The following is a 105,417-nucleotide window of genomic DNA, read 5'->3' as shown; positions in this document are numbered from 1 at the left end:
CAGAGCATATTTTCAGATTCATATGTGCATTGGTGCAATAGACCCCCAGCGACCCTGAATTTGCTAAGTGGAAGAAAATAGACACACACAGCATGCAGTATGCTTTTGATTCTGTAGCAGGTATAGTGGATGTTTAGTACAGACACTATGCAAGTGATCTAAGTGATCATCAGTGTGATGGCCTGTGGAAGGAAAAATTGCACAGATGTCTGGTTGTTTTGGCATACATGGCTTTGTAGTGCCTACCAGAGGGGAGGAGTTGGAAGAGGCTGTGTCTCTGGCAGTGTTTCTCAAACTGTGGGGCGCAGGGTCATGACAGGAACGACCTCGGAGAAAAGTTAATGCGGAACAAACGTTGAACATTCTCGCGGGGGAACAAGGAAATTACATTAGCAGAAGTTAGCAGGTATGTTAGCACAGCGACTCAGTTGCATAGAGCTGCCCCCCTGGGGGTGTGAAAAGATCCGGCAAAGAGGGGGTATCATAGGAAAGGTTTGAGAACTACTGGTCCAGGGTGTGAGGGGTCTGCAGTGATGTTGCCTACTCGTTTCCTGATTCTGGATTTGTATAAGTCCTGAATGGAGGGTCAGTCGACATTGGTGGGGAGTTTATGGATCTTGTTTTTTTTTTGTTTGCATGGTGTAGTTTTATCTTAAATTGGTGTATGCAGTGTCATGAACTGTGTTCCTGAGCTCATACAGTGCCTTTCACTACAGAATTATGTGCTTTCAAGCACCCGAAGATGCATTTACTATTTTTCAGCCTCGTCCTGTGTGAAGAATATTTAAAAACTGCAAGTCCTTTGCAATTTAACATTAAGTAACATATAACTATTTGCACATACAGTCATTATCTTTTCTGTTGATAGGCCTTTTGGGGATTCTCTTTTTATACCCAATTACTTCACTGACTGGTTGCCAATTAATATAATCATCTTCAATATGAATTTTTTTTCAATTAAATATAGGGTTTAAAGTATTTGGATTTACACAACATTCTGAAATTCTATATTTCATATGTGACTTTTACTATATACTGTACTAATACCTAAACCATTAGCTCATAAATCATCTTAAAAATATGATTTTATTCTAACTATAAAATACCAAAACAGAAAATATTTCCCCAGTTTATTTAAAAAAACAAGAATTAAAAAACAGAACGTACCACAAATTTCCTTAGGTATACATCATTAAAGATCTTCTCACACAATAAAAATCAAACCCAAATACACAGTATAGTTCTTGCATATACATTGTTTATAGATAAGATGGCAAATGCCAGTATGGCAAGGAGCAGTGTCTTTATTTATATATACTGGGCACTGGTTGGCTGAGTTGGTAGAGGGCACAAATGTTCACTGTGTGATGGAGATGGACACAAAATGGTGCATTGCAGCCAAAGTTAAATCTACATACAGAAACAGCCCTCAAACCTTAAACCACCAAATCAGAATGCTGGCATGATTTTTCTCTGCTTATCTGTCATGTCTCTCATTGTGTGAGGACTCAGCTCAAGAAAACAGCAATGATTGTGTTTAACCAAAGAGCCCTTTATGAAGCAAACAACTTGATCGTTGGAACAAGGCACCACTCTATAAATACATTTTCTATACATTTTGTATATAGACTACATGAGGAAAAACATTTGAAGAGAGAGCAAGAAATGCCTGTAGTAGCCGTTGAGCCAGTAAAGAGTGAAGGAATCAGTCGATGCTGGTGGTATGTGGACTCCAACTGTTGACCACTAATATTTAAAAAAAAAAAAAAATGTTTAAACGCTCTGGTTGAGATGATCTCTTTGAATCCTTCCCCCAGTTAAGCTTAGTAGCCGCAGTACAGAACTTGCTGGCACTAAAATATTTCATCATTCACAGACATTAAACTGTAAAGACAAGTTACAGGCAAGTCCCGTCTCTCTCAGCACTGTGGAAAATGCATAGTACATAATTACAAAAGCCTCTTTGGAAAAGACTCCCTCCACAACTTAAGTGACTCAAATGAAATACAAAACAAAACAAAAAAACTTAGGATAAAACTGTGCAGTAGGAACAAGTGATTATGTAATTACAAGGTGTGAGCATGTTATCAAGAAGCGTGTGCAGCTAAAAAGCTAAACACACAGGGGAGCTAATTTATTCTTTGTCTACATCTTTTTTTGCCTTCAAACTACATTTATGTACAATTCCAAAGAGGAAGACATGGAGAGAGAGAGAGAGAGAGAGAGAGAGAGAGACTGCATTATTCTTCAAACACATGTTAGGATCATATAGTTTTTGAAAACGATGAAGACTTAAGCAAGTAAAAATAAGCAAAACCTAGTGAGGTTCAGTAGGTTTTAAAGGTAGCATTTGTTGTTGTGGCAACAACAATGAGAATGCATATTAGGAAGTGATCATGATTACAGTGCTGGTAAGAGTGATGTTGGAATGAGACTACAGTTTTCCTTCCTCCAGACAAGACATTAAGGGAGACTGAGCAACTCATGTTTCGACGTGGCCCCGGAAAATCATGCGACTTCCGAGGCCGCCATTTGTATTTGTCTGTTGTGTGGGTTAGGCTCAGTGTGTTTTACATTGTGTCTGAAAGTTTCCTGAATGTCTGCAAGAATGACCACCACAGGTGCTCGATTTTTGCTACACCATCAACTGCAGCAATAACAGCAAGACTTCCGCTGATCCCAGGATGGGTCAGAAGTACAGATTTAATTGATTTTCTACCAACAAAGAGGTGAGCATCAATGCTGTGAGTAACTGAGTCATGTAACTGAGTCATGTTGAACAGTGACAGATTTGAGTCCTTTCATAAAGTTTTACAGCCTCCTTCATATTAAATAGTTATTGATACTCCACACCCGGCACTATGAGGTAAACCGTGATCATCGCCTGCACATTACGCCAGCCAGAGCGTTTGAGGGGACTCCAGGGTAAAAACGTAAAATACTGCAAAATATTTATTTTTCAACACATTCCTTTTTTATTTTTAACTCATGATTTATTTAAGTGTTGATATGATTAAAATGTTAAAATAAAGTGTGTACAGAAACGTTTTTATACATAACAGCAGTAGAAACACACCGGCTGCCATGTATGCTATGGGGTACAGGGGGTTATAATTATATCATTGTACAAGTATAATACTGATCCTCATAATTCACTTCTGCTTTCTGTTGTAAATATATACAGTTTGTTATAAATATATATGCATTTTTAGTACAAGTGTCAATGGACGTCTTCAGCTTTCAGATCATTTTTAAAACCATTTTTTCTTTTTTAATTTTCCCCGACGCTTCTCTTCATTCTTTTTAATTCTTTATATCTGATAAAAGGAAAAAATATGACCCGAACGGATCGTTTACGTTGAGAGTGGGAGCTCTGGTGTGTGTAGATGTGCGCTAAATATAAACACTGGCGTTTGACAGCGCTGAACAGACAAACAAATATGGCGGACACTAGTTTCGGGGCGCTTTTGGTCCAGTCTCCCTTAATCTCTTGTCCCTGCTCCAGACCTTCAACATTTCTTTTGTGTCCTGTCTGGCTACAGTCTTGCTGCTGTGTCAGGATCAGTCCCATGTCCTCAGCTTAGCACCAGTGGCGTGTGTGGTTGGCCTCCAATTCTCTACAGTACAACTTTTTCCTTTAACTGTTAAACTTCCAGGTCCTACAGATTCAGTTTGGGATTGGTCATAAGACTTGAACAGTCTATCATTCTTCATCTTGGTATTTACTTTTATATTCACTTAAAAACAATGGAGAGAAAACATTTGCTTTTAATAGCCCTTCGTTTTTGGGGAGAGGAAAACCAGCTGCTGATTGCAGGCTGCATTACTGAGCCACCATTCCTGCATCAGCATTTTGTGTCACGCTACTACACAGATGATGCACATCACTAATAAAACTACATTACAAATGAGGATCTAGCGGTGTGTCGTTATGCCTTTGGTCCTGTTGCACAGCCACAGTTACGCCACAGATCGGAAATCATTACAATAATCAACTGCTCAATAAAATATGAAGGCAGCTCAAATTTTCAATCTACCAGAGATGAATCGATTTTTTTTTTTTTTTTTTTTTAAAACCAGTGACCTGAATCCAACCTCATAATACAACTCAAGTGTATAACTCCAACTCAAGTGTTCTGGATGAGGAGTTGGGAACCCTCTCTGGGAGGGATGCTGACACTGCAGAAATAATGAGCATGTCTGTAGTAGTACTGAGCTCTTTGTGTTTGAAATGTGTGTGCGCGCATGCTTTTTTTTTTTTTTTTTTTTTTTTTTTTTAATACAGCGGGTGCAAATCCTCATCTCCTCATGACCATCAAATTAAAGCCACCTAAAAATAACAACAACCTTGAAACCAATTTCCACTTCCTTCACCTTAACTCCACTCTGATCTGCATTACACATCCCAGTTTCACTTTTGTCTGTCTTGTCCAACAGTCGCACGTCACTCTTTGTTTTGGAGCCGGGATTGTATCAGCTTCACTCAGATGAAGAAACCAGGACTCAAAGGAATAAATAAAGGCAGTACATATAAACAAATCTCCATTATTAACAGCACGATTACCTACACTGCCACTATTTATGTTTTTATGTGACCTAATTACAGTAAGAATACTCCAAAATAATGCATCCTTAATTAAAAACTTTGTAACACACATACATAAACTTTCTTGCATGCATTGTTTCAGTGAGGGCTGCCAACATAACCATACAGAATATGAAGTTAAAGTAGCAAATTTAGTAAAAACAGTGTGTGTTTAACTTGTTTTGATCAGAAAAAAGTGCATCTCTGTTTTACTTTGGCATAGACTAGAAATAACACTATATATCAGCAGTACTATTTCAATACACCTTCTAATGCTACATTGGCCATTTAAGGCTTTCTCCTTTACTGTACATCAGAATTTGGCATTACTGTAAATTAATTTCCATCATGCATGCTTCTGGTTTGTGTGTGTGTTACAGCAGATTCAAATCACTACATTTTGTTAGCCAGCATCTCGCCAACAGCAAAATACTGCTTCATTTCTTTTGGCATTTCTCAGCAATAGCATTCTCCCACTCAAAAGTAGGATTTTTTTTTTTTTTTTTTGTATAGCCCTCTGTCCAGCATACACACAAAATGACACACATACACATGCACACCTCCCATGTTCCATCACTGAACCACTGCACTGTGCACAAAGCCCTCCTCTATTGTGCCAATTGGTTAAAAAAAAAAAAAAAGCTGCGCGGCTGCAAACAGCTGTGACACACACACACACACACACACACACACACACACACACACACACACACACACACACACACACACACACACACACGCGCGCGAGGGGGGGGAAAAAAAAAAAGAAATGCAGCAATGGTCCGGTTGTAGACGTATGAGGGCACAGGAATTTCCAGGAAAGCCTTTGAAAACTCACTCAGTCCAAACCAGCACCAGTCAAAACCTGCACAGGAGAAAAGATAAATAAAAAAATAAATATGCAAAAACACATAAACTTAATAATTAGCTGGGGAAGCACAGTCTCCTTTGCCTTTTTTTTGTGGGGGGGGAAATCCTCTTTTTGTTCCTCATACTTTTGTAGTTTCCATTTGATTTTGGTAAAATCTCTCCAGGCACCTTCTATGTCAGACTTTACAGTCACAAAAATGAAAACGCAGTTCAGGAGGAGCTGATGAAGATGCCGCTGCTGTCATTAGTCACCTTCAACTGCTGCCATTAGCCCACATGTTACTTGAGACTGTTTAACAGTAACACAGCACGTATTTGTCAGGGTTTAAAAAAAGCTATCCATTTCCTGTTTGTGTGTGTGGGGGATTTTTTTTTTTTTTTTTTTAGCATTTACTTTTGAAGTATTGTTTTATATTACATGAATTTACACAGAATCTTATGTTACTTTTTATTTTATTTCACTATGTACCTCTTCCCCAAGCGGGTCTTGTGTTCTACACCATGCATTCTGTACATGAAGCACTTTTGCCTGCATAAAACATCTACAGTGAATTTAAGCGATTTTCTGTTGTGAGCTATATGTGAGAAGTACTTAGGACACTATCCAGATCTGATTCTTTCAACACTGTTCATACAAGATTGGAAATGGCGCTGTGCCCTTGATCATGATAACAATTAACCATCTAGTTTAGTGTTTCTCACCTAACAGCCAGCAGGTGGCATGATGGTGTCTCACTGGAAGTTGCCCCCTTCCAGTGAGAACTTGGAAAGGACCTCCTGCAGCTTGTGGTGCTCCTCTTCTACAGTCTGCAACACACAAAATCAATATCACCTTAGGAACTGAGAACACACAAACACACACACACACACACACACACACACACACACAATTCAACCTTCTCCTCTTCACATCCTCTCTTCGTCTCCCTCACTGCTTCTCTGACACATCCCATTGCAAGCGCTGGACATAATAGCCATTTTTAGAGAAGCCCAATTTCACAAGGCAATTTTCAGCAAAGCAATAACAGCAGCAGTTAAATGGTTTTCTATTCTCTGGTTTCTCTTTTGTGCCATTTGGCCCCATTTGTCCACAGCTCACTCCTTACCCCACTGAAATCTTGATGCCCGACTCAGAGTCTCTTTCTAGTCAGTTCCAATCTTTTGTTATAGCTGACATTTCTATCTGCACCTGTCATACATCCTGCTCCCTGCTTACAGTTTTCTCTCAGTATTCCCTTCCATCTCCCCTTCTGCTCACCTGTAGTCTCTTTAGTTGTTCCTCCAGGCTGTGCAGCCTTCTGCGCACTTCCTCCATCCTCTCCTGGGACAACACCAGGGGTGCACTGAGGCTCTTCTCATGGTCTCCTTTCAGGTTTGGACCTTCTTTGTCCTTGCTGGTGCTGTTCGTCTCCTCAGCTACTTCATCTGTGGTCTCATTTTCATCTGCAGACGGACAGTCTTAATTTAGAAGTGTCAACAGCCAATTGTATTTAAGTTATAATAAATTCTGGTCATTAACAATTACCACTAGAAAATTGGTTGAAATACAATTTCATTGTAACTGTGCTTCAAATAGAGTAACACACACATAAAAAAAAAAAACCCTACTATATGTGAAAGGGGAACAGGAAATTCTCCCCGGTACATGAGTCGCTTTCCTGCTTTCAGAATGGACATGACATTTAACACTCTTGATTAAAGTGTACAATATTTCCTATTTAAAAACAATTTGAAGGGAATTAAATCAAAAATGGATAATTAAAAAAGTATGGGGAAAACAGACTGTGTTTTTTGTGGGTGAACAACAAGCACAAGAACGCTACAAAAAAATTTTAAAATTAAGTGTTAACTATGAATTCATTACAAGGAGATGGCTAATTTCACTTAGCATTACGGCTGGAAACAGCTAGCCTTACTGCATCTGGTAATAGGAATATGGCTCAGGAAAGTCACTACTCAAGTATAAGAAATATTCTGGCTTTTTCTCATTTCGAGCTTACAGATAAACCCAACAAGACTTTATTAACTTGCTTCGAGTTGTCATGCCAAGCTAAACTGGCTCAACATTCATATTGGGGTTACAGATATGAGAGTGCCATTGAGCTTCTCATCTATGCATCCCTATTAAATGAACCCTTTAAATAAAACAGACAGGCCAACCTGTTGACTGACAGTGTTCCGCATCTTGCCCAGGTCTGTCTGATTGCCCTTCTTCATTTACTTCATCAGGTTGTGAGTCCTCTGATAGACTGATGCTGCCGATCAGCAGCCTTTTCAGTGACTTGACTGACAGAGGAGACAGATTAATTGTTTTTATTAGGACAGGCCAAGTTACTTTGAAATAGAGTAAAGCCAAAAAAAAAAAAAAAAAAAGTTATTTAAAGTTTATTAATACAAGTGCAAGAAGACCCCTATTCACCTTCATCCAATGCGTTGTTGGCCACCTTCTCCTGATCGCTGTTGGTGTGGCCTATCAAATCAAAGCCTTTGTCAGACAGGAAATCAATCAGCCTGTGCCTGGGATCTGTAGACTTTTCATGTGTCAAGTGCTCCTTATCTATAGACAGAGACAAGGCTTAACTTTTGCTTGTGCCTTCATGATTGTGTAACAATGGTAAATTTTTAAGCTTTATTAGGTGTTCTGCTGATAAAACACTACAGTCTCACCACTGGTGCTTTTCAAAGCTCCATTCTCAATAGGGCTCATAGGGGCACTCAGACTATGAGAGAAAAATGAAATATTTTGTAATAAATCACCTTTGGCAGGGAATGACTATCTCTCACTTTTTAAACAGATAACACACAGACTAACACCTACGTGACGGGACTAAAGGGTGGTCCACCAGCTCCAGGAGGCAGCGTCAACTTCATGGGTGCACCAGCCTTCTTCAGGTCATCCACTGCTTTCTTTATCACTTCAGTCCAACTAAAAATACAGAAATACAGATACAATTGATCCTTTGGTTTAAATTCAGAAGGAAACATGATTAATCTGTACAATTCTCCTTGACACTCACGTTTTCATTTCTCCAAAAGACTGAGCCACTAGTTCATAAATCTGCGCGCCACTCTCCCAGGTAAATATAACATAGAACGCCTTTCGATCTGCCACAACAGGTAAAAAAAAAAAAAAATAGCAATTAGAAAGCTGAGTAATATTGATCTCACAATTAAAGGGACTTGTAAACTACTGTACTGCAGTGTCTAGCCAACCTGTTGCCACATCACGGAGGAAGACTGAGTCCAGCTTAATGATAGGGCTCAGCATCTGCTTGCCCTCTTGTACGGCGATGTTACTCTTGCTCTGGCATTTCAGGACCATCTTGTCATCCTGCTTCTGCAGGAGCACCAGCAAGTCCGCAAGCAGCACACACTGCACCTCTGAGGAACAGGGAGCAGAAGGAGTGGGATGGGGCAAAAGGATATACAATGTGTAATTTACTCAGTGTTTGTTTGTTTTTTGATATTCCTCAGTGCATCTAACAGTTCCAAAAATAGCTTTTAAACCGCATATCTTTGTTTTAGCTTCGTAATTAGTGTTTTTGCTTATTCTTGTTTATCGTTGTCCATTCATCATCATTTTTTTTTTTTTTTTTTTTATCCAATTCCTGGACAAGTTGCCATTCTGTCGCAGGGCTAACAGAGAGGGACAACCCTTCATCCTCACATTCTCACCTATGGCCAATTTAGAATCACCAATTAACCTAACGCCGTTCATGTCTTTGGACTGTGGGAGGAAGCCGGACAACCTGGAAAGAACCCATGCAGATGCAGGGAGAACATGCAAACTCCAAACAGAAATACCCCAGACTGGATTCAAACCAAGGGCCTTTTTGCCTTGAAGCAATAGTACTAACCACCGCATGCTGCCAATTTGTTCATCATTAAGGCTGCTTATTCAGTAACTGAAGTAAAATATGATTTTATATTTTTATTTAAAAAATGAGATTCACATGAACAGATAATGGCGGATATCGTCTGGAGCTTGTTGAAAATAAGAATGTTCAAAAATGACTTAGCAAAACTGAAATGTGTGATCTTGTTGCTGTGAAAGAAAAGCCTGTAATACAGCACATATTTACCAACAGCCTTTTCTTTGGTGACTTTCCAAATCAGCGGGCCTACATAATGCATCTTCTTCTGAGTCAAGTCAATGTTCTAGTAAAGACAGAAGGAGAATAATGAGAATATCGTGCAACAAAATCTTAGAAAAAAAAATATTGCAATAGTGTCTGCAAAACACAAACTTAGTTGAAAGAAACTTACCTTATATTCACTATAAAGGTCATTACTGGGTTTTAGTCCTGATGTATCCAATTTACGCTGGTATTCCTTCAGAGTCTGAGAGAGGCAGAAAGATTAGGGGGTCAGACTGCGGTCTGTCTGATAACACAGCACAGAGGTCTCAAAATTAATTTACAAGACTCCAATTGGTGTTGAATTGAGTGTTTCTTACCAACATGTTTTCCATTGCTTTGACCTCCTCATTGACATGGTTGAGGATCTTTCTGCAGCACTCTGCACTCTTCTCAATATCTGCCTTCTCTACTGGGTCCTCTGTGGTGAGAGCAAGATGAGGAAAATACATTTTAACAGCAGAGCCCACACAAAAGCCATAAATCAGAAGTGTACACAAAACACTAAGAATCTTCTACTGGCCCACTTGATGGTAACAACTTTCTCAGTGAGTTGCACAAGTACAAGACCTGTACTGCAAGTACTCAGGAGGGGCTCAGTGTTATGGGTCATGCATCAGTCCCCGCAGAGGTATACTAACTGTACTAATGGCTATTAGCAGCTTTCTCCCTTGTCTTCTGACCTGTGGCATCAAGAGTGCATTTTTGCCCAGAGAACTCCAGCTCACTTTTTTTGGACCATTCTCTGTAAACCCCAGAGACGGTTGCGCAGGAAAATCCCAGTAGATCAGCAGCTTCTGAAATGCTCAGACCAGCCGATCTGGCAACAACTACGCCACATTCAAAGCCACTTAAACCACCTTTCTTCCCCATTCTGATGCCTGGTTTGTTATGCATTAACAAACGGAGCATCACATAGCGGGTGAGAGAGAGATCCTTAGCATCATCATGCTTTTGGATGATGCTTTTGCATGTTCACGTATCACCCCCAAACATCTAACATAATCATTGGTGATGGCGTTACTTCCCTCTACATTTTCAAACATAGATACAGCAAACAGGAGATATTTTTGTATTGCTGAGTAATATGATGATATAGAGTGCTGTGAACAAGTATTTGGCTCAAAAAAACTGCATTTTGTATTTACTTGGGTTTATCTTTGTCTAATAAAAAAGAAATCGAGAAGGGGTAAATACAGCACTATATATCATGAAACAATAGAAATGGGTGTGCTGTCAGGGTCAGGAATAATTACACACCGGTCATCAGTAAAATGTTTTACAATACGGATGTATACTGACACATGAAAGTGGGCAACAAACAGGCCTGGGACATATACAGACACACACCTGTACTCTTTGCAATATTCTCCAGCAGTAGTGGATACTTGGTCAGTCTCTGCATCTCTATAGGAATGATGTCCTTAAGCTGCAGCCTGCGGCACTGGGGCTTACTCTCTGCCTCCTGGGATAAAGACACACATACAGAGTCAAAAATGAGAACACCTCTGTGACTGCAGAGGTACTGCACTGCAGTGGTTTGAGTCATATTTATCTCATAGACTCCAATTTGTTCATGTAAATGGGGAGTCTTCTTCACACACTAAGGTTAATTATGGAGTTCTGCAGGGTTCTGTGCTAGGACCAATTTTATTTACATTATACATGCTTCCCTTAGGCAGTATTATTAGAAAGCACTGCATCAATTTTCATTGTTATGCAGATGATACTCAGCTTTACCTATCAATGAAGCCAGATGACACACATCAATTAGTTAAACTGCAGGAATGTCTTAAAGATATTAAGGCCTGGATGACCTCTAATTTCCTGTGTCTAAATTCAGATAAAACTGAAATTCTTGTTCTCGGCCCCACAAATCTTAGAAACATGGTGTCTAACCAGATACTTACTCTGGATGGCATTACTTTGGCCTCCAGTAACACTGTGAGAAATCTTGGAGTCATTTTTGACCAGGATATGTCCTTCAATGCACATATTAAACAAATATGTAGGACCGCTTTTTTGTATTTGCGCAATATTTCTAAAATTAGAAACATCCTTTCTCAGAGTGATGCTGAAAAGCTAATTCATGCATTTATTACTTCTAGGGTGGACTATTGTAATTCATTATTATCAGGCTGTCCTAAAAGCTCCATGAAAAGCCTTCAGCTGATCCAAAATGCTGCAGCTACAGTACTGACAGGGACTAGAAAGAGAGAGCATATTTCTCCCATATTGGCTTCTCTTCATTGGCTCCCTGTTAAATCTAGAATAGAATTTAAAATTCTTCTCCTCACATACAAGGTCTTGAATAATCAGGCACCATCTTATCTCAAAGACCTCATAGTACCATATCACCCCAATAGAGCACTTCACTCTCAGACTGCTGGCTTACTTGTGGTTCCTAGGATACTTAAGAGTAGAATGGGAGGCAGAGCCTTCAGCTTTCAGGCCCCTCTTCTGTGGAACCAGCTTCCAGCTTGGATTAGGGAGACAGACACCCTCTCTATTTTTAAGATTAGGCTTAAAACTTTCCTTTATGATCAAGCTTATAGTTAGGGCTGGATCAGGTGACCCTGAACCATCCCTTAGTTATGCTGCTATAGGCCTAGTCTGCTGGGGGGTTCACATAATGCACTGTTTCTTCTCATTCACCTTATTTACTTTGTTTATACTCCACTCTGCATTTAATCTTTAATTGATATTAATCTCTGGCTCTCTTCCACAGCATGTCTTTCTCTCCCCTCAGCCCAACCGGTCGCGGCAGATGACTGCCCCTCCCTGAGCCTGGTTCTGCTGGAGGTTTCTTCCTGTTAAAAGGGAGTTTTTCCTTTCCACTGTCGCCAAGTGCTTGCTCATAGGGGGTCGTTTTGACTGTTGGGCTTTGTCTGTATTATTGTAGGGTCTTTACCCACAATACAAAGCGCCTTGAGGCGACAGTTTGTTGTGATTTGGTGCTATATAAATAAAATTGAATTGAATTGAATTTTTACATGACCTTGCATCTGCATGTGTGTTCGATCCTGGGGGGGGGCGGGGGGGGTGTGTGTTTCTATGACAGTTTGTGTGTGTGTGTGTGGTACCTGTATGAAAGCGTTGAAGCGTGGCTCTTTCTTCTGCTTGGTCTTGATCTGGTCCAGTGCATATGACTGGCGACTACAGAACCGTGCTGTCAGTTTCTGGAACCACTCCCCCTCTGTACCACCAAACTAAAACACACACACACACACACACACACACACACACACACACAACAACATTACAGTCAAAGATTGTGTTGTGGTAGCTAGAAGTAAACAAGAAGAACTTGTTGGCACATATTGGCTTTGGTGCTTCTGAGAGTAACACATGCATTGAGAGAAAAGAGAAATGTTCTATGATGAAATGAATTGAAAGACTATGATGACTCACTCTGTTGAGCACTGTGGTGCTGATTGATTTAACTATGAAGTTGTCATCCAAACGCAGTTTCTTAAGGTTCTCATAGAAGTTACCTGAAATTGAGAGTCAGAGACAGGCAATTGATTTTCAGCGCATGCTGAGCAGCTTCTCTTTCGCCAACACTGTCCGAGCAATTGAAGCAGCACTAGAGATTCATCCTGTATCCACACTATTGGCCAGAATAACAAATTTAACATCATGGTTTTTAACAACAGTGCACTCAGTTACGGGCTGTACATGCAGTTAGTGATTGCACTAATGCGTAAGGAAGGATGTTATTTGCATAATGGTGTGCTTACTATTTGAAGTGACTGTGCTATATTCAACTGTCTGGCTCTGGTTACAAATACTTCTTTGCAGGAGCACTTACTGTGCAGTTCAATGATCTCGTCGAGGCTGGGGAAGATGGTGGCCAGCTCAGGGGCGGTCAGGAGCTCCTCTCTCTCCAATGGTTTGGCAAAGATCACCTGAAGGACACTTAGCATTCGCACATGTGCATGCTCGGTTGTAAACAACTCTGAGGGGGGAAGGCAGTAGGAAAAGTATGAGTGATGTTGAAAAGAAATTTAAAAATAGTCTACACTACAAACTCATCTAGCTTCTCATCAAGTGTTTGTCTCCCTCTCTTTCTTACCATTGATGACTTCCTGCCTCTTGGTCTCCTTCTTCTTCAGGCTGGCGAGAGCCTCGGGAGAGGCCAGGTCCTTCCAGTTGGGTGGATCAGACTCCAACTCCTGGAGCCGTGGATCTAACTCCTCCACCTGCGGGCTAAGGGTGGTGGGGGAGTGGCCAGGCTCAGGAACTGAAACGGGCCCCTCTGGGCTAAGGAATGATTGGAGGGAAGTATGATTAGTTTAAAACTAGAACTACAGCTTATATTAAATGCGACCAGTCAGTTATCAAGTTATGTGACACTCTTTCTGGCAGCACAAGTGGGGGTTGTTGCCTGTGGAACAACAGCAGCTGTGAACAGCTGGTCTTTCTAAATGTACATCAGGGACATCTTAACTCTAGATAATGTAAGCATACTACAAAGGTGTGTAGAACATCTGACAGACAAGTTATCTATCAAGTCATGTTATTCTTGTAATTTTACCATATAGCTAACAGAACCTGACATTAATAGCATGTAGTAAATGTTTACTGAGAATAGTATTTTTTTAATAGCTCGTGATAATTCACCAATACAAACAGGTAATGGCTCAAGTAAAACCAGAGTGATTTTTTGGCTTAGACTTTAAGTGATTCAAGAATAGCGAATATTAAAATCTGAATTTACAAAAATCATAATTTCTTACCACTGTATAAAAAGATAATCAGAGAAATATATTTTTGAATGAAGCGGACCTGTGTCAGGTTACCAACAATTCTGCAATGTTTTTGTAAGAAGCTCCCATCTGAGTTATGACAGTACAACTGATTAAAGATTTACATTTGGAAAACAGCAAATAAGCTAAGCTTTAATAAAGGGCACTTAATGTTTAGCAAACGGTCAATATTGACTGACCTCATTCCCCTAAAGAGCCAAGTATTTGATGAGAGTGCTGTTTAAATGCTACTCACTCCCCGATACTCACAGCATAGGTCAGCTGTTAGAAACAAACCCGTCTGACAGGCAACTGAGAGTCGTGACCGATCCAAGTTTACAGGAGAAAACAGAAGACAGATTTTTAATAAATATGCCTCCTTGGTAATCTTAGGATTCTGAATCCTACAGTGATTCTGAATGAGCCGGGCGCATTTAAGCCTTCAAAGTGATTTATTATTTTTAAAGTGCTTCCTGATTATTTCAGGACTGCTGCACCGATCCTGCTTTAACTGTCAGTATTTGACATCCTGTCTGTCCCTGCTGTGCACCTCGCCAGGAAGAGAGGCATTAAGAGAGGGTTTGTCCATCTTACGGATGGAGGTGCTGGGGGGTGAGCGGGGAAGGTGGTGTTGTCATGGTAGAGGGTGGCTGGAGGTCCACATCGCTACGGGAACGAGACTGTTTGGCCCGAGAAGAGCCACGACGTCGAGACGGGTGCCGGTCCACGCGGGCACTTTCACTGCGTGCCACTTTCCTACTGAAGGGGGTGAAGTTGGGAGAGGATGGGGGCAGTTAAGAGACAGAAGAAAAGGAAATGGCAGGTGGAAATGAAAGAAAGCAGTATGAAGGGGGGGGGGGAAAGAAAATGTGTGGATTTAAGAGGAAAAGGGAAGCCGGAGAATAAAATAAAAAAAATAGAGATCCCAAAGACAAAAACAGAAAACAGTGTAGAAGGAAAAAAAACAGCAGATGTACCAGTCATATGCAGGTAGGTAATTATGAAGATAAAGAAAATTAGTTCATTCAATAGAGAATTTACATAAAAAAGAAAAATCACATCCACAGAATATAGAGAAAAAGAAAATGGGTGACAAGTAAATATGCATGATATAACATGCACATGTTTAGACAAAGTTTGTTTCATACACTGTATGAAACTGCCAATCCACAGAGATATGTTAAAGTAGCCAGGCATTGCTTCTACTTAGTGTACTATTTCAGTTAAGCAACTTTAAACTGTCAGCAGTTCTCCAGTTTCACACAATGTGGATACACAACTAAAAATAATCCAGCTGATCTCAACTATCAAGCCAATTTCTTCACAAGCAGGTTAAAAATATTTCACCACATTTGTGTTACATGCTTACAGAGCAGTGTAACGCTCAGCATGAGTGCGTTTTTGTGAATGGTTTGTTCTGTGTTTGTGTGATATGTGATCAACATAAGGCCTGAAGCATGTCCATGACTCTGTCAAGGCGCTGACACCCACCTTGTCTTCCGTCTGTAAAAACACGGGACACCACATCGTTACACACTCGCCTTTTACACAACTATTGTAAGCCACAGTAACAACCATAACATACAAAATGTACACCCCACCATAATATCCTAAACAAATCTTTAAACCGCTGTCAGAGAAGCATGCCAAAAAACAACGCTAAAGCCCCTGGCACAACATGTAACCCCACGTACTGTGGAGACAAGCAGGACAAAGGACGGGCTCTGACCACGGCAACAGACGTAGACACCTTGGAAAGCACACAGAATGAAAAGCCATAATGAACTAAAAATACAAAACTAGATGTACTGTTTACTTTTGACCATTAATATAACAGTGTAAACATTTGCTATTTTGTCTAAAACCTGGCAGTAGAACAAACTGATAATACTCAAATTTGTTTTTTATAACTTTAGAAAAAAGTGTTTTGACTTAACCAAACCTGTTTACTCTTAGACGCTTATGACTTAGAAAGGGTCACAACTGATGTCATGGCACTATTATGATTACATATGTGTAAGTATGGATGAAGACACCTTTTTATTGCCAAAATGTACCTCAATCCAATTAAAAAAGAAAAAGAAAACAAAAAAGAATTGCACATATGATTGCTATACGCAACAAAAAAACTGCAATGAAGCCTTGTTGTAAACATCAAGAGATGCAAAGGACAAGGACACACAAACAAAACAAAAACAGAAGATACTTGAAGGAAGAGCACATGTGCCATTGAGGAAAAGAAAAAGGAGAAAGGGAATGAGGGACGGGAAGGCAGCGGGCTGGAAGTAAAAGGCTGGATTTGGGTTCACCTGATGAGGGTCCATCTCAAGATTGAAGACTCTGTTAACTAGCGAGCAATGGGCAGCATGACAAAAGCTAGCACACAGCAGGGACAGACTTGCTGGGGGAGTTTTACCACGCTCCCTCAGCTGCAGCAATTCAGACACTTTGTTCCCCACGTTATCCTGTTTGTTTGTCTCCCATAGAGCCTAATTATAATCTGATTACCATCTCTAAGCCTGTATAACGCTTATACTCTCTTAGTGAGTCATTACACTGCAGTTATACCCTCACTCCCTAGATGATACTCTTTATTACTATCTCTGTCCTTCTCACCTTTCTTTCTCCACAGGATCCTCTACGGGAAAGTCATTGGGTGAGATGGGCTCAATGACCAGCCCACTTCCCATCCCACTAGGGGACACATCACCCCCATCTGGCACAGTTGGAGGCTCTAAGCGATTGCTTGAGACACCTAGAAGATTTGAAAATTACATTTAGCATTTATTCTGTTAACTTATAGTACATCAAATCACTCTGAAGCCTGATATAATAGCAATACAATTTTTATGCGTCCATATATCTATATATTTATCTTGTCTTGTGTCACATTTGTATTTTTTGAAAATATTACACTAACAAGTTAAACATGGTAAACAGTACATTAGTATTTAGCTCAAAGCACATGTTTTTATTTTAGAACATATTTTTAAACTGAAAACAATCTCTGTCCAGATAAATGTTTCAGTGCCATTTCAAATAATCTCCTGGAAAAGCATGTCATGACATGACTGGGCATATCTCAGGCATATAGGTAGTAGCAGTGCACAATAGCTGCTATCTTAGACAACGAGGTCAGCAATGAAAAACAAAATTCTGCCTGTCCAGTCTAAAATGTAGTCCTGGAGTTTTATCCAGACCTAACACGTCTTCGTGTTATGGGTCTTAAATTCTGGAGTAGTGTGGATGCCAAGTGTAAAGTTCCACAAAAGTTATAGTTAAAAAAGTCAAACTCTATTAGTGTGGGCATTAATTAGCACAGCCTCCCAGTAGCTTGTCTTGTTCATCAATATCAATACGTTTACCGTCACTGTGTGAGTCGGGGGTGTTGGTGATGGTGGGGTTGAGGTCAGCGGGCTCTACCACAGGTGGCACGGAAGGGGTACCACTGGGCTTTCTGATGGCAGGGTTAGGAACGCCACCGTCATTCAAGTTGGGTTTAGTGCCTGTGCCTCTACGCTCCAGAGGTCCTTTATCCTTTTCTATTAAAGAGGAAGAAGATTATGACAACAAAGTTGAACTATAAATATTACAAATACAGACAAAACATGACCAAAAAGCACCTCAGTCAGTTTAAAAAAGGTTTTGTAAGTTAGACAGACAAGATGAGTATGGCGTGATCAGGGCTTCTGCAGTTAATTAAAGGGTTAGTTTGGCACAAAGGAACATCAACACTGTTTTAATTCAGATGAATGCAAGTCTCTGCAAGACACAAGTGGGCAATCCTCAACTACTAGATTTGGCTGGGTATGGGTTAGGGGCAACACAAGTGATTTCAGCCAATCAGGGCCCTATACGACGAAGCAAGTTCAGCATACCCAGGATATCCCTCTGTTATCTGGATTCATTTACCCTAACATTGACGATCAGGATAAACATACACATGAAGATAATTATCAACTCAGTAAGTTAACCCAGGGTTTCCCCTACGTGTTCGCATGAAAGAGGCGGTGTTGGCAGAATCTAACCAATCCAAAAGGGGATATTCACAGGCCATGTGACTTTTCTTTCCCAGAAAATGATCCCTATGCCACCTACACAAGAGACACTATCAAATGGTGATGAAAATCTACAAAGAACATTAAAATATAACAGTAAAATGCAAGTACAACAGATGAATGCTGCAGAAAAATCATTAATCTGGTGATTTAGCGCACAAGGCGGTAAAAATATAAACATTTTAATTCCAGTTAATAATGTTTTTGCTGGGTGCGCTCTCAGTGCTGCTACTCATTTCTAAGGTGACAGCTGCACATTAGAGCTTTGATACTTTAAACTGGATACGTTTAAACATTTACTGTTCCCCAGCCTAATAAAGGAGACGTGGGAATCAGAGATCAAAATGAAATTAATGTGACAGGTTGAACAGGTATTCTTGGTGTGTGACTCAGCAGCAGATTAGAATCAAGTATAACAACATTTTAGAGTTTTTTTTATTTTTTAAATCACCAAATTAATACACATATTTTCAATGCAACACAGTTTGTCCTTATTCAGTCATTTTAGTAAGGTACGGCTTAACAATTAAATGCAAATTTAAAATGTATTCTCCCAGCAGAGAATCTACAGTGTGCTTAAAACATGCTGTAAATAAAAGACTCAATAAATGTAAATAAACTGACTCTGAACATGACCTGCTCCTGACAGTTTTACTTTTTATTCTCTTAGCTGCAGATCTGATGCTGTTTAAGGGTTTCAGGGAAAATATTAAATATAAAAACTTAATTCAAACACAGTCTTAGTCTACGAACAAATTTGATATGAGCTCTGCAAGTACAGTGTAGGTGTCCTGTTTTAGGATCATATATGCAAAACTGTTTGCTGCCAACAGGAGAAATAAATAAAATCACGGAATAAAGTTGCTTCTAAGACTCTATGATTCTTACTGAATCATAGAGTCAGGAAAACAAAGACTTTAGGTGCTACTGATTTCATACCTGTTGATATCTAATCTGGAACCTAACCCGCTCCTGAGCAGGTTAGGTTCCAATAGAGATTTACCCCGGTAAAAAGTAAGCCACCTTTGTATTACAGAAAACCCAGGGTTAACCCCGAAGTTACCCGCATAAGCCAAAATCCTGCTTCGTAGTATAGGCCCCAGGTCTAACAGTTGAGGAACCTCCATTTAGAATAGGAATACGCACACTTTGTTCATCAAAGACTCCTTACTTGACAAATGGGCAACTTGTGAAGTTTTTGGTGTTTGAAGAATTAGTTCTAGTGTACAGTTTGCAAAACAACCACCCCAAAACACAAAATAAATTAAACAATGCTCCACCCACATCCTCTCCTGGCTTGATTCAGGACATGCAGACATGCTTGTGGATTAATTAGTACCATTCTCATTCTACAAGTTAAAAAGGAGAGGGGGAGGACTCTGAACAGTGAGTACCTTCAACCTCCACTTTAGGTTTGCCTTCAGCTGTAACTGGAAAGAAGGGCAGGATGAAATATTTTCACATCCACAATATTCATCAACTAAGTAAATCTGAAAAGTCAATGTAATACATATTCTAACATAAAAAATTATGACACAGGAAAAAAAAAAAAATAAAAAAAAAACCTGGTACATACCAGCTCCAATCCAGTTTGGGAAAACCGTAAAGCCTTTTGGGGCTTTGGACTGCAGCATTAGCAGAGCAAAGAAGAAATAAGGTGAAATTAAAGTCAGATCAAAGGCTGCAAAAATACAAATCCTACAACACAAATGTTTAAAGAAGGACAGTGCAGGGTAATTAGTGACATGTCTGATTGTCCATCCATCCATTCGCTTCCGCTTATCCTGTTCAGGGTCGCTGTCATAGGGCAAGAGGCAGGGTACACCTTGAACAGGTCGCCAGGCTGTCACAGGACTAACACAGAGAGACAAGACAAACAACCCTTCACACTCACATTCACGCTCTCATTCACACCTATGGGCAATTTAGAGTAGCCACTTAACCTAACCCCAGTAAGTGCATGTCTTTGGAATGTGGGAAGAAACCGGAGTACCCGGAGGAAACCCACGCAAGCACGGGGAGAACATGCAAACTCCACACAGAGAGAGGGAGAAGCCTGGGCCAAGGTGGAATCGAACCCAGGCCTTCCAGATGATTCTAACTGTGAGGCAGCAGTGCTAACCACTGCGCCACCGTGCTGCCCATATCTGATTGTGGATATATTTATTTGGGTTCTACACAATCCTTGGTAGTTTACCTTTGCCAGCTGTCTTCTGAAGAAACCTCCTTTGGACTTCTTACTGTCAGCGGCCCTGTTTTTAACCCCAAGCTGTTTCATGTACAAGGCCACTGCATTAAAGATGGATTGGCTAGTGGAAAAATAGGAGACTTGTGTTAATAATATATAATACTGACTTTGGTAATTATTTGTTAATACTCTTTGTTTTGCAAGAGCCCCCGCTCCTTTAAAATAAATGAACTTGCTTAAATGCTGGGCGAAAACCTTTTTGGTCCCTATAGATGCATACGTCCTCACATTAAAGGCTGCAAAAGGTATTTAAAAATGCTACACCGGTGTGTTTGCACCACCTACAAGCAGTAATGTTGAGAGACTTGCAAAAATTTGATAAACTGCATAAAAGATTAGAAGGGAAGAGGGAGTAGGAGAGCTGCAGATGTCCAGAGGAGGCGCACAAGCGGAGGAGCTCAAAAGACTGGGTAGAAGAAAAAAATATCACACATGAAGACTGAGTTAAGGAGAAATGAGAAGAGTTGAGAAAGGGAGGAGACTCTGGGGATGCGCATAGAACAAAAGTGGACAGCATTACAAGACACTGCACAGTTTCTCAGAGCATGCTGCTTGAATACAAGAAGTACAAGAAAGAATTTCAACTGAAGAGGACTAGGAGTTATAGGAGAATAGCCTACAGACACTAAGACAAGCACGACAGGCTCATTTTTGTCAAATACGAGAATATAGGCACTGTAAGCACTAATATATGCATTATGAGAAAATATGAACATTTAGAAATAGAATTTGCAAGTAAAACAAAAGGTTACATTTCCAAATCAGGACACTTTCTCTAAAGCAAATCTACTGCAAAACACATTTTCGTGCATTTTGGCACACTGAAGCAGTATGCAAAAATCTTTCGGCTTGACCACACCCAGGCTTGCAGAGGTCAAACATGCTTCCTGTGCACAAGCACTCAAACTGAAGGAAAAAAAACAAAACAAAAAAACAAATAAAACATTACAACTACATTAATATGATGGTAACTCACCATTTTTCATCGTCTGAGACAACTGTTGATCTGAAAGAAAAGGAGCAAGTGTCAGTGATGTCACTATTGTGGAGAAAGACAAAGAGGAAAAAAAAAACAGTGTTACTCCTGATGCAGCATCCAACTCACCTCTTCCTTTTAAGTAACATTTTTTCTCTCTCTTGCTCGACTAATTATGAACTCTGTTTTGGGCCTGTGGAACCTGAAGTGACTAAGCTTTTCTGGATCCAACTCAAAGGTAATTATTGTGCTGTTGTGCTCAGGCCTGAAGCTATTGATCATATTCTAAAATTCTCCCAAAAAAAAAAAAGAAAGGAAAAAACAACAAAAAAAAAAAGCTCAAAAGAACAAAAGATGCATCAAAAGCTGCTCTTCTGCTTGCTCTAAAATTTTAAAACTCAACCTGCACACTTGGTGATCTGCGAAAAAAACAACAACCCAAAAACAAACTGTTGTCAGTGCTGAAAACTCTCTGCCCTGGTTTGTCTCTTCAGTTAGCCGTCTGCAAAGCAAAGTCAGAAGTGATCCAGCGCAGCGGAAATGTCTATTTAACCATGTTTTTGTCTGATGCAACATGCAGGCAAGACTGTGGAAATTGGATACTCATGTTTTGAAATGAACATAAAGGATGGGAGGGGTTTCCCTGGGATTTCCTTGCATAATCCAATCAAATCGACTGGTTGGCTTGTTCACTTCGCAGGAGAGACCAATAAGAAACAGATGGGGGGAGGTCACTGTGTTGTGGTCAAGAATGGAGGGAGGTATGTGCACGAGCGTGTGTGTGTGTGTGTGTGGGGGGGGGGGGGGGGGGGGGGGGGGGGGGTTGACTGGGTGCAGGAGTGTTGGAGAGGAACAGAGAGATGATTGTGAGGAGGACTGAATGGAGTGAGGCTGAATGAATCGTTTGTGCACTGGAGATAGACATCCAACTATGTGATAGTAATTGAGTGAGTCAAAACTGAATTATCATGTCTTTGATACAGACTCCTTTGCAGGCTTTACATGTCTTCTCCACTCACGTTGTGGTTATATTCACAGGGTGAGTGCTGCTTGTGCACAGTGCACCTCTTTTCATTTCTGCCGTTCTTTTTTTCTCTCTTTGACATGATGAAGTTAGACAGTCCTCTGCCCCTTTCCCTGGCCTCCTCTCCCTCTCTGTCTGACTCATTTCTTGTAGAGGATAACACATTGTAGTTTGCCATGGGGTCAAGGATAGATTAACTTTCCCCTAGATCTCTTACTTTCTTTCTTTAACCGTGTTCAGGGCATGAGCTATCCAGCATCGATAACCCTCTGGCCCTTTCTTTCCCTTCGTCTCTTCTGCTGTCTTACCCCTCCACCACCCACTACCACCACTAGCCCTCCTTCAGCTGGCAAAATGCCAGTGGGTAGCCTTCCTGCCAGCGTGGCACTACTGACTCCATTTTTCTTCTCTGCTTCCTCATTTCCTTCTTCCTCTGTTTTGTTCCATTTCATTCACAGGTTTCGTCAGTTTGATTTTGCTCATTTCCTGCTGTATATGCTGTGTTTTGAAATGGATTTGTGCATAGCTAATGCTGACGCTTTCCTTTACAGTTTTAAAAAAGTTTAGAAGTAGGATAAGAGAAGACGAATCCAAAAACATCTGCATAATCCAACAGGTCAGTCATTTTCAAGTGCACAGCAGCAAGTAACAGAGGGGAAATAGCTTCCAAGAATTATTGTAATATGTAAATCAGTTATCCATTCTTAGTGCTCATTAGCATTCTAATCATATACGACTGCATGTCTATGGAGAAAATGACTGTTAACTGTTGACAAGTGGAGAGTAAAACTCACTGTGTCTCAGACATCTTCTCTAGCAGGTTCTCAGCTACAGACTTCTCCTTCATATCCAGTGGAACACGGTCGGTGGGATAGTGGTTCTCCACGTCAAGCAGCTCAGACTCATTGGGAGTCATACCCATCATCCTCTTTCGCCTAGGCAAGACAAAGTAAGAGAGGGGAGTCGAGCTTAGCAAAACACACTTTTAACACTAAATGTATATGAATATGAAGATAGAAGAGCATCGTGCAAAAGTCTCAATCCACCCCTCATTGCTTGAAAATTTACACCCAAGGACCCAGACTTTCTTGTAATTTTAAAGTGTTCTAGAACAACAATTCTCCAGGCTTTATGGAGGGCTTTCATAGTTTGTTCACTGACGCCTCATTCGACATTTGACTGACAGGCTGTCAAGAAGCCATTCATAAGGCTGAGGTGTGCCAAATTACACAAAAACTGGATTGAAAATCAGTGGCAACAGGTCTTAACAGGGAGTAATGAATCAGAATTTAAAACTTCTGCTTCAAAGTTAGGAGAGAGGTACAACCGTGAGTGTCTACAGCCATCTGTAAAACACGGTGGAGGCTCTGTCATAGTTTGGTGCTGCATTTCAGCCAGTGGTGTTGGAGATCTTGTCAAAATTGATGACATTATGAATGCAGAAAAGTACCGACAGATAGATTCACCATGTAACACCATCTGGGAAGTGTTTGATTGGCAACAACTTCATTTTTCAGCATGACACTGATCTCAAACATACTGCTAATGCAGTGAAATCATATCTGGATAGAAAAACATACAATGGTGCAGTATCAATCATGGACTGGTCTCCCCAGAGCCTGGACCTCAACATTACTGAAGCAGTATGGGATCATCTTGACAGAGAACAGAACAAGAGGCAGCCAGCATCCAAAGAAGAGCTTTGAATGTCCTTCAAGAAGCCTGGAGAACTATTCTGAAGACTATTTAAAGAAATTACAAGAAAGCTGCCTAAAAGAGACCAGGCTATGTTGAAGAATAAAAGGTGGCCGCACCAAATATTGACTTTCATCCCAAATGTTGTCCAAACTGTGTTTTTACCTGATATACTGTATTTACATTTATGTTTGCACACTTTTCACTAAAATCACAGCACGTTTTCCCTATCAAAATACACAGACATGACAGGTGGCTCAAGACTTTTGCACAGCACAGCATGTAGCTATATTTTTTCCCAGTTATGTAAAAGGGGCACTTAAATCTAGTACTGAGAAATGTATTCTTACAATTTGGGCACTATCAGCTACAGCTGAATATCAACCTTTTAAATTATAGAAACACTGGAATAGTCATGATATTCTCCATGATCTCCAATTTTGATTATCCTTTGACATCTTACTCTCAAATGTCAGAGCAAGTGTTAAAGTGCTATTAATAAAGAATGTGGAGACATCAAGATTATCTTTTGTTGTTTTTACAGATACAGATTTTATATCAAAGTCTTTTCACACAAATGTATGTAGCTTTAATAGCGAGAAAGCCACACAGCTCTTGAGTATTAGTTCCAATTTTGAACGCAGGGTGGCTAGACTTTATAAATTACATACCTACAATCAAGATACATAATGTTAAGTTCACAGAAAATAATGGCATAATGTCAAATATTGACATTCATAAAAAGCCTCCTCTCAGAAAACTTACTAACTGAATAGATGTTTCAGATCTAAAGGCGAAACCTAATGAATTCCTTTGCAAAACTGTTTGAAGTTATTCAAGTAATGCCAAGTTATAGTTAATGCGTTAACCCATGCGAAAGAACTGAGTTGATCATTTAAAGTGCTAAGTGTTCAGATAGGTGTTATTACACCTTTTTTTTTTTTTACCCTGATTTCCTTTGAGTGACATCAAAAAAGAATAGTGATTTTGGCACACTACCAAAATTCAAACAAACTCCTTCAGCATGCTTGTGAAGACACTGATTGTAGACTTATAAACTATGTGCCATTCAGTAAAGTAAAGTAGAGCCCTAACCTGAAATCCTCCAACTGTTTGGCCACTTCAGAAATCTGCAGGTTCTGAACGTCCTGAGCATAACGCTTTTGGATGTCATCTGGGAGCAGATCTGGACGGGTCCGGTCTTGTGGAGAAGAAAGAAAAGCAAAAGAAAAGAGTGAGATGTCCAAAACTAGAGGGCAATGATAATGACTTTCTATATAAACACCACTGGAAAATAACTTACCCAACTCATAGGTTACATGAGATGGTACTAACACTCTCAGAATCTGCAATGTAAAGCAAATGATTAAAAAAAAAACAGAGAGAAATGGAAACATTAGATTATACAGACCAGATTCAGAACTAAAATCTGGTAACAGTATGGATTGTCAGTTTGTGTTGTTGAGTCAACCCAAGTAAAACTGTGTGGTGCAGTGGCTATATATCACCACAGGGTGGCATTTTAACATAGGAAATACAAAAGTAAGAGAAAAAACAGATACTCCAAAGGGGGATGCACAGCTCTGTCATTGACACGAATATAACCACATGGGCCAACTATACGTCAATAGGTTAACAGAGATGGGGGTGAAAAAAGGAGGGACTGAGAGAAGATGATTCCTTTTAAAAGGCTTTCCCACGATCCTGACAGGAAGCTGTGGGACTGTACAGACTGACAGGGAGATTGGATCAGCTGACAGACATGAACAGTGCATGAATGCTGAGGAGCAAACAGAACAGAAAAGTAATGCGGGCCAGGTGTGCAGGACAGATACTGCACAGACAGAGCAAACAGTGCTGAAAGACAGCAAACAAACAGTGCACACACAGGGTAGTACTCCTCTCTCAAGTCCATCTTATAGATTACAGCTGAAAAGTCCAATAAATTCCTATTTAGAGAAAACTAGCATAATATGACATTGATATTACAAAGGCTGCTTTGTCTTTGTTTTTAAAGTTCAAATCTAAGAATCATGGAAATATCAATGATGTAAAATACAAAGAAAAAGAGGCAACCCTAAAGTGTGTTATTATGGGGATATTTCAAATCATGCCAAAAACAAGTTTGCAACTTTGATCCTCCGAGACATTTAGCAACTGGATCATCTGCTTAAGGATCACAATGAGATAATGACTCTAAATGGTACTGTGCAGCTCATCACAACTCTACCAAAAAACAAAACAAAACAAAAACAAACAAACAAAAAAACAACAAAAAAAAAGACAGCCATGTGTGGTTAAGTGGTTACCACATAAAAGTACAATTATAATACCGAATACAGTATATAAGAACAAGCTTAAAGAGAATAAAATATTATGCATCATATCATCAGTGTGACTTCATTCTGGGTCAGTTTGTGACAATCAGGTGGCTTTTTTTTTTTTGCATTTTTTGGCCACAGTGGTTTTTTTGAGCAGTGGAGGGAGACAGGAAATGGGGGAAAGATACAGGGGAAGACACGCGGGCAAATTGGCGACAGGCTGGGACTCGAACCCACGCTGACCGCACCGCAGCGCAGCATATGTATGTGGTTGCCAGCTTCACCACTAAGCCACCCGGGCACCCCGGGTGGCTTAGTGGTTTGTTTGTTTTTTTTTTTTAAATTTACTTAAAAACTGTTGTGTAGTATGCTACTTACTGCACCCTTGTCCAAAAAGGTGTTGTAGAACTCCACAAACTGCTTTTTGGTCTCTTTGGCATTGAGGTTTTTGAAGAGTTCAGCATGGAGGTAACAGAGCTGACGGAGCAGAGAAAGATGATATCATTTAGTGCTGATGAGTTCCAAAAGCTTTTAAAATAACTGCTTGACCACAACTGACTATTTATTTGATATCGCCACTGAAGATCACAAAACACCTTATATGACATGAAGACATGCCAGATGTAAAAACCTAATTTCACTTTCACCAAGTGCACTCAAATGTCAAGCATAAAATAACTGAAATCAATTTAATACTTGACTCCTAATGACACTATCACATAATGTAGTCACTGTCCCTCCAGAGATAATCATGCACATACCCCAACCTAAATATTTTATAAAAATATTATAATATTTATCTAATGGACACACTCCAACCCCCCCCCCCCCCCCCCCCCCCCCCCCCAAAAAAAGATTGATCAAGCAACCACTGATGCAACTAAAAAAAAAAACAAACCAGAACAAAAAAACCTGCAGAATTAACAAATGTTTTGTAAACACGCTGCATGACTCATGTGACATATATGAGGGTAAAGTGGGAGGTTATGGAGAGAGGACATCATGGCGGTGAAAGGTTAAACAGTACCTGGGTGGGTCACGTTCTGTGCATGCTGAATAAAGGGAAAAGGACAGGCATGCTTTTTATCAGCACTGACACACACACTCAAACACACCTTTATCAGTATGCCCGTGGGAGGGGGGGGGGGGGGGGGGGGGGGGTTACTCATTGGCATTATGCATTCCTTCGCCCCCAATCTTATCCATTACAACTGAATGCCTAACCTTAACCCCAACCTGCACCTAATTCTAACCTTTACCCTAAAACCAAGTCTTAACTCTGAAAAATCAGACTGTCAGTGGACATTAAAGAATCCTTTTCATGTGTTTCACACAAGCCAGACAGCAAATGATAATTATCACAATTTGGATTTTCTGATTAGATCATATCTTACAGGTGATATACCAACTACATTTAGAGTGACTCATCATTTCCTTTTACCATCACTTATTTAACTTTGTAAAATGTGTGTTAACAGACCGTTGTTTTGAGGAAACTGGGGTTATTTCCATGTCCTACAGCTTTGATGGCTGTAGTGCAGCCTGCATAATGTGAGTTGTAGTTCTCACCAGGGGAGCAGGGTCAAACTGCAGGATGACATGTTGCATGAAAACCAGCAGGTGGGTCGGCCGATCCTTCAATTGCTCTACGCTGTTGAAGATTGTGCACTGGTCATCCAGCACCTGTGATGGACAAAAAAAACCAAATAAGTGTAAAAGAGTAACTTAATTGAGAGATGTTGATCAAGTTAGATTCAGCTATCATGCGCCACTGTTTTCTCCACTCACGTCATTCAGATCGTTTTCAAAATCCTCATCCTCAGCCCCGATGATGCTCATGGCTGGGTTAGAGCACTGAGGTCCAGACAAACCCTGCTATGGAGACAGAGGCGGCGAGGGGAAGAAAACAAGACAATTAGCAAATGTTATGTGCTATACTTTGAAGTGGTAGGCTATCTCTTTGACGTCCTGGGCCCCCACTGAGCAGAGCCAGACATAAAGGCAGATCACAGTTTACACACACTGAACTTTCCCAGTGTACTACAGCTTCAAGCAGAAAGAAGGGGAAATGTCCCAGCTTCCAAACCAGCCTTCTGGAGGGACAGCGAGACAATCCTGACGTGCCACAATGGTTGTGGACCTTGAACTAGAAACAGTGACCTGCTTTAAGTAGAATCCCATTCATACAAACCAAACAACAGAAATGGGACTCCCCTAATAAAATGCTTTTCAAATTTTATGCCTTAAAAATTCTTAAGGTTGGAATCAAGAATGAAAATGAACAAATTGTTTTTATCAGAACCGTGTTTCCAAAAAAGTTGCAATGCTTTGTAAAATTCAGATTAAAGGACAAGAAAAGCAGCGTTTTCAAAGTCAAAACAATTTTAATAACAATAAGAGAGATCACTTTTATTAATATCTGCTCATTTTATATTTGATGCCATAAAAGCCGGTATGAGGATATGCCAACCGCTGTGCTGAATTACTGCTTCTTTTAGAATAACAATTTGTAATCAGTTTGCTGAATTCAATTTAAAATTTCACCACTAGATGACTCATAAACTGTCAGTGTAGCTGCCCCTGCAGTACAAATCAAGCAAACGCCATATTTGGGATGAGATCGGGGTAGTGTAGTGGTTAGCACTGTTGCTTTGCAAGAAGTTCTGGGTTTAAACTTCCTGTCAGCTGGAGCCTTTCTGTGGAGTTTGTGTTTTTTTTGTTTTTTTTTTAAAGTGCACGTTACACTAACTGGTGATTCCCAGAAAGTTGATTCTGTTTATCTGAAGGCACCGTGGGAGAATGTTTCATGACTGACTTCTTCAGTCTCAGCTCACTGCAGGTTTCCCCAACCTTATACACAGTACAGTTGCATAACAATCAAAACAGAATGATGAACAGAATCAACTTTCTGTTTTTTTTCTCACCTGGATTACTGAGCATGCATCAAGATGTTAACTGGTGATTCTAAACTGAGGTAGGTATGAACATGAGAGCAAGAAGTTCTCTTTAGGGTCCAGCAGAAAGCAGTCAAGAAAAATCAATTTAGCCTGAGATCCTAGAGGTAAAAGTTTGATAGATGGCTATGAAGTGCTGATCACGTACGGTCGCATGATTATTTTAAGCTGACTCTTATAATCAGTGTTTGCTTCGATGTGAAGTGCAGCAACCTCCACCTAGCTCCATCCATCCTGTGTCACACACCTAGCTCATAATGAGTGGATGGTGCAATGTTTATGTAGAAAACTTTGCACTGACATTAATGTCAGCACATGGAAAACATTAACTTTTTCTTTCTTTCCAGTCTAGAAAAGACATTGCCAGTTCATCATCATCATCATCAGTTATTCCTTCACTTTAAAAGCTGTCTCCAGTAATGAAAACTATTCTGGTGTTTACTTATTTGCTGCTGTCTTTATTGTTTCCAAGCGTGGGTTCTAGCTGGGAGTTTCTGCTCATGTTGATGAGAATCACCTTCCAGTGGCTTCCACTGTTAGCTGTCTGCTTCATTCAAATATCTGTCATTCCACAACTGCTTTTCAATCAGCATTTCATCATCATCTTCTTCTTCTGTTGGGCTCGGGGCAGACTTGACTCTCTTCCATCTTGCAGCACAAATTTTACACACAAGTCCATCCCATACTCTGAAAATTCATCAATTCTGGGCCAGTTTCAAAAACTGAATGCAGAGGTGTTTTGGATATAACATCACAGCTGTTGCTTCTTCACATTCTGTTCTGATGATAGGTTTAGGAAGTATTCCTGAGTCCAGGCAGCAATTTAAACTGCTGTCTGTAATGCAGTGCTGGCTGACAAACTGAAGATCACAGCCATTAAATGTTGGTTTTCAACCTTGATTTTTGTTAAAGATATTCCTCAAGGAGAATCAAAGGACATAAGATGCATTGAAAAATATCGCTTTCAATACGAGTTTTCTCTGAAGTGTGTCCAGATTTTGTTCCTGGGATTATTTTTCAAACTTTGTTGGGTTCAGTAAAAATACTCAGCAGAAAGTTCTCTCTAGATGTAATGACATAAGCTCTTCAGGTCTAAAAACGCAACTAAACTTATTTCAAATTAAAGGTTTATTCCAATCCTTGCCTTTGAAAACGATGACAGGGGGAAAAAAAAAATACATCAGAACAAGTGACCAATTTACCCCCCCACCCCACCCACCCCTTTGCAGCCAAAACCATTTCCTCTTCTCCAAAAACACACAAACAACACATAGCCCTTGTATTCAATCCTCTGAAGGTTGCAGACCCAGAGCCGCCACCAGTGAACACCCAAAGACACACACACAAAAACCCCCACACCCATTCACACATGCACACACAGGGTCACACAAACATATATCAAAAATCTGCAGTGTGTACACTGTTAGGTGAGAACACAAGACAGAGACAAAAAGGTTAGAAACTGAGTCATCTTAAGGGGGGGGGGGGGGGGGGGGGGGGGGGGGGGGGGGCATCTTTGAACATTTTAGACACCACTTTAATTCAATTCAATTTTATTTATATAGTGCCAAATCATAACAAACAGTCATCTCAATGTGCTTTATATTGTAAGGTAAAGACCCTGCAGTTATTACAGAGAAAACCCAACAGTCCAAACGACCCCTATGAGCAAGCATTTGCCGACAGCGGGGAGGAAAAACTCCCTTTAACAGGAAGAAACCTCCAGCCGTGACTGGCTGGGGCTGAGGGGAGAGAGACAGGACAAAAGACATGAACGTAAGAACTCATTCAGATTAACTGTATTCTCTTACTATGAAATGCTAGGTTTCATTGCGTTTAAATAGCATAGTGCCTGGAGGTCATGATTGAGTGTGGGGTGGGTAAATGCTGACAGTACTTCATATTCTATAATTCTACTGACCAGCAGTGATAAAGTCAAATTTTGATTAGCATAGTGCTCTTTACAGCAAGTTTCTTATTATAATCTATATAAAATGGAACTATAAAAACAGGTGTCAGCTGTTCCGTTGTGCATTGCCATTTATACTGTGGTAATTGTAGCTTTATTATTATTTTTGATCGTATGAGGCCAGTGTGGACAACAGGACAGTGTTATAGCAATATTAAATTTACAGGATTATTGCATCAATGTAGTTACACAACTTGTTATTCGTAAGATATTTGATAAACTTGTTATGTTTGTTTCTTCTAAAAAATAAAACCAAAGAAGTTCATAGTTTTTCTCAGTTTCTTTTCATACTTTAAACACACCTTTGTACTGTTTTAAACTTACTCACATGCCTAATTATATAAGACAATATGTGCATGATGTCTGTTAAGCAGGAACAGATAACTCACTTAGTGGTTAAAGTTAATACAGAAATGTGACTGTGTAGACGACCATTATTTGATTTATGGCCTGATTTCATTGTGTGTGTCCAGTGGCAGTTTGGGGGGGGTGGGGGGGGACAAATCCTTTAAGGTCAAGGTGAGCTCTAGTAAAGGGACAGAGTGAAACAGTGGGTAGGATTGCAGACAGGCACAGTGAAACTGGGAGACAGGCAGAAAGCAAGAGAATGTGTTCATTCATGGGCTGTGGGTTGAGAAAGGCCAGTGCTGGAGCAACATGTGTAGGAGGGGTTAGCTAAACAGAGAGGCGCAGGCCTTTCAGGGCCATGAACGCACATCTGCATGGACATACACAAACATAACAGGGAAACAACAGCTCTTTTTCACACCCAAAGATCAAACAACAAGCACCTTACCAAAGTCAGACCACCAAAGACACCTTATCAAACCAAAGTTATGGAAACATGATGATAAAAACTGACTAATACTGCAAAACCAGATCCATCCATTTCCTGGTGGAACAATAAAATACTGTGAACACTTCTTGCACACCCTCAAGTTTTAGCGATGGGGAGCAAAAATGTAACAGTGGTGTGTTCAGATAGGAAGAGGGTCTAAAGTTTTTTAAAATTGTTAATATAGTAGCTTTTTTCTATATTTTTAGGCTGGAAGTGCACAAACATTCACACAGTGCTTTTAATAGTATACTAGTCTATAGCACATTCACAATGCTACTTTGTCTGCAGCTGCTGTGTTACTTTCAGCCTGTATTGTATATTTAATGTATGAGTTTTCTGACATCATAGTTTTAGCTTCCTTTGTAAATCAATCTGCTGCCTGTCCATGTTTATGACATATGCTGCCAACACCATTTTCATCTAAACACCCTCATAGCTAGACTGCGAAACCCTGAACTACTTTACCGACTTGGTGACCACGTTCAAGTGAATGCTTAGCCTGGCTCTCGATGTTGGGCTAAGTGAAGCCAGATCACTAAAAGAAATCCTGGATATGTTGATCTTGCTTCACAGTAGAGAACCCCGGATCCACTTCTCTCATGTTTTTGCACCTCAGCAAAAACAAATCAAGATGGTGACAACCACAGTGTCAAACTTCAGGTATCAAAAAGCAAGAGCCCACAAACAAGCAAGACTTATTTTACACTGACAGTTTTCTTCACAGGCAAGATGCAAAAGTTGATCAGACTTTTAAAACCTTGAGGTAAAAGCTGACAAAAGTGACAGTTCTCAACATTTCAAATGCCGAATCTGATCCTTTGTTATTGTTTTGTCTTGGCTGATTTCAGAAGAGCTGCAATACGTGTTCAGATTTGGGAAGATATATTGGAGTAGGCAGGGGGAAGCTAATTGCTTTAACTCAGAGGGAAGTAGGCAAGGTCAGGACTACAGAGGGGCTATGGAGCCTCCTCTGACCAGAAGGAGCCAAGTGGTGCATTCCAGCATATGGCACAATTCAGGCAACAGATGGATATAGTCTGAGTTTTCAGGAGTAACCAGACACTCTTCCTCTCACATCCATTACATGATAGCTGGCATAAGCTCTGCGCTGCAAGCGTCTTTCCTATCTGATACAGGCATGGCTGAGAGGGGAAGATGGAAAAAGAGAGAAAGAAAAAAAAAAAAAAAAGGCTATGAGTGTATGAACAGAGCGTCCTAGAAGCACAGAGATCAGGTCTGGTGCTCCTGAGCTGGCCGCTGCCCCCACCCCTCCCTTCTATCACATTCCAGTACTAACTAAGTGTCAGGTGGCATCAATCTAATGATAGCCATCAAGCGTACATGCCTGTGTGCGTGTGTGTGTTGAGACCTAGCACGTATATGGGAGGGAAGGCCATTCCTATGTTATTGTAGGAAGCTGTCGGTATACTTGTGTCCATGTGTGTTCTCCGACAGCTGGTCTTTACAAAACATTCCTCTTCATCTCAGACTATGCAGAAGTCTACCACTTTAAATTAAGGAAAAAGGGGGGAAAAAAGCAGCACCACCTTGCACAGTTCAGCATTTCATATTTCCACCAGGTCACCAAGGTTACGGTGCAGCCTGATAACACTTGCTTCAGCTCTTATGCAAACCCCACATCCATTGTGAAACCGCTAAAACAAGTAGCTTTGTAGTGCAATCCCTCTGACTAAGAAACGAGGAGGAGTCAAACTGTGACCTCACACCAAAATTAGCATCTTGGGCAGCCAGAGGGGCCTGCACCTGTCAATCATCTGACTATCAGAGCAATGTGTTAAAAGATGCAGTGCAATACCACAGCCAGCACTGTGTGGAAAGGAGAAATGAGACAGAAAGATTTTTAAAACCAAGAACTCAAAGTTCATTATGAACAGGGGAAAAAAATATTCAGCTTATCACTGCACAGAAACAATCTCCACCACATTATCAGCATATGAATATAACATTTTATAGGCATTTATGCACAAAGTTGAAGATGACACCAGTGTGGGAAAAAAAAGTGTCAGCAACAAGGCATGTGCTATAAACCAGTGAAAGTGCACTTTCAGCAACACGTCTGCACACAGATCGGAAGTGCAACCCCAGATGATTGGACAAACTTTATTTTGATCTTGACACATTATAAAACAATTTAATGAATAGTGTAGAGAAAATAAACATGTTTTAAATCCATGCTCTGAATAATAATCTGTGTCTGATATGCATTTATTTTTTGCACACATACAAAAATCAATTACTTAAATTCCAAAAATTCCAAACTATCTCCATTTCTTCTTGCTCCCTGGAAAATCCTGAATCTCTGAATATGCTTTTTGTCTACTTTCAGTAATTGTGCACTGACCGTGTTGAAGTTCAGACTGCGCACTAAACCACGAAGGGTGATAGTTAGGATATTACAGTTGTGTAGTTACACCTACATCTTAAGGTCAGCTTTGATGTGAACACAGTACTTTTCTCTCTCCTCAGCATGTGAAAACAGAAACAGCTTACTGGAGTCAAACTTTAGCCAAGCTTCCTCTAATACAATGAAGATCAATCTTAATGCAACAATAAACAAGCATACTTCTGTGATGAGGGTAACTTTGAGACCCAATTTTTTTTTTCTGTTGAATTATTGCAGTTAAAATTTTCATATATGCAACAAAGCATGGTGCTAGCTAGTGCCATCAATGATACCAAAGAGGAGAAACAAATTTTAAGCTTTCAACCACATAGGCAGTAATACAAATTTTAACCTATGTCAGACAGGCTGTGATAATAAAATTAAAAAAAAAAAAAAAAGATTTCATCTACAGTTTACTGAGGGATATTTCATTATGCTAACTTGCCCTTTCTTGTGTCCTCTCTCGTCACCCGACACAAAAATCCTTCCCTTTTTCAATAATGGAGGATCTTCTAATCCCTTAAAGGGACCTCAAGGACAGAGAAGACTTCTGCAGATCAGAGTGAGGAAACAAAACTGTGGAAGTCTTTTATCAAGTAGCATAACCCATAAATGCTGATGTAGGTGACACAAGACACTGCTTAAAGCTGATATGATGGAACCAAAGATTTCTCTGTTGGTAGCAGAGTTACCCATATACATCTCTCACATCTTTACAGGGAGGAGCTAAAAAGGGAGGAAGAGATGCAAGTGAGGAAAGTAAGGAAAGAATAATAAGTATAATAAAAAGAAATAAATGCAGGGTTCTAGCCAGCAGTTAATCACTTCATCAGCAAGGGAACTTGTTGATGGAGGAACAGAAATCCTGTACTGAAAACACTAAAATTAGATATTTACTTATTTACAATTACTAGGTGCACCTGGCCACAGAATCCATTGTATAAGCATAGGTCACTGCTCCCTTCTTATACTTGGTCACAATAGGCTTTGTCCTCTATATGCTATGAGGGCAGCATCCAAAAATACCCCAGCAGCTAATAGCTACTGCCTGATGTGTTTGTACGATGGTTTATCTGACTCACTTATCAGGCCACAACCTCATTAGCAGTGAGTGGGGGATTCCTAGCAGTCCTACAGCTCCTCCACTCTTCCAGCAGCTGCTCCCTGAGGTGCCTGAGAAAAGACTAGGAAAAAAGAACTGGGTAAGGTGGCAAATGGAGGGGGGGGGAGATACAGACAGGAAGTGGGTGTAATTTCCTCAGGAAGCTATCAGAACCATTTCCCGTATGACCTATCAGATGAGACGAAAAGAGAGAGAGAGAGAGAGAGAGAGAGAGAGAGAGAGAAAGGGAGTCTGAAAGAAGGAGATGAGAAAATGAGTGAGACATTTTGAGGGAAAATAAAGTTGGTGCCCACAAGTGTTTCCGCAAGAAACGTGATAGACAAAACTGAATCAAACAAACCTCCTGTGCCACTCGTCTCTAAGTTCACGTGGGAACCAGAAAAGGAAGTTAACGCAGAGCATAAACGAAACCCTGTGACAAACAAACGAGGAACAGAGCTCAAACGATGCCTGTCTGAACAGTGCCGAATGGCCTAAAACTACAGGGTGTTGTTCTTTAGTTGATTGCTTTTTAGATGATGTCAATAAGTTTGATCACAAAATAATCTTTTGCAATATTATATATTTTTAAAATAAAAGCTAAACGAGCTAAATGAAATGCATAGACATAAATACGGCCTGTAGCCTCAGATTCAACTGGTCGATTGTTTGGTCGATATGCTCTCATCCAAACAAACTCCCACTGCTCAGACAATCGCAGTCGCTACTTCAATAGCTTTTCATGACTGATTCATTGAGCACCAGCGGAAACACACTGCTAAAGGACACTCCCTCATTTTCACAACTGTGCACTCACCCAAACCTTATTAAGAACACTGGCTTGGTTCCATTTTCTGAAAATCTGCTTCAAGTTGGCTCCAAACTAACTGATGCCTCGACAAAGAAGTCACCACTGAGCCTGCATTTTGTTAAATCTGCTGAGCAAAAAGTTTGCACTTTTTTTTTTTTTGCAGTTTATATGTCATATGTTTATATGTTTATATAAGTGTATTTTTATATGTCATAGCGTTGCTACCAACAAAGGCCTGTCTTTCCTATTATTAGGCGCTTCAGGTCTTGTAGTTGACACTTAAGCCTAAACGTGACTGCAGTACAAACGCAGCTGCTCGCTTATCAAAATCAAAAATTGGCTCAGTATGTAAAAAAATCTAAAGAAAATAAGTTGCAAGTTATAACTTTGTTATGCATATTTATTTAGGCCAAAATGTATTTGTTCATTTAGTAAAAAAGAAAGCAGGTGAAAGTGAATGATATGTAAAATTGTATTTATAAATACACCCCCCCCAGCGAAACCGATCAGCTGGTTGAAGAGCAGGTATGACTTCAGTGAACCAGGACTAAACACACACACACACACACACACACACACAAAAAAAAGGCTATGCTGTGCATTACATGCATGCTGTTTTTTTGTAATCATCCACTGAAGTCTGAAACTTCTTGAATAACTAAAAAATAAATAAATAAATAATAATAATAAATAATACTGTGGCAACAAGCACCAGCTTATAATGACCTTACAGAAGCAAGAAAAAAATAAAAATTAAAGCCGCAAGCGGCGATGAGCGGGCCCTCGCACCCGGCGCGCGTCGACCCCTGGCGCGCTCCAGCCAAGCCGCGCGTCGACCCGTGGCACGCTCCAGCCGAACCGCGCTCGGAGGTTCTCGCAGACGAGAGAGTAGCTGGCTCACCCGGCTGCTGACGGCTCAGCAGGCTAGCCGTACTTCGCGTCGATCGTCTCCCGCTCCCACTAGGTGGCGTCGGTGAGTGCCCACTAATTAATATGTCACAATGCTCTATGTAATGCCTGCAGCCATCAATGAAACTGTAATGACCATAGGATGATGAGTATCAGTGTCCTACTGATTTCCTGTTGCCACTAGGTGGCGTTTTGAGTGTGAAACAAAGCTGATAGAGGGGTGTGTCCAGTCTCCCTTACCCTCCCATTAAGCCTGTGAAGTTTGAGGCAGATCGGACAATGTGTGTCAGAGATGTAACAATTTGGTGCACTGTGGTATATGAGTAAAATCCCACATTTAGAGGGTTGCTACGGCAACAGCGTTCAATATTCTACAAAACCATGAATATCTTTTGATGGGCTACTTGTGTAGATGATCTGGAGCCATTTTGGTGTGACTGGATGAAAAGCTGTAGTAGAAGATGATTCAAATAGCAGGCCTGAAAAATGTGAGAAATGCTGCAAAAATGACACCTTAATTAGAACATGTCAGGCTTCCTGTTGGATTTCGGCTATCGGTCCAAGAGACTTTTTTGTACGTCTTAGGATGTTACTTCAGCATGCACGATTTCAGGTACACAGACCAAGCACTGCCCTGGGGCTGATGTTTAGAACCTATCTGGGCCTGAAATGGAAAAAAAGTCCAAATTCAGAGGGTTGCTACGGCAACACCGTTCAATATTCTACAAAACCATGAATATCTTTTGATGGGCTACTTGTGTGGATGATCTGGAGCCATTTTGGTCTCACTGGGTCAAATGCCCTAGGAGGAGTTGAGGCAAAAAGGCCTGGAAAAGGCGAAAAATGCTGCAAAAATGACACTTTAAAGTGAACGTGGCTGACTTCCTGTTGTGTTTCGGCTATCGGTCCAAGAGACTTTTTTGTAGATGTTAGCATTTTACATCAGCAGGCACATTTTCAGGTACATAGAGAAAGCACAGCCCAGGGGCTGATGTTTAGAATCTCTGTGAATTTGAAATTGAAAAAAGTCCAAATTCAGAGGGTTGCCATGGCAACACCGTTCAATATTCTACAAAACCCTGAATAACTTTTGATGGGCTACTTGTGTAGATGATCTGGAGCCAATTTGGTGTCACTGGGTGAAATGCCCTAGGACAAGTTCGTTCAAATAGCAGGCGTGGAAATCGCAAAAATTGACACCTTCAATTGAAGAAGGCCGACTTCCTGTAGGGTTTGGGGTATGGGTCCAAGAGACTTTTTTGTACGTCTTAGTATGTTACATGAGCATGTACATTTTCATACATGTAGATAAAACGTAGCTCCGGGGCTACTCAAAAAACTTGCTATTTTAAGATATTCCGAGCTGCCACTAGGCGGCGCTCTAACGTTTATGGACTTTATGCATATGAGTGTGTTCAGGGCAGCATGCTTATCACACCACTGAAGTTTGAGCCAGATTGGGCAAGTTGGCTTTGAGTTACAGCCATTTTTGTGTTCATGGCGAATCATCGAACTTTGCCGTCCCATAAGGGTCACGCCCTTTTGCCAAAAACTCACAGTTTTGAAAACACAGTAAGTCCAACTTCTTAAGGCTTTCCAGGTGAAATTTGAGATGGTTCTGCTAAACCACCTTGGAGCTGGACCTCCAAGTGTAAAATATGACATTTCCTGTTCCCACTAGGTGGCGCTGCGACTGATATTAAATATTGTCATATGTATGTGTTCAGGGGGGCACCCTCATCCTACTGGAGAAGTTTGATGCACATTGGATCATGTAGGTATGAATGAGAGGCAATCAAAATTTCATGGCGAATGATCAAAGTTCAAAGGGGCATAAGGACCCCTCCCCCTTGGCAAAAACTCACCATTTTCGAGATTTAGATTCCCCTGGGGGTGTAGGTTAGACAAACCAAATATGAAGATGATAACGTCTAAAACCTCTGAGTTATTAGAAAAAGTGTGAGGGCTGCAAATCGCCAAATTTGCATAATTAATTCAAAATGGCGGACTTCCTGTTGGGTTTAGGGCATGGCTCCAAGAGGATTTTTTGTGCGCCTGGACATGATATACATGTGTATGAAGTTTCATTCATGTACGTGAAACACAGCGGTGGGGCTCCAGTTTAGGGGGCGCTAGCGAGCCATTTGGGCGCGCCCTTGCCCGAGCCCATTAAAATACTTAAATTTTCACCAGATGTGACGCATGTGCAAAGTTTCATGAGTTTTTGAATATGATAAAGCCCCCAAAAAGCCAATTCATTTGCCTGAATAATAATAAAAAAAATAATAATAATAATAAACGAAGCAATTACAATAGGGCCTTCGCACAGTTCGTGCTCGGGCCCTAACAAGGGTCTGCTGAGGAAGGACATGAAGGAGGAAGATGAGGAGAGGGAGTGTGGAGAAGAAATTAAAAAAGAAGGGAAACGCTTCAACAGGAAATGAAGAACAAGGTGGCAACGATGGAAAAACAGACCCAGACCCACACACACAAAGACATATACCCCTCCAAAAAAAACAAAAAAAAACAGGTAATGGAAACATAAATGTGAAACACTCTAGAAAGTGTAGCAAGCACATAAATATTGAGAAACACTTTTAAGAACATGGCCCTGCACCTGAAGACGTGCACAGCAGACATCTGCTCTTTAACAGCCATAAACAAGCACACACTAAAATTCTTCCAACCTTGACCAAATGGTTTAAGCTGCAGCTGACAGAGCTGACCTCAGCATAAACAAACCCAAAGGCAATACGACGTCCAAAGAGATATTGACACAAGTGAGGGAGAACATCATTAGGCTAAAAAACCACAATAAACCTATCAGAGAGATGGCAAAAAAACTAGGGAGTGGCCAAAGGCACAATCTGGTACAGTCTTAAACAGAAGGAATGCACCGGCCAGCTCAGCAACACCAGAAGGCCTGAAAAACCACAGAAGACTACTGAAGTGGAGGACCACTACTTTTTCAACATGTAGCCAACTCAAGCCTTGAGTTGAACCTGAAAGTCTGCACTTCAATTACATCAGGTCCGAACTTATGGACCTTATGGTACATAAGTTTGGACAGCCTAAATGCACACGCACAGAATGAATGAGGCAGCAGGGCTTGAGCAGGACACACGTGAGGTGTAAAATAACAGTTTTCTCAGCACGGTAAAAAGAGAAAGCTATTTGAATTCATATTACTCATAGGTATTACTCCTTAACCGATCAGGCTACAGACAATGTAAATTATTCCGCAAACACATTTTTGATAAAGGTGATATCTTCAGTGATAAGAAATTTCAAGATAAGAAGGCCTAATGTGACTGAATGTCTTCGTGTTTGTTGAGTGAGATAAGAGGGCAACAGAACAGCAGTCTGAGCATTACATGAGGGCAAAGTTATCCTTGAAATCTTGTCACTCTACTAACAATGCAGAAAAAAAAAAAACAACACAGGGAAGGGTTCACTGACATACTGAAGATAGTGTTGCACAGCAGAGTGCATGTACAGGGGAAGTCAGTGCATCAGTGCATGTGCAAAGAGGGAGTGGCTCATCACTGCTGAAGACGTAAAAATATGCCTTTTCTCCTCTTTGTCATTACCACAGCCTTTGTCCTCTACCATTCATTTTTCCTCTGTGACTTTCATCTCTCTAAGTATATATTACTTTCTTCTCCTTCTCCTCTACCGCTGGCATTAAATAAAGTGGCCCCTTTTACACTTGCTTCTAAAACAGCCGGTGCATTCATAGCCGGTAGACAAGGGTCAATTATGTAATTCAACAACCATTACGTAGTGGCTAAAATAAGATTATGGCCAACAGAGCGGGTGAAACACAGGCAAATGTTTTTTTTCTTTGCCTCACAGGATCCTACCTTAGTGTTGAACAGGGCTTGTTGCAACATAGCTGTTTTACTGCAATTTTATTGTATCTGGACAAAACCTGTGTAAAGAATCAATGACCTCCTTTTCATATGATTCTAGCTGAGCAGATTCAGAGGTTTTTAATGAAGCTGGAGAGCCCCCCCCCCCCCCCCCACCTCCCAAACAAACTCTCAGTGCAATACTCCCCTGTGTTTGTTATTTTAAAGAAGTTAACAAGGTATCCCATATAATGAGAGCTACAACCTCCCCCCATCTTTATGCACACATATTCATGAAGGCTTAACAGACATTCGATTCATTTTCTTGTTCCTCCTCAGAGCTAAAGCATACTTCACTTTCCTACTCTAACAAGCCTCCACCCCAAACCAAAAACACCCCCATCCTCTCTCTCTCTCTCTCTCTCTCTCTTTCCTTATCCCCATATAGAGGTCACTGGCTTCATGGAAACAGTTGATAGGCTGGGGAAAATCGACTGGCATGGATTGGCAGCTCACAGTGAACCTCCAGCTTGTCCTAACTGCTTCCATGTGTATGTGTGTGTGTGTGTGTCTGTCTGTGGAGCAGTAATTGCTAAAACCAAACACAGACATCTCTGATTAGCATTTTCGGACCAAAACAGCTCCCGACTAATTCACGAGTGTGTTATGTGTATTCGCATGTCCACTGTGGGTTCCTTTGCTGCTGATTTTAAGACAATACCAAACAAAGCTGAAATGCCAGGGAACAGGATGAATATTTCTGGAAGGAATTTAGCCTGCCCAGAATCAAAGCTGCTGAGGCTAACATTGCCAAAAATGCCTGTGTACTTGAACAAAGGCAAAGGCACACCTTGGTTCAGGATGCTGTAGCCCTCATGCCCATGGCTGGCAATGGAACATTCTTCCTCTAAGAACAGAGATATTAAAGTGTGAATTGATATGTCAGTATTATTGACAGTTATAATGGACTATTATCAATGTTTTATCTCAAATTTTAACTCTAATGTGAAACAACACCTTAAATGCTTGAAGCAAACACTGACTAGCAATACATTTGGGAGGTTTATAGCCAGTAGCATTCAAAGTAAAAGAATACAAATTGTAAACATTTCTTAAACTGTGATGCACATTTTGAAAAGGGTTCAAAAGCAGTGCAGCAGGACTACATATATCCACAGACTCTTCTTTCTAGATAAAATCTGGTGTCTACATTAGTCACAAGGCATTCAGTGTCAGATTTTGGTACTCATGCTGGGTTTTTTTTTTTTTTTTTTTCCTTTTTTTTTTTTTTTTTTTTTTTTTTTTGCCACAGATGCCAAAAATTCACTGGCTCTAGTTTCGCCAATATAAATATTTCCCCTTCTTTCACGTATGCACTGCAGCCCTGAACTTTTCTAAACATTACAGACCAGCCAGCTGTGAGAATGCAAATGTCCAATGCAGTCTGATCGGACATTAGATGGTCTTGACTCTCCTAGGTGCCTGGTATCAAGTGTGCGTTATGTCCAACTGTGCCCATGCAAAACTAGTGTTGCTAATTTTCTGGTGAATTCGCAGTGAGAAAGTGGCAGTGATGTGTGCCATCACCTGCATGCTCCATCCAGGCAGCGCCCTTGTTGAAACCAAATGGAGTATTTGCAGAACTGAGAACGCATACTGAAGCACACTATCTCATGTTATGCGCGTTATTAACTAGAGGCCGACTGATTTAGCAGCAGGCCGATATTACTGGGTGATATTAGATATTTGCCGATCTATTGGTATCGGGATTTATAAGGGCCTGTGAATGAAAAATTAAAAAGTAAAGAAGAGGCAGGAGAAACATCTTTCAACCATGTTATGAATGTTGATGTTGCATAGTTAGTCCACCAGTGGGCATGTTGCAACTTCCCTGTTGGCAACGCATATGTTTGGAATGCCACAACCAGCTGATCTCAGCAGAGAGAGGCACCGTATAAAAGAATAAATAAATAAATAGACATGACAAATGTGAAGGAAATCTGTTTATGTTTTGTGTGCATGAAAGAAAACACTGTCAGCTGCCATATCGGATTTTTAAAATCACCAAATATCGGTATCCTGTATCAATCTGGCTTGATTATTAGCATGCCATCAATATTTCATTTTTAAAATACTCCCAGTTATCATCAATAACAATATTTTACAACAGTCCTAATAATAGGAACAGTTAGTTGCAATGCTACTACTTTTATCAGTACCTATTTTTAAGGCTGATAGATAAAGCTCTAAAAATAGGCTCCATGTATTAGGGGAGATATCTGAATTATTTTTGGTATGTTACAGCAATTATGTTTCAGTGCACTTCACAAGGAATGCTTCAAGATCAGAGCTACATTTCTATGTATGACAACTATCCATCTATCCAACCTGAAAGAGGAATCCCTCTCTTCTTGTTTTTCCTGAAGTTTCTTATTTTTTTCCAGTTTCATTTTTTTTTTTTGTACACGTATAAAAGTGTAAGGCTAAATATGCACCAAACATCACCATTACAGTAAACTAACTGACAAATTAGACAAGCAGTGGTACGGCTTAACCAATACAGAAAGACAAATGTTGCTGTTATTCAAAATGACAATGGAAATGATGACTTATTGTGTATCACAGGATAAGCAACTGTTTGTAAAGCCCTGTATACTAACATACAGTCAACACACTGTCTCCACACACTTGACTGGGGGACCTTTCACCCCACCAAACCCCCACCATCTTTCACTCCTTGAGAGTAAACATGGAGTGGAGTCTGTTCTCGCTTTTTCCACCCTGACCCTCAAATGAAAGAGCTCATTCTCTGTTTCCTCACTCCCTCACTCGCACACTCTCTGTCACATCAGCCTTCCAGCCAGCCCGTCTGACTCACATTCAGGCCGAGAGATGTAACTTTCCATTTTCTACCTTTTTCGTGTGAGAGACACAGGCTCCTGGATGCCAGGCTGGATTTGTATAAGACCCTCCTACAATCAGTCGGAAAGCTCAAAGATTCACGCAGACTGCCTGCATTCATTTTGAAACCTGAAGGGGTCTTTCTGTTTTGGAAGGATGCCACTGCAACACACATACATATGTCGTACATACACTTTGAGTATATGTAAGGTGAGCAGAATATGACTGACAGCAGAGAAGACAGAAGTCAGCAGGTGAATGCAGAGAGACAAGACGCACAAGACGCACAGTACAGGGAAGCTGGGAAGGCATAATGACCCCTTATTAATGTATTACTCCATCCATGTATTACTCAATTAAAGGAGAACTCCAAGATGTAGGTGACATAGATGCCATAAATGCTCATAGAGATGCACTGCTCAGTCTCTATTACATTGTTTCTTATTTCCTGTCACATATACGCTATTACAAAGACGGATGCTCATATTAAACTGAGTGTAGATGCAAATAATTCAACACAGCCAAAAACTCAGGCTTCAGACTGCTCTGAACGTTTCCTTTCAATGACAGCGGATATCATGAATACAGTCAGACTGTAAGCACTGCAGCCCCACCCACCTACTGTTCAAATCATTTGTTTGCAAGGGACAGCCAATCAGAAGAGAGCTGGCTTTAGTGGATGTATTTAGAGGCTGCACCATGGCCCAATACAAGAAAAAATGAATTTATTCTGAACTGTGAATGATGCAAACCTACACTAGTAGAGTCCTGGAATAGAATGTGAAGCTGTAAAGGACCATGAAACACCTCTTTTTTTCCCTCTTCAATGAATACAACAAATCAGGTACATCACTACAGCCATGCAAAACACTATGCAAATAAGCTACAATATTATTTCTAAAAGCAAATCGCGCGCGTGCTCTTATTGCTGGATATAAGAGTGTGTGAGAGATCCATAAAAACAACTACAGAAGCTGTCACAGTGACACTTTATAGTGCTACGCCTCGATCAGAGGTGAGATAAGCTGTGGTTTTACGACAACGCATGTCACAGGCACGGAAGAGCATAAGCACTTTCCTGTGCACTACTTCACACACTGTACCCCACCTTACCTAATGAGCTCATTCAGGAGGAATCAGTAGATTTCACTCCTGACTTGCAAAGAGAAGAGCAGTGAGTCCACTCTGTCTCTCATTATCTGCTGCCTGTTCGTCAGCCTAACCGCAGCCAGAGAAGAATACCTGTGCTCTCTTTGAAGTCCGAGCCCGACTACAGTAAATTATCATCTTGCTAGCAATACAGCACCATGCCCTTAGGACAGCTGCTGGCTGTTCCACTGAGAGTACCATTACCTGTCATTCCAGTTGTTGGGTATCGTTCACATAGGCTAAACAACAATTGTAACAGCTCACTGTAGCAATGTCCCGAGTTTATCTTCCTACCCACTAAGAAAAAGGGGATGCGGCTGGGTTTATATAGGTCTAAAACAATAGAGAAGAGAGAGAGAGAGAGAGAGAGAGAGAGAGAGAGAGAGAGAGAGAGAGAGAGAGAGAGAGAGAGAGAGAGAGAGAGAGAGCGGGCAGTGCAGCAACTCAGATTAAATAGCCAACATTCCTTTAAAAGGAAGAGAAGGTAGCCTTTGGGCTCCAGACAAGCCTGCACTTGTAAAAAAGGGAGAGAAAGAGATGACAAGTGCAGTGCTCCTCTAGTCTAACAGAGCGTAACAGGAAGTGGCAGGGCCTGCTTCACATGGGGCCTCTGGGGTGCAGCGGCTGACTGGGAGCATGTCACAGTCTCTAAAACCGCTAGCTTCAACGCCCTTACGGCACAGACAGTAAAAAATAATGAGCAATAACTATAATCAAAATTCAGAGTAATTCTAAGCCCACTTTGACAGAGCTCATGATTCCTGACTAAAGAAAAGCCTGGAGGAGTCAAAGTCAGAAATGAGACAAACTGGCCTGATAACCTGTTAAAAAGCAACCGTTGTTCTTTGAGGACTAATTAATTAATAACAAAAAAAACCAAAAACTTGACAGCATACTGTAATGCACAGCCCACGCTGCCTGAGCATCCTGTCTTTACTGAGATAATGAAGCCGCACTAGATGTAAGTAATTCCAATTTCCTGTGAGCACAGGAAACTCTTGTCTGTTTTTGCACAGGCAATGTGCTCTGCTTCGCGAAGTAAAAATCCCCATCACTGGCAATCAATTATATGCAGACACTAATTATTGAACCCTGTCTGCACTGAGGCCCCCAGTCTATAGGTTGATCTGACCAGCAGTGGTATAGAAAAGGGAGGGAGAGAGAGAGAAAAAGAGAGAAAACTGGGAGGGACACGACAGAGGCCACCTTTCATGTTGTGGGGGGAAAAAAAAAATTGTTGGCAAATAAATGAGAGGAAAACAGAGGGATTGATCTGGCAGCGGTTTCCTAAGCCTCTGTAATGAGTCCTGAGAGCCTTTGTGATTGTGTGTTTCCTTACATCACAGGCTGAAAATAATAAAACCACTTATGAGGTAAAATACAAGCAGGCCCACACTGTATGGTTGTAACAACCAGACTACTCATATGAAACATGTCAGAAAGATGATCTTTCAAGGAAGATTAAAAAAAAAAACATAAAAATCCTCAAGGTCACCAGTTATAAACTTCCCAGTGACTACTGTCATAACATAACTCCCTTTGAAAATATTAAAGTGATTTGTAGTTTGAGCTAAACCCAAAGCGAGGAGAGTCCTATAAATTCTCGATGCTTTGCCAGAAAATACACACGGCCAAGTTTGCTACCTGAAGTTTTTTTTTTTGTCTCGCTCTCTTACTTACATGCCTTTGATACAAAACACAAGTTTACAAAATGAACCTGACTCTGTCCCAGTGTTACTGAAAATGGCCAAAACGCTCAACAAAATCGTCAGCAGCCGGACTTTAACCGCAAAGGACGAGATGCCGTGCAGCCAGCCGAGTACTGCATTCCTGTATGCGGACGCTACCGTCTGCTGCTCGGGCTTGTAGGGGGGATAAGCCGATACTGTCGGTAAAACAAATCTCCAAAACCACCCTGTGTAGCAGACAAAGTCGTAAAAGTCCAAAAGCTTTATAATGTTGGCCAGCATGTTGTCTAAATGATGTACTCACCCGTAAATACAGAGAAAACGACAGGCGAATCGTCTATTAGGTTTCCTGTTCGAAGTTGCCGTGTGTCAGTGGGTAGAAAAAAAAAACACTGTACACGGAAGTACACATTAAAAAAAAAGCACAGGGTGAATAGCCACGAGAAAAAAAAGTTACAATGGATTGCTTCAAAATGATCGAATACTCAGTAAACAAACGTGGCAACAATGTAACTTTTCTTATTTGTATTTTTTGCTTATGTGTGTTTTACGGCTTGAGTGTTATATAAAAATGTAACACTATCTCATCTAAACGAGTTGTTTCCGCACTGTGTTACACAGTAACCCGTCCCCATCGAGAGCCTACCCAGCGCAACACAAGTGTTTAACAGCACAAGATTTTTGTAGGAACACAGTTCATATTTCGTAAAAAAAAAAAAAAAAAAAAAAAAAAAAGAAATGGACGAATGGACTTATTGCCACTTAGGACTATCCGGGACGGGATACTTTGAAGTGTTATTTGCACTTTACAAAATGAAACCTCCTCTCAATGTCTACTGTTTTTATATTGTCTTGATGTTTCTCTTACGGATACTGTTGCAGCAAACACAAAACTGTTTTTCTTTCTAAAAGTTAAAACAAAACAAACAAAACAAAACAAGGGTGTCTCCGGAACGCCCAGCATCGTCCGTGTAAAGCATAAATTATTGATGATGGGATGGTGCCAATCCCGTATCTGCATATTAAAAATTACATTCACTACTGCGAGATCAAGAGATCACAGATGTCTGAGGAAATTATGTCTGTGAGAGTTTAAGGCAACCGATTTAACTGTTTTTACAGACTCGATCTCTCAACTCAAACTTTCTTCCCGGTTTTATCGCCGCTTCACTTCTTTTCCAGGCTTCTGGCGCCACACTGTGGACAAATATGGTAACGACCTGGACTAAGCCAATCAGCATTCAATGGCACTATGCTGAACGCTGTGATAGTGTATATATAGTAGACCCTTCAGCTTTCTATGGCTGTTGGCTTTTCTAAAGCAGAATATATTTTAAAGTGTAAAATTTACTGTGGAAAATAGTTTGTTGATATCTACCAGTCATATTATACTCCCCTTGTTATATTATACTCCCCCAGCAACTTGTACTGCAGGGACCTCAGAATCTAATTTTTGTTCCTGTCACGTTTCACATTAGAAGAATGACAATAAAGCTTTTTGAATCTTCGAATCTTGAATCTCATCATAATTAGTTCTGTAGTTGTAGATGTTTAAAATAGATTTTTTTTCAGTCAACACTGAGATTTTTTTCAAACCCACAGGCAAATAGGGTAAACGTGCCAGATATATCTGACACAAGTTTATTATAATGTTTAAATATACCAGTATATTGATCAATATGCACTGCTTTGCATAAACAGACAAAGTATGGCAAAATAAATGTGCATTTGGGAGATTTTCTCATCACTAGTCTGAAAGAAGACATGTTGCAGAAGTGAAAAATATCCCCAAAATGACCACTGAATCAATAATGCATCTTTTTGCCTGTAGTGTCTCAGCCTATAAAGTCTCCATGACCCTTTAATCTTTTTACAGTTTGACAGAGTTATGTGAAAATTAGTTTTCTATCTCCCTGGACTAAACTCTTAGCAAATCTGGTGGCAAATGATGTTGCTGTCCGAATTTTCTGACTATGTTGATAAATGTGTGCGTTTTACTTCAGCTGGAACAATGGCAGATCTAAAATAAGCATAAAACTCTAAGGCAGTTTGAATCTGTCAGTTTTGGTATTAAGAAATATCTGAGCACATGTGATGGGTCATGCAACACTGACAGTTCACAGAGGATCCAGGTGGAGTATTTGTTTTTCCACAGAGCTAGTTCTGCTTTTAAGAACCTGCCTACACTTCAATAGTATGGCAAACCTAGTGTCACGAAGCAGTCTTTACATAGCAGTGTTAAATAGTAGAATTTCGGGTTATCATTGTGGGATTAAAATGAAGTTGGGATCTGAAGTTCACTGAATCTGCAGGCTGGGCTGCATGTGTGGATCGTCTGTGGATTATCTGCTACAAACTTCTTCGTGCCTCCTGATATTAGTGGCTCCAAATTTAGAGCCAGTGGTTTTGTATTGCTGTGTGGCACCAATATGTTTTTGTTGGGAATGCATGGAATTGGTTCTTGATTAGGAAGTGGCACCACTTTGCTGGAAAAGCGTTAAATGATTTGCCAGTTAAAGAAGACTTTACTGCTTTCTATTGTACACCTTCCTACTTGACTCACCCTCTCTTTCTGCAACCCTACCGCTTATGTTGTGGGTTATGGTCATAAGTTTTGTTGTATTTAATTGTCACACAAATGTCATCATATTTAACTGTCAGTTTAAAATCACCATACTGCTACATGGTGCTTTAAAATGGTTGCTAAAGAAAGTTACTGATGTACTATCATAATTTTGTCTATATTTTCCTAATAGATACTTCCAGGTCCACGCTACCACTGACTGTCACAGGCACAGTGGCGTTTCTGAGTGAGGTGTGTTTTTGTTTTTCTTCCCATGTTGACCGAGCATATGTTTAAGTGGGAATAATTAGATTTCTATTTAAAGTGCCTCGAGGTGATATACGTTATTTTTGGGTTCTCTATCAATTCCTTATAAATAAAATTGAATAGATTTGTAGTGGGAAGTTTTTCAGATGGCAGACAAGCAAAAAAAAAATATATCTCAAATTGTCAGCACACTGTCAGCAGTCATATTATATAGCACAGTCCTATAAAACATCATAACAATCAACTTTTAAGCATTAAGTGTCTAAATGGTGATAACACCTGCTGCACGTGTCATCATAATGTCTTGTTTTTCTGTATCTTGTAAGCCTGTGAATTTAAAAGAAAAGCAGGAAAAGAGTTAAATACAAAAGGTTAAGAAGAGTTTTGGCTGATAAATTAAATTAAATATGGACAGAGTGTTTAATCCATATCAGTTTGCTGCGATATCATCTGACTTTTTACTTTTAGCGTACAAGATAACACAACGTGTTTTCATAGATGCCGGAAAAAATCACAAATCCTGATTTGTGTTAGTGTAGCTCTGTTCGCTCTCTCAACAACTGGAAATATCAGTAGCTAAATTTGAATTATGTATTACATCCTAAAATATCAATATAAATATATATAATAAGTGCTCATATATTTAAAAATTATTTCACATTGCACAAAAAAAAAAGAAGTTACTTTTCATAAACAACTGATTCACAGGCTAAACTGAATTCTGAAGAATGTGACAGAAATGTAATGCATGAAACTTAGTTTTTGAATCCCTTCAACAAATTGACAGTCAACAGTCCGCTATCCAGAATAATATTTATTGCTTTTGAAGATATTACTCTTTTTCTTCTTTTTGCACTTTCCATTTTTCCTCTTTACAGTAAAACAAAGAAAGATGACAGGCAAAAACCACTGCATTGTCATTTTTGGATGTGTACACACACATACACACACAAGGAAACAGTATTTACAGCTGTTAGTGTTCTTCCTGTGGAGGTGACTGGAGGCCTTTCCTGCAGCAACTCAACAAACATAGAGTTTTACATGAACTTTACAATAGAGCTTTCACAACTAATCGGTATACCGCCACTGTTTGACAAACCATAGGCATAAAGGCTATGAAACTGTACAACATGGTTCACTGTTCAGTCCGGGCTCATAAACTGGGCTGTATAAAGGATGTTGGTCATAAGATCTGGGGAGAGCAAAGGTACATAGTTTTTTTTGTAAGTATTTTTTTTTTTTTCCCACTGTTTAGTGTCCTCAAGCAAAACAAATTGCTCTGCTGCTGGCATGGACAAAAAGAATCGATTGAAAAATAATCAAAACAGATTTTGGGGGGAGGATTTAAAGAAGAAAATGCAAAGACCAATATTATTCACATTAGACTAATTACAGTACAGGTACATTGGGTGAATGCTAACTAGAAAAATAAGTCTACCGGCATGTTTTTGAACCCAAAGGGTTTGTACACTGGGCATCTGGCAAAAAAAAAAAAAAAAAAAAAATGACCAAAGGGCACAATTAACTGGGGTTGAGGAAATCAGAGACAAATCCCAGTGTGAAATCTGTCCTCAATGTAGAAAAAAAAAAATCTTCAGAGTGCAGCTCTTCTGCCATTAATAATTTAAATTTTGATACACCTAAGCTTATAATTTTCCAACATGTTTAAATACTGAATTAAATCACAACAATACAGCTAAATCTTATCATAGTGAATTATAATTAAATGTCATGTACACCATTATTAAAATATATACACAGAAATATTCATACAAATTTTAGATTGGTCCAGCTCCCTCTGCTCTCTTTTTCTTTCCTGTTAGAAAATGTGCACCAAGACAAAGTAAATACGCACAGACTGTCACAGTTAGCACTATCGAACAAATGATTTTTTTTTTAACCATTTAAATTAACCCACAATAAACAATATATCTATATATTTTTCAAAAAGTGCAAAATGAACTCAGGGCAGTAGTTTCACTCACAATTGCAGAGGAGTTCTTTGAAAGAGACGTTGAGTGAAAGGACCACTAGGTGGCAGTATTTGACCATGTCTTAAAAGCCAATGTAATTATTTATAGTCTAAATCTGTAGAATTACAGGACAAATCTGTAAAATTGGATCGATCTGAGCATCATTTGTTGTTCTGTTAGTTTAGGGATGTTGTTTGTTAATGTTTGTCAAGGCAGGCATTGCAGTGTTGTAATTTCCCACCTCGATGCCTTCTTTCGTAGCTCAGCTGCAGACAGCAAATTGTAGACTGCTGCTGGCAATGCATAAAGCAAGTCTACAAACCATTTGGTGTGAGAGATCAAAATAAAAAGGACAAGACAGCCGACACTCTAAAAACTGTACACCCTGTATATTCTAAGATGGATGAATCAGTAGTGTAATGGACTGCTGGCAAGTTCAAAACTTGCGCAGCAGACAGGAAAAGAGCAGGTTTAGAAGTAAGAGAAGTTAACTGCCTTTTTTTCCTGGAAAAGGGTTTGAAAAGATCTGATGATTTAAAGTGAAACAATTGTCTCAGTGAAACAAAAGGAGAGAAGAAGAGAGTTATCAGAGCATAGACTGGCAAGATGGTGGACACATCAGAAAATGTCTTAGCTGTGTATCAGTTTGAGAGTCTCTGTCTCCCTGTGTCTTTCATGCAGAGCCATTGAAGGCGAAAGCGATGGAGGCAGAGATGGGGGAGGAGGAGTAATGGGCATCAAGCTCTTGAGTGGATGTGGGGACACTGGTGGAGGAAGAGAGGAGATGGGAGGCAACACGCTCCCTTTCTTCCCATCTAACACAAGCTGTGATCGGTTCGCATGGCTGGATTCCTTCCCGATGCCAAATTCATGCTCATTTTCGTTCTCCGAGCTGCAGTCACTCAGATCTGTTATCTCCAGGTCTGAGTCTGACTCTGGGTCCTGCTTCACCCCTCCTCTTCTCTCTGTGGGGCTCTGCTGGTCTGTCCCAGTCCCGGCTCCCAAGGTGACCGCTCCCAGGCCCAAACTCAACCCCATACTCGGAGGATTGGGCTCCACCCTTTCTCCCAATGTCGCCCCGTTGCCAATGTCTGTCCGACCCATCGACAGGCCCTGGTAGGGTGGCAGGCAGAGTCTGGCTGGTTGACCACCTGCTGTGCCGTTTGTCCCGCCAGTTTGCCCCGCTGCTCCCCTCTCACCCCCACCTGCCTCCCCAGGCGGGAGCAGGGAGGAGAAGGGGTGAGGCAGCTGCGAAAGGCTGCTCTGCAAGGGGTTGGGGTAAAACTGGGAGGGGTAGAGGGAGCCAGGGGGCAGTTTGGGGCAGTTGTTGAGAGAGAAGGCCCCTGGGAGGTAGGGGTTGAAGCCCCAGGGGTAGTCAAAGGGTGGGCTGCGAGGGTACGGGCCCAGCAGGGACGGGGGTTTTGAATAGCATGGGGCACCTAGGACAGAGAAAATCCAGAGATGGAGGTTAGCTCTCAGAAGGGGCAAAGGTTTCCTGACATACAACATCCAAGAATGTTCACTAATTATAGTCAGCGGCATTAGCAATTCTAATCAGGAGCCACGGGGGCTAATTCTGGCACGGCTGCTTTCAACACAAAACCTGATGGTTCATTTATGCATGCCAGTACTGTGTTGTACACCCACTTCACTCTGCTGCAAACCAGATGTGAACACAAAGATTCTACACTGTAGTGAAAAACAATTAAGAGGAGTTCCCGTCCTCTAAATGGCTTATTACTTCTTTAACATAAAAAAAAAAAGAAATATGTAACATGAGTCTGCCTCGCTTTTGACGGCACATCATTACAGTGAAGACAGTCACACTGTTGAAAACTCTAGCTGAGGAATAATGTTGATATCTTGTCCCCGCGATGTTCTGACATGTCACTGTATCATTTTAAATTAAGCAAAAACACTTATCGTGCAGTAAATTGTGGCGCGCATTTGGATTCAGTTCCTTGTAAGCATCACTTGATAACAGAGAGAGAGGGGGCAAATTTGAGGTGATGCTGGAATTCAATTTTAATGAACAAACAAAAGCATTGCCTCTCAACCTACTCTACTTCCTTCCAAATGACAACCAACTCAAAGATTCTCTCTCTGCTGCACCCTCCACCTCTCTCTCTGCCTTTCTCACTCTCTTTTTCTCTTTCACTCTGTTATTTACTATGCAGGGCTAATTTGACAGTGGTGAAGTCTCTGCGTGCTGGGCCAGGAGTAGCTGGCAGACACATGAATATTGAATCAGTCAGGCAGGCCTCACTTGCTTATGAAAACACAGTAATGGGCGCCCACAGGCCACAAACTGAAGCCTGCACCCTCAATTAGGGCCTTCCTGCCTGGGAAGGGATTAGGACAGCGGGGACACATGGGAGGGAAAGGAGGGTGAGAAGGGAAGAAGGGAAGAAGGGGGGAATAGGACCTGAGGACAAACAGAATAGGGAGGAGGGAGAGGGCGCTGGTTCTGTGATGAGAATTGTATCCGTGTGTGAGGACATCTGTTTACCCACTACCTCTCGAGCTTTGCAGATCCGTATACATTCTTATGCACATATAGCATGCCGAAATTGAAAACAAAAGCATTTACGAATGTGTGCCATCAGTCAAGCAAACAACGACAATTCCACGCAGCGTTGGTTGATACTTGCTTGCAGAGATAGAGGAGGACAAACGTGAACAACTGCGCTGAAAAAGTGGATGATTTCTCCAGCCTTTGACTTGTGTCTCACTACAGCTGACATGCATAATTCACAAGCTAACCTGGCCTATCTCACCTGGAGCACAGTCTCTCTGCAGGCTGCTATGGGACAGCCATCTCTCTTATTTCCTTTAACAATAAATGCTCATGCCTCACTATATCCTCATTTCTCTCTCTGCACTCCTTTTCCCTTTTCTCTACCTTCTCCTCCTCCCTTTGTTTGTACACTGCCAATCACACACATTCTATATAAGCATATTTTATTTCATGGAACAGAGGAAGACCAGCACTTATTTGACTAACTTGGTCATTGTCTCTGCTCACCTGAACTTAGGAAAGGAAAGGAGTCCAGTCTCAGTTTGTCTCCTTCAGGTCCTGGTGCCGTGGTCCCCCGATCAAATAGGGATGTTCCCCTGCTGGTGTCAGGCAAACGAGGAAACAAGGACTGTATGGCCTGAGTGGCAGAAAGAGACCCAAAGCAGAGAGTGGAAAATGAGGTTAGAGATGAGTTTGTGCCATGAAATAATAATTTTTAAAAAAAGCTTGAATGCGGCACACATATTCCTACAAATCTGCCCTTATGGTGCTGCTGCACTCTGCGGGGTAAAGTCATATGTTGACAGCGGCACCCTGCAGAGTGTGATGCAAACAGTGACACAGTCACAGCAAGGACAGGATAAAAAGGAAAGCCATGGGACTTGGGGTAAAAACGGAGGCAGGAGGACGCACAGGCTCAGAGACTCAAAGACAGGAAAAGTACAGAGTCAAATGGAGACCAGCGATTAAGACTGTGGGCACTAAGGATAAATGAGAAGAAGAAAGAGGGATTGTGGGCCAGTTTGTATAAAGGGACACAGGACGAATGGGAGTGAGATGTGAGAGAATGACATCCATTTAGGAAGTAGGGCAGCTGTGTGTGTCAGTAAGTGTGTGTGTGTCAGCGAGTGCGTATATTTTTTCTCTGTTTAAAATTTGCAAAGGAGAGGTAAAATAAGTGGAACAGTTTAATCTTAGGAATCAAGGGGTCACAGGGGGATTTTTTTCCCCTAGCGTGATTGTGGATCAATAGTATCTGTCACCCTGCAGCCCCAAGTTTGAAAGGAGCGACTGTACTCCCAAGCTGTGAGATCTGCGTTGCTTAACAAACCGCATTAATGACCCGCCATTGATCTGATCTGACGCGACCCCTTTGCTTTCTATTTCTTTCATTTTCAATCGATGACAGATGGATACGCCATAGGAGACAGGGATGAGAGAAAGAGGGGATAACGTCTTCTTTTGTTTTAAGGGCAAGTTAAAACCGTCCCCCCTCCACGGTCTCCTTCAGAGCTCACGTCTCCTTATCCCCATCTTAAGGACGGCACAGACAATTGATGAATGATTCTGTTACTGTACTTTCAAGTTACTCGTACTTTCTAGGACATTAGTCATCTAAAATAAAATTATCTGCACACCAGCACTTATGCCCAAGTAAAAGAAAAAGAAGCCTTCTTCATCAATTTCTGCAGCCACATCTATAATTTAGTGTAGAATTTGAAACACTGAAATTGATTTTTTTTCCATTTAAAAAAAAAAGAAGAAAATCTCTAAATATCTTATAAACACAAATAAGTCATAACATTATTAGTTTTTTTTAACCAAATTAGAACATTTTTTGTTCATGCCTCCATCTTTTTGTGTTCTGATACATTTTATCTCTGTAAAAATTTTACAATCTCTCAGGGAAAATAATAACTGCAGTCTATTATGACCCCCATTAGAGACAGTGAATAAAAGATAGCTATGATGAATACCACCTTTCTTTGGCAAGAAGGGAATGTACAGCAGGCGCCTGAGAAATATAACAGCCAAATCGCTGGAGTTAAATGGATTTCAGTTACCTGAATTAAATCTTTGTTGATAAAAAATTAAGGAGCAGAGTGCGGTATCCTACTGCTTTTCATCATTCTTCTTTGTTTAAGGTTTCTCTTCTTTTTATCCCCTCTGTATTAAAATGGGAGTTTTTCTTATTACTTGCTACAGAGACACAATTTAAGCTTGCGTGGGTATAATTTCTCAGATTTTTCAGACGCCTTTATATGGGAGAAATACATGTATTTAAATGTTACTAAATCCACTACATCATTATATATCCTTCTATCAATCCCACCCTCTCCCAAGCCCTCCATCCTACCCTGCGTACCTCTGGGCTGCAGTCGGGTGTGGTGGAGCTCCCGTTGAAGTGGTTCTGGGCCAGAAAGAAGGGAGAGCTGGCCATGTCCAGGATGGGGTAGTTCACCAACACAACCTTACTGAAGTTAAACTTGTAGGTGAAACGCTTCCCTTTAGTTTTGTGCAAAATACGCTTGTTGTAGTAATACCTGCACAAGAGTGGGAGAGGATATTGATGGAGGGATGGAATGACGTGATAAAGGAAAAAGGAAGAGGAAAAGGAAAAGAGGTGGGGAGGATTAATATAATGCTCACATCAAGGTTTTGTGTTTCATCACTATAAGAAAAGTATAAACAACTTCAGCGCTGTGAGGCAAAAGCTGTACTGATTTCCCACTGTTTTTATTCATCTCCTCCTTCCTCGAATCAATTCATGTCTGGCTGCCTTTATTCAATACGATATGGTTTTGTAAAGTGAAATTTTTATTCAGCTGTTAACAGGTGCCCCCCCCCCCAAAAAAAAAAAAAAAAATCAAAAAGCCAAATTCGTTTGAACCTCTCACACAGAGATACTGCAGAACAAAAATTTCCTTTCATTAGGCACAGGACTATTTATCAATTCAAGAAATAATGCGGGTATCATGTTACACTATCAAATGAACTGTGGCATCAATTTTTTTTTTTAGCAAAATAGAAATTTGTGACATGGCGTGACACCATTTGACATGATACCAAAAACTGTCACAGTTTCCAACAGCAAAGCACATTCACACAAAGGTGGGACAACAAGAGAAATCTCCATGGTAACGACCCCCGGTGTCTCCCGCTGGGCATGTCAGGTCGTAGTCATACTAGTTTCCTTTGCCACCCACTGAGGTGTCACAATGTACAATCTGCCAGGATGCCAGGTTGATCAGCAGCGAAGGGAAAACATGGTACCATCTGCCCCAGGTAAAAGTGCTCAGTTGGGGGAGCGTAGGGGAGCAGAGCAGGATGCTACAAATTAAAAAATAAAAATAAAAAACTGTGGATGTCTTCTTGTGAAATACAAGTTTAAATCTTGGAGGGCGTTTCCTTCTGCACTTTTTTTGGAATTCTTTGTTTCAAAGCAGCCACAGCGAGCGTACCAAACACAGAATTCATGAGACAACCTCAGCGTTAAATAGTGGTGAACTCATTACGCAGGCACACTATATCAACAAACATAGCAGCGTGTACATATCAGCATGTATCCACACTGGCTGAGCCCAGTGCAATGATGTGTACATGTTTTGCTTTGCGTGGCAATTGTGCCGTGGCCCTTAATTGAGCAATTAAGTGAGGCTAATTAAGAAGGCTAATTGTGGCCCCAGCCAATTCATAACAATTAAACTCTGACGACAGTCCCCATTAACCAGAGGCCGAAGGAAAGCAGGGGGAGGGGGTGGGGTAGGGGAACAAGTCGGGTAGTGGGTATTTGCATAAGAAAATTGTGTGTGAGTGGCTGGGGGTGTAAACTGCTGAAGGTATGGAGTGTGGCATTGTTTTAATCACCTTCAGCAAGTTCAGTGCTGAGCAGTTTCTGTGTTCTGAAGAAGTCCAAGCAATTTCACACTGGGGCTTAATTTTGAAATCCCTATTGAATTTTTTATTTGGCAGCTCAATGGTGAACTTTCCATTAGGATGTCCACAGATAAGGAGAAATTGAGGGTATTGACATTCCCCGGGAAAAATCCCACCTTTATCTTTCTATTTTTGCCAACATGGAAAAGAGAGATGTTAAGTGGGGATTAAATCCAATGAGAGTAAACAATTTATGGAAACCGTGGGGTTACAACCATCCTGATTTATCTGATACAAACAGTGTGGTTGCTTGACATTCAACACATCTCATACAAACACATACCTCAGTGCTCTGCTCAGTTTGTCATAGTTCATGTGAGGTTTGCATTTCCTTATCCCCCACAGCCGGGCCACCTCGTCTGGGTCCTTGATGACAAACTCCCCATAATCTCCCTGCCAGGCTATCACCCCCTGATATTCCTCCTTCTGCAGCAGCTCTAGGATGAAGTGCCAAAGCTGGATCTGTCTGGAGCCGGGGCTCGACTCGGGCTTGTAGGCCCACTCTGGGAAGGCGATCCCTGGGTAAAGAGGAAAAAGAGCAGGATGAGGTTCAGGCCTGTTGTTTGTCCAGCTGCTCGTCCTGGGTGTGGGGGGTGGGGGTGGGGGTTTCACTGTCTGAATGACTGATGAGTGATCGAGGTGAGGGATGATGTGTTTAATATCACAGCACGTGCCTTGAGCAATGTTAGTCTGAGCTCATGCCCTCTAGCCTCAACAGATTGGTCAGTGGGATGATGACAGCTCACTGGGAGAGATCTGACTGATGCTGCTCAGGTCTGAATTTTAAAAGCCAACTGCATGACCATCAGAGATGAAGTTAAGTAGCTTTTTGACTCAGCCCAAAGTGAATCTGGCACTAACTAGCCTTGTACATACATTAGACATTGAACCAATTACTACCAGAGCCTGAACTTGTTTGGCAATGTGCATGTGTATGGTTAATCTTTTTAAATAGATGAATATTGGAGATGAATTTCAACGTGCAATTTTAATAATGAAGGTGCTGTTTCTTAAGTATTTGCTTGTTTTGGCTGTCTGACTTTACCCAATTTACACATGTGGCTTAGGACTAGATTTAAAGATAAGTTGAAAGATTTTACACTTTATAAATAAGAACTTTAAGCAGGTTTGACGCAGTAAACCAAGGTTGCAATAAAAATATCCTCTTTTCATGTCGCTAACTTTGGTGAAAGTACCGACCTGGCGTCCAGAGGGCGGGCACCGGGGGGAGCAGCAGATCACTGACGCAGTTACAGTCCATGCCTCCAGGACACCTGGAACAAAAAAACAAACAAAAAAACCATCAACTTTTGCAAATGAAAGCAAAGAATTTTGCAGAAAATTATTTTCTTGAGCATGTTTATTATAGTGAGTCAGAGTAGAAGAGAGTAAACTTTGTTGAAACTGAAGGTATTGCATAAGGGTCTAAAAGCGCAACATGAGTTCAAAATGATACTTTAAATCAATGTGAAATATAGCAAGGTTATGTTTCATATGTCTTTGGTAGAGATCAGGTGTTTGATGGATGTGGCCACCTGAGGCTGTGTCTGATGCAACGTGGTGGACATCCCTATAGTGCATTTATGAATAGGAGGAATTAAATAGACTTTTGAAAACCAACTTGAAAACTGAGCCACATTATACATTAAAAATAGGGTTTTTAAATATATAATACGACTTGCTTATTTCTTAGTGGAGTTTCGAAAGTGGAAAAAAAATGTGCAAAGTTGTGTTCGGGGCTACTAAAGGTTAGGTTTAATTGTTTGCCAGAAGAGGAAAGCTTTGAAAGGATTTAAAGGGTTATGGTTTTTGGTACAATGTCTTTCTTATCACCTTAAGTATTCATAGTTGTTATATAAGTGGCAGTACAACCTTCAAAATGTAAAAGTTAAAAGCACAAAAATCTGTACATACAAACGGGTGGAGTATTCGTTGACTGAGGTAAAGCTATTTTTTAATTGTTTTATGTACTGGTTGGCAGTGGCTCTATAGCAGGGTGTAAACAAGCTCAATATTTTGAGCTTTTTTTGAAAAAAATCTTAATCTGTTCTCAAGGAAGTAAAACAAAATGAAAAGCACATTTCCCTCAGAATTGTAGTGAAGGGGAAATATAAAGCAAATATTAAATATAAATACTAAAATGACAGAAAGGAAAGGAAGGAATTATCTCAAAATTATACTTTTAAGATTAAATTCCATCCCATAAAATTAGAGTATATGATTATATAAAACTATACAATGAAAAAAACACAATTGTTGAGATAAAAGTAAAAAACGATGCTGTTCGGTGAACACTTCCAGTGAGCACCACGAGCAAATAAACTACGCAGTATGTACGGCTGCATTTGACAACCACAAGAATGGAGTTTTTACATCTGAGCATTGTGAGATCTGAAGTGTGTTAAAAGAACAGTTTATTTTCACTCCATCACATCTCTCCACACTCTGCACTGAATGATATGTGGATCTGTGGGTGAGGTAAGGTGGGCCCCTTTATTAAATGAGAGCTTTTAATCATAACGTCTCCTAAATATATTCATATAGACATCGGCTGACACTAGTAGATAAGGAGCTCTCAGTGCTTCCATGGTGAAGAAGGGGACTGTGAGATGGAATCTAGTTTGGATATCACAGTTTCATCAGGGTTGTTTTACAAAGCTCAGATGGAAGAGATAGCCTGCTGCTACACTGGTATCTTTAATGCTGGCCTCTCTATCTCTCCCTTCACTCTCTGCCTCTATTTAATTATGCTCTGTGAATTTTGGATTTTCCCTCCAGCATTGAAATGGAACGTGAATTATTAAGGTGTGTTTGTATAAATTATTATTGCTAACTCCAGGCATTTCTCACCCTCTCACTCTCTGACTCTTTCTGTCTCACGTTCGCTCTCACCCCGCTTCTAGCCTTTGGATTGTGGTCCCGCTCGCTGTCTCCTCTCTCCTCACCCCTCCCGCTCTTCCTCCTCCTTGTTTTCAGTCTGCTCCCTCTGTCTTCAAATGCAGAGCTGACATTAATTCTATTTTTTTCTGTTATTATTCCTTCTCTCTCTCTTTCTCTCTCTTTTGGCCATTCAACTACCTTGAGACTCTGTGTCTCATTATCCCACACAACTCATTTTTACAAAAACTATCAAACATTTTGATTGGTTCGTTTTCCAAGAGGATATCAAATTACACCCTACTGTTCACCTGATTAGAAAATATTTGAAACTGTCCTTCTTTCCATGAAATTGTTGACCTCATCTGACAGGAAGGCCTCTGCAAAGATTGGTCTTTACAAAATGAGATATTCGTTGTGTTGGAGGCAGTAATCCATAACTTTCCTCTTCCCTGTGGGCTACAGGTCATCAATACTGCATCATCTCTTTCATTTGCCATATTCTCATGGTCCACGGCATGTATAAACTCATCTCCTCTGAGGGAAACATATATGTGTGCTCCTGTCTTTCATAGTCTTTCCAGTTTCCTCTCATACCACCTACGCATTACCTCAAATCTATACTCATCCTCTCTTTTCCTATCCAACAGCATATCTATGCAGGTGACTCCTCCTTTCCTCTTTCCCACCTCCTTTCTATTCACACACCTATCCACTGTCTTCTCCCTCTCCCTCCCATCCACTCCACCCATCTCCCTCTCTCCTGCTCTGTGTGTTTTGCTTCGGCGCAGTAATTTTCCGTTTGATTTCGGAGGTAATGCATTTTTTACAAATCAAAGAGGAAGCCAGGCTGCCCCCCCCCTCCTCCTGCTCCTCCCCTCCCTCTCTCCCTCCCTCCATCCCTCCTCCTCCTCCCCTCCCTGCCCAGTCTCCCGTTCTCGCCCCCCTCGGCCCCCCAGGCCAGAGAGGAGATAAAGGAGCCCCCATCATTTCCTTGTTAGTTTTGATTTGGGCAGCACAGGGCTTTCAAGTTCCCCCCATCACCCCCAGAAACATTATAACTAGCAGCCCAGGGAATACTGTTCCTCATACGCACACACTCGAACACACACATGCATGCACAGACTGTCAGATACAGGCGCTCACAGATTGTAAGGGATTGTGCATGCACAGTAAACACAGTCTCAAGCAGATATGGCACAAATACGCAGGCATTCAGGTAGCCGTCGCACACACACAGTAAGAAGCAGCACACAAAGTAAGACATGGAGCCCATAGATATTGACTGAATCAATATCGACACACTAACACAGATCTCACCGAGCTGAAAAAGAGAATGTACTTTGTTTACGAAAGATTCTAGTGTACTGATAGAGAGATGTGGGCAGACAAAAAAAAAAAAACACTGTTTTATTTGGACAGAGAGACACAAGAGTCCAAACAAAGGACCTCTCTCCCACAAAAGGTCACCTGTGAAACCCAGTGTGGATGATGGATCACACACCTCCCTGTGACAATAGTAAATACATAGAATAGATGCACTAAGTTACTTCATACAGTCACATCTTGACAAAGACACCTCAGCTGTGTTCCTACACATGATGTGAAGTGTAGGCCTGCACTAGATCCAGTAAATGGATCATTACTGCTGGAAACCCTCTGGTGTGTCGATGCTTCAGAGGCTTTTCTATAATTTAGCCCACTTGAAAGAGTGCACTATGTTTTGGTGACAAGTTTGTGTGTGTGTGTGTGTGTGTGTGTGTGTGTGTGTGTGTGTGTGTGTGTGTCTCTTTAGTACACAACAGCATTGCAGGGATGTACAAACTTGCTGGGTATCGACGGAAAGGTTAAAGGTTTCTGCTGCTGTCACTGCTCAGCACGCAAACATCGGAAATTACTCCATGTTTGTTCTCTTTACTTAGTTTTAGCTATTTTTGAAGCATTAGAGAGCGAGATTTATTCACAGTGCAATGCCCTCAAAATTCCCACAATATAATAAAACTTTCTCGATGACATGCATGACTTTCTGCTAACAAGCCCACACTGCAGGGCACTATACTGCTGTACTGCTCGCTAGAGATTTACTAGCTAATATAAATCTTGGGACGAGTAGTGAATGCATGGACAGGATGTTCCATGTTTAAAATGCACATTTCACTCATTTTATTTCTCTTTTTCTTGAATGTATCCCAGCAGATGTCTTGGTGGCAACAAGCACGACACAAATAAAGTTTGCTTACCTCCTTTAAGCAACCTTTCAGTCATTTAATACCAGCTCTGTTTTGGGCTTTGGAAAAAAAAAACTGCTGTAGTAACAACAACAAAATAAAGGAAAAGCAAAGGGGACTTCAAAAATTTGCATAAAAATAAAGGGTTCCTTCTTCTAAAAATAAACGATATCAATGAGAGCTATAGTTTGTGCTCACTGTAATTTATGAGGGACAAAGTCCAAAGAAAGATTATGGCATTTAAAAATTGTTGCAATGTGCAAATTGATATATATGCATCATTTTCTGATAGACTTGACTGTGAACCATCCTTCTTTTAGCTGCAAACATTACACTTGTGTTTTACCAGCTGATTAACTCGCTGTGACCTCTTGAACATCTTGTCCAGGTGGGGACTAAGAGTAAGAAAATGATTGTAAAAGCATATCCAAGATTAGATCAGGATTGGATCAGCCCCGGTGGGTTTTTAAGAGGTCGGTCTTACCACAAAGGTCACAGATTTGCATTCGCAACGTCACATTTTCCTCCCAAACACCAACTTTATAACAAGGCTGTTCATGTAAATGGCTGGGCCCATCAGCAGAACAGGCATATTTGTGACGCCAAGGTTAGTAGGCCACTGACGGGAGTGAAAAGGAAACAGTGTGAGGAATATACTGTAGTACAAACTACGTTTTGAAATTCTGCAGAGTGACTGGGGTAGAGCGAGGAAGGAGGGCAGCCTGACATTCAGGCAACATTATGTCTCCAGTGCTGTCTAAAGAAGGAAAGAGTGATGGGTCATGATATAAAAAGATAGAAAAATGTGAGGAGCATGAAGAGTCTGGCCTCTCCCGCTTTCTTTTTCCACTAGATGAAAAGGACTCTGTACATCTGTCTCATCTTCCTTTTTTTGGTTGCCCCTGAAAAAGGCCCAACTGAAAACTCTCTCTCTCTCTTCCTTTCACACTGCTTGCCTCTCTCCTGCTATCTCTGTCTTTCTCTCTCTGTTCCTCTCCCTGGTTAGCTCTGACACACTGGTCAGCCTCAGGGTGGAAGAACAGAGGGACTCTGCTATGGGTTTGTTAGAGGAGATGGAAAGAAGGAGAGAGGAGAAATGAGGAGAGAGACAGAAGAGAGAAGGAGGAGGAGGAGAGGAGGAAAGGGGGCTGGTCAGGAAGAGGGAAAAGAACCTGTCTATCCAAATGTTAAAGAGAAAAGTCGACAAATTCTATCCATACGCTGGCCTATAATTCTTCTCATTCAGCTAAATCCCATCTTAATTATTCTTTATATGCCTTTTTTTTTTGTTTGTTTTACATTTTGTTAAATGTCAAATCATCAGGTTAAAAATTTGTTTTCTGAAGCCCAAATGTGTATCTCACCTACTTCTTGGTTGGACATTCAAATACAAAGGATACCCTCATGATCAAGTGTGTCTAACAAATAAGAAACTCTACATGCTTTATTAAACTAAGACAGGCAATGACTAAAACCTTACCATCAACAAAATTAACTTCCCCTTGGCATAAAGAAAAAAAAAGTCAACTTTAACCTCCCAAACTCCCTCAAAATTCAGTGGTTTACTGAACAAACAGGCTCATGACCGGGTTTGGCTACTTTGTTTTCTAAGACAATTCAGCCTTTTGCAGGATTTTACCAACTACAGTGATGATACACTTGATTAACAATAAAATATTAAAACAGGCATTGACAGGATTTTGTATTATTTAATTTTGTTCTGAATGTCACGTTGTAAATAAAGGTTTTCCTTTTTCTTTCTTTTTTTTAACCATTTAACCCTTGGATCCATAAAAAATAATAAAAAGATTACATTGTAATCACTGAAATTGTTCAACATTATTTGCAGAGAGCGTTAAGAATCACGACAATACTGATCATATTGCAACTTATAGCAGCTAAATTTCCCCACAATCCCTCCTTTGTACCTTGAGCCTTATACACCCATCACACCGTAGTATGAAAGAGTGAGAAATCAGTGCAGTCACTATAATAGGAGCAGGCAGCAGTGCGGCAGCATCAGTGTATTTAACCAAGACATATCGTTACAGGAGTACTGGCTCAATCTAGTTGTTCTCCCACAGAGCACCCATTACTCCACACTGCAGGGGCAAAGCTAATACTGAGTCCTTCACACTGAGACAGGCTATCATCTGACAGGACTGCCTGGCCAGAATATCATCCAGTGAAATGCAGTTTGAAAGATACAGTAGAGCAGTGGTACAAGTTATGACAACAGAGACAGGGAATAATAGGCCAAAGAAATATTAAGTCCATATCTGAAAACTTAAGAAACATATTTGCACACTGACCTCAGTTTGTTTGGTTCAAGGTTTAGGGAATAAGGCTGGAGTTATAGTTTGCATCAAGTTCCTAAATCTATGAATTCTTAGGGTCAATCCCGAGAACTGCTGAAAATATCAGTGTTTTCAAATGGGCAACTGATTAATTTGTTCTTTCATCATCTGGGTGTTGTAGATTTCACTACATTATCTTACTACTTTAAGTCATGGTGTGATACATATTTTCTGGTGTGTAGGCTATTCATGACCCAGGAGTGTGTGAGAGGGATTGACTAGAATAAATGAAGTGTTGGCAGAAAAACATGTTAAAAGGTTCAATATCACAGCTTGTTTCTTAGGCAGATTGTAATGGGCTCTGATGCATATGTGGCTTTGATGACAAAGGTTTTATTTGGTTTTAATAAGAAAAGTAAGAAAAAAAAATCTACATCACAAACCTTCTCTTTTAAGGTCAGCTCAATTCACGGAGAGAAGTTTAGACTGGAGCTCTGGTCATAAATAGAGTACTTTGATAAATAAACCTGATTTTTTTTTTCCTTTCAGATTTTCACGATAGGTGGAGAACCCCAACGAGTTTAAGAAGAGGTGAGTGGAGATGAGGATGTTGAGTTCGTGAAAACGGTATTAGTATGATATAGAACGCTGGCCTTAAGAAAATAAGGAAAAGAAGGGGAAAAAGGATGAAGAAAAAAGTATCAATCGATAGGGTTAAATTATTCATCGTCATTAATTATCGATCGCTCTCCGCTGCCGGCTCGTCCGCCTCGCGCCAGAGTTGAAAGGAGGGAAAGCGCGCTTTATTAAAACCGGCTCGAGCCTCATTGTTTCATGTCCCGCGGCAAAGAAAAAGCTCGAGTTTGGCTCTGCCCGCGCCAGTAGAAAAATATACACACGCGCACGCACACACACACATTGCTCCACCTCCCTCCTTTGCTCTCTCTCTCTCTCTCTCTCTCTCTCTCTCTCTCTCTCTCTCTCTCTCTCTCTCTCTCTCTCTCCTGACGCGCGGGAGGAGCTTTTGGGAGCCTCGCGCGGTGTTCACGGGGCGGCTGTGTCTCGCGTGGATCGATGAGGGATCAATGGCTCGCGCTGACTAATAGCCAGAGAGCGCCTTTGATCTCGCGGCTGAGAGATCAAAACCTGCGCGAGAGGGAAGAGAAATAGGAAAAGAAACTGCGCCGGCGAGCTGACCTTCACACACACAAGCGCGCACGCGCGCACACACTCACACTGATGCACGCAAAAACCGCGTAGCCTACTCACGCGCTCAGCTTTTAGGAATTTGATATCCTATCCAGGATATCCTACTAGCGAACAAACTGTGAGAGATGCATTGCAAACGAAACTGCAGGCGAATATGCACCGGACGCATTTGGAATAATAACCAATCTGTCTATAGGCTGTTACTGGGAACCTTCACGCTTACTAGCCTACACTACAAACACGCCCGCCAAACGCACACACCACCTTGTTTCCAGAGCTGTTGCTCTAGGTTTTGACTTTCTCAGACAAGGTGATATAGTGAGACCAAGGGAACCATCTGTGGTTTTCAGTCACTAGATGAATGTCCTATAGACTTTAATTCATGCCCATGGAGAAGAAAAAGTGTGTGTACAGTATGGGTTGTATAAATATACTATTTGTTCTGTCTATGTGTGATGGAAAGCAAAAGGCTTTAACTGAGTGGAGTTTTTTCAGTACACTTGTGCAGGTTGATTGGATCTTCATTTAATTTCCCAAAGAAAACAGTGTAAAAGGACTAAAATTATACTAAGGGGTGATACAGAGGCTGTACGAACATTGTAACTTACACAGTGTTTGAATATGACATGATTTTTTCTGTTTGATGTGTGTTTGAGATCACGGAGACCGTTTAGCAGCTCATAACATGCTTAATGTTATTGCCCCTCTCAGTTAATGATAATTGCTTATGAACCAATATGATTGAGAAGATTTGAGGTAGAGACCCCTGCAGGAAGCCTGGGTATATCCATCCATTTTCTTCCACTTATCTAACTCAGTGTTGTGGGATGGGGCTGGAGCCTAACTCAGCTGTCATAGGGCATGAGGCAGGGTGCACTCTGGATGGATCGCCAATCTGTCGCAGGGCTAACAGAGATAGACAACCATTTATGCTCACATTCATACGGTCACTTTAGAATCACCAATTAACCTAAACCCATGAATGTCTTTGGTCTGCTGGAGGAAGTTGGAGTACCCGGAAAGAGCCCATGCAGACACAAGGAGAACATGCAATCTCCACAAAGAAAGACCCCAGACTGGATTAGAACCCAGGACCTTCATGCTGTGAGGTGCCATGCCACCCACTCTAAAATCCATCCATCCATCTATTTTCTTCCACTTATCCAATTAAGGGTTGCGAGAGGGCTGGAGCCTATCCCAGCTGCCAAGGGTAAGAGATAGGCTCCACCCTGGATGGGTCACCAGTCTGTCAGAGGGCACTCTAAAATCTGATATATCATCACCCTCCTACAATAATGGCCTAAATTATTTTTAATAAAAATTTTATTTTTGCCTAAATCATCAGTTGAAAAAACAAACGTATGCCATTATTTCAGGAGGGTGACGATACGGCAAACAAAATGAGCATATATGAATAGCCCACATAACAAATAAATCTCAAAATTTTGCGTGTAGTGGAAATCCTTTAAATATTGGGTCAACTTTATATCCAAGTGTTTGTGCCACTGAAAAGAGTTCAGCACTTCTCTACAGTAAGTTTGAAAAGGGTCAGAAGACCAACCCCCCCCCTCAAAAAAAAAACTGCTTCATTCTTTCATAAATTGCCCTTGTTAGTCATCAGTAACCACAGCATAATTCCTCACTAAATGCTACCTTATTTATCACACTTTTACCCAAGGAAGTCCACTTCTCTCTTCCTGTGTCTCTCTACTCATCCTCATCATGCTCTCCTTCTCTATCGCTCTCTTTATCCCCCCATTCACTCTCCCTCCCCTCTCTGGTCAGTGAGTTACTCTCTCTATCACTCTCACTTCCCGAATTAACCACTCAAGAAGTCACCACCGACTCAATCAATAGCTCATACATAAACCCTGCTATAATCGCTCCCCCTGCCTGTCTGTCTGCCCCCCCCTCCCTTTCACTCCCCTCTCCTCTCCTCCTTCACCAGATTCACCAGCATCCCCTCACAGTCCCTTTCCTCCCCTTCCTTCATCTTTTTGTGTCTTCTTCCTGTCCTTCTCAATTCATTTTAGACAATCTCTTCTCATAATTATCAAACCTGTTATGAGCATTAAGGGCAGCAATTCTGATAATCTTATTTAAAAATAACTCCTCACACCTCTGCAGCCTTTGCGCCCTCTGAAAGAGCCTGATTTCAAGCATATCATTTAAGATAATGATTAAAAAAAAAAAGTATTTTCTTAGAATGACAGAAGTAGCAGTAGCATTGATCAAGACATAGCCAAATCACAAGTGTATAAACCAAAACTTCTAAAAAAGACTGACATATTTTTTGCACTTACAGTAATGCTGCCATATCAGACTTTGTGTTTTTAGAAATTTGAAAGAAAAAAAAGAGCAGTTTTGTTTATATTTGGCCTGGATGCTTGACAAAGTCTTAATAAAACAATATGCACAAACTGCATACCACCAATACTGACTGGATTGACATCCCTTGTGTTTAAACAGTCTGACAACTTTTGTCAAGCTAGTGACAGGCACCCAGTGTTAGGCTTTCAAAATGCCTTTTTTTAATGAACTAAAAAGATTGAAAATTGAACATGTGATGCACAAAATGAAGCGTAAGTAGCCTTCAGAACTCTGAAGACTTACAAAGGCCTCAATACTAAGTCATTGTAAACTTGGACCAGTAAACATGTCTCAAATCACTCCTTTTAAACCCAAATGCACGAAGAACATTCTTGCTCAGTTGAAAGCTAAAACAGTCCAATATTACTGTGTGCCTTGTACTGAATACTTAATATGAAAGGTGACCTGATGCTTCTTTGGGAGTATTTTTTTAACTTCTATGGTTTCACAGGCTTCTATATTCCTTGAGGGACTTCATATTTGTGTAGCATCCCTCTAAAATTTATTACACGAGCAGAGTAATTCTTTTAAGTGCAAGGGCACTATTGGCCCATGTTAGCGTGTCCAGCCTGAATGGGTCCAGTATTGCGTTATAGCAAAGACAAGGAGACATCAATATTGCATTATCTCATGTTTAACTGTGAGACACAGATAGTTGTTTTGGGGGCCTTAAAGATATTGTATTACCAAAGGAGATGCAGACACACACACAACCACACGAGGAGAAAAAAAATAGAGAGAGAATAACACACAGAGAATTTTAAAATTATAAGGCCTCTACACACCCTCTGCTCATACCCCTTCTATCTCTCTTTCTCTATCTTCCCTCGCTTCTTTTCTGCCTCTCTCTCCAAAGTCTTTGATTCGTCCGTATGGTTTGATCTGCAAGAGAGCGAGTTTTGTAAACACATTTTTCACGATCATATAGCCACGGGCAAGGGGAGCGTGAGGCGCGGAGGAAGAAGAAGGAGAGGGAGAGACTCAGAGAGAGAGGAGAGCGTGAGAGAGAGAGAGAGAAAGAGAGAGTGTGTGATGATCTGTGTGTGTGTGTGTGTGTGTGTGTGTGTGTGTGTGTGTGTGTGTGTGTGTGTGTGTGTGTGTGTGTGTGTGTGTGTGTGTGTGTGTGAGGGAGGGAGGGAGGGAGGGACGTTTAATGAGCGTGCAAGATGGAAAGATAGACTGACACAAAATGCAAGGATGAAGCCTCAAATATGGCTTACTGCACAGAGCAACAAAGACACGCAGACACTCACATACTTACACATGTGAAACCACACCACACAGACACCAGGGAGCCTAGACTGATGGTTTTGGCACAAGTAAAGCATCACAGGGGTTGATGAAATGTGAAGCAACAAGGAGAAGAAGCAAGTTATTCAGTTTTCCTTATCATGCAGAGGGGGGTGACACTCCAACGCTGCATTTCCCGATATGACACTTCCTGACTGGTGAACCCATGGAGTCATTGGAGAAACACACACACACACACACACACACACACAAACACACACAGAGGGAGAGAGGGGAGAAAGTGATGCATCTCGTTTGGGATGATGAACACAGAAAACAGAGAGAAACGGCGTCTGAAAAACAAATTATGGGGAGAGCCAATAAAAGCTTGCGCACAGATGGTAAACACACTGTGGTGTAAAGCTGAACTAATAAAAGTGCGAGGCTCTCGTTCCCTACATTTCTTTCTTTCTTTTTTTTCCCTTGGTTGGAACGCTTTCTTTTTCATCTGGCAGCTGCTAATCCGGTTTGGTTCGATTGGCCCCGGTAATGGCGCTAACCCGTCGCCTCTATACCGACTCCTCTCCACGGGAAGCGACAGAGAGGAGGCGACGTCGGCTTGGAATGAGCATCAGACAAGACACCGGCGATGGCACAAACGAGGGAAAAGAAAACTGGTGACAAAGTCCACTTTAGGCTTAAAATAATTTGGTCTTTAAGTTTCGAATTTTCCAACATATTTGCATTAAAAGGACAAGGTAAATTAAATATTACTCATTTACTTAAGTCTAATTTGGCCAAGGTTTTGGCTACAATTAAACACAGGTGGCGAAAACTGTTACAGGGAATCTGTTCGAATTAAGTATGCATTTTGGACTAATGCATCAATTACCTATATACAACATACGATGTCGCTCACGGAGGCCCCAAACGCTCAAAATAGCAGCATAATAATAAAATAATAATGCCTTTGCAACAGAGACGCAGCGCACTGCAGTGTTACAACCTCGTGATGAATTGGCTCCTTCGACTTTTGGCTAGGGTTAGATGCAGGCCATCACATTTAAAGTGCTTTTCCACTTCGAGGTTTGTTTGTTTTCCTAAAAGACGGGGAAACAGTCCTCAACAATTCTGCACAAATCCCTCGCGCCAGTCGTTAAAAAATCATTTTCTTTTCATTTTTTCCTTTCCTTGGATTCTTCCTTTCTTTCTTTCTTTTTTTTTAAACTTAGCCTACTGCTTTTTAGAAAGAAGAATAGCTGCAAGCAGTTAAGTCGGTTGTCAGAATCTGCGTGTGTGTGTGTGTGTGTGTGTGTGTGCATATATAGTGCAGTGCAGTGTAGTGTAGCGTTTCCTCTTCCTCTCTCTTTCTTCTCTCGGTCTTTTCTGTCCGGGGAATTGTTCTCAACGTCCACAAACACATTGCAAATACCCGGCGGCCAAGCAGCATCGATTTCTAATTAGACGCCAGGATAATCGTTGGAGAGAGATGAAAAAAGAGAGTGATGGCGAGACCGAGTAAATAAATATATAAACGAATTAGAGACCAGATTAATTGAATGAATATGAGCATTAAAAAGAAACAAAGGTGATCTTGGCGGATGAAACCTTGCGTGGATTGAACGGGAAATGAGGATTATATACACAGAGGAACACAGGCTGGAACATATACGTGGGGGGGGGGGGGGGAGTGGATGTCTAATTTTCTCTGACTTGGAAATCAGGGCCCACTTTTTTTGGCCAAAAATTATTTTGTAATTACTGACCTAAGCAGCAACATTTTAGCGATATTAACGGTGCTGATTAATTAATTGAAAAAATATTAAGTTCCCACATGTGAGATATAATTGCAGAGAGTTGAGCGGGTCTCACAAGAAATCTTGGATGGTGCCCCAAAGAAATTCATAAAAAAGCATTTAATGTAGAAGAACAAAAAAGTAACTTAAATTCACAAACATCATAGTGAGATCATATCCATTAATGTTCGCTGGTGTGCAGATGCGTGATACCTGTGCCCGAAACTGTGACAGCAATCAACCTTGAACTAAAGCCACAGCTGGATTATCTAACTTCTCTCCTCTCCAGTCAAATTTCCACCCTCCCCTCCTCTTCCTCCATGTCTTCCCCCTTCTACCTCCCTCTTTCTGTCTCCTGACAGAGTGTGACAGGGGGTTAGCCGGGGAGCTCAGGTAGCTCGTTTACTTTAATTAACGTTTCATCATCCTCGGAGCGGGACCGCGCACCGTATATACTCTTTCATGCTGCTCCGTCTCTCATCCCTGTTCTCCTTCCATTCATCACCAGCCCTCCCTCCCTCCTTCCTGCTCTCTCCTCCCCACCGTAGGCCTCACCTCTCATCTTTTCTTCAACAACTCGCCAAATCGCCCCCTGCTCTCTGTCTCGTGTCCACTCGAGCATATACAGGATAATAATTCAAACACTTTCCTTCCTTCCCTCCTCCTACTTCTCCTTTTCCAACTTTGTTCTTCCCACCCCTCTTTTCTCTCCCCTTTCTGTTTTTTTTTCTCGCTCTTTTACAATAATGATGCCATTAACTGCATAACTCCAGGCGGTTTTGATCAACTGATGCAGAGGAGGAGAAGTAGCTCATTGTGTGCTGGCCATCATTTGGGGGATGTTCTTGTACAATTCAGCTCCTAAACAAAGACAAAGTAACTGTAAAAACGCAAGAGGATCAATAGTTTATATATATGTTCCGACTATTAAAATTGAATGTTATAATCATTTCAGAAGTGTAAGCCTAAGGGTCGTTCAGCATGGAGACCTTATGGCGCTGATAAGAAGGAGGAGGAAGACAGCTATTGAGCGGTATTGATCACCTCTGATCATTTAATAGAAAATAACCCCCCAGTCGATGATCACTATCAGGCAAGCAATAGATAAAATAAAGGGCTCTTTCTCTATAGGCTAAATGATCAATTAGAGAGATAAACAAATAAGCAAAGCATTCAGATATGAATGGTCTTTCTGTGTAGCCTTTAAGCCAAAAATTACTATTTAATTAGGAAATTAAGACGTCACATATTTTTTGACTTACCATTTTTTTTAATCTCCTCTGTGAAATTCTTCATTTTTGTTCACAAGAAACCATTAAAACAAAGAGCTTCTGTCATTTTATTCCTTTAAACTTCCAAGCATGTTTTGTTGCCAGTTGATTGCAACTTGAAGGTAGTGCCTAAATTGCCCAGGAAAAGTTTTTAGTAACTTAAGTTTTCAAGGTATAATTTATAAATCAACAATAATGAGAAGCTACCAGTTACAGTTTATTTCATGTCTAAAGCTTTCATTGGTCTGAAAAAACGTAACCCTTTCAAGTTCCCTATACCTATCTCTAATTCTCTGGCTGTACTTGACTGAAAGGCTTTACCCTTGATTTTTGGGTGGGTGAGGGTGAAGAGGGCTTCTGGAAAAAAAAGTAAAAGGGCGGTAAGTTTAATATATTTCACTTACAAATCTCTTTTCAGTTTTAGTTCAATTGTAATTTCTCACCTCACTATCCTGAGCTGAATTCTTTCTTCAAGGACAAATTAGTGATTAGTAATCAACAATCAAATGTGTTATCAGCTTTAAATTGTGTAGTTCATCTGTAAACGAGGATCACTGATTCAACACATTCACACCTTTGAAATTTTACTGATGACCACTGACGAAATTGTATTTAAAAATGGAAAATAAAACTATACTGTTATGTTTGTGTTTTAATTGGTTGGGCTGATGATTCTGAACCAGGCTCATCATAGCTCACTGTATACTTAGGCCTATGTAAATTACACTAATGAGAAGTAATTAGAAATATTTTACAATTAACACCAAGGAACTGTGAGGCAGACCTGTATTATGAGGCTATTATTATTCAATATGAAAACTACATTGCTCTACACACTTCAGTATCACTGAGAGGATCCCACAATAATACACATTGTACAGTAAAATCAGCAACAGAAATTTGGGGTGTAGTAAAATCACACAAAAAATGTCTTCTATTTGTTCTTAATGAAAAAAGGAATGATAAAAATGAATCAATAAAAGCGACCATAAAAAGGTTTCACAAAACAATAGAAGGGAATCCCCTCGGAGTCGGCTTAGAGACGGGGGTTTGATGTGATGGTGGAAATGGCAGGTGTTATATGAAGCAAAAATAAAATAAGAGAAAAAAGTAAAGTAAATGCAGTTACACTCATATGGTTCGGTGTGATCTGGGCGTGACTTGTACACGGGCTGGGACTCAGCATGGAGCACTGTGATAGTTTAAACAGTTTAAAACACTTACAGTGGTAACCGGATTTGTAGCCTTGTGGGGTTAAGAACTTGATGAAATCCACTGTGTCCGCTGGGACTCCAGAGGTGTGCGCTCACATACAAATTGCCACTGATAAAGAGAGGAGGGGAAGCTCTACCATCACAAACCTTAAACCCTATCACTCTTACACTTGTTCACATAGAATAAAACTTTAGTACCCAGAATGTAGCGGGCACCGTCTCGAAGGGAGGTGGGACTGTCATTGCTGCATACAAAGCTTGGCTTTGCCGTTGTTTTAATTGAACCCACCCCAAGCACCAAGGTTTGAAGAGCTTAGACTTAGAATTGCACCAAGGTTGGATTGAATAACGCAGCGTGCGCATTTCTGTATGCAGTAAAGTGAATCTGAATACCAGCTACCATAGCCAGAGATAGGGCGGGTTGATAAATTGACTGATTCTTTGCATTTAGAATGATATTTGTGTGTAAGTTGGCTGATAAGGAAAGCGGTGCTAAAATGCTAAACTAGATTTGAGATAATTTGAACTTACACAGCACTGACAGGTTAAATTAAAAAAATATATATATCAACAAATCTGTACCAATGGATTAGTTAGTTGATAGATTAGTTGCTTGCGATGCCTACTGGCCAAAGTTTTGATGCACAAATAAAAACAAACATAAACACGGGAGAGACTAAAACAGATAAAATTGGTGTTTGACTTCATGGATAATGGATCAGTCTTGTAGACCACAACCCTGACTGTAGCAGCATTCACCTCACCTTGTCTAACTTGAATCTAGACTTGACCATTTTGTTTTATTGATTCCACAGGTTATAGCAAACAAACTTTGGGTTTGGAACAGTGGTACTTCTAAGCATAATCCCAGGGTGATCCACAATTTCACACTGTAGTGCAGAAGTTAGCAATGCTGCAAACCGACCAGAGATCTGGAAGACTTAGCAATCATATCTCTTCATGGATTTTTTCCACTATAGCAGGATGAGGTGAATGAAAAGCAGGGTGGTTTATGTTTTTGTACAATGACAATGAGTCCATATGCTTGAATAATAAAATTTGGAGAGTCTTAGGGTCTAAGATGCATTGTTCCTCTTTTTTTTTCCCTCTCCCCGCTGGAAGGTAGATTTAGCTATGTGGTCAAATGAAAGTACTGGAGAAAATTTTATTAAGTTAAGTAGCGAAGCAGTTCGGTGGGGAAACCCATAATAAACGATTAGCGTGACAAAACTTAAATATCCTCTCCCCCAAAAATAGTTCAACAGGTAATTTATAAATCAGACTTTGTTGGCCAGTCAGTCAACATATTCAACTATAAAATGAAAACATAACTTTCTAATGAACTGCTTTATAAAATGTTATAATAATAAAGAAAAACTTTTATGGCTGAATAAAAGTGTTGAACAACAGAATCAGGGAAATTCAATACTCCAGCCTTGTTTTGAACACTAGATTGTATTATAGATTTGCTTCCAGGCCGGGTTATAAAACATATTCCGCCCTTAGACGAAAACATAAACTTTGATCTGATCATCACAAATTCTAAATTAATGGAAAGAAAGCTACAATAATTTACTGCTGGATTGTGTTCACTTTTCTTTCCTACAAAGAACTTCTGTTGCATCTGTTTGCTACCACTCACAGTCTCTGCTCTGCTTCTACTCTTTCTGCCATCTCTGTCCTGTCACTGATGTCTCATCCCAGTACAGAGACGTCTTAGACTGCTGAATTTCTATTGAAACTACAATACATCCACAGACGCATACAGACATGCACACAAAAATTCAATTTCTCCATCTTTCTATCTGTTCCCCTTCCACTTTCTCAGACACACAAAAAAACAAAAAACAAAATGTACACACACATTCAGTGCCCGTCTGCTCCAGCCCCCGTTGGCTCTCTCTCGCCTGTGTGTGCGTGTCAAATCAAATCTCCACCTCGGTGCGTAGTACACCTGCTGTGATGGCGTATAATGCGCTGCATACAGTGAGTGCACGATGACGGATTACTGAATTAGACCAATAATGACAAGTGACACTTCTGTTACCGCTCCCTGAGCCACTGCAGAGAGCAGGAGAGAGGTGTAAATAAAGAACAGACACAGCGACAGAGAGAGAGAGAGGGAGGGAAGAAGGTGGAAAGTAAAAAGAAACCATGGCACCGAGACAGAGGAAGTCATGGGGATAGATTGGAAATTTGGGACTTATTCTTTAAAAATAAATAAGTTCTGTTTCATTTCATTTCAACTTCTGCGTCCTCTGTGGTTTTTCCCTCTCTCTTTTTTCTGTGACGACATGGTAAATATAGATCAGTACCACAATCTGGTGAAGTCAAACAATGTTTTTCTTAACACAAAGTCCCACCAGGACTTTGGTGAAGCCAAAAATAAAGGCACCATCACAGAACTTATGTGGCGAGGCAAAGATTTTCTGAGAAGTTTAAATGTATTTTCTTAATAAATATACATGAAATGTAGAGCAAGGTAATTTGTGTGTCCACTTTTTCTGGACTTGAGTAGTGTATCTGCATGATGCCCTCCCCCACCTCCATGGATCCAGGTCTCCACAGGCCTGTGTGCAGGATACTAAACCATGCCAAATGAGGAAGAGGAGGTACAACTCTAACTGGGATCACATGAATAAATCAGCCTACCACCTGGTGCTTCTGCACCGGGGAAACACAAACTAGAAAAGTGCATTTACAGAGAGATGTACACAAACTGATGCATTAATTTATCCCCACACTTATGCAGAAGAGAAGGCTTACAAGTAAAGTAGGAATGATAGAGGGAACCAGCAGCGTCTGTCTCTGTTTTTCATCTGGAGACAGACTTTATGATATGAACACCAATGAGAGCATTTGTGTTGGTGCTCTGTCGACGTCAATTTAACTGCAAGGCTCATCATCTTGTCTCCATTGTCTCATAATGGAGAATCACCGGGGAATATAACCCTGCCAAGTCATGTTTGGCTTGTAAGCTCAAAGGTGCGAGTGACTTCTATGGCTTATACCTCTTGTATATGCTCTCACTTCCCAAAGAAAACAGGAACGGGGACCAACAATGCTGGAGATGGAGTGAGCACTTAACTGGGACAAACACACACACACACACACACACACACACACACATAGTAAGAAATGGGGAGACAGTGGAAGCAAAATTGGAAAAAGAGAGTGAGGGAGCAATAGGGGCGCACAAAGGAAGGAAGACAGAAAGAAATATTGACAAAGCCTAGATATACACATAAGTCACCCGACACGACCCGCCTGCTCCCTGTATTTTATAGAGCCGCTCTGCGCTGTCGGAACAGCATGACAGGCCAGTTCCTTCAGCGGAAAATATGGTCCCTCTCTACCCTCCCGCCTCTCGCTCTGCTATCACTCCTGTTTTCTGTCTATCCCACCTGATATCATTCTGTCACCTCTGCGCCGGGCTCTTTTTTCCATCATCCCCCTATTTCTTTGCTCCCTGTTCTTGCGTTTTTATTGGTGCTCTACATTCCACCCGTCATGTTTCACTCCTCCATTTCTATCCATCTTCCTGTCGCTCTCTTAATCCCCTCTCATTTGCTCTCCTCTGCCCTCATCCCTCCCGTTTCTCTTCCCGTTCTCCTGAAGCCACTTTTGCGTGCTGTTCCATTTCCACCTACTCTCTCCGTTTCCCTCATTCTTCCTGATTCATTTCCTATCTGCTATCCGTTCCATTCATCCCTCTCTCCTCTATTTGTGCCACATACACTGCTATCCCTCTCTACCCTCTGGCTCAGCTATCTCATCTCATGGTTTTCCAACAGTATTTCCTCTGACCTCCCAGGTTTTTTTTTCTCCGTGGTTTTAAGTTCATCTGTCTCTCTTCCACCACCGTAAACTTTATCCATTCATTTCTTCAAACTCAGTACTTTATCTCAGCCTTTTCACTTTTGCCCTTTCTTCCCACAGCTTCTTTCTCCTTCCTTATGGAATTTTTTTTTTCTAGCCTCCCTTTTCACGTTTTCCTGCTATTTTGCTTTTTATGCTTGTGTTCAGAGGTTTCTTCTCGCTCCCTCCCTCCCTCCCTCCGTCCTTTCTTTCTTTTTTCCCCTCTTTTTCTTTCTTTCACCTCTCTGCCTGTGCATTCCAGCCGGCCCTCCCTCTCTCATCCGCAGCCTGAGCACAGAGCCCCATGTGTCGGAATCAATTAGGGCTGAGAGCCGTCGCGGCCGTTCTTTCACGGAGGTAAATATTAAACTGCACCAAGCACCGAGGAGGAAGAGAGGGAGAGAGGAGGGGAGAGAGGGAGCCCTCCGTCCCTAATCCACCGCATCGATCAGGCGGGGATGAGGGTAATATATTATTTTGACAAGATACGATCCTCCGACGCGCACCGCTATCCCCGGCGATCGATTTCTTTTTTCTCTCCTTTTTTCTTTCCTTTTCTCCCCCTCAGTGAGTGGGACAGAGTTTGTGTGTTACTGTGTGTGCGTATGCCTGACATAGGGTGCGCGTGTGCATTTGTGTGTTGTTGCCGAGCATCCTGGCGTGTGTATGTGCACTGGAGTGTGGATGGGTGACAATAGGAACAGCATTAGGAAATGTGGAGAAGAGATGAGGATGGTGCTGCTAGTAGGTCTGCGCTTTTACAAACAAGCTCCTGTCTAAACAGCTAAATCACATGCTCAAGATGGATCATTGGAGGAATCTCGGAATTGCATTTTGCCTTTATTTTCAGGGGTATATGCACAGAGCAGCATACAAGGAGGGATTCAAGATTCCAGTTAGTAAGAGAGTTAGTAGAGAGCTGACCTATTGTAAAGTTAAGTGTCCTCCCCTGCATGGTCCCCTCGGCTCCTTTGCCTCCCCTCTATATCACTTTGTAAACTGTGTCTAAATGCTAAATTCCCAGATCAATTTTTTTTATTCATCCTCTCCCCCATCATTGCCCTCACTCTGGCCCCTGCCTCTGTCCTTCTGCAACAGCTTCAAGTCCTGCTGTCCTCCAGTGATTGAGGGTGTCCTACCAACCTCATGCACATCTACATGTGTATTCGTGGCTGGCAGTGTGTTTATTTGAGCATTTCTGCGCAACTGCAAAACAGGTCACTGATTTTCACACCACACCTTAAAAACAATGGTAGACTTTGCTTTTGGAGTGTAGAATTTATGATTTAATCCATAAATGTGTTCATTTATGGATTCATTGTATATTAACACAGAATCAAATTAGTCTGTAACATCAAATCTGCTGAGAATCAACAGCCAAGTTCCCCTGGGGAGCTTTTAGGCACTCTTAGCCATTTTAGTTTACTGCTTTGTTTCTCCAACTCAGACTTCACCAACCCTGGCATACAAGTGTTATAATAAAAGGTAAACCTGTAGTTATTATTTTTCAGTTTACTTTAATGCTTTATGCTTCTCTGTGTCTGGACCTTTATACAATTATAGTTTGAGATACCTGTTTAGGGATGGTTATATATTTAAGGTAATCTATACAGAATAGCACAATTTTTCCAAGCACAACATGCTAATAAAATAAAAATACTAAAGTACTGCATGAACATATTTGATGCTGTATGAGAGCACTCTTTTACATGGATACACAGTGACATGTAAAAGAGACAGAAAAAAAAAAAAACCCTCTCTGTCCTTCAAGGTTAAGCAGCCCTGCGACTGTGTCAAGACTGTGCACAATTATTCAAAGTCTATAAATGTTCTAAAAAAAAAACATGCTTATGTTTTATGTGGATGTCACATTTCAGTTCCAATCTGTCCTTTTGAGTGTTATAGTGACACAAATGCACACAAGTCATGCACACACCTTGCTGCCCAACAAGTTTCCTCTCCTAGAAAGCTCCATCCAAACAAGCATGGCAACACCTGCTGGGTTCTCCTCCAGCTCATTCCGCGCTCTCTTACTCCTCGTCTCCTACTTTCTCTGTTTCTACCTGCCGCGACTTAGTTTTCCTCTATCTTTCTGTCCGCTCTTGCTTTTATTGTGCCATTTTCTGCCACTTTGGTCCAAGAAAGGGGGGCCGTAATGCAATCTCTCCCCCTCTCTGTCTCCTGCTGTGAGGGAGAGTAGCTTGGCCTGTGTGCTGGGCCAGGGAGAAGGGGGAGGGATGGGGTCAAGGTGAGCTCTAATACACTATTGATCCGCCCCAATTGAAAACCTGATGGAAATTTTACCCCCACCCCCACCCCCCCTCATCCTTCCTAGTACCCCCCCACCTCTGTTTTTCTCCCCTTTCCTTTCTTCTACCCCCCCCCCCCCCCCCCTCTTCCTATCTCCCACTCGTCTCTTCCCTTATGTCTTTTTTCCTTTCCTGTGTGTATCCTCCCTGGTGTCTAGCGTCTTCCTCTTTTTCAGTGTCTATCCCCGTTCCCTCCAATCTGTTTTCTCTCCCAGCTGAATGTCTCTTTCAACCACTGACCACTTTCTCTCCCTTGCTATCTATCTCTGTGCTGGGCAGCACTCTGCTTCCATGTCTTTTAAACCGTGTCTCTAATCATTTCCTCTCTTCTTTTCTTCACTTTTAGGTCTCACCATCTCCCCCTTTTCAAGTCTGTTGCCTCTCTTTTTCCCTTAAATCCCTCGCTGCCCCACCCCTCCCCACTGATTCCATCTCTTACACTCTTTTTCCCCTCATCCCCCTTTCTGAGTGTGCATCAGATGGTCCATTTCTCTCTAACCCAGTGCATATTGATCCCTATGGCAGTAGCATGCAGGGTGAGGGCTGTGAGGACCACTGCTACAGTGTATTAAATGCCACAAACGCTTTGGACGTGGGCCCTGAGACACGCCTCCCCGGCAGGGCCCTGTCAATAGCTGCTCCCTCCTGTCAACAGCGGCCAAATGGCCTCTCAATCTGTGACTTGTGATGGTCCACAGATTGGTACAACTGCAATAGATGTGCCACAGAAAAATTGAGATAATCTTAAAAGTAGAAAAGCCAGGATAAAACATAAAATAAAATAAAGAGATGTGTATAAGTGCATTTTCTCAGTAATGGCTAGGTTCTTTTGAAAAACATGTGCATTCAGGACTGATGTAAGTCAATGAAATCATGTAAAACCATTTCCATTCAAATATCTAAAATGTTGCAAACAAAATCTATGACCTGAGTTTTCAATTTGCTACATTCTTTGCCTTAAAAGACTTCATAATAACATGCTGTTGTCCTGCAGTTATGTGGAACAGCAATTATGTACGTAGTTGAGTGTGCTGTATACCATTCGAGCACATCAAACAAAAGAAGCACAAACACTGGAAAAGCCTGAACAATAGAGATGGCAGCAACAGAAGTAAACCTTTTACAGCTACCTATTACTTTCCCACTTAACAAGACAGACCACAACCTCTCCCTCTCTCTGACTCTATGCAGAGTTGGCTGCTATCACCGCACTGCTTGAGTGGGAGATAAATGGAGTGAGGGTGTGTATGTGTGCGTTTGATTTATGTACTGTTGTGTACGTGTCAGACAGCCAAGCTATCAGGACCACCATCTCCCAATAGACATAGAAACGCTACAGCAAGTGGAGGGACCCCTCTGCTGACCTCGAGACCCCTGATACACATCTGGAACAACGGAGTACACCCAGCGGGGATTGGAGGGGTTCGTTGCAGTAGGAGGAAGAGGAAGAGGAGGAGGAAAACTCTTCATTGTTCCTGTGCTTTTCATTTTCATTCAGAAGAGTCATCCACTTTGTCTTTCACTCTCCTTCACTCTACCTCTGTCTTTTTCTCCTCTTTGCCCTTCGCTGTCTTATGTTGACTGCCGCTGCACTTTTCACCTTAAATTCAACTTTACATCTCTCGTCCGCTCACACAAAACAAATCTCACAGGTAACTGAGCTATAACACTCAGACTTCAGATGTTAGTTTCTGTTAACAGAGTCTGGAGCTACTCCTGTATGATCCTAATGTCACGGAAAATCCGTGGTTTGATCAGAAGGGAATGTGTATTAGTCAAAGGATGCAGGAGTATATGAAAAGCCATGACAAAACTTCAGGAGTACCTTCTGAAAAAAAAAATGACTTCACCTTGTACCCTAACCTGTGACCTTTGACAATTTTTAGATTTGTCTAATTTTACATCATAATCAAATACACAGATTAGAATATTCTGTCAGTGTTCCTGTTAGTAATTCAGTATACTCTGCATGCTTGTAATTTGTCCTCTAGCTGGCATCCAGAGTTTAGATACCTGTTTTATTTTCCCACTTTTCTCTTTCAATCACTCTTTTCTTGTCTCTCTCCCTGTCTCCTCTTTTCTTCCCCCATCTCTTCACCCTCTCCATCTATTTCTTTCTCTCTAGGAAGGAATCAGTCTCACCTTAATTGCTCTTAAATCGGATTAATGACTGACCGGGGACAACTTGACTTAATCTCTCTTCTAGTAAATCTCTTCCTCTCCCCTTTTCTCGTACATCACTCTTATACATTTTATCCTCTCTTGCCCCCCCCTCCTCTTTATCTCTTGTCCTCTCTTTTTCCCACCTTCAGTCCTCACCCGCCCTTTCTTTTCTCCTGCTGTCCCAGCATCTCTCCCCTCTTTCACTTTGTCACCTCCTCCTCTTCCCCTTTTCCTGTCCATCCTTCTTTCTCCTTCTCTCTCCATCATGCTCCCTGAGAGTCAATCATTCTTTCATCTTTTTTGGACACACTCTGTCATGCATCAGCTCTACTCGTCATCCGGGTCCCTTTATCATTCTGCTCCTCTTCTTTGCACATTCTTTCAACAACTTTTTATCACCCTTTAACTTCATCATCCTAAAATTTGCCAAAGCCTCTTTGGCTCGACTGTCACTCTTTCTCTCGATCCTCTGCTTTCTGTGTATGTATGTCTGTGTGTGTCTTAGTCTCACTACAAGGTTGCCCAGTTGCAGAGCGTCGTGCATGTGTTAGTCCACGTCGATGTGGTCCTGTCATTGCCTCCTAAGTGCTTTGGCAATACTACGGATCTGCTGTCATGCCAGTTCAACTAATCTCAATTGAATTACATTGAACTTGTATTGAGATGGAGATAAAGGACATGAGTGTGATTTCTCAAGGAGCTCTAGCTCTCTTGCACCCACGTGAGAACAAACCAAAATACACACGGCAAGCAAATCACATTTATGCACACACATTCAATACATCCCTTTTGGTGACAGTAATGCTATTTGGTTTGTGTAACTAAATGGGATATATGCCAATATAACCACAACAAGAAATAACAAGGTGCTAACAGTTCAGTATAAAAACAAGTGATGACATGTCCTACTGAGGTGATCTTTGTTAAGGGTATAAGGGCAAAGAAATTGTGCCCTCTTCCAAACCCCTGTAGTTCAAAAAAACTGAAGGAAAAAAGAGGCCAGCCTTGTGGACAAAAGCTCATTTTCCTCTTGGTTGCACACTGCTGCAGGCGGGCTAACATGCCACAGGAGAATTCAACCACTCATACACCTTTGTTTTCCTCAGGTTTTTCTCAACTTTACACACAGAAGCAGAGCCATAACTGAGAGAGAACCAGGATTTCTGTCAGCCCAGAAGGCATGTGCATGGCCTGTCCAGCCTGAGGCAATGTTCTGTGATCTGAGAGCCACAAAGTCATCCATGTCCTTTGATTGCGGCAGACAAAAGCATAATCTGTCATTTCCAAATGCAGGCACATTTGTTCACCTTCCAGTTTTGCTTGGAGTCACTTCCACATCTCTTTCTTTCTTCCATTTCTCTGTCTTCTCGCGAACTCTTCCAAAGTCCACTGCCCTCCACACCCCCCCCCGGCTCCCAACCTCTCTGCATGCCCATCTGCTTCACAGCGCTCCTGTGCTTGTCCTTTCTCGCTCTTTCTCTCTCTCACTGAGCAGTCAGGATTAAGCATTTATCTCGGTGGTCCTCCTTTCGGCCCTAAACACCCGTGAGGATGATAAGAGTCGCTGGGATTTGTCAAATTGTGCGCCATTGATTAACTGACCTTTCACGCCTGCAAGTCTCTCAGCCACTCCACTAACTGCCGACAGGGTAGATAGAGAGATAGATGGATACATCTGGCTGTTATTATTGTGTACAAGTTTGTAGTTACCAGGTGTGGCAGGGAGAGACGACAGGGGTATGTGGGCCACAGGAGGGGGTGGGGGGGTGAAGAAAGAAGGAGTGTTTGCAGATGATGGAAACGATATCGAGGAGTCCTTCAACTGCCCTATAAGGCTAGGCGAGTAACAGGTAGAATCATGTCTTCCAGCAGACAGTAATGAATATCAAATGATAAATACTAAAACACAAATTTTAAGGTGCGCCAAGAATGTAATATCAGACGGGAAGAATTGGGCACAGAAGAACCAAAGGAACCATTCAGACATTACCTGGATGGAGGGCAATCTTGCACATGGCCAAGGGTTACTGGATGGTGCACTGGACACCTTTGATTATTTATAGACAGGTCCATACCACTTTGTCAATGACACATTTTCAAAATCAAAAAAGAGGTGTTCAGATTTCTTTCTTTTTTTAATTCCAGTGCTCAGTAAAGTAACTGAGCAGGTCAGCTTTGCAGTGTTTGAAAACATACCTATACATAATGTCAAAATATTTTTTCATACATTTCAGAGGTTATTCCACTGTGAATCCTTAAGAAATAGTCATTGCAGGAGGATCTTAAAGATTTTATAGTGTAGAAAAATATCTTTAAAATGTTTTAAATTATATTTCCAACTGTAATGCTTTAAAAATGTATCTCCACAGGGACTCTCTATGTAAACTACAGTTTCATTTTTTTTAATGAGCAACAAATAACTCCACCTATTGGAAAAAACATGTGGATCTTAAGAGACCTCAGAAATGAAAATATTTTTAACTATTTTAATTATTATACGAAAGGGCGCGATTTTAAATAGCAAGAAAATGCAATTGCAGAAGAGAAGCAAAGGAAGAAAGCAGAAAACTGAGGCACTCGGAGTTCACCCACCTGGACCTCCGCGTCGCTCCGCCTCAGAGATGCACCTGAGGCCGAAGCCCGATCGCCGTCTCAAGGAATGGACTTGGGAGTTTCTTCGCTGCTCCGCGTGATCCTACCGGAAAGAAGGAGACCAGGGCGAAAGTGCCGCTGTCGCACGAAGGCGTCACTGATAAACAAAACAAAACAAAAATTTTCATTGTGGCTGGAATCCCTTTAAAGCACAAGTATGCACGCGGGATTACTCCATTCAAATAATGAATTAAAATAAATGAAGTAACAGGAAAGGTGGCGCTTTGGCCCAGCTGACTGGAGTCGATCCTGGGGCTTGTATTCTGATGTTTTCCCGCAGGACCGCTGCTGTCTCATAGAGCACAGATCAATCACCTCATTTACTCCTTACTGTCATACAGTAACTGTGACAGCAAGAAGGAGGAAGAGATGCCACTATGAGCTTATAATACTCTCATAATGACTTCGTGCGTCTTTGTCACTCATTTGTGAACGACCTTATCGCACTAAACAGCATTTGCTCGTCTCCTCGAGTTGGTGCCTCTGCAATGTTCCTATAAAATCTTTATAAATGATGTATATTTTGCTATATTTATACTAAAGCTTCCTGAAATGTAGGTTATAAGGCATTTTAACGCACAGGATTTGTCGGCACACAGAACGGATACAGGACCTGAATGCAGTTCGGCGAGAGCCTTTGCTGTCTTGTTATCGATATATGAGAAGCTTGCTGGAAAGGATATTGACCGCACTAACTAGCCGCACTTTGATCATACGAAATTGCTTTCCAGATGACAACACATTAAGGATGAGAGCATTTTTTAAAAATCAAACCCGCCTCCCGCACCTGTCAGAAGTTTCTTCTCCGAATAAGATGGAGATGAGGAGAGGTGCGAGACCCCATAGGTGGACTGTCTTGGTGAATAAAAGGAAGTCAATAGTCTATTTTAGAAAAGAGGAAAGGAAAAAGACGAAAAAAAAACAAAAAAAAAACAAAAACCAAAGAAAAAGAGGAAGGGAGGGTGCATCCAATATCCAAATTCCGTATCAAATAATTGTGATCATAACCCGAAAAGAAAGTTAGATATAATTTAATTGATATAGAAAAGAGACGTTTAATTTATAAATAACAACAGCAATACAACGTGAAACGGATAAATGCACAGATGAAAAAGGAATTAATATTTGTGTTTAGCTTTTCTTTTAGACGAAAAGCACAACAGCATATGCATATAGTTTTTGTGTAGAATAAAAAACAAAATAAAGAAATCTATAAATTTGAAAAAATTAAATTAGAAAACGACTGTCTTACCAATGAAGTAACATAATCGAGCAGTGGACAATTTGGAGTTCAAACCAAGCTGCTTTGATAAAATAAAGGAGAACACGTTATTCGTTCGATATAATAATAATAATAATAATAATAATAATAATAATAATAATAATAATAATAATAATAATAATAGAAAAAGGCCCGTTGTTTTGAAACGAAAACTCGCAAGTTATTATTATTATTATTATTATTATTATTATTATTATTATTATTATTATTGAAATATTGAGCAGACAAGTTCCATCAGGAATGGAGACATATTCCTAATTGGTGTGTGAACTGTGTGTATAAATTAACATGAGCGTTAAAGTGCTGATATTATAACAAATTGGACACATTAACAAGTTCAAGCCGCGCAGAGGTGAACATTAAGGAGGGGAGGGTGAGTGACGTCGGGAGAAATTTCCCCGAATGGCATTTAATGTCGGAAACATTTCCAGTATTATTATGTTATTGTATTGACAGCAGAGAGAGAGACGGATGAGGCGACGGACAAGGAGTGGCACAAAAAAAAAAAAGCAGCAATATTATCTAATTACTGAACTCAAAGACGACACCAAAGAGAAGAGGTTCAACACGTTGGTCTGAAAGTTCACTCACAAAAAACACAGGAAAGAAAAAGAAGTGGCGGAGGCCACGGGGCTAAAGCAGAAAAAATACATAAACAAAATCACCTGCCACAACAAGAAATCGATTATTATTATTATTATTATTATTATTATTATTATTATTATTATTATTATTATTATTATAGCCCCTACAATAGGCCTATTTAAGGAATTCCTCGTAATTTGAAAAATAATTTAAAAAATTTTCCTCAAATGTAAAATGTTTTTCTCAGACACAAACACGCAGACACACACATTAAAACTTTTTTTTTCTTTTTTGAGGCATGAATGTTGTTAGAAATGAGTAACTGACGCCAGGAAAAAAAAAAATCATTGGATGGGGTTACGGTGGATCCATTGATCGATCTCTTAATCTGCAATAGTTACATGCATGTATTGATTTACAAACACTGTTTATCTGGAATTATACTGGCACAAATAATTGATGGAGTACACCCACGGCGCACATAAATATGCATCAAAGTTGCAAGAGGGCAAACACCTAAAAAGAAAACAGCATATGAGGGAGAGACCACCAAAATCAAATAAAGATTATTCCAAATATATTTTTTTAAGCTCGACTCCGAACTGTATCGATGCGCCCACTTCTGAAACAAACTCCCGTGTGAGTCTGAAAACACATACTCACGCGCGCGCGCGCGCACGCGCACACACACACACACACACGCACATCACTGGCTTCACTCTGGCTGGAGCAAACTTCAATATTTTTCTTTGGTGAACACACTGAAGGATGGTCACAGAGAGCAAACCATTTCTTTGCTGCTTGGTTGTTGATTTATTTATTTATTTGCCAGCGTGCGTTTGAGCAAAACTGGGAATAAACTTGAACAACTTAAATGCTGGTAGCCTCTACGGAGAAACTAGGAAAGTCCGACAATCCAGAAAGCTGGCTCCGACTTTAAGCGGAGAAATTAAAGAAAACAAAGGTCAAACAATTAAATAAATTGAAGTAAAAAATCAAAATATTACCACGTGCAACACGTGCACGTCCCAAAGTTTAACGACGGAGCACAAGCATGCAGACAGCAAGACACCCCCCACCCACCCCAAAAACTTCGCACAGGCGCACACTCTAACATATTTATAAAGGTGAATTAAAACGAGGCCACTCACACATACACACAAACAAATGGACCAGAGAGAGAGAGAGAGAGAGAGGGAGAGAGAGAGATGCACCGGCTGAGGTCTTGTGCAGCTCGCTGCGTGTGAGTGGCTGTTTAATTGACTGATTGATAAGGCTGTGTGGAGGTGAGATCTGGACGCCTTAACAAATAGAGACATTTAAAGGCTAATCCGGGCCAACGCAGACAGCTGAACGCATCGAAGTGCGCCCGAACAGCCGAGGCTTTCACACCTAGACACATGCACAGGAGAAGTCGTCTATTTAACCACCTTCCTGGTGTGTGTGTGTGCGTGTATGTGTGTGTGTGTGTGTGTGCATGCTTGCGCGCGCGCGCGTGCTCTTGCAAAAAATGCAAGTAGCATTTAAAGTTTCGCAATGTTTCCAAGACAAATAATTGTCAATAACGGTGGCAAAAAGCGCCCGCGTTAATTACGCACATCCCAACTTTTTCTTACAAGATTACACTGCAAACTGAATGCAAACATAAATTTCTCATAATAGCAAAAAATGACAACCATGAAGAATAATATTGCCCAGCACAGATGTATAATGACATACTTTCGAAAACACTCACTACCGGACTACAACCCCAACTTTTTTCCTCGAGGAAAAAAGAAAAACAATTTAAAAAAATACTAAAATAAATGTCTATAAATATTATAAGCAATACATAAAATGCACAAAGAGGAATACATACCTCCAGTGTGATTTTTTTTTTTTTTTTTTTTTAAGAAGTGGTTTTCTCACCGGCGACCAGTCTATCCACACGCATTCACTCTGACGGCGCACCGAGCCAGCGACCGGAGAAGCAGCTCTACTACCAGCCTGAACCCGGGAAGGAGAGCAGAGGGAGGGGGGAGGAGGGAGGAGAGAAGGTGTGCGTCTTTCTCTCCCTCTCCTCTCTCTCTCTCTCTCTCCTCTCTCTCCCCTCTCTCCCTGTGTGTGTGCGTGTGTGTGTAAGTAGTTAATTAGTAAATCCCTATTCGCTGTGCCTCGGGTCGGTTTGTTTTCCCCGGTCGACAAGCCGAGAGGAAAGAGAATTTGAAGTAGGATTCGACCCGTTTCCGCTCCCGTGTCTCATATATGAGGTCTGTGTGTGTGTGAGAGAGAGCGATTGTGTGTAGTGTAATTGTGTGTTTGTGACTGTGCGTTTTTTTCTCCCTCTCTCTCTTTCAGGGCTCTCTTTGCCGCCACAAGAGGAACCCCTCCATCGCATCTCCCCCGCCGGCTTTGAAGAGTCACAGTACTCACCACCACGTTGACCTGACCCTAAAAGTTGCTCACATTGAATTGGCCACCAATTCCCCAAACAAGCAATGAAAGTGGCCACTTCAGGGCGTTTCCAGTGCCAGTGCGACTGGAGACTGATGTGCCTGACAGTGTTTTCTATGACACAAAAACCTTCCACCTAAAACTAAAGTTGGATTGAAGTCTGAGACTAGAGGAATCACTGTGATTTCCTATGTGGAAAATAAAATGCTACCTAGACAAAGCAATATTATCTTCTTTTCCAATGAATATAAAGGAAACCTTAAATGCCACTCACTAAAGGTCGAGCCCCTCATGTCAGTCTGGCTTAAGTAGACCACCAAGAAGAAAAATTTCACTGCTGTCCCTGCAGTAAAATCCACATTACAGTGAAGCAAATCGTCTTTCTTCAACTCATGGCTTCCATCAAATGCCTGCATAAATGAAAATCACCTATCTGCACACACATGCAAAGCAGCGGAAAGAATGCCCCAGCTCTTGTGCAAGTGAATCAACTCTGCCCTTAATAAACTTTAATTATCTAATTGATCCTCAATAAGCAACTTAATAATCAATTAGGTAAACCAATGGAACTCACTTGAGTGCAGAGAGCCAGAGCCTATGACAAGGGTATTAGAAGAAGAAATAAAGGAGAAGAGGTTGGAGATGGAGGGATGGGGAAGAAGCTGAAAGGCACACACTGGGATCTACAATAATATGATGAGCCCATTTCACTCATTGCAGACGGTTTCAAGGGTTGATTGATTTAAAAAAAAATCATCAATTAAACAAAAATATTATTAGTTTCTGCCCTAATTGCCAAATAGAAAAAGCTCTATTTTGTACAAACAAAGACACACACATGCACACGCGCACGCACGTACGCACACACCCACACACACACACTCCATACAATACATTCAGATAACGACACGCGGACCTCTTTATCGCCCTCTGGTGTCCACTGTTGATCTCAGCCTTCTATTACAGCTTGTTAAGCCTTCCAGTAGACACCAGTGGCTCTCAACTTTTTTGGCTGGATTTTTGGCTCACACTGCACATTACACAATGCTACAATATAAGTGCATTTGCTTGTGTGTATAGCTTTTGTTTTCAAGGTATATCTTCTTAGTGTGGATGTGGATGTCAGGAGCAAGGACACTCACACACTCTGCAGATGAAAGCTTTGCCAGTACTCTTAGTCCCCTGGGGGTCACGCAATATTGATGTGACCACTGGTGTATGCTTGCGTGCACTGTTGGTGCATGTCAGTGCGTGTACATGTATACAGCATCTATTGGATTTGTACATGTCACCTCTAAAATTCAAAAGGGCAAAAGCACATACAGAAACACTGAAACATGCCAGTAACCTCCAACCACTGATCTCAGACCAGCCCATTTGTCCATTTTTTTTTTGGGCTCTTTTTTTTCCCCTCCCAGTGATCTCTGCTCAGCAGCTGGAGCATCTGAGCCTCTGACACCTGGGAGGTATATGTGACAGAGTGGGGAAGCGCTGGAAGAGGATGAATAACTGACCTATCACATCCCCATTGACTGAGTTAATTAATATAAGTAGAGCTGGGGATTCTTAGCTCACTTTTCACTGTATGGATTTGCTGTCTCTTCACATTTGGTATGTTGTATGTCTATTCAATGCAAACTCAATGTGTTCCGTCCTGCGGCACAATCGTGACAGCTAATTTTGGCAGGCGAGCCATTTTGATGGGGCAGATTTTAATTGTGGCACAACACAGGGCCTCCCAGTGACTGACTGATATAAAATCTCATGTGAATGGATGTCAAATTGCTGCAGAGTGAACTGTTAAAAGCATCATGCTCTATGCTTTATGGGGCTACCACATTTATTGGCTTCCATGCATTCTTTGCATTTAATAAAGCTAAAATATTATGTTTTGGGAAGTTAAGGGGCAGTATTGTCAGTAGGGAAATTAGAAGTGGGAAGTACTGAGATAGAGAGAAGGGAGGAAAGGACAGGAAATCCTCATAGACTCATACATGCAACACTCTCTTCTTCTTTTGAGATTGAAAGACAAGAGAGAGGAGTGTGCGTGTCTGTGTGTGTGTTTTTGTGCGTGTGTGTATGTGTATGTGTGTGTGTAGGAGGGGGTGACACAAGCAGGGCAGACAGGAAGACAGGCAGTAGAAGGTGGGAAATGGAGAGAAAAGCAGGGGAAAGAGAGCAAGAAAGAGCTCCACTGCCTAGTCTTAATCTGAGCTGTTCTGATCAATAGCCCATTTCCCATTGTTGCCAGAGCTGTTCGATCGCTACACCACGGAATTAACACACCCACTTTAATCTAGGGGGAGAGGAGTGAGGGGAAGGAGCGGAGGGGGAAGGGAAGAAGGGAAAGAAGGGGGTTAAGGGGGTGAGTGGGGAGCAGCTGTGGAGGCATTCTCAAATGAAATCAAATCTAATTGTTATCACTGTAGCCGCTGCACTTATTACTACCACTGTTACAATTATCCTCCGACCATATAGCTCCTCTTTCCCCCCTTCTCATACCTTGCATCATGTGGTGTAAACTGGACGTAAACAATCCAAATTAGTGTTTATTTGTTTCATTTTGCCAGCTGTAGATTGGATTGCTCTGGGAGGTTGGAGGGGAAGTGTGTGAGGGTGTCTGTGTGTACTGGGGAGGGGGGTGGGGGGGGGGGGGGGTACTGAAGGCTTGGCCCATTCCTCAGTGACATAGAATGGGATCTGTGGTCAGTTATATTGTCCTAGACACACGCCAACATCTGGGTGTCTCGATTCATCTCAGCTGCTGCAAGGTTGTATCAGCAGGGTTTCAATAGGAAATGTTCTGTTACAAGAATGTGTTTACGATCTTCTTGGTGGTTGTGTTCTGGCTGCACTTTTTTTTTTTTTTTTCCAGGCATCTCAGATCATCAGCTTTACTCAGGGATAGGCTTAAACACAACACAAAAATACTCTGGGCAAAGTGAAAAAAGATTAGGCACTTATTTAGACCCCCTGCCCTTTTTTTCCCCCCTTTTAACTGGGAAGTAAAATTCGTCAGATTAAGAATCTCTTTTGCACAAGCTAACATGTTTTTCAGTGGTGGGAAAAACCCCATTCAGGTGTGGCGAGGACATACACATCCCACATAGAAGGCTCTACCCAGGTTTAAACCCAGGAACCCCACACTGTGAGACAACAGTGCTAACCACTGAGCCACTGTGCTCATCCACTATATAACACCATTCATGAAAATTATTTTCAATGCATGCTTTACTTTTGAAGTGTGGAACTGTTTCATAGTACAGTACTGTAAAGTACTGTATTTTCTGTCTTACTTCTGGTGGATAGTCATGTAGATAGTTTTGGCTTTATGTGGCCCCAATCTGAGCTACATGTGTCTCAGATTTCAAACCAAAAATAACATCACTGAATGGAATTACAACTGTGTGCTCACAGTAAGGAGAAATAGGAGCTATAAAATTTAAGATCTGTGTCTCTTCCCAACAATAAATTTCTCAAAATAATCACAGACAACACTGAACACGTGAAAATTTTTTGCTATTTTCTATTCTTTTCTCAATAAAACTGGTGCATTATCCAGAGTAACACAAAGTTTTTCTCTGGAAAAAGGTGTCCCTTTGTGGTTGGTCCATCATTTTAGGTACAGAGCAAAAACAAAATTACAAAAACAATTACTAGATGGATTACCATCCAATAATACCAAAGGGATGAATCCCCTTGGCTCTGGTTATTCTCTGACTTTTCCTCAACCACAGTAGTACAATATCTGAAAACCCAGATTTCCAGGAATTTTGTTAAACATATCCACATCCTCCAATCTAGAATAACTTTAGCAATCCCTTAACTTTTAATTTAGTTGCTTCTTCTGTACAACATTTCTATATAAAAATACACACAATAATTTGTGTTTAGCATGGCTTTAGGTCAGGGACGCATAAACTTCTTAAAACTTGAGCAAATGAGAGTACGCTTACTTTTTTAATTGCTAGTTCAGTCATAGGTTAAAAGTGTTTCAGTGCTAACTTCTGAGTAAGCTGCTCATGTCAAACTCTTGACTGTGCAGCATTATATTTTGTTGAAGTTGAAAAAACATGTTTTTGTGAACCCTCACCTATAGGGTGCAAAACTCTGCAGCCCTGTGTCCAAATACGTGACTAAAATAATTTGCAGCTGATTGTCCGACACTTTCTTCAAAAATGCACCTGTGAGTGATATAGATCCCCTGTTTCCCAAAAGTCAGATACTGTGAAAATAGGTAAAAAAAAACAAAAAACAAAAAAAAACCACACACACACAGAATTGCTGAGTAGTAAACAAGAACAACAAATCAAATATTTTAATGAAGAAAATTGATTTCTAAAAACTATATTTATATTCTCATTTTCAATTTGACACCAAAAATATGTTTTAAAAATGGGATCAGGAGCAAACTTGTCACTGTGTTGCATCACAGCTTCTTTTAAATGATATTAAAAGCATTTGGGAACTGAGGAGCAATTGCTGTAATTTCCATTTATGCAAATTACAATATATCAGCTGCTCAAGCAAGGGACCTCCTTTGTTATATTTATCTTTTGATGATGCACCAAAGTTTTCAATGGCGGACATGTGTGGACTGCAGGAAGGCCAGTTTAGCACACAGACTCTTATACAGAGCTGTTGTGATGCATGTATAATGTGCTATGGCATTGTCTTGTTGAAATAAGTGAAGCCTGCCCTGAAATGGATGCCATTGTTTGTATGCCAGCATATGTTCTCCCAATGCAATCTTCATAGATATGCAAATAACTCATGCCATGTACTAATTCAATTCAATTCAATTCAATAGCGCCAAATCACAATTCACCTCAAGGTGATAAGTGGATTGCACTTATATAGTATCTTTTAATTTTAGCCAGGTTCTATAAAGTGCTTTGCAATGTTCACTCCCTGAGACACAGGCTCACACGGCAATGGTGGCAAAGCTACCATGTCAGGTGCCAGAGTGATTTTATGCACTTTTAAACAGTGTGCTGATAACAAGCTGGATAATCCCTCTCCTTTTCAGTCCAGAGGACATGATTTCCAAAAAGAATTTCCCTTTTTCTAAGCAAAGGGCAGTTCCCACTTCACCTGAGTCTGTCTTAAATAAACTTGTACTGAGAGAATTTGATGGCATTTCATGACCTTATTTAAATCAGTTTTTTTGTCTTTGCATGGCAGAGTTTTAACTTGTGTTCACGAGTACAGCTATGAACCTTGTTCACCAGTAGCAGTTTTCAGAAAGCAGTCATTTTACATTACTGAATGGCATCTATTTTTAACACAGTGCCACATGAGGGTCTGAGGATCATAGCCATTCTGTGCTGGTTTTTGATATCATCATGTTGCAGAACTGTGGTGTGGTGCTTAGCACGTGGTGCTTGCTTCACAGCAAGAAGGTCCTGGGTTTGAATCCAGGCTGGGACCTTTCTGTGTGCAGTTTGCATGTTCATCTCGTGTCTCCAGGCTTTCTTGTACAGTCCGAAGATACACATGGGTTAGGTTACCTGGTGTTTCTAAAATGGCAATAGGTGTATGTGAGCATGTATGGCTGTCTGTCTTTCTGTGTTAACCCTATGACAGACTGGTGACCTGTTCAAGGTGTACCCCACCTCTCCCCCCCTGATAGCTGGGATAGGCTCCAGCCCCCCCCCCCCCCACGACCCTGAAAAGGATAAGTGGAAAAAAATGGATGGATGGACTTGAATACAGAGACTTCTCTGGATTCACTGGATCTTTTAATGACATAAACTTTATCTTTAAATTACTGAACTGTTTGCCAATGTGAATGTTCACACAGTGGTGAACCCCTGATTAGCTTTACACCTGAAAGATCCTCTTTGGTTCTGTTTTCATGCGTAATCACATTACTGACGTGTTGAAACTTGACATGGTGTCTTTGCACTATTTTCAAACAAAAATGATTCGCAAATCATCAAATTCTGTTGTTTACATTTTACACAGTGTCCCAATTTTTTTCATAAAAGGGTTGCACATCACCGTCACATATATATTTGAGCGCCATGCATGGCAAGCTGTTGAGAGTCATTTGTTCACACTAGCTCCAATGACCATGATTATTCCTGTGTAGTCATGAAACATGATGCTGAGTATATTTCTTTAAGTGAGATACATTATTCACATTTTAAGATGTCCAGTTACACAGAGTATATTTAGAACTGATGTTATAAAAGAAACCAAAGTTAAAGCCAAAGTTTCCCCTCTCACAACAAAGCTTTCACAGATCCCTTCCTCCATTAGTAACATGAACAACCTTACTTGTGCTTTCTCAGTACCAGCCCTTGAATTTAGCTGTTAAAAACTGGAGTCTACAGCTTTGGGTATTGCCAGTGGAGACTTTGCTTACTGCCATCCACTGAGACAGCTTGAGGGAAAAACACAGCAGAGAATCTCTTCCCTTCCACCCGAGGCTACCACCCAACTTTTCCTTCAATCTATTCTACTTACTCTAGTCCTTTTGAAGTCATTTCATAACAGGGCAATTTTCTTGTTAGCGTTTGGCTTTAATTGTGGGTAATTAAGCGTGCTCCAGTAGTATAGAGAACGTTGTTCAGAGGACTGGGGGGAAATTAACCGTAGTTCAGCTGTGAAATATGGGGTTAAGTGGGAGACAGGGTACGGAGAAGTGGAGCCGAGGGGTGGGGGATGAGGTCAATGACTCCAAAACAGGGTTCACACTGTCTAAAAGAAATGTTGCTTTAGGAGCAGCAGAGGGTTGTGAAGACAGCAAATTAAGGGAACATAAATGGATAGTTTTAGCAAAGTTCAACAGGGCTGAAGAACATATTTTGGAGAGTGCAAGAGAATAATAATGATGTGAGAGAGAAATTAATGCACACAAACTACAAGTTTAAATTTGTATCTGAGCACTGAAAAGACAACCGAAGGTGTATGTTAAGATTAATGCAGAAAGAAATAAACTACATTTCAGCAGTACTTCCATGTCAATACATATAAATAGTATGAGGAAGAAGAAATTAACTTGGGAGAACCAGGGGTTTTAAAGTGTTTACATTTAACAGGTACATTAAATATGACTAAAAAGTTCTATCAGTTGGTGAAATGCATCCAAAAATATGGAAACTTCTGCTTTTTGTTCATATGAATTTCAGTTTGTGAAACTTTGAGCATCAAAACGAGACTGAGTGTTCAGGATTTTTTCCTACAGTAAAAGTGCATTTCACCAATTGCCTCCCTAAGCAACAATGTGTGCACACAAGCAAAACCCTGGGTGGCTCTAACTGTCACCAAGTGGATTATGGACTTTACACAGAGTGACCTTTGATTAAATGCACCACCTTACCCTTTGCATCCGTTAATGCTTTTATTTTAACCCCATAACAGCTATAAACATCGATGCAGTCATAAAGCAGATGAGGAATGATTTGAGCCATTGACTGTACTGTCAAATGCTTGGTGGATAAGGACTAACTCTGCTGGGCCCTTTATGAGTGCTTCATCCCCTGGTGGAACTGGCTCCTCTGACTATAATGAACCTGTTAAAGCCTCTATAAATATTGGCTCCCATGCTTAGTGATCGTTTGAATTACCTCGGAAATAGAGCACCGTTTGCAAACAAGTGGCTGGGCATTGGAGGTGCTGAAGCTAATACTTAATCAATGGAGGGACACTCTCTCGGAGTGGGCCCTTGCAGAGCCTTGATTCATACTGTGGGTGCGGATATAATGTTGTTTAGAATAAGCACAAAACTACCATATTGATTAGCACATCATCAGTGTCAATAGGAAAGGGTTTTTCACGAAGAAGTGAAAACTGCAGGGGTACTGGGATAGCTGTATAGAAAAAAAACATAAAAAGACTGCAGTGGGAACTACACACCTTCCTGCCAGCTCCTGCGAGAAATTCAGACTTAACTCTTCGGCAGGGTCACTCTCCCATTGTTGGGTGCCAGTGTTACAGATTAGGTGTGAGTTCAGATTCTACAAGCCTAGGAAATCAAAACATTTCCCAGTTCACAAAAGGAAGATTCCCCACACGATTAAGTAAGGTAAGACGGTTTCCGAAGCCTTAAGCGAGGCAACGCTGCTGCATTTCAAATGCTTGAAGGAGAATAAAACTGAGTTATGTGAAAACTTTCATCTATAACACAGTCCGTGCCAACCATGAAGTACTCTAGTCAATTTGATCATATGTTAAAATTAGTTTTTATCTTTTAAAAATGAGCAAAAGCAAATGTTAGAGACATAAAATATTAAGTAGTTTCTCTACTTTTAGTCATACAGAAATTTTTCTCTAGTATTTTAACAGACTTCTAAGTGGCACAGATATCACTGATAGGCAGCATCTCTACAATAGCAGTTATGTGCAATTATAAAAAGTAATGAATTAAAATTAGTATGACTCTAAAATGCAATCTGTGCATGTACTAAAGTTTAATTTTGGGGGTTAAAGCTCAAGTTATGCGAGGCCCGTGGGCTCTGTTCAGCAGTTGTACATGTATAGAGAAAACCAACAGACTTTTTTGCTTTCGTCATATCTTCAAAATCATATAATCAGTTTTGATAGTGAGCAGGCTCTCAGCTTAGATTTAGTGCTCTCAGTCATTTTCAAGTTGTTTGCTGTGATTTATTATTACACTGCTTCAAAATATTACCTAAACACTGTATATGGTACATCATCTAACAACAACAGCAGTGTTGCACTCTCACATGCAACTGTGCAGCTAAGACAGACATGGAGGACATTTCTCATTTTCCTAAACATTTCCCATGTGGTTTAGCTTGAAGGCATAAACTACTGTTAATAAATACTTTTCTGCATGTACAGGTTAGTATGTGTATGGCCAGTGCATTATTATTTCTCCATAATTTAATACATTAATGGACCAGAAGCATTTGCGTAGGCTACTGAGACATGCACACATCTATTCCAATGCATTATTTCGAGTGCATATTTGATTCAGATCAAGTGAGAAAACCGCCGAAGCCATCAGTGTGATGCTTTTGACCTTGTGCAACGTGAAGTTGAAATCAATGAAAAGGTCGAGCTGACAGTATCCAGACTGCCCTTCAGGACACTTTGTACACCAGGAGAGGACTCACAAGCAGAGTGTGAGAAATTGTTTTTACACTAACAGTTTTCACAGTGCTCATCAGTACAGTTTTCCATTATTTAACATAAACAACGTCACCCTGAATTTATAAGGCTGGCCATAAAAATCATAATAAAACTGCACATGTTCAGCTAAAACTGTTAGATGAAAATAGGTTATACATATGTAATGAAACCGTCTATGTGACCTTTACCTTTTGGGCAATCTCCATTGTTTTGTATCTAAAATTAACATAACAAAATGCTTGAAAAAGTATCAAAAGTATAAAAACTCCAATGCTATATGAATTCGCAAAATCAGTCTGCAATCATGCACCAAAGCAGCCGCTGCAGAGTGCACAACAGTGGGACATCCAAGATTGGAGTCGCACTTCTCTGCTGTCTCTGTTTGAGTGGTTCTTCATAATCGCTAAAAACAGAGTGGACTACCCCAGACCACAAGAATGATGCTGGGATTTCGAATTGTGTGAAATACATTTTTATCACAGCATCCACATATTACACGTGACATAATCTAAAATATACATTATTTAAAAGTAATTAGATACGTGTTTGTGAAGAAAAATATACAAAAAATTAGCTAGATGTGCATTTTCAGTTGATATATTCTTGTATAGCTTTAAAGATATAAACTACTGTTAATAACTGTGTCCGTGTAAACTATAGGTTAGTATTCGAGACGGTCTATATGTCTATGGCCATTTTTACGAATACATTACTATCATCAATCCATAATTTCATACATAAATAGAATGCAGGTAATTGCATAGCCTACTGAGGTATGCACACAAATGCGTCGTTTCGGGTTGGAAAACTTTTTGAAGCGAATCTCCTTATTTCCCAAGTTCTTCTTTCAATTCCCCTACAGCTCCTATACTTTCCATCCCACATTTGTTTACCTTCATCCTCTCTCCTTAACGTCTCGGTCCCCGAAGCCGCGGTAGGATATAAAACCATGAATGTAACGCATAAACACGTTTTCACTTTAAAGCAGAAACCTTTTAGGAGTTGTTGCCGATCTATTTGGAGGGAAAGTACTGCGTACTGCGCGCTGTTCGACAACTCTCCGGCGCACAAGCGTACACAGCCTACATCAATCAGTTTCTGCAGGAGGTGCGCTTGTTTCCCTCTCACTAACGCGCATTATATTTCTCACGAGATTCTTATTCACGACGCGTTTTTCAATTATTAATGCCACTTGTCTGTAACAGAATAGTGAAGTAGGATGCTTACCTTCACCGACACACCTTCATTGACTTCTCCTGCAGCTCCTACTTAGGCTGATGGGAATCCTGTCGACGTGCGCAGAGGACTGGTGGTAATCGAGCAATTTAACAGATCGGACAGCGCATCCTTCCTCCTGCATTAAACCACATTGGTGAAGTGTTACACTGGCATGATGTATGAGTGGCAATATGAGTGAATACCGCCCGTTCGGCGTCAGAAAAAAAAAAAAAAAGATCAAGATGAGTGAGATGAGAAAGCAGCGCGCCGGACTATAGCAGGGGAAAAGTTATCCTCGGAGCAACAAAAAGTTGACAAGAAAAAGGGACTCCAATCTGCTACTGTCCGAATTCTGGTGTGATGTAGTTTACATTAGCAATGTTACCAAACACAAAAGGGAAAGCAAGGAGAAACAGTCAGAGGGAGAGAGCGCGAAAGGGGAGAGATCCGGGCGCTGGGAGGGATGAAAGCATGAGAGCGCAGAAAGATGGGGGAGGTAAAAAAAAAAAAAAAAAAGAAGGTGCTGCGCCTGAACCTCCACCTCACATCAGCCCGACTGCATTTAAGTTTCTATCAGCTGCAGACGGTGTTCTGCACGTGTTCGTGTGGATGTGAGACAGAAAATTGACCCACACAGTGAAGAGACCGCACAAGGAAAATATATGTAGACGGGTGGTGGCCAGAAAGCGGATCGATCGGGTTATAATTTTGTCCAAAGTCGAGGGAAAATAAAGTTCATGGAGAATGAAATTTAAAAACAGATGGCGAATCCCGTCGCCCCTAAATAAGATTCGATCTTCGGGAATGGAGTGTAGATAATATTTGGTTGGACGTTTGATGAAAATGACGGATTTTTCATTTTGGACAGGTGGGGGTCTAGAGTGGAGTGGGGCGGGGGGCAAGTGGTGGGGGGCAGAGTGGAGGTGATAGAGGGTGGATATGATGTGTCTAGGGACAGAAACTAAACTTGGGAGAGGAGGACGCAGTGTTTTTCCCCCCTTCAGAGTCATCCAAGGATCTCATCCCCTTTCTCCATTTGCCCCCAGTGCGCGCACAAGACCCCCCACACCTCCTTTCACTTTCCTCCACCCTGCAAACAGGGGTGGTGGGTGAAGGGAGGAAAAGGAGAGAAAACAAGAATACCAAATAAATGAGAAATTTTCGTACAGGCCCCGCTTCCGTGCGTTCCATGCTAGCAATAACAATTAAATATCGACCGCTTTCCCGGCCGGAGAGAACCTGAGATACCCAGAGACTGCCAAGTACCGAGACCCCCCTCCCCCCCATCTTCCACATATGCACTCACTCACTCCCTCACTCACTCTCCTCCTTTTCTCGTCATCCCCTCCCTATATACCTCTTTTCCTTCTAATCCAAGTCCATCAGGCCAATCTCTTCTAATTTGGTGTATCTCATTTCTCTTGATTCCATCCCACAACCCATTTCAGCTCCACTTTTATCATTGCTGATTTGGGGGTGGCCTCTCGGACACACTCCCATTTTCTCTCAATGCAAGAGGACTTCCTCACACCATGCATGTTAGTTTATCAAAATCAATTATGGGATTGAGATTCGCGTCGTTTTCCCCCTCCTGGATGTTAGAGCAAAGGCTCATTGGGCTACTGGCGCACTCTGCTTCAGCTTCACCCTGACAGTGGGTATTTCATTTTCAGCACATCTGTGTGTCTGGTCTTGAAGACAGCATTCCCATAAAGACACGTATTAACAGCACTGCGTTATTAAGAAATATACAGAGACAGATATGTGTTGATAAATATTAAAAATGTTGTGCAAGTAGGCCCCAATCTAATGGCAAACACGTGAACTGCCTACTGCGACATATAGCAACTCTGGGGTGTCTGATACTACACTCTATGGTTTTCCTTTATGGAGGTTTCTTTTATTTCTATAGTGCATAAATTATCTCTGTGCGTGTTATTTGTGAATTTACAAAGTGTTGTAGAGGCCGGCAGACATTAACGTGATAAGTGGATAATTGTGGGTTAATAATACAAATAAAAAAATAAAATAATAAAAAGGTGAGTTCATGTCAGGTCCATTTGACCTCAGCATTTCAAGCATGAAACCTTAAAGTATCCCCCGTAAATAATCTAAAGGATAAAACACTCTGTGCGGCTGGGGTGGGGTGGGGTGGGGGTGGGGGGGCATTTCAGTAGGTGACTGCACCTTTCTGGCATTTATTTGAAAACCTGTGTGGATCCTTGTGCAATATGATGGCCTGTAATCTAGCGCTTTATATCCAACAGGGAACAATGGAGTCTGTGGGTTTCAGACTTTAGACCAAAAAGACAAACAGGTAGGCTCCATTCCTTTCCAACAAACTCCTTTTGTTGATTGACGGGGACCCTGGATTTGTGCAACTCGTGACAAGACTGCCAGAGGAGTGGCATTATGTTGGACTTATAAGTCTTGAGCACGCCAATGCCAACTTTCCAAACGAACTGCACAACTATCAAAAGTTTCTCCATCATTGTCGTTGTGTCTTCTCTCACTCCTCTTTATATTTTTTTCCGCCTCAGAACTTCTCTCTGCTCGCACCCAAACCATTCAATTTCTATTTATTTCACCCCTCCACTCTTCAAGCTCTCCCACCCCCGCCATCCAACACCTCCCCTGTCCCCCTCATCCTCCTTCTCATCTCTCCGTTTTCACACCTCTCCGCATCTCCTCGCTCGCCATTAAAACCCATTCTTCCCCCTGTTGTCGCTCTAATTCTCCATCCCGCTGTCTTTTCCCTTTTCCTTATACTTCCCTCCACCTCGTTATCTTCCCCATTTGGCTTTAATTAGTTAATGCATTAATTATCTACGCCCCAATACCTGCACCATTAACATACCCTCTCCTTCCCGTGGCTCCATCACTGCCTCACCCCGAGGCCTCTGGGCTGGAGATGCTGTATGGACATACGGGTATAGCCGCGCACACGCACAGACACACAAAAACCGGTCTCTCTCACTGTTCCTTTTTTACCCCATGCCTCTTTTTCACTCTATTTCTCGCTCTTCCACTCTTTGCCCCCTACCTATTTCCCCCCAAGTCATCCCTCTCCCCCCGTCTATCTTTCTTCTGCCCCCCTATACTCTCCTCTTTTTCTCTCTGTGCCTTGCAGTCGCCTCTGCCGGCTGGTCTCTCTCCCCGGCGACGGAATTATGAAAAATGCGCCCATCGACAGAGCGCCTCAGCTTCGATTAGCCGAGATGGGACATGACAGGCCGCGATCAATACTTATACCGTCCTATAACGTGTCAACTAATGAATCAATCTCGGCTAAATTTTCCATTTTTCAAAAGCCGACGCGAGAGACTGGAATATCCTCTTTTGTAAAGATATTATTATCGATTTCGTCGGCAATTTGACATCGGGGGTAGTTAATTCCACTCTAGAATAAAATTGAAAACACTTGAGATTGAAGTGAGAGAGAGGAAGAGAGAGAGAGGGAGTGAGCAAGGGAGGAGAGAGGAGAGGAGGGAGGCAAGGGCAGGCAGGAAGGGGAGGGGGAGATGGCTGTTGACTTGATAAAAGAGAATGGGAAGATGGAAGGAAGGGGAAAGGGGGTAGGAAGAAGAGATACTACTGGTGGTGTTGCAGAAACATCTATCTATCTATCTATCTATCTATCTATCTATCTATCTATCTATCTATCTATCTATCTATCATCAAAAGCTGTAGATATACAAACGTGGATAGTATTAGATGTACAATCCACTTGAAATGAAACCTGCTGCATTTGAGAAGTTTATGTCTATTTTGTCAAAGAGGTGTTGAAATAACTCTGTAGTTATTTTTTATGATGTTTCCTGTTATTTTCTCCATGCCTAGATTTAGATGGTAGAGCAGATGGTACACTGATTAAATGTGTGTGTGTGTGTGTGTGTGTGTGTGTGTGTGTGTGTGTGTGTGTGTGTGTGTGTGTGTGTGTGTGTGTGTGTGTGTGTAACTGGTAACTCTGCAATGAGTTACCATCATTCAAGTAATGTTTATGGACTCAAGTACCACTGGCATGCATAAATGAGAAGAGAAATGCTCTTAGAAGTAACATTTCAGTGATCAGTCATGTAACTGTCCACTTGCTTAAGATAACTTCAACAGCAGTGTTAACATGTGCATTTAATATAAGCAAACTTGTGTGCATGCAGTTCATGTGCATGAATCCGTGTGTGTGTGTGTCTTTAAGCAGAGACAAGAGAGAGGCAGAGAGTCAGCATGTGTGTCAGAGTGAAATATAGATGGAGGAGGCCAGTGTGTGTGAGGGTCAGCGAGGTGCAGTGTAACTGTCGACAATCACAGCCTTATTTACCTGTCAAAAACACTATCATCCCACACAGCCCCAGCCAAGCAATTTCTCCTGTCTCTTCCTCCCTCCTCTCCTCTCCCTCTCCCTCACTCTCCTTCTCTCCCTCTCTCTACCTCCAATTACAACCTAGAGGGCTATTTCTCTCCAGGACAAAAACACTCCCCACAAGCCCTCCCTCTACTTTCCGATAGCCCCCTTCTCTCTCCCCATCGTTTCTACCATTCTCTCTTTTTTCCCACTCTCCCCCATTCTTTTTCCTCTGCTGAGAGCTGGAGAGTGGAAATGAACAAGCTGTAAACACACACCACTTATCACAGTGTATGCTGTTGTGTATTTGTTGGTGAAGGCTGGAGAGGTGAAGGCTAGGTGGTATATGAGGCCAGAGGTGTCAGCTACCTTAGCAGATGGACAGACGTGAAATAAAGATGCACAACAGGTTGAAAAGCAGTTTGATCAATGCACTGCCGGTCACTCGCTACACCCTTTTGCTCTAAAACTGCAACTACAGACATGT

General features: G+C 41.1%; 2 protein-coding genes across 2 annotated transcripts; both read right to left on the bottom strand.

The window, feature by feature from the left end:
• Positions 1-4,241: 4,241 nt before the first annotated feature.
• Positions 4,242-47,628, bottom strand: arhgef1 (Rho guanine nucleotide exchange factor (GEF) 1). Its single transcript, XM_030749331.1, has 33 exons — positions 47,542-47,628; positions 28,450-28,536; positions 28,231-28,344; positions 27,040-27,138; positions 25,644-25,686; positions 25,436-25,541; positions 23,440-23,580; positions 21,622-21,651; positions 20,595-20,706; positions 19,974-20,022; positions 19,792-19,827; positions 17,705-17,881; positions 16,956-17,094; positions 15,831-15,842; positions 14,934-15,098; positions 13,667-13,854; positions 13,403-13,549; positions 13,003-13,085; positions 12,675-12,800; positions 10,942-11,056; positions 9,912-10,012; positions 9,722-9,796; positions 9,538-9,613; positions 8,669-8,836; positions 8,473-8,560; positions 8,274-8,381; positions 8,123-8,175; positions 7,875-8,012; positions 7,616-7,741; positions 6,714-6,898; positions 6,158-6,262; positions 5,287-5,450; positions 4,242-5,145 (listed from the first exon to the last, which is right to left on the bottom strand). The coding sequence occupies exons 2-31, from the start codon at positions 28,498-28,500 to the stop codon at positions 6,188-6,190; spliced, it is 3,126 nt and encodes a 1,041-aa protein (XP_030605191.1). The 5' UTR covers positions 28,501-28,536; positions 47,542-47,628; the 3' UTR covers positions 4,242-5,145; positions 5,287-5,450; positions 6,158-6,187.
• A 4,747-nt stretch (positions 47,629-52,375) lies between these two features.
• erfl1 (Ets2 repressor factor like 1) lies at positions 52,376-100,684 on the bottom strand. Its single transcript, XM_030750770.1, has 7 exons — positions 100,598-100,684; positions 85,909-86,065; positions 59,695-59,768; positions 58,778-59,012; positions 56,924-57,101; positions 55,066-55,195; positions 52,376-53,479 (listed from the first exon to the last, which is right to left on the bottom strand). Exons 3-7 carry the CDS (start codon positions 59,753-59,755, stop codon positions 52,671-52,673), a joined length of 1,413 nt encoding a protein of 470 aa, XP_030606630.1. The 5' UTR covers positions 59,756-59,768; positions 85,909-86,065; positions 100,598-100,684; the 3' UTR covers positions 52,376-52,670.
• Positions 100,685-105,417: the final 4,733 nt, after the last annotated feature.

The sequence above is a fragment of the Archocentrus centrarchus genome, chromosome 16, assembly GCF_007364275.1.
Source record: "Archocentrus centrarchus isolate MPI-CPG fArcCen1 chromosome 16, fArcCen1, whole genome shotgun sequence".
In the NCBI taxonomy this organism is placed as follows: domain Eukaryota; kingdom Metazoa; phylum Chordata; class Actinopteri; order Cichliformes; family Cichlidae; genus Archocentrus; species Archocentrus centrarchus.
Note: the sequence above shows the minus strand (reverse complement) of the source record. Positions and strands in the feature narration are given on the sequence as shown.

Excerpts from the sequence above, each read along its gene's own strand:
- arhgef1 (XM_030749331.1), bottom strand. The coding sequence starts at position 28,500 with ATGAGCATCATCGGGGCTGAGGATGAGGATTTTGAAAACGATCTGAAT. Across the intron at positions 28,345-28,449 it reads TTGAAAACGATCTGAATGAC|GTGCTGGATGACCAGTGCAC; the intron begins GTGAGTGGAGAA and ends TGTCCATCACAG. Across the intron at positions 6,899-7,615 it reads GGAACACTGTCAGTCAACAG|ATGAAAATGAGACCACAGAT; the intron begins GTTGGCCTGTCT and ends GTCCGTCTGCAG.
- erfl1 (XM_030750770.1), bottom strand. The coding sequence starts at position 59,755 with ATGGACTGTAACTGCGTCAGTGATCTGCTGCTCCCCCCGGTGCCCGCC. Across the intron at positions 55,196-56,923 it reads CACCCGACTGCAGCCCAGAG|GCCATACAGTCCTTGTTTCC; the intron begins GTACGCAGGGTA and ends TCTGCCACTCAG. Across the intron at positions 53,480-55,065 it reads CTTTCCTTTCCTAAGTTCAG|GTGCCCCATGCTATTCAAAA; the intron begins GTGAGCAGAGAC and ends TCTCTGTCCTAG.